We start from the raw sequence: 144,179 nt of genomic DNA, 5'->3' as shown, positions 1-144,179 counted from the left end.
ATAAGTACTCTGAAATCTAATCTATTAATTTAGAGTCTTATTTTTTTATCTACTGATAAAAAGTTGTCCCTTAAATTTTAAATGGTCCTACTAAAATTTACATATCATACATGATTAACCAACCCTAATACAAAATACTAGGTGGTAATCTGCGCCTTTCGTAGTGTGAATAGACTAAAGAAAATTAAAAAATTTAATTTCTGCCACAATAATTGAGTCAATCATAATATATTACTTCGCGAGATTAGTGGCATGGATTATTCGCGAGATTTGCCCGGGCAACAAAATTAATTTTAGTTGCCAATTTTAAAAGTGTGGAAAGTACTATAATTAAGAAATCATTATATATGAAACAATATTAACTTTGAAAATTAAGCTGATCGAAAATAACCACATTGACGTTTCTGACGTGTTGATTCCTTAATTTTAGAGTCTTGGTACTTAAGTTAGAGGATTAAATGGTATTTTAAGTTTGTATTGTCCAATCAGTCAAAAGATAAGATTCAATCGGCGTCATAATCCATGATCAATGCTTCTATCAAATCAATTAGGGGTTATATGATTAATATTTATATACAAATGGGATTATATAAATATGAACCATAGATGTAACATACCAAAACAATTGTGAGGAACACGAAGACTTCTTTAAACATATATATATAACAAAACTAATTCCAAGTAAATGGTCATAAAATTTAATATCTTTGAACGCTTGTAACACACAAAAAACAATATAAAAGAACATTATGTAACATATCAAAACAATAAATTAGTGATTGCTCTCCAGAACTTTTTTAGTGGTTGCTTTGCATGATCGAGTCAACAATATGTATATATATTGGTACGATCAAAAATAAATTTAGTGCTAAATATGAAACAAATTGAGATTCTAGTCAACAAAATTAAATTCAAAATCAATCAGTGATGATCAAAAATATTAATATATGTTTTGGTTTCAATTGTGAATTTTCATTACCAAATTCGGCCAATATTAATGAGTACATATATAACCGTAATTAGTGTCATATTTAGCTTCAAATTTCCTAATTTGAAATATTCATATGGCAATCATACATTGTCATGAATGAATTAAAGAAATTATTACTTTTAATCTATATATATTAGAAATTCAAAAGTCACAAATATCAGATATAATGTACTATGTAACAAAAATTTGCATGTTTTTATAATGTAAGCTTATTTGTTATTTTTTTTTTAAGTTTGTGTAGTTGGTAGGTGCAATTAAGTATATCTTATGAAAAATCAAATTTATAAGAGTGAGCCAAGACTAATATAAATTTATTATGAATTTAAGAAAAAAAATGAGAAACATGAGTTTACTGTTACCAGCTTTGCAAGCAAATCGCCATAATGATATCAAAATCTCACTATTTATTTTTATGTAACTTGCGCTCCACTACAATTCTAAACTTGTCGTAATTGTAATATTCACTGATAAATCAACGCAATAAAAAAATATTACATTAATGATTGCCATATGTAATTCCATGGTAGTATTCTAAATTTATTTGTGTTTCCAAATTTAAGGAAATAATAGTTAAAATCATCATATTAAAGGATTTGACGTGATCAATGATTTATTAGAAGAGGGGAATAATGAGACTGTTGGTGATAACATGGTGTTAGATGAGAATCTGAGTAATGTTTTAGGAACTGTTGAGGCTAGTGATGACGGGTTTCTGAATCTATCTGATGGTGAGGTGGAGGTGAGTAATGAACAGGTTCAGGAAGAGCTCCCTGAGGTTAAAGAGGATGAAGAAATCAATGAGGAAACAGAGGGAAAGGAGCAACCCCCGGGTGAAGTGGAAAAGAAGAAGGTGGTGCGTAAAGGATTGTTTAAGCAAACGGCGGTGGCAGGGGCTTCCTCTAAGGCGCGCAACATCCAAGCTATCATATCTACTCGTAAGCGCGCAACCAATAACACCAAGCCTGCAACTCGTCAAGGTGAAGGAGCAAAGCATCATGAGGAGAAGGGTCCTTCATACCCTACGGCCACCTCATCCAAATCCTAGTTTTGATGATGATGATACAAGTATCAGAAGGGGGAAGCGAGCATGGAATGTTTTCTGGTTTTCTTTTTGTTGTTTTTGTGTTTTTTCTTGGTTTTGTTCAAGTAAGCTCTATGAGCATAGTTATCATTTCTGTGTTGGGTTTTGATGTGAGTTTGGTCTTTTTGGAGTCTTTGGTCAGATCACACTATAAGATCTTGATATGGAATAATAAATTTGTTTTGGTTTACTGGTTTTGTTATGGATCTGCGGTCTTCGTGTCTGGCCAGGGGTTGATACGCTGCCGGTTTCGTAGTGATGGCATGAGATGTCTTGTTATGTATCCTATGTGTTTGACCTCTTTAAGTCAAACACAGATACCATTGCAGTTTGTTGAGACAAAGTTTATGGGTGTGGAGTATGGGTGCACATTTTCTCAGATGGGGTTAATATGGCACGTTCTGGAGGTTTTTATTGAGTGGGTTTTGTTTGGTATGGAGTGGTCTCAATGGTTAATGCAACTATGGAGTGGTTATTTCGATTACGGCAACTGTATGGTTTTTCCTAAGATATGGTTGTTGTGGAACTTTAGATTGAGACAAAGGATATATTTTAAGTGCTTATGGGTTGTCCCGGTATGTTTTGGTTATGAGCTTTGGTTCGATGGGCTTATTACATCTCTGTGTCCAAACTTATGCTCTCTTATTATTTATTTATTCTATTGGATATCATGGCTTTATGAATGTTTGAATGGGTATCAAGTTACGGGCTTTAGGCGGTCTAATTATAAGTATGCCGTTTGGATAGAAGTAATATTAAGGAGACGGATGTTTTCACGAGTTACGTTGGTATCTTCATATCGGTTTATGGACAGATAGGGCCTCTTCACTCCCGTTTGACTAGCTCTGTAGAGCTTATTTTTTTATGAAAGTATTGAGTTGGAATTGTAGAGGTGCGGGAAGTAATTGGACAATTAGCTATCTAAGGGAAATTTGGCATAAACATAAACCGGATTTTCTGTTTTTGTTGGAAACAAAACAAGATTTAAATTTCATTCAAGGTTATCAGGCTCATTTCGGTTATGACAATTTAGTTACGGTGGACCCAATTGGTACAAGAGGAGGACTTGCTTTATTTTATAATAATGAATTCCAAGTTAATATTTTATATACTAGTAATAGGATGATTGATGTGGAAGCGATGGCTCTAGGGAAACAAGTTTTTATGACTTTTGTATATGGAGAGCCGGTACAACAGTTGAGGGATCATGTATGGGAAAGGTTAACCAGGTATGGTCTTGCAAGATCAGAACCGTGGTTTATAATAGGAGATTTGAATGAGATTACTTGTAATCATGAAAAAGAAGGTGGGACGCTAAGGCACCCATCATCTTTCTTATCCTTTAATAACATGATAAGGGATACAGGATTACTGGAATTCCCAGCCAGAGGAAATAAAATGTCCTGGCAAGGGAGAAGAAACAAAGGTTTGATTAAGTGTCGGTTGGACTGTGCGCTGGCTAATGAAGATTGGCACGCACTTTTTCCATGTTCTTATACAGAATATTTAGGAATGGTGAGTTCTGATCATAGACCAGTGGTGGCTTATTTGGATAATAAGATACAGAAGCGACGAGGACAATTCCGGTTTGATAAAAGGTGGATCGGACAGGATGGTTTGCTGGATTCGATTGAGAGGGGTTGGGGGACACCGGCAACAGAGAATACGTGGGTTTTCGTTTCAAAAATTATTAATTGCCGACACGAGATTTCCACTTGGCGTAAAAATAATCCACCATATGGGAAGGAAAAAATTAGTGAGCTGCAACAGGCGCTGGAAGAAGTTCAAAATGATAATAGTAGAACTCAAGAGGATATTTTGGATGTCTCGAGGAAATTGCAGGAAGCGTATAAAGACGAGGAAGAATATTGGCAACAGAAAAGCCATAATATGTGGCATACATCAGGAGATTTAAATACAAAGTTTTATCATGCATTGACAATTCAACGTCGGGCTCGTAATAGGATCGTTGGCCTATATGATACGAATGGTGAATGGGTTGTTGAGGAACAAGGTGTAGAGAAGGTAGCAGTAGATTATTTTGACGATTTATTTCAGACTACCTCTCCTACAGAGTTTGAAGGTTTTTTGGAAGAGATTATACCTACGATTACTCCTCAGATGAATCAGAGGTTGATTCGACTAGCAACTGAAGAGGAAGTACGTCAAGCTTTGTTCATGATGCATCCGGAAAAAGCTCCAGGACCGGATGGGATGACGGCTCTTTTCTTCCAGCACTCTTGGAATATTATAAAGAAGGATTTACTGGAAATGGTTAATGATTTTATGTCATCAGGGATTCTGGATGCAAGGTTAAATATGACGAATATTTGCTTAATTCCTAAAACGGAAAGGCCTACGCGAATGACTGAACTCAGACCGATCAGTTTATGTAATGTAGGATATAAGATTATATCGAAGGTCTTATGTCAGAGATTGAAGGTGTGCCTTCCTTCTCTGATCTCGGAAACACAGCCGGCCTTTGTACCGGGAAGGCTGATCTCGGATAACATACTTATAGCTCAGGAGATGTTTCATGGATTGCGGACTAATAAGGCGTGTAAGGATAAATTTATGGCCATAAAAACGGATATGAGTAAAGCTTATGATAGAGTTGAATGGATTTTTATTCAACAACTTCTCTCTAAAATGGGTTTTGATCAACATTGGATACGCCTGATGATGGAATGTATTTCCTCAGTACAATATAGAGTATTATTAAACGGACAACTGAAAGGAAATATAATCCCACAGCGGGGACTTCGGCAAGGGGATCCTCTTTCTCCTTATCTATTTATTATGTGTACGGAAGCGTTGGTAGCGAATATTAAAAAGGCGGAGAGGGAGAAATTTTTGGCGGGTATAAAAGTCGCTAGGGCATGCCCTTCGATATCCCATTTACTCTTTGCAGATGATAGTCTTTTCTTCTGTAAAGCAAAAAGGGAAGAATGCCAGACTATTCTCCGGATCCTTAAGGAATATGAAGTGGTATCAGGTCAGCAGATAAACTTTGAAAAATCTTCGATTCAGTTTGGGCATAAGATTGAGGAAGATTTAAGGCAGGATTTACGGGACATCTTGGGAATACAAAATCTAGGTGGAATGGGATCATACCTGGGAATACCTGAGAGTTTGGAAGGCTCAAAGGTACAAGTTTTTGGTTTTGTTCAAGAGAGATTAATTAATAGGGTTAATGGATGGACTTTCAAGTTTTTCACTAAAGGGGGTAAAGAGGTGATTATAAAATCCGTGGTAACAGCTCTACCAAATCATGTAATGGGATGTTATCGTATTCCGAAAACAGTGATGAAAAAACTGACCAGTGCAGTGGCACGGTTTTGGTGGAGTCCAGGAGGTAATACTAGAGGGATGCATTGGAAATCTTGGGATAAAGTCTGTGTGCCTAAGGCTGATGGAGGTTTGGGTTTTAAAGATCTCACAGATTTTAATACGGCCATGCTCGGGAAACAATTTTGGAGGTTAATTGAGAAACCAAACACTTTATTTGCAAGAGTGTTCAAAGGAAGGTATTTCAGGAATGCTTCACCCCTGGAACCAATTAGATCTTACTCGTCATCTTATGGCTGGCGTAGTATTGTCTCAGCTAGATCTCTGGTTAGCAAAGGACTAATCAAAAGGGTGGGATCAGGATCATCTATTTCAGTATGGAATGATCCTTGGCTCCCATCCACCCGCCCGAGACCAGCAAACAAAAATCAACACAACCTTTTCCCGGATCTCACGGTGGATTCTCTTATTGATGAAACATCAAGAACATGGAATTCACAGGTTATTAGGACTTTAGTGGACCCGATTGATGCGCAGATAATTGAGAGTATACCGTTAAGCCGGTTTCGGACAGCGGATCGGGATGGCTGGCATTTTACAATGAATGGGAGATATACAGTTAAATCAGGATATGAGGTGGAACGAGTGTATCCAGACAAAGTTAGGCCACGACCAGAGTATGGCCCATCAGTTTCTTTATTGAAAGCACAATGTTGGAAAGTGCGCTGTCCACCAAAGTTAAAACATTTTCTTTGGCAATTGGTTACCGGTTGCATAGCGGTAAAGAAAAATCTAAGGTCTCGAGGTATTCAAGGGGATACGATCTGTGCACGATGTGGAGCACCTGAGGAGTCCATCAATCATGTATTTTTTGAATGCCCTCCGGCAATCCAGGTTTGGGCATTGTCACGGATTCCGTCAAACCCAGATTTTTTTCCCCTGCAATCACTATTTGCAAATATGGATCATTTATTTTGGAGGGTGTCTCCACCAATGGAAGATAATCATTTTGTATGGATTCTATGGTATATATGGAAAGGAAGAAACAATAAGGTCTTTAGCAATTTGGATATTGATCCACGCGATACCGTCAAGTTGGCGGAAACAGAATCGGCCCTTCTGGGCTGAGGCGCAGATTAAAAATGAACAGGGATCTGATCAGACCCTATTGGTAGTGGATGCGACATTGCCCACTATCTCCGGTAGATGGTGTTTCACGGATGGTTCATGGAAGGAAAATGATCGGTTTTCGGGACAAGGATGGTGTAGTACTCTAGAAGGTTTTGACAGTTTGATGGGATCAAGGAATACTAGAGCGGGTCAATCCCCACTGCACTCGGAGATAGAGGCGCTCATATGGGCAATGGAATGTATGAGGAACTTAAGACAATATAATGTTACTTTTGCGACGGATTGTTCTCAGTTGGTGAAGATGGTTTCTGAACCCGAAGAATGGCCCGCATTTGCAAGTTATTTGGAAGATATCAAGATCCTGCAAAGAAGTTTCCACAGCTCAGAGCTCATCCATATACGAAGGAAGCTAAACACAAGGGCGGATAGTCTAGCACGCAGTGCAAGAAAGCAACCCTCGTTTGTAGTCCACATGGATGCGGAGCTACCAGTTTGGTTCACAGAGTCTATATGAGTCTGTTTGTTTGCTGACAAAAAAAAAAAAGGATTTGACTTGTTCAAAATGTATATTAAAATTTAAAATTACATAATTTAGGAAAAAATAATTGAATTCATAACAATTTTACACCTACCAAAAATACAAATGTTTTCTCACCAAAGGAATTTGATAGAATCCCATAATATTTATACATTCACGAATACAATTCAATTTGGTTTGATAGACACAAAACCGGTTTATTAAACCGAGCTGGGTGTTTGTTAAAAATCTATTTTATAATTTCAATAGATTTCAATTGATATACAATAAAATATTTAATATATTTATTCTATTGATATATGATAAAATATATTAACAAAATAATGGTTAACTATATGGTTGACTTAATAATTCATCCCGAAGCCACTAAAATAATTTAGAGTAATGTTTGTATCATTATACTCAACATAGCTCCATGACTTCTTATATATTTTATTGGGAATATGAAAAACAGATGATAATTATATATTGCCATTTTAATTTTAGTGGTTTGTATACATGATGCAAATGACCAATATATCATGCTGTCTCGATTTTATGTAAAATAATAATCATAGAGTATAAAGGTGTTGGAGAGTTCCTCATCGTACATGGTATATGGTAAATCAAAAATTTTTTGGGCATAGGACAAATCAATTTCGTGAACATTCACTATAGAACCGGTTTCTAGATCTAATAATGAGGATGCATATAATATATCATAGTAATTAAAATCTAATGTTCAATGGCAAGATATGTAATTAATCTAGTAAAAAGGGGGTCTTTAAAGATATGGTGTGAGAGTGATTGTGGTGTTACCACATAGGAAATAGCATTTTTGATAATAACACATGAGCTAAAAGTTATTTAATAATAACTACTAGACCTTGACCCACCCGACTGGGCGGCTATTTTTTTTATGTTTTTAGTTTTTTTTATTTATATTAAATGATGTATTTTAGCATTTAAACATAAATTTATATTGAAAATTAATATTTTCAGTTATAATAAAAAATAACATTAAAAGTTTAATAAAATATTCTGATATAAATTTTAAATTTCCTAATTAAAATAATATAGAGGTGGGTCATAATTTTTTTCTAATTTCAAAATCTTAGCATCCCTTAAAAAATAAAATAAATTTGTTAAAAATAATAATATTGCGCTATAGTTGTTTATTTCTAGATCTTGATCTGTGACCGTATAAATATTTGCTTTCACTTTAATTTTTTTCTTTGTACTAATGGGATAATATATATATATATATATATTTTTTTTTAAATTAAAATGCATTACATAATTGATAATATAACATTTTAAAACATAATGATTTTATTTATTACTTTGAATAATTATATTTTGTGATTTTAATTGTCTACTAGATTTTGATCCGCGCTTTGAAAGCGCGGAATATAATTTCAGTTAAATTGTTAATTTAATATATTTTACTTCGATTCAATGAGAGACAAAACATTTAGATTTCAATGTGTGATCTATGGTGAGCATTCGTGTACCCATTTGGATTTATTTCGGGTCTACTTAGGTTTCGGGTTTTCGAGATTACAAATTTTAGCTCGATTCAGATATTTATAAATTTTGGTTCAGATTCGCCTCAGATCCTTACAGGTTAAGTTTGTGTTCCGATAACCCGTTTATTTTTTATTTTTTTTTAAATAAATTTAAATATCTTTAAATTTCTCAAAAACTAAACATAAAAACAATATATTACATATAAATTTGAAATTGTTTTGCTAAAATACTTAGATTTAACATATAAACTAGATTTTGACCCGCGCTTGAAAAGCGCGTGGTTATTGGATTATAGTATAATATATAGTTTTATTATAACGAAAAACATAACTTTTAACAGCTATATAATCTACAAATTATTTTATTTGAGATTTTATATGTACACTTTTACGTAAGTTTCTTTTCGACATGAGAATTATATACGGATCAAAAAAACAAACCGAACCGACCCAAAATTATAGGTTTAGTTCAGGTCTAGAGAAGATAACGTATTGGGTTTTTTTTTACCTGCAGGTCTTTGTTTGAGTCCGGGTCCTATCCTAGATCCGATCATAAATATGTGTTTATTAGGTATATTTGGATATTCCGAATATGTTTCCGGTATTATGGATATTGTTTTTAAGTTTTTGGTTAACGATTAGAGTTTTGATTTCAGGTAAATTTTTCAAATTAAAAAAAAATTGGGTATTTGGATAAAATTTTGGGTATTTTTCAGTTTATCTTGTCAGATTTTGAATACGATTTTAAATTTTTATGTATTTGAATTTTTTTAATATTTGTTTGGAGTTTCAAATACTTTTCGTGTTTCGGATATTTTTCATATTTTTCATATATTTCAAATTCTTTTAGGATCTTAAATACTCGAACAGATGTGGATCCATTACGTTCATATCAGGTCCAACAACTTTTTGATATAGATTTTTAACGTTATTGTACAAAAACATGGTTGATGAAATATTTTTCTGAGTAAATGTATCATAAGAAATAATATTAAGATCTCTTAAAAATATTTAAAATATTGTATGTTTAGAATGATTAATGTATTTTTCTGATATCGTGAAGTCAGGTTAGCTTTAATAGAACCAATGAATTTCTTCATTTTTGTGAAGGTAACATCAATATTCAGAAAAATCATTTTAAAAGATGAAAATATTATCAAACTATAGACGGTTGAAAGTTTAGTATATGATATGAGATTTTAGTGGAAAAGTTTATATATGATATGATTAGTTTATTATAAATGAAAGAGGAAGTTAGAATGTACACATATATATCTTGTAATTTATCTTGCTTTAAATCATATATTATATGATAAAAGTTATAATATAAAACATTAGTTTCAATACTTTTACGATTTAAAATCAAAATGATAAATATAGTAACAGTAATGATTAGGATTTAGGAGTAAGATTTAAATAAATAAAAGAATTGACTAAATTATTGTTAGAGAAATATATGGTAACATATTGTTATCAATACTATTAAAACAGAAGCAATTTTTATCTACTTACAAATAGTCTAGGTTGGACCATTATATTTAATTATATTTCCTATTAGTTCTACTCATATCTAATTTAATTGTTAAATATAGATCATACCTAAAATTAAGGAACTAACTAACTAATCTATTATTTTTTAAACTAATGAATTTAATTTATATTAATTCAAAATTCAAATAACTAATCAATTATATTTTAGTTATTAATGTAATAAATAATTATATACAACTATATATTAATCCAAATGCAAAAAAAAACAAATTGTTCAAAACCCTCACCAAATACATAAAAATATAATTCTTATAGGTAGATTATTAAAATATATATAAATATATATTATAAAATAAATATTAACAGTAATTATATGATGAAACATGTTACTATTGATAGTTTAATGAATATATTTTTTATGGGTTACTCAAACAGACATGTAATATATATATATCAAATATAAACCAATTGAACAAATATATTAACACAAATATATCATAAAACATTACATTAACATAAATCGAAGCCAGAGAGTAAGAGTCAATATTTAATTGTTTAAATATAAAATTATATATATAAATTATAAAAATTAAGAACTAAATATATTAAAAATATATATCAAAATTAAAATAACAAATATTTACATTTCTAATGCGAATAATGAAATTAAATTATAAATTTAAAATAAGCCATAGACAAAACATCAAAAAGTATCTAATAATATGTGAATAACAAAAGTAAACTAACTAAATAAACAATTATATTTTTTTTGCAAACGTAAATCATTAATTTGTAATAGACATATACACATTATTGATGCTCAAATCTATTTTATTTTTAGTATGCATCCACTCAAATATTAATCCATTAACAAGATGAAGTTTTAGTTGGACTAAAATTGTATTAAAATTGAAATATCAATTTCATAATATATTCACTATTTCATATGAACGTTCATGAATATATATTACAATAAAAATATAATAATAAATCAAACCGGATTACATATTGGGTCATCTATCCGTTCAACCGATAACCAGATCTCGGGTTTTAGCGGTTGTTACGGGTTTTATAGAATTTTTAAATAACAGTTTTTTTTTTTGAAAACTAAAATGGATTACATATGAACCACCGAATTTGGCAATTTAACTGCGGGTCGGGTCGGGTTTCAAAACATTGAATATAATGTTTCATTTGTAATATCTAAGTGTAGATACAATTAAAATATAAATTTATATCAAATAAATTTGGAATGTTTAGAAAATAATCCCGCGCTTTGAAAGCGCGGGTCAAAATCTAGTTATAAATTTAAGGCAAGACCAAAAAATAATGAATTAAATGAAAGGGTCCAAACAACTTTTATAGGTAGATTTTTTTAGACTCCTTCCCTTTTAATAGTATTGATTGATTTGTATTGAATATTTGGATAGAGAATAAATAAATATTTTAAATATTTTTAGTGTTTTGAAAATTGTTTAGCTATTTTAGACATTTACTTTTAACTATTTTAAATATTTTCAAATATTTTGGATAACTTCAAAATATCTTATAAGCCGTTATAAAAAAAATCTTATACATTTTAGATATTTAAGATATTAAATCTAAAATAATTAATATATTTAAGTATATAAATATATTTCGGATAAATTTACATACCCAAAATACTTAGGTTTGAGTCGGATTTGGTTTCAGTTATCTAAATACTTAAATTTTGGATCCATTTGAATATTTAACCAATTTTGGTTTTGATTCAATATTATATTTCGGATCAGATTCAATTGATTCTTTGAATTCAGATTTCTTACCCAGTCATAGTTTGATCTTTTACGTCTATGTTAATCCAAATATATATATTTATATGGTGTGATAATTATGTTCTATATTTATGAAATAATTTATTTAAACATTTTCATTGTAAATATTAGTTTCATCGTAAATATAAATATAATTTCACTTCTTAGTAATTTATCACCTCTTTTATCACACATACACAGGTCTTCTATCAATCTATCTTATTTAAAAAGAATAAATTTAACAACAATATCAATACAATTTAAAATGTAATTACATACAAAATTGTTAAGAAAAAATAATCTAAATAAGAAGCCATTATATAGCTACATGTATTTATATGTCGGAAACAACAATATTAATACAATTTAAAACACATGATTTCAATGATGCAGTTTACAAATTATATAAATACAGTGACCATTCTAAATAAAAATAAATAAATACTCATTTTTGACAAAAGAAACAATTACCCAGATTTTTTTTTACACAACAAAGCTAACACAATTATTAGACAATACATGTTTAATTTTGGAAAACAAAGCGTCTTTTTGACTCTTTCCAAAATAATCTGGACCTAGAAAACACCAATGATGTACCACAAATTCAACCAATATCATAAACCATCCTTCATCGGACTGAATCTTAGCCCCTCCATCACTCTTCTCCAAATCACCAGCAACTTCGATTGACCAAGTTGTGTCAGTTGGCATAAAACTCCTGCATATAAAACCCAAACATGAATAGTTACTGTCTCAGGAAACCAAACTTCAATGAGGATTTCTTTATTCTTTCTCCCCACCTTAACCCCACGTAAATCAGAAACATAAACTCTACTAGATTTTGACCCGTGCAACCGCACGGGTATTTGTTTTCATTTTTCTATACATAAATTATTGTTTTAGAACATAAGTGGTATATATTTTTAATGTTAATCATATACTTAAATATTTATATCACTATTTCAAATACAATAATTTTATAATTTACACGTTATAATTAATTAATTGTTTAAACCGTATGTATTTACCACTTATTATTTTATATTTATCTTATTGTATTTGCATTTAGTTATTAAGCAAATTAATATATCAATGAGAAAATATATTTAAAAATTATTTTGTATTTAATTTATGCTAAATTCTGACCTGTTTTTCAAAACTTGATTTCTTTTTACCAATATTTTTATGCTTATTCATTTTAGATAATTTATTATTGTGTATAAAAAAGTCTAAGATATGTTAATTTGTAGACATGTATTATATAGTTTGTTAATTTTAAGCTGTTCTATCATCATATTATATTTTAAATAAATAGTTTATATTTATGAAAATAAAATTTATAAATTTATCAATTGAATATAATTTTATCATATTTATTTTAGTATAATAATTATATTTTAACATGATCATGAATATAAAATAGATAAAATATGACATAATTTATTTATTTTCATTTTTAAACGATAACTTAAAATACATTAAGTTATTGTTTAAATATTTTTACACTGATTTATTAGAATTTCTAAAACATAATATATAAATATATATTATATTTAAAATGAAAATATATTATGATTAAAGTAGTTACAAAGATTTTATGTTATTAACTTTAAAGAAATACATGTTAATTTTTATACATGTATTATATAGTTTGATAATGTTAACCCATCTTACCAACATATTAGATTTTATTTTTGAACATAAATATTTTATAATTACGAAAATAAAATAAATAAATATATAAATTTAATAAAATTTTATTATATTTAGCTCAATATAATAATTTTATTTTAATATGATTGATTTTAATATGATTGATTATTTTAATTTATAAATTTATCAATTGAATATAATTTTATCATATTTATTTTAGTATAATAATTATATTTTAACATGATCATGAATATAAAGTAGATAAAATATGACATAATTTATTTATTTTCATTTTTAAACGATAACTTAAAATACATTAAGTTATTGTTTAAATATTTTTACACAGATTTATTAGAATTTTTAAAACATAATATATAAATATATATTATATTTAAAATGAAAATATATTTTGATTAAAGTAGTTACAAAGATTTTATGTTATTAACTTTAAAGAAATACATGTTAATTTTTATACATGTATTATATCGTTTTATAATGTTAACCCATCTTACCAACATATTAGATTTTATTTTTGAACATAAATATTTTATAATTACGAAAATAAAATAAATAAATATATAAATATAATAAAATTTTATTATATTTAGCTCAATATAATAATTTTATTTTAATATGATTGATTATGATTATATAATAAATAAAATATTATAGATTTTTTTATTTTTAATTTTATATAACTGAATATATTAATGTATAATAATATTTTAAACTAATTTCGAAATTAGCAAAAATATTTAAATATAATTTTGAAAATGAAGATCTTGTAAAAATCTTTTTAAACAGATTCGTTAGAATTTTAAAATAAATATATTTATATTTAAAATGAAAAGATATCAAAAGATATTATGATCAAAATATTTTAAAAATTCTATTTATTATTAGTGTGAACTAAAATTTTTTTTTTTTTTTTTTTTTTGTCGACGCCCATCTTCTAAGATCAAGTGGTAGTCGGGTTTGAGTCGTTCCGAAGAGACGCTCTGTCCGACTGAGTCTGATCAATATGGGAAAAGAGAACACCGCTACATCTTGCTTCCTTGGCGAGAGAATCTGCACGAGAATTTCTTGTCCTCGGTATGCGGCTGATACTGAACTCCAAGAAACCGGCTCGTAAAAGTCGAAAGGAAACTAACTCGGAGGCAAAAGCCGGCCAGTCAGTAGGGTTCGAAATCATGTCCACCAGGTCCAAACAGTCAGTCTCGATATGAATTACGGTGTACTGTAACTCTCGTAAGCAGGACATCGACCATATGAGTCCTTCCATCTCTGCATGGAGAGCTGATAGGCTTTTCCTGCATCCTTGTAGGCCAAATCTTTCGACTCCCATTTGATCCTTGTAGAACCACCCTAAGCCACTAACCATGCTATTCTCGATCCATGATGCATCGATTTGGCAGGTCGGGCGTTGGGGGTCCACAGAAGAAGTCGAAACCAGTGACGGAGTAGGATGTTGCTCCTCTTCTTCTCCCTCCTCCAGTAAATTTGCTTTCCTCCAACAGTCAGCTTCGAGGGAAGCTAGCTGGAGGGTATCCAATGGGGAGATATCCTTACCATTGAAAAATTTATCATTGCGAGCCTTCCAAATGTACCATAAGATCCATGGAAAAGTCTCAATAAGTGGTTCCCTAGGGGCCACGTTTCTCTTCTTCCAAAAAGGAAGTTCATGTTTTGATAAACAGAGGTACTCGGGAAGTAACCCGGAAGGGACGGATAGTCCGATAAAGCCCACACCTGGAGAGCCGGGGGGCATTCAAAGAGGAGGTGATTAATGGTTTCCTCAGGGTCACCGCATCTAGGACAGCTCCTATCGGTTCCCAAGTGTCTATATGCAAGTCTTTCGGCTGTAGCAATACATCCTGTCAAAGCTTGCCACATAAAGTGTTTCATCTTCCCGGGAGCGGGGATACTCCACACATGGCTCTGTAAACCAGTGATACTTGGTTGTACAATCTGAGCTTCGTCATCACATGGTTTAGTCTTCTGTAAACGTTGATATCCTGATTTTACTGAGTAAACGCCCGACTTTGTAAAGTTCCACGCATACCCATCCATAGACCACGTATTACTTGGTCGTAGTTTGAGTATTAACGGGATATCCTCAGGATGAAAGTATTCTAGTAACAGGTTAGTATCCCAATCCCTTGTATCACGCCTAATGAAGGAGTGGACAAGGAGTTTTGGGTGTCTATGAGTGATTTGATTGGATGGTCTCGGCGGGCGAGCCTCAATGTCCGGAATCCAAGGCTCAGACCAAACACATGTGTTTTGTCCTGCTCCAATAGTCTTTCGTAGGCCCGATTTGAGGAGTGGTTTTGCTGCCATAATGCTACGCCAGCCATATGAGGGTGAGTAGACCTTCCGATCTTCCAAGGGGCTTGATCGATTATAGTACCGTCCTCTCAAGACTCGAGCAAGCAGAGAGTTTGGAAACTGGATCAATCTCCAAAGTTGTTTTGCTAATAGGGCGATATTAAAGTCGTGTAGGTCCAAAAAACCAAGTCCACCTTGATCATGTGGAACACATATCTTGTCCCATGCAATCCAGTGTAATCCTCGGTTGTTTTGGCTCGAGCTCCACCAAAAGTTTGAGATAGCACTCTTTAGTTTCTCCACAATGCCTTGTGGAAGCAAGTAGCACGACATATTGTATGTCGGCACAGCTTGCGCCACAGATTTTATTTGAACCTCTTTACCCCCTTTCGAGAGTAATCTAGCGGACCACGAGGTAACACATCCATTAAGACGGTCTTGTACGTAAGAGAAAACTTTCATCTTAGAGCCACAAATTTGCTCTGGGAGTCCTAGGTATTTGCCCATCCCACCTTCAGTAGTAATCCCAAGAACAGCCTTTATATTCTGCTTTATGTTTTGATCGACCTTATTTCCAAAAATGATGGAAGATTTAGTCGCATTTAGTTGCTGTCCCGAAGCTTTTCCATATGAGTCCAAGATGTCTAAAATTTTCTTGCACTGTCTCACTTCTGCTTTGCAGAAAAAAAGGCTATCGTCCGCAAAGAGAAGATGAGATATCCGGGGGCTGGCCCGAGCCACACGTAGTCCTAAGATGCGCTTCTCATCCTCCGCTCCTTTAAGAAGGGAGATCAGAGCTTCAGTGCACAAGATGAAAAGGAACGGGGATAATGGGTCTCCCTGCCTCAAACCTCTCGTGGGTATAATTTTACCCCTGGGTTCTCCATTAATGATACTTGATAGGAGATCGATGTAACACAAAACATTATAAGATCAACCAACTTTTCTGCAAACCCCAAACGCAGCATCAAGGTCCGGATAAAACTCCATTCCACCCTGTAATTCTATGAATAGGTCCATTAGGTCCATTTTTAAAAAAATTACACATAAATTAAGGTTGTGACTTATGTTTTAATATATAAGATATCTCTGTCTGTTCAGATCATGACAGTCCCAAAGAACATAACGTGCAAAAACCAAAAGACAACCACAATACATTAACAGACCAAACATATGCTATTACCATTCTGCACTGTAACAATAAAGAGAGCACCTATACATTCCAAAAAACCATACACTGTGTAGCCAGGGTCGAGCCTAGTATACCTTAATTTGAAGGTAACTCCTCTTCCTCATATTTCCTTTGATTTTGTTTTTCTTGTTCTGCATCAGAAAGAAACAGATTAGAGAAACCTTTGTTTTGATGTGATCCCGGAACCCATTACTTCTAATAGATTTTCTTCCCCCTTTAGAGATTCTTTCCCCACTTCAATCATGAGAGTGAATAACCAGAGCAATTGGAAAAGATCAATTGAATCTGTACACTCCCTTTTTTAACCGGATTGCAAATCCCTTGAGAATATTAAGTTTCAAAAAATTACCCAGAAAAAACACTTCCTTTACAATACTCCATCTCTTTAACATCGGAGATTTCATGAATCTTGACAAAAGCTGCAGTAGTGATACCACAATCCATATCAATCCCACGTCCGAACCTCCTTTGTTTATATATACTGGAGCTCGAAATCTCGAGTCACAACCATTTGAAAACCACAAAAAGTGAAGCCCCTTTTTCCATGCCATCTGAATCGCACCCAATCCATGAAGATCTCAATGAAAAACGAATATGGTTAATTAAAAGTAAAATTGGAAATGAAGAATTAAATAAAAACCATAGATTTTAAATATTCCAGTGGCATAAATTTGTAAATATTGTTGAAACAAAAGGACACCTAAAAAATCCAATATTTATAACTAATTGGACTTATATTATGAAAGCATTATACTAATAATATATGAATAACTATTTATATTTTATTTATATGTTATATAAATTGATTACGATGTGTGATTTTTTATTTTATTATTTATTACTAATAAATATTTGAAAATATTTAATATGTTAATAAGAAATATATTAGGAAATCTATTTTGATTAAGATTTGATTAAGGAAATCTATCATTTAAATTAGAAAAAAACATTAAATGATTAAATCTATTATTTAAATTAGGAAAAGACAAGCATACTTAAATATATGTTTAATAAAAAATTTAATGGCATTCTAATGTAAGTAAATGGTAAAATCAAGGAATATTTCTATTTTGGTACTTCTCTTTTAATAATATAGATGCTCTTCAAATAATTAAAAAAAGGATATTATAACAATTGTATACATTTCAGTATAACTCCTACGTATGATTCTATGACTAATTTTTCTGATTCAGTCTAAGATGAAACCCTAATAACATTAAAGGGAGAGGCTAACACGTAGTTACAGCCCTTTGTTAATTCTGTACGATTCGGTTCATATCCGTGCTTGGGAAGATTTCAAGCATTCTAAGAAGAAAGTTTCACTTTTGTCCACTTTTGTCCTCACCTTTCATCTCTTTGTCTCTAGGTTTAGTTATATCTGGTTTTCTAACTTTCTATGTGATTGGTTTCCGTTTAGATTGAATGATTTGGATACTTTCTGATTTAACGTCTTTGCGATGGATTTGGCTCAGCTCCTTCTGAGTTGAATTAAGAGTTTTTCGATTTGGTCTGTAAGTATGTGCTTCATCAAAGGGTCATCATTACATAAAGCAATTAATTTCGATTACATGAATCATCGTTACTCATCCTCTGATTTCGCTGAATTCAGGTGAAGTACCACTGTGACAAATAAGTTTTTTTTTTCTCCAGGGTATAAAACTCTGAAGTAATGAACCTAATATCAATTTTGGTGAATAATGTAAATCTTTTTTACCTGCAGCTGTACAATCCTCACAAAGAAGCTGCATGAAAATGTAGCGATGAGGTTGATCCACTGGCAAAGGTCTGGTTTTACTAATAACCACCAAATGATTCTGATTCTAAGCCTCATATCACTGTTAGATGGAATAAATCGTCATCATATTTCACTCTGAATGCTTGGTTTATTATCTTTTACCGTCTATAGGAGTTGTGAACAATATATTAAGGAGATAAAGGACGTGAACTTACTGGGTTACAAGACGGATTGCATTTGATTTTATTTCGGCATTGAGGACCGCCTACAAAGTAAGTTATGTGTTCATAGTGTTAAACTGATTTTGCTCCTCATGGATAAATATTGGTTTTATTATATATATCTTTTTTCTTTTGTTAAGCGTCAGTTGATCCAATCAATGACATTCTTCCTCTTCTTCACGACTAACCACATGTGAAACGTGGGTAACTATTGGTGCTGGGTAAGCAGGAAATATAGGCACTTGCTCATGGTGCAAAAGAGAAGGGGCCAAAGTTGTAGTTGCTAATCGAACTTACGGTAAATACATATAATTTTTTCCCTTATGAATTTTTCCTTTATAAACACGTTTAGATATTCTATTACTGGTCAAACTCAGCCTTAACACTACTTTTCATCATAAACAAATACATATGAATATATGATGTTGTGTGTTTTGAAGAGTGAGCACTAGAACTCGCAGAAGCAATTCGAGGCAGAGCGTTATCTCACACGGATTTAGATAACTTCCACCCATAAGATGGCATTGTATTGTCCAACACCATGCACGTTTATGGGTATGCAACCAAATGTTGATGAGACTCCCATTTACAAGGTTAGCTCTTCGTGTAACGACTACCTTTTCCTTTTGTTTTCTATTAATAACAAAGGTGTGTTTATTTTTTTTCTTATAATGTAACAACAACGTTCTTATCATCTGCAAATCTCTTGGAAAGTCTTTAATTTATAACTTCGGTTTGTTTCCCCAACAGGTGGAAATCCCTGTGAGTTAGATGAGACCAAGATTTTTTCATCTTTGTTCGTCTAATCTATCTTATATATTAAAATATAAGTCATGACTTCTTTCATGTGTGATTTTTTTTTTTTAATTTGGACCATCACTTAGAAATTTTATTAAATATATTTTATTAAGACTAATAATACATAGAATCATTAAAATACTTTAATCATAATATCTTTTGATATCTTTTCATTTTAAATATAAATATATTTATTTTAAAATTCTAACAAATCTGTTTTAAAATATTTTTACAAGATCTTCATTTTCGAAATTATATTTAAATATTTTCACTAATTTTGAAATTAGTTTTAAATATTATTATACATTAATAAATTCAGTAATCGTTTATAAAATGAAAAATAAAAAATTATGTAATATTCTATATATTATATAATCATAATCAAATATATTAAAAGAAAATTATTATATTGAGCTAAATATAATAAAATTGTATTAAATTTATATATTTATATATTTTATTTTCGTAAGTATAAAATATTGATGTTCAAAAATGAAATCTAATACGTTGGTAAGATGGGTTAACATTAGCAAACTATATAATAAATGTATAAAAATTAACATGTATTTCTTTAAAGTTAATAACATAAAATCTTTGTAACTACTTTAATCATAATATATTTTAATTTTAAATATAATATATATTTATATATTATGTTTTAAAATTTTTAATAAATCTGTGTAAAAATATTTAAACAATAACTTAATGTATTTTAAGTTATCGTTTAAAAATGAAAATAAATAAATTATATCATATTTTATATACTTTATATTCATGATCATGTTAAAATATAATTATTATACTAAAATAAATATGATAAAATTATATTCAATTGATAAATTTATAAATTTTATTTTCATAAATATAAACTATTTATTTAAAATATAATATGATGATAGAACAGCTTAAAATTAACAAACTATATAATACATGTCTAAAAATTAACATATCTTAGACTTTTTTATATACAATAATAAATTATCTAAAATGAATAAGCATAAAAATATTGGTAAAAAGAAATCAAGTTTTGAAAAACGGGTCAGAATTTAGCATAAATTAAATACAAAATAATTTTTAAATATATTTTCTCATTAATATATTAATTTGCTTAATAACTAAATGCAAATACAATAAGATAAATATATAATAAGAAGTGAAAATACATGCGGTTTTAAAAAAATTGATTAATTATAACGTGTAAATTATAAATTATTGTATTTGAAATAGTTATATAAACATTTAAGTATATGATTAACGTTAAAAATATATACCACTAATGTTTAAAAACAATAATTTATGTATAGAAAAGTGAAAACAAACACTTGCGCGGTTGCGCAGGTCAAAATCTAGTTAATAATTTATATTTCTAATTTTTTATCTACTGATAAGAGGTTATCATTTAAGTTTTGAACTCATACACTTATTCATTAATAATATATTAGTTAGATATTATATTTTGAACAAATTATTTATATTAGATATTAAATATATAACTCTGGAAATTCTGTTACATTAATCATAACCAAAATTTACCAAATGATATTCAATTTTGACATATAAAAATATCTCTCTAAATAGAACATACATAATACAATATAGTATAGCAGAAATCATTTTATCTTGTGTTACGTCTCTTTACATTTCCAACTAACTCATTATCTACCATGTCGGTATAAACAATAGTATAACTAGAGTTTATCCCGCACATCGTGCGGGTATATTTTCATTTTATAAATATTTAATTTTGATATTATTATATAAATTTAAATATACAATTTATATCTTAGTGTTATGTATTTTATAACTCTTTAATTTTATTGTTTAGGTTTCTTATTACTTTATTAATATAGGGGTTTGTTTTATACATATTACCTTTTTTTATTACGTTTTCGAGTTTTCATAATTTGAAATAATCAAATTAAAAATATTCTTCAACATATGATTTTTGAAAATATATAGCTGCAGAAATAAATTTTTAACATATGTTAATAACTTTATTTGTATAAAAAAATCTGACATGGTTAACAAATTTGAACCCGTTTTAGTGATAGATGATAATTTATTTAAATGAAAGCATTATATTACTTAATTACGAAATTAATTAATGCAATATTTAATTAAAATTATTTAAAAATTTAGTAGGATTTTGTTAGATTTTTCTCAACAGATTTTGTTATAACTGGAAATAAAATTCAAATCTATAGTTAAAATTAATTTATTATTAATATTCCTATTAATTATTATATCATTTTATGTTATTAATGAAATGGTCCTAGTAGACTTCTAAATAGTAGATAAAAATGGTACTTCTCTTTTAATAGAGAAGATACTGCTAGGTCAGACTAATCCGGATTATTTTATTTATCAAAAATTTAATATAGATGATGTAATTAATAACCAGTACTAAGCCATTGTCCATTTTTTTTGGTAAAGATAAATTGTCAAATAATTAGAACAACTAAACTAAATCGGTTTATTATGAATTTTCTATATTGCAGTGAATAATAATATAGGCTATTATATATTTAACTAATAGATTTCCATCATAAGTTATTTATAACCCAATTGAATCAATATATTGTTACTAAAAATAATAATTGCAGCGAAATATGGTCAATATTTATATTGTGTGGTTCTCATTGTTCTTTCTTTCTCTATTAATGACTAATAAAAAAATAAAACTAATCAAATAGAAATCATAACAAATCAATCTATTGGTATCATATAAAGTTAGAAACCGTTTCAATTTCAAGATTTTAAATAATGATTTTGACACAGATTTACTAGAACAACTTCATCCTACTATTTATATAAAAAACAAATAACATTTACTAACAAAAAAAAAATAAGTAACCGAACTACAAGCCACACATTTAAGGGCCTGACTGCTCCAAACGCAGCGGTTGCGGTTGTGGTTGCGGGAGTTTGTGGATGAGGGCGGTTGCGGTTTCTAGCGGTTTTAAGAGATTTGTACTACTGGTACTGCGGTTAAAAATTGGTGCGTTTGCGGGTGACTTATGACTGGTTAAATACCTAATGCGGTAACAGTCAAATAATAAATTAACAATATTTACATTTAATATAATTATAAAAATATCAAAAATCATAAAATTATAATAAATATAAAATTTATATTTAGAAAGTTATAATTTTAATTTTTGAAAATTTATTGAAATTGTTTTTATTATAAATTTTTTATAATATTAATTAAATTTTAAGTAATTATATTAAAATTACGACACTGTAGACTTCAAACGAAGTCTACTAAAATTAAAATTTTGGAGTAGATTTTACTATAACATAGTAGACCTTTTTGGAAGTCTACTATAATAATTTCATTATTGTTGTTTATTCTTTATTATTTTAATAATTTTAATAAATTATTTTTTATTTTTTAATAGTTATAGTATATGATTTCACTTTTTTATTCTTAAGGAACTTAACTTAGTTTAAATATAATGATTTTTTGTAAAAGAATTGAAAAATATAGACTGAAAAAGACATCTTCAGATAAATAGACTTTATTGTAGGTCTACGAAACCCAAACCACAAATCTTAAACCCTAAATGTTTTGCTTGATAATCAAAAAGTCTCAATTATACAAAATATAAACTACTAAACATTAATATGCAGATTTAAGTTAATAAAAAAAAAACAAAATCTAAAATCTAAACCTATGAAATCAATCACTAAAAAACATAACATGTTAGAACTTTTTGTCTAACACATGATAACCAAATTAGTGTATATTCTTCAAAATTGTTCGATTATATGAAATTTTAATTTATTTACTTCATATTATCCATTATATTGATGATTAGTTAAAAAATATCACAATAATTATTTTTATACATTTTAAAATTAAATTATTAGATCAAGTTAGAGTGTAGACTACAAAACAAGTCTATAAGGTAGACTTCGTATGAAGTCTATATAAATGTAGACTTCTTTTATTACGTGTAGACTTCTAAAAGATAAAAACGTAAAATACATTTTTGTTTTTTGTATAGTCATAAGGGTTAAATAGTACTTTCACTGCCCATTTAGATTGGTTTTGCATTTGACTGAAAGTGGAGTACACTTTTAGGTTTGAATTGAATATTTGGATTGGTTTTAGCAAATGTCCCTTAATTTATTATCGTCGCTTAGTTATCGAATCAAGCGACGTGATCTATCGTCACACCATCTCTCCTCTTCCTGGTGCCGTCGCGTAATGTCTTCGTCATGGGCAACCAGTTTACTTCTTCTCCACTGGTTCGTTGGGCAGTTAGGAAGTTTGGATCAGAGCTTTGACGAGTCCTTTTTCTCCCTAATAGGTGAGTCTATTGTCTCCATTATTGTTGAGTGCAATCTCCCAACAATCAAACCATAGTGGTTTTGTATTGTCGGTGTATTTCCATGGTTTGTTAGACATGGTTGTTTGTTCCATCCAGAAAATTCTTTGGAAGGATTACTAGGTCTATGGAACAAAAAAAAAGGAATCTTAAACCACCATGGCCATGGAGAAGATTGTGTACGTCATGTTATTTTGACATTCTAACATGGACGATGGTGTCTCCATTAATTCAAAGAGATGTGTTTCATCTCTATTTGACAACAAGAGGAAATACGGCATGTTTATATGACATGGAGTGGGAGACGATGGAGTTAAGTGCTTATTATTGTCGGTTTGAGGGATTATTTATGATATGGATAGAGACGACACAAATCTTGTTATCTCCTGGAGCGGGAGTGTATGGAATGGACAGCGATGTAACAGATGGATCGCACCCACTGATCTGTTAAGTGATAAAAGGCGTTTGGATCACAATAAACGACAGCCGTACACAAGATCATATAAGACCGAGAACAAAAATAGATAAAGTTAGCGAATCAGTCTATCCTGCAAAAGAGTTAGGAAGCATCGTGTTATTACTTTTCTATTATCATGTTTTACTTAAAAATGTATTTGCTGTATGTTTGGATTCATGTACTCTCTTAATCCCCTTTTCATAATAATAAAGATAAGACGTTATAAAAAAAATGGAAAAGCTAAATTAAACATTTATCTAAAAAATGTATACTGAGTTGGAAAATGCATGGTTAAATAAATAATAAGCACATATACAATATAAGAAATATAAATATTACATTAAACATCTATAGTAATATTACCATTTGATATAAAAGAAAGAAAATTAGAATAAATAAATATACAATATGGAGAAATTTCCTAGGATGGCCATTTTCAAGCTTTTGTCACAAAAATAACACTCAATGAGAAATATAACCAAAAGAAATTTTATTAAAGAGTAAAAATACATTTATACCCTAGGATTAACTAATCTAGACTTAGGGTTTAGATTTAAGGGGTGAGGTTTTGAGAATAGGGTTTCAAACAATATAAGAAAAATAATAATAAGTAAATATGTAATATAAAAATATAAAACTATATCAAACATCTATCTAAAAAATGTAGAGTTTTCTTGTTTTTCTAAAGAAATATGTATTCACACAAACATAGAATTCATAATTTTTTTGTTGTTCAGAATATAATGCCCAAAAGAATATGGGAAATTGCCACAAATAGCACATTCATAGTACCACTTTTCATGTTTACACTAACCACTTTTACCTTTACTTTTAATGAAGGGTAAAAGACAATTATACCCTTAGTTTTAGCTAATCTAGACTTAGGGTTTAGAGTTGAGGGGTGGAGTAGGGTTCTTAGAATTTGAAATTTAGGATTCTAATAAATATATAAATAAATACTTAAAAAAATATAAAATTTTTTAAAAATTAGTTTCAAACATAATTTTCGTTTTTTAAAAAGAAATTAAAAAAAAATAAAAAACATTCGAAAAAAAAATAATAAAAAAATAGTAAAAAAGTTCGAAATTGAAAAAGTAAAATTCAAAAACATAAAAAAAAATTTTACTTTTTTTTTTTATTTTTTTATTTTTATTTTTTTAATTTCTTTTTATTTTTTTAATTTAAATAATGATTTATTTTATATATAATAATAAGGGCATAAGAGTCTTTTGCCACTTATTGAAGAATGTATTTTCGAAAATGTCTCTTTAGTGGTGGTAAAAATGAAAAGTGATACCATGAAAGTGGTAAACATGTGATTTCCACAAAGAATAGCTATATAGTTAACATTTGAAAATCAAAATATCCTCTCGCGTAGCACGGATTAACTCCTAGTTTATATACTAACTAGTGTGTCTTCCCGTGCTATGCACGGAGCAAATCTCTTACGTTCTTAATTATTTTATTTAAAGGTATTAAAGAGAGGATTCAAATTAATAAACTGAAGTTCCATTAGATATTAACACAAGATCATTTTACCTTCTCAGCATCCTTACGTTTTGACTTTGTCCTTTCAGACCCTGTATCATACAAACATAAAAGCCAGTAGAACCAATGACGTTCCTTGTGAAATGCTAAGATAAGAAGAAAAGAATTATTCTAAAAATATTGATAGAAAGCATAAACCTTTGCAGAGTGTTTTGGCTACGATGGTAAAAAAAAGAGAGAGATGAAACGATGATGAGAAGAAAAAAAACGGTGGTGATAAAGAGAAAGGGAAAGATGAAAACTATCATGTGATGATGGTGTTCAGTTGAGAATAATTAGGAAAATAGTTTGTGGGATATATAATCGTGGGTAGTTATTCTATTTTTATCTCTTTTCATTGTTAAATTAATTTTATGGAGTTTGCATTTTATCTATCCTTTATTATATTAATAATACAATCACAAAAACACATAGAAAATCTTGTATTTGATCGCTAGATTTTTTCATATCATAGAAATAGACACATGTAGACAATCATCCATATCACCAGGTTGATATAGTAATATAGTAGAAAAAGACACATGTATCATTCACCACCAGCTGGATGAATCCTTCGTATACATTAGATATGTACTAAACATTTGTAGATCACACTATTTGAGAAAGCTCGCTTTTGAATAAGAGTAGTTGTCGACGAAAAAAAAATGAGTATAAGAGTTTTGAAAAGTTAAAGTATCATCTGGTTTTAGGATAATTTATATAAGAGATGAAGAAAAGACAGCAAATTTATAAGCTAACGTAAAAGATAGCAAAATTAGGAAGTTGGTTGTTGAATATTATAACTGCCGAAAAAAGGGAGATGAAAAGAATTATTTTTTTTTTAATTTTTTTTGCCACATGTCTAGTTTTTATTCGCCAAGCGACTTGCGCTTTAGTATATAAAGGATAAAATAGACATTTTGAAGCTCCATAGAGCGTCACTTCTTCCGAAAGAATCCATGTGGCATTGTTACTAAAAAATAAATATATACTAATAAAATAGACATTTTGAAGCTCCATAGAGCGTCCACGTCAGCAAAAAATACTTCTTCCGAAAGAATTCATGTGGCATTGTTACTAAAAAATAAATCATTAGTAAATATATAATATAAGGAAAAATAAATAATAAGTAAATATAAAATATAAGAAATAGAAATCTTACATAATCGATAATAAGTAAATATACTTATATAAGGAAAAATAAATAATAAGCAAATATATAATATAATAAATAGAATTATTAAATTAAACATCTATCATAATATTATCATTTGATATAAAAGAAAGAAAATTGGGGAAAGAATAAGTAAATATACAATAAGTAAATATAGAATTAAAAAATGAAAAAATTAAATTAAACACCTATCTGAAAATGTATAATAAAATAAATAATAAGTAAATACACAATATAAGAAGTAGAAAAATTGTATTGAACATTTATCGTAATTTTAGAATAAGTAAATATAAAAATAAATAATAAGTAAATATAGTACAAAAGAAAAAAATACATTAAATATATATCGTAATATAATCATTGATATAAATGCAAAAAAATTAAGAATAAGTAAATATACAAAATATGAAAAAATAAATTGATGCGGCCATCAAATCAGTAGCTGAACTAGAGGCCAACCAGTTGCACCAATCGGCTAACCGAAAGACCAACCAGGATATGTGTTGAGTCAAAACAAAGTATCTCACCAACCATGAGGAATATTTCCATGAAACCAATTTTCATACATTCTACACTCAACAAGGAGTCAAGCCCATTTGGAATCATCTTTAAAGATACTCAGAGAAGGAAGATATGAATTTTACAAACTAGAGGTTCTCCAGCCCATCCATCTGCGAGTATCTCGAGTTTAGAAGTTGTTTCAAGCCCAACGAAGAAGCGTTCTGACCCAAACCAACTCATGGAATTAAAGATGGAGCTCTTAGATTTCCAACAAGCCAAGAATGAGGAGAAAAGTCCACGGAATTATGGTCCATTTCCCTAAACCGGTCAAACCAGTTCTGCAATTGCCTAATTTGGAGTCTCACCGGTTCAATCTTAGCCAAACCAAAAAAAGGCGATCAGAAGAGATTTATAATCATATGGGAAGTATATCCAACGATCCAGGAGGACTAGAAGAGTTCTTACCATGCAGCAGAGCCCACATGATCAGGAGGATCTTATTGTGTGGGAACTTGCCAAAACTGGATACATTCCCACTTTGGAGAACAAGTCACCACTCACCAACGACCAAGCCATCAAAGCTGCAGCGTTTTGGAAGCATTCCTTACTTAAACATCTACTTGGAAAATGTATAGTTAAATGGAAAATGTATAGTTAAATAAATAATAAGCAAATATAAAATATAAGAAATAGAAATATTACATTAAACATCTATCGTAATATTACTATTTGATATAAAAGCAAGAAAATTAGAATAAATAAATATACAATATAAATAAATTCCCTAGGATAGTCATATTTTAAGTTTTGTCAAAAAATAGTCCTCAATGAAAAAATGACCAAAAGAAGTTTTATTAAAAAGTAAAAATACATTTATACCCTAGGGTTAACTAATCTATAATTAGGGTTTAGAGTTAAGGGGTGGGGTTTTGAGGATATGGTTTCAAATTTAAAAAAAATAAAAAATAAAAAAAAATTTCAAAATAAAAAGGGGCTATTTTGGTCATTTTCTTTATTGAGGACTATGTTTGTGACAAAAACATAAAAATGACTATTTGAGAGAATTGATGTACAATATAAAAAAACTAAATAATAAGTAATTATACAATATAAGAAATGAAAATTTTTATCAAACATCTATCTGAAAAAATGTATAATTTTCTGATTTTTTCTAAGGAAATATGTATTCACACAAACATACAATTCAAAATTTTGTTGTTGTTCAGAACAGAACATCCAAAACAATAGCTACATAGTAAACATTTGAAAACCAAAATAGCTTTGAGCGTAGCGTGGATTAACTCCTAGTAAATAAAAAGGTAATGGCATTCCTATGTAATTATCTCCAAAAATCATGGACAGAATATCATGAGGAATTCTGCGTTAATAGTATAGATCTCTTCTTGAGGTTCCGATCCCACGGGTGGAGGATGCGAAGCACTCGTGATCGCACGCTCCAGGCTATTGTCTCACAAGTTTGGAGGTTTCCGGTCACTATAATACCGGATGAAGAAGACGAAGTAATGTGGAAGCTTGGGCAGGACGATTTTAGGGATAGTTTCTCATCAAACAAAACCTGGAGTCTGATCCGTGATCCTAGAGAAAATGTTGCTTGGTATTGTGTGAACTGGTTCCCACAGGGAGTACCCCGGTTCGCAATCTTCGCTTGGCTAGCAATAAAAGACAGGCTTTCTACAGGGGCTCGTATACGCAATTGGGGGCTGACGCAGCCTTGTTTGTTCTGTGGTGAACCTGTGGAGACTCGAGATCATCTCTATTTTGCATGCCCTTACACATATACAGTTTGGATAGAAGTCGTTGGCAACCTGTTTGGAGATGCTCCTGACCCTGACTGGGAAACTACTTTGGAAAGAATCACAGCTCGAGAAACTGGTCGTCTATCAGCCATTCTCTTGCGGCTGGCCTTCCAAGTAGCTATCTATTACATCTGGATAAAGAGGAACAATAGAAGGCATAACCACATATCGAAACCTGCAAGCCAACTTTGCATAGAGATTGATAAAACAAAACGTAACAGGATCCTTTCTACCAAGTATTATGAGTCTCCGAAGCTGTACGGTCTTATGCAATGTTGGTTCTCCACCCGGGGTGCGATCATCGTTTGATTCTTTTCGGTTATATTGCTATTAGACAAAAGAAAACAAAAACTAGCCTTTATATACATATTCTTTTTTTACTGATTTATGAATTTAACATTTCATCCAAAAAATAGATCTCTTCTTGAGCATTTATATATCTTCTTATTGAACACTAAATAAGCTTATATTACTTTGTATTGTACTCACACTAGTTTTGTTTCATATTTAGATGATTAAATCATGTATCTTTGTTATTACCATATTTATTTTCTCAGCTTCAAGTTAGAGTATGAGTTCTAAAATTAAACTTCTCGGCCTTAATCTGGACCTTGTCCACATCCAAATTTATATTTAGTTTCACATCTACGACCACTCATGTAGCAATTTTCATGTCTATGTTGATGGTGTTGTTTTTTATGTCACCTTCACTTCAAGGAATGAAATATAACCAAGAAGAAATAATTTATGGTTTTTTCATAACTCATTACCTTTATCAGTCTTAATTAGACATGATACAACTTCAAATACTTTGTATATATCTTTCTATGTTAATGTGTCTATAGAACAACATTACTTCTATTCATAAAAAAGAACAACATTACTTATAACGTAATTGTATATTTAAAATACTTCTCAACATAACATGACTTAAGATAATGTAATCTTCAAATGCAAAGGTTTCATAATGAGCTTTAGATAATTATCACATTCTTGTGATGATAAATTTCTTAGATCATTCTAAAGAGTTGATGGATCTTCTAGGGTCAAGTGGTTGGACTTATAACCCTCATAAAATTATGGTAATTGAAACATAAAATGCATGAATATCTAACTTTATTTTATAAACTAAAGAATCATTATCAGTACTTTATTATGTCGAAAATAAATAATACTAATCATCATATTTAGGTTTCAACTATCATACTGTTCGGCAAGGTTCTTGGCTAATCAAACAATTTAGTGAACAAATTAATGTTAGATATACTAACTTTTATGCAAGTTATTTTATCTAATCAAACTTTAATAAATCTTTCATATAAAACTTGATAAAGAAAATATTATGAGACTACACGGTCGGACCATGACTCACTCTTCTAACCAGTTATGGTTGTGCCAGAAACCAGCTTTGAGTTAAACCGGCAAATCCCAATAAAAAACGGTCAAATTCGCCAAACCCGGTGACCTGGTTTGATATTAAAATCCGATTTTCTCACAATCAAGGTAAAAAATAGAAAATTGCAAATTTTGAAATTAAAAAATTCATATTGTTTTTCAATAATTATCTAAATAAATGCATCATATATTTATGTTATTTAGCGTATATCTATCTAACTAAATTCATCATATATCACTCTTCTAACCGGTTATGGGTTGTGCCAGAAACCGGATTTGAGGTAAACCGGCAAACCCAATCAAAAACTGATCAAATTCACTAAAACCGGTGACCTGGTTTGATATTAAAATTCGATTTTCTCACATTCAAGGTAAAAAATAGAAAATTGTAAATTTTGAAATAAAAAATTCATATTGTTTTTCAATATGTATCAAAATAAATTCATCAAATATTTATGTGATTTAGCGAATATATATCTAAATAAATTCATCATATATCACTCTTTCAACCGGTTACAGGTTGTGCCAAAAACCGTATTTGACTTAAACCGGTAAACCCAGTCAAAAACCGGTAAAATTTGCTAAAACCCACCTGGTTTGATATTAAAACCTGATTTTCTCACATTCAAGGTAAAAAATAGAAAATTGCAAATTTTTAAATAAAAAGTTCATCTTGTTTTCGAAAATCTATCTAAATAAATTCATCTTATATTTATATTATTTTGTATTTTTCATTTTTTTAGATTCTAAGAATGATATAAAGTTGTATCAAAATAATTTTACTGTCGTACTTATATATATAGTTACTTAATTTAAAATTAAATAAAAAATTAAAATCCGGTGGGACCGGTCCAAACATTGACCCAGCTATAATGACGAATCAATATCCGGTCCGATTTCTTAAGAGATTGTATAAATATGAAATCATAATTGACATGTATTTTGATATGGCGTTAAAAAAATAGCTGACATGTTTTCATATAGTAGTAACATATAATTATAAATATCAAAATTGTAGCGATGAAAACTAAATAGAACTTATCTGGATTAGTATGGATGGGGAAAACAAAGGAATCAAAAAGTTAAGACGTGGAAATTATTAGTCATGTTTTTGTGTTTTTGAGCAGTGGTTCATTTTTGTGGTAATAATATGTTGAAATAAAAAGTGAAGATAATAAATTGGTGTGTCTTATTCAGTGAATAATGGATCATCTGAATACTTAGTATAGAAGATTGAGACAAATTTGAAGAATAAGAAAAATACAGAGAATAAATTTATATATCTAATCAACACAATAACATAAGGACATCTCCAGGAGATGACACATCAGCAATTTTGAATTATGTGGTGATGACAAGTCGTTAAATGAAAAAACAACAACCAGTAAAACATTTTTGCTTCTCCACATGATAATACACAAGTCTTTTTCTTTGAATGAGTATTTTGTCAATATATTCTTCTCCCTTACCAAATAGATAATCCTATCAAAAAAGATGTCAACTGAAATATTCTTCTCCCTCACCAAATCGATGATTCTGCACAGATTCAACTGAGGCACCATCGTTTTTTGTAGGTTTTGAACTTGAAACTGCACTTGATCCTTTTTCAGATTTAATGGAGAAATACGAGCAAAGCAAACGATGACTAGGGTTTAATCTGAAAAACGGAAAATATATAATTGAAAACACAAAGAAAAGTTGCGTAGTTTTAATTAACAAGTGTATTTGGCGACAAATATCTCTCCTTATAAAAGTAAAAACTCATCTCCAGATTATTCTATTGGTATGTTTTTGACACAAGTTTCACTACTTCCTTATATTTCATGACTTTCTCGGCAAAAGCTCATTGAAATCAGAATCTGAATGCTGAGAACTGCTATGTTATCTTTTCAAGATCAAGATTTGGTTTAGTGGAGAGGAGAAGATCGATATCAGTTTGGAATTTTCCTGAGAAATCCACCCGTTGGTCAGTTTGAAATCTCATTTCACTTCAGCTTGGGTTAAATCTGCCAGTAACATTACCAAGAATGTATGTTCTTCTGAGATTTCTTCAATATCAAAGGAAGAAGACGACTCTGCTTTCATAAAGGTACATAGCATTAGAGGTCTTCCTTTGATTCTTCCCACTATCTTGATCATGTATTACTATTTTCATATAACAGTGTAAAATTCAGAATTTCAAGATTTATTAGATTTCAAGGAGGTTCGGGATGATGATGTTGACACTCTATGGAAGATTTCAGAAAACTCACTAAAAATATTTCTTTTTTCTTAAAATTGTTTTCTTGGGGACATGGTAAGATTTAGCAAATAACAAATATTATCAAAAAGTTTAAGGTTTATGTTAGACTGTTCCAACAAGTGGTTGGAACCCATGTCCATGAGAAAGAAACTTTGTTTTTCTAGAATATGCTGAGAAACAAATACAGTGACACATGTAGTTTAGATTCAAGGAGGATTAAGATGATGATGATGACGATATCAAGAGTTCTCTTTCTGTATAGTGTAATTACATTTTGAGCTATGCCTTCTTTTTACTGTCTTATATGTTAAATGAATTTTGAAAAAAAAAGACGTTTGGTCTCTGAGTAAAGTTATTATATATTTCAGTATTTTGGTTTATGTTCAGATTTTTTTGGGTGAAACTTTAGTGGTTGGTCATATATACACTGGTATTGATAGACTAGAAAAATGAATTTCAAGATGATGCAAATATGCAAAAAATTATGTCTTTTTATTCTAAGATATCAGAAATCAGGTTGATGCTTAGTCTAGGAATGGATTTGTGGGATGAATATGTATGCTTGATGGTATAAGATGTTATATGGTAGTGATGTATGAATCTGATGAAAGATGAACAAGTCCATTAATGTTCATAAAATATATTTTCTATATTCATAAAAATATGTTAATGTGTTTATATATTCATAAAATATGTTAACGTTTTTATATATTTAGAATTGTTAAATTCATATATCATTTAGTGAAAGGAGAAACAATAATAGTCCAACGTAAACACTTCAAGGGTAGGAAGACAGGAGAGAAGTGCATGTAATTCTTCTGCCGAGTGCGTTTCAAACCCTGATGTTAGGAGTTTTTTGAAGATGTAGTTTATATACCAAATTATGTTAAGGCCAATTAGATGAAAGGAACAAAACTGGATTTGTATTATGATTGGAAAGAAGTTTAGTTAAGATAGAAGAAGACTTGTGATTGCTTAAGAAGTTGGACACAAGCCATCTGCTTTGAAGACTGATGATTCTAACAGTGTTATTTCCATTTCAAAATTCAAAAAGATTGATAATTCTGTTTGAGGTTAGCTCTATTTTAAGCATGAAATAGCAGGACTATATATAAAACCAATTCATGTTATAGTTTTCCGCGGCATAGCGCGGATTTTTAACTAGGATTTTTAGTAAAAGATACCGCCACAATATTTGTAACAATTTTAAAGTGTTGTGGACCTAAACTTTTCATTTTTTTGTCTTGATGGCCTAAACAGTTTTTTTTAGAGCCTGGATTTGTAGCCAATGATATGAGTAATTAAATATGAACATATATTAATCATATTCCGTTTTTCCAGATCTAGATGTAAGGAAAAATGATTTTCTAATTATTTAGCGTGGATTATGAACTGTATAATCCGTTCTTGTATAATTGCTATCTTTTAACTAGCTCATATTTTACAATACCAATAATATCTCATATTTTATAATTGTGCACAACATGCGAGATTAAAATATGTAGCGGTATCAACTTCAGTCGGGTCTTTGCGGGTCAGACCCGCGCGGGACGCGGGTTCTAGGTGTGCTGACCAATCCCGACCCGCCTATTTCATAGGTTTTAGCGGGTCGGCCCGCGGGACGTTCCATCTTCTAAACCTGCACACGCCAAAAGAAAGTATTAGTCATGAGACAAGTTTGTTACAACTTACATACAATGTTACAACTTAGAAGGGAGAAGTCTACACTTCTACTTGTAAATTTAAGACCACATGAGCAAGTACGTTCTACACTTCTACTTGGAATTTTCACTTGGTATTATTATGTTTTTAAGTGTTAAACGGACGACAGCTTACAAGATAAATGTCACTTTAAGTGCACAACCATAGATGACGAATAAAAATATTCTTGGAAATAGTATCCAGAAAATACACTTTAAAGGTTATTGCTAAATTTTCAAATACTAATCAAAATTTGATAAGGAATTTTTTTTGGTAACTTGCGATCATTTTTGTTTTAGTGGAAGATACAATAATGAAAACCTCATAAGAGATCATCTTAAGTGTGATTATCAAACTTTAATGATTCAGTAATCGAATGATTAGAGTACAACAGAGTTTGAAAACTTACAGCAAATCAACAAAGAGGATCAATGTATATACCTTTGCGAAGATGAACACTCGTTGATCGAAACTCAAAAACAAGAAGAAGCTGTGCAGTGGTCAATGATCGAAGAAAAAGAGAAAAAATGAAGAAGTTTCGGTGAATATAAGAGGTGAGATGAGTGCAAAGCTTGAAGAGAAGAGTTCTGGTCACTGATCGGAGCAGACGAGAATCATAGATAAGAAATCGTCATTCCAGTTTGCAAAGAACCTCTTTGTGTGTCACGAAGAGATGAAAGAGCGGGCCACCCAATTGTCCCGTGTCCCGCTTCAGCCCAACCCGCTTCGGCCCAATACCGTCGCGGTTATACCCGTAAGGCCCGCTAACAAACGGGCCATAAAATCGGTGCCCAATCCCGCCCCGCAATGTGTCTTTATGGGCCAGGCCCGCGGGCAAGCCTCTATTTTGCCATCTCTAGTGATCCACCAATTTAGCAAAATATTTTAATCCATTGACCATAAAATAGTGCAGAAACCCTCTAAATGTGTGGGTTGATTACGGGTACATTAATACTTATATAAAAGAAAGTTTGAGTTTTGAGTTCCAAAAAAAAACGATATGCAGATTTATGGAGAAAATGATTACAAAGATTTTCAGTGTGGTGTAAATAGTACCGTCAAATGTGATTTTCATAGGATTCAGGGTTGCGTCAGACGTAATCATCATAAGACAAGTATAACTACCAGTTGTAGAATTTTCTTTTATATTTTTATAATTTATGATAACATAATTATCCAGCGTTAAAACATATATAAATAGTAGGTAAAAGAAACATGATATGATACTGTTAAAGCGCAATATTAATTTTTGTTGATTAAATAATATATTTCATTTATCTTTGTGATTTAAACTGTTCTATATTTTTAGAGAATAATTAAGTTTATATTTTAAATTAATTTATATTTTTGTATTATATAATGAAATCAAAACTTATAAAAATGCAATTATATAAAAATAAAATAAGTTTGTTTTTATTTAACCCATATTGCAATTTTCTTCATTTATTTTATGATAATAAACTTAATGAGGTAACATGGATATCATTATCTGGTCTAAAAACCATTTTCTTGTTACTATAATTTCTGTAGGTATACCTTGACTGATTGTATGAATGTCCTCCCATTATGACATTAATTATGCTACGACCAGGGGTTCTTTGTTGGTTATATACCTTGGTTTTTACCAGTTTTAACCATAGCATAATTTCATTACTAAATCTTATATATATATATACTAGGGTCGGTCCACCCTACGGGCGGGATGTATTTTAAATATTAATAGAACCAGTATAGTATATATGTAATATATATTTGTATTATATAAAACTATTCATATTAGATTTATTTTTAATAATAATTGAAGTATTATAAATAATAATAAACATTTGATTTTTTTTTCTGTTGTTTTGTGTGTTCTTTTCGTGCATATATTGCTTAGACTTTAGTAAAATTGTAAAGGTAGGACTATTAAAAACCAATAATTGTATTTAAAGAGTAAAAATGGTATTGTGTGAGTATGCATTAATAGTCTTTAATACATATAAAAATTGCCTCAGATCGTTTATTCTTAAATGGCAACCTGTTTAAGACCATATAAACTCATAAGTTTCGTGCTAATAGAAAGTGACAAAAGAAAAAGTTTCGCTCTAATAGAATTAAGGACAAAACCATCGCACTTGCATGTGAAAATCTGATGCTTATTTGAATTGAAACCCAAGTCACATGCTTTTGTTGTTTTCTCTTATTTTTAGGGTTTTAATGCTTTACTTAAAGTTAACAGACCACAACAAAATTAAGTTTTTATTTTTGTCATGAAGATTTTCTAAACATTTACAGAGAGTATTAGTGTATAGACTATATGAAAACATATTAATTAATTTGTTTTCCATAATTAATACAGAACTTAAAAGGAATAATGATTAGTAATAAAAGAAAGCAAGCTATAAAACTTTCCGGCTTTGTATTTATCGCCATAACTTGAAGAATTAGTATTTTTTGATAATATAACTGTAATTAAGATTTATTACTCAAAGTAATCTGGAACGGTTATTTTTGGTTTTTAGTATTTCTTTGAATCAGGTTTTGATTTAAACGTTAGTATTAAATAACTATATTCAATAAAGTTAACTAAAATATATGATCGAACTTGTAAAGCTATTTACTCTTTTTCTTTCTATATATATATATTTTTTTATTATTAAACCAAAACAGTACATACAAAAGCTCATATAGGACAAAATCTAAAAGTTACAAAGTATCCCATAGAGGCCCAAACAAAAGAAACTCCAAAAGAAGATAATGATCAATCTCGAGAGCTGTCCCACGTATAAGTCGTGTAACGAAGAAGAGATACGCGCCGAGTCGCGACATCACCACCATCACCGGAGAAAGCTCAACGAAGAGCAACCGTGATGAAAAAAGACCAAATTCGGCGTAAGAACAGACCGACGCTTTGATAAAGAAAGGATCGATAGTCTCAATCGACATTTTTAAGATCATAAGCGCAAAGATGCAACTGCCTAACTGAGGAGAGAACAATCTAATTCACAGACCCAGAGTCAGTCTAATCAGAGAAAGCACAGAGAAGCGGATGTCAAACAGCCGTGGAACCAAGAACTTTCAATAATCTTCAATTGCTAACAACCGGAAAAAAATAGAAATCTCAAGAATGATTTAGAAGAAAAAAAAGTGATGAACTTCAGAGAATTGAAATCATTTATTTATAGCAGGAGAGACGTATGGAATGAGATATCGTAAGAAGAATGAATTGGTTATATTAATGATACTATCAATTGTATTAAGTGAATCTCAACAAAACCATAACGCGAGTTTCTTCAAGCGTGGAAGATGAAGAAGCGTGTTGCAACATAAGTCATACAACTTTCCGTACAGCCCAACTATAAATAAAAGCCCATCATATTACAGGTTAATGAAACGCTGCGGTTTTTGCTTATGTACACGTGTCACAATGCTAGACTTTGACTTATTTAGCTGGAATCCTAGGTGGCTCTCTAAGGAGAGAGCAAACTCTATTTTATATATAAAGATATGTTTGGAGTCGTTTTAGGGGTTTTTAGGTTTATGTACGTTTGGAAAATTTTAGAGATTTTTGAGCTATTTGAGATGTAGAACTATGCAGTCGTGTCAGAATTTAGCAACCGATGGAGGTCTTCCAAGGATATTTTGAATCTCACTTTTTAACAAAAGATAGAGAATTGAGTTAGCTTTTCAATGTCACCAGCTTGAGGTCAATCAGACGGTTGGATCGAAAGTTATGATTGTTTTACTGAATAGTGGTCCATCTGACGCACAAGAGAAAGCTGTCGAGTTTATAGAAGAGTTCGACCGACACCACATGGGTATCGACAGACACTCCTCCTGATATGATCCCCACGAGTTTTTATCAGTTTCTAAGAATTTCAGATTGGCCCAGAAGTTTCTTTTATTTACAAAAGAGCCTAGAAAGTATATAACCTATATTTATTTATTTATTTTCTAACAACTATTTAGGCTAAGCTTTGTTTTTAGGTTTGGAGAAAAGATTATAACTCCTTCAGTCATCTATTTGGAACTCCTGTTTAGATTTATCTAAGATATTTATTCAAACTATGATTTGTATTATTGCTTTCATGTCTGAATAATCACCCTATTAGATTTAGAGATTTTCTAAGTTTATGATCAAATTGTGATTTATACAACTGCTAGAGTAATCTAATTATATCCTTCACAAGTTTTGATCTTTATGCTTCTTTCTAGAGTAATTAACTAGAAACATGATCCTAGGATAGTTATGAGACACGAGAGTGTAATCAACACCGAAATCGATACATGTTGAGCTAAGTTGTTAGTAGCAACGAGTGTTGGTCTAGGACTTAGTGAATAAATCGAATTGGAACTTATTGATTGTCTAGAGTATTTGGATCTGTAACGAGATTTGGCTTTTGAGAATTTAGACATCTGATGGTACTCGCAGCGAGAGTTGGATGCGTTACTTATGAATTCGAGTTCTAGGATTGTACTTAATAGAACCCTTAACATCTATTTATTTAAGTTCTAGTTACATGTTTGAATATCCCTAAGTCTTAACATTTTGCCATTGGTTTACAAACTCTCTTTTATTTACAACTTTGTTTTCTGCTTTCAATTGTTTTTCTAGCTTAATCTAAAACTCAAGACCATTGTCTGAAACATTGAGTTCATGTGGATTCGATCCGGAAGTACTACACTGATCTCTTATTTGAGAGAGTTGCTCTTGGGGTAATTTGATCATATCAAATTTGGCTCCATTGTCAGGACTTTGTTCACCATTAGGCTAGGCGTAGGATTTAGACTAGGTTTTTCTTTTTAGTATACTTATTTTTCCCTGTGGCTTTCAGGTACATGCAATTGAGTACTAGAAGCAATAAGGATTATCGGCTTTTGGATAGCCCAAATCAGAAGCTGCTCGAATTGGAACGAACAAACATTAAGCTCGTATGACACTCTCAGAGTGACGATCAACAGCTCTAAAAACATAGTGTCGACCTATACCTCTAAAGTGTCGATCAACACCGCTTATGGAAAGACAGAGATGGTCAAACTGCTCGTACTTATGGCTGGTGAGAATGGAAAGACATCTTTAAAGCCGAACTTGTTACTCGATGTACTTTGGACGAGATGTCTTGTATCAAGTTCTGGAGGAAATCAATTTCCTAATTTGTTGATTGATACCCTCAATTAGGCCTGGGCATTTTACCTAAACCCGAAAACACAAACCGGAACCGACAAGAAAATTACCCAACTCGGAACCGAACCGAATAGAAGCAACCTGAAAGAACCGACCCGAATAGACCCTACCTGATAAGAACCGATTCATACCGACATAAAAACATGAATATCCAAAAATATGTTTTTTGTGTTCTATTATCTATATTTTATTTTATGATTTAATTGAAATATATTTTTGTTAACAATCTTTCTTATTATTTTTTAGCATTTTCTAGTAATTTGAAGATTTAAACGTAAAATTAGAGTTTTACTGTATTAATTTAATTATTAATTGTTTATTTTAAGTTATTTTGTTAAATTTTAGATATATATATATATATATATATGACATATTTTGACTAATTTGATGGGGAGTTATTCGCATTCTTTTGAGATCCTAAATATTCGGACCCGATACAGACCCAAAAATTATAGGTATTTTAGAGACCCATACCTTAAAACTTACAAGTACCTATTGGAAATGTTTAAGACCCGAATGATCCGTACCCGAAAAGAACCGGCCTGAAACCAACCTGAAGACCCGAACGCCCAGGCCTACCCTCGATCTATTGCAGCTCTATGATACACCGGGTTAAAGTTGTTCAAAACAAATCTCTTCTTGCGGTTTCAAAATTTGGAAAAATACTCTGCAATGAGATTTTATTATGCAAAATGCATTTTCTTTTATTTCTTTTGAAAAGTACACTTTTTCTTAAGTTAAATGACTAAATTATCCTAACTAAAATATATAGTTACATTAAAATTTTAAACTTAATATTCTAAATATTTTAATTAAACGACAAATAATAATAGGAAAAAGATGAAAAACAATCATAGTTGATGAAACAATCTTTTGTATAAACAAATTTCACTTTTTTTATGATTCAGTGTCCTTGGGCTTTATAAGTTTTACATACAAACTTTCCCTCAATTGAATTTTTTTTCTAAATGTTTCCAAAATTTCAAATCAAAGTACAAAAACTGACAATGAAGCTGCAAATTTACAGCATAGAACTCATATCTTATCGATCTGCTTCATCAAAAACAAAATAAGAAACCTAGGCAAAATAAGTAACCAGATAGAGACGTAAGTATCAGTTTATGGTAAGTTCTTTTTCTCTCGTAACACAGAATCCAATTTAACCCAGAGATTCTCCTTGATTACGACCAGTGATGCTGAGGGTCGGGAGACAGAGTTGTGGAGACAGGAATTTCTTTCCTTCCAAATTGCATAGACAGTAGGCCTGGGCATTCGGGATCCCAATCGGGTTTCGGTTTTATCCATTCGGGTTTCGGTTTTTCGGGTTTATCAAAATCAGCCCCATTCGGATTATATGAAAGTTCGGTTCGGGACCGGTTCGGGTTCTATCGGGTTCGGGTCGGGGTTAGTAAATCTTCAAAGAACCGGCACAACCCAATATACTTTCGGGTTCGGGTCCCAATCGGTTTTTCGGTTTAAAAGTACCTGATTTTTACCTATTTTAGAACTAAAACATGAGTAAAATCGGTTCTTCAATTTTAAAATATCTGATTTGTACCTATTTTGTAACCAAAAGTTAAGTAAAATCGATTCAAAAATAAGGAACATCAACCTTGATTATTCAAAATCAAACGAAAAGTAAACATATTTACTGATAAAAAGAAAACCAAATAAATAAAAGCATAAAACGAAAACCAAGTTCTCATGAAATGAGAAACATTGTTTAACGAAAACAAAATCTAAATCTAAATACTTAAAGATTCAACGGCCAACTTCAACCATCAACCTTCATGCAATAGAACCACCAACATTCATGTAATAGAACCACCAACCTTCATGTAATAGATAAGTATTTTAGATGTTCAATATTTCTTAGTGTATTTTGGATACATATTAGGAATTGAGATCATGTTTGGTATAAGATCTTTTCGAGGTTTTAAATGTTTCGGGTTCTATCGGATATCCATTTAGATTCGGGTTCGGTTCGGATAATACCCATAACCCAAAATACCACAAAACAAGATCCATTCGGTATTTACATCGGGTTCGGATCGGTTCGGATTCATTTTTATCGGATCGGATTCGGTTCGGGTTATCGGATTCGGTTTATTTGCCCAGGCCTAATAGACAGAGTTGTTACGAATTTCAGAATCAAGTCAACATTTTTGTCCCTTAGTTGAAATTTATTATATACAAATGACCAATTCACCAATTTATGAACACATGAGTTCTCTATCACTTGTTAATGTTTTGTTACTAGTTTTATGATCATTTAGTGGAGAGAAAAGTTTTTCATATATGCAAATTTGGTGAGATGATAAATTTTAACATATAAAATCTTATATTATGTATAAGGAAAGTGATAACTTAGTTACGTAAATTTTTCTGTTTATATAAGATTTATAGATTTTAAAAAAGATAAACATTGACATATTTTTAAAAGATTTATCCAATTATATATTTTTTATTAGATCATTAATATATTATCTAATAATTTCGAAATTTATTTTTAGTCAATAAAGGATAATATTTAACTTTATCATGGTCAAAATGTCTTTTTACATAAATGATAAGTGTAATTTTCAAAAACAAATAACATCAATGCATTTTTCAAATTTGAAAACATAAATAGAGTATTTTCCCAATTATCCCCTAATACTATACTAAAGAATAAACAAAATGAAGACTTGAAATCATGTTAATGGATGTCAAACATAGAACCATTAACCAAAAGACCTAGAGTAACTCATTGTTTTATACTTACAAATCTAGTTTTTAAAATTTAACATGTGTCATGTGACACCCCTACCTTACAAGTAGGTCCGCCTCTGGTTGTGCATATGTTGCAGCTAAGGCATACTAGTTGCTTTATTTGTTGCATCTTATTACACAAAGCACTCCATTAGGTTTTGCATCATATTCATCATGGCGACTAGATCTCCAACTGGTGGACCTGTCTGGTCCACCGGTTTGAGTGTCATTTTTTCCGGTTATCTCAATTTTTCTTGGAGTTGATTTCTAATTTCTCACAGGCGCCGCTATTTGTTGAATCTGAATTATCTGAAATACATTTGTTTAGAAATCAAAGGCATAGAGCGATGAAATCGTTTAAGAGAAATGAATTTGGCAAGATTAAGCTAAATCTATGAAATCCTAATTGTTATGCCGACTTCTGTGTGTTTTGTGTTTTTTTTCTCTTTTTGAGAGTCATCCTGTTTTTATAGTCGAACTCGGTAGCTTTTTTTTTCTTAAGTTCACTTGGATTTCCTCGACTTTCTCTCTTCTTATCTGAGACGAGTACAGTTATCTTGAAACATGTTGAAGATAGCAGTCCATCACCAACGAATATGATTCATTATGAACACATAATAATCATGTTTCCTTTTCCAGATCTGGGTGGACGGAAAATGATTTTTTTTTTTTGACATCGAACGGCCATTCTATTACTCAAGCTTGATGTGGTTTGGGTAACCAGACCAGAATAGAACAACCAATAAAAAATAACTTCTTATAAAAGGTCCTAGCAGTTTTAGATAAAAAAAATTAGAAAACTGGCTGTGCACTCGTGGCACATGGGTTCCACGTGATTATGATTTTCTATTTAAAACTATGAACTGTATATTCGTCAGTCATAACTCATAAGGTTGGTATCTTTTAATTAGCTTATATTTTATGATTTGTGCGCATAACGTGGGAGATTAAAATATGTAGCGATATTTCACTTTTAAATTTGAACGTGCTCCACTAAAATTTAGAAAAATACTATAATCCGATAGACTATAAAATAGTAAGCAAAGGGAACATAACATGTTATACAACTTTGTTTCTCAAAATACAAAAAAAAAAAAAAGCTTTTCCTTGTAGAAGGTCAACGGGCTGATCCATGGCGATGTCTAAAATCCAACCTGTGCTTCTTCTATTCGTATCACTTTTCTTTTTACCTGCTTTATGTTCCATCGATTATGAATACTGTGACAGTAAGTTTCCATTTGCGAGCTTTGATTTCCATTTTGTAAGTTTTTGTGAATTTCAATTAATTTAGACCACTTATTCTTATTAGTTGATAAAGCAGCCTATAACACAAATAGAGTTATAATTTGAGATTCTAAATTTTATCCGGAATATATTTTGAATTGATTTGATCTTAAATTTTAAATATATAGAGTATCCAAGTTTAGGTCACGCATTAATATTGGATCGGGTAAAATCTGAATAATAAGATGTTTTAGCTACATATATATATCCGACTGAGTTATGGTTTTAAAAGAAGACTAGGTGGATCCCCGCAATTTTGCGGGTTTTAATGTTTTGTAACAATATATTTATTATAGTTTGTCTAATTAAGATATATTTTTCATCATCAAAATTGTATATGTGTTTACTGTTAAATATTTTTAAAGAATAATTATTTTTGAAAAAGATGATTATGACTATTTTAAATATCTGTTGATATTTTGTATTGAATTTTTTTACTAAAATTAGTTATATATAATATCCATAATTCATTTTTAATAAAAATGAATTTTGAAGGTATGTTTTTTTGAAACATTTGATTTTTAAATAATTTATAGCTAAAGTCCTTTATTAAGATTAAAAGATAAAAAAATATGATTGTTACACATTCTATATATATTCATATTCAAATACATAGGAATATAAAACTAATATATCAATTATATAAATTACTTTTGAAATCTATTATATAGTTTATAAATGCTTGAGTAATAAAATGATTTTATGAGCATTACATATATTTTATATAAAATCACATATTTAATTACCATAAATTATATTATGAAATATATTTATATCGTTTGGATACTGATAAAAATTGGTTCTAGAAGTGATATTTTTACTCATAAAATAAATAAAATAGAAAATCTATTAACGAATCAAATTATAATAGTTTTTCTAAAACTCAAAGACGCATAAGAAAAAAATAATTAAGTGAGTTCTCATTTAATATATAATTAATTTTCAAAATACATTTTATAAATTAATATATAAGCTTCTATAAATAACTTAGAATCTCTTATAATAATTTAAAATATCTGATAAGCCAATCTAAATAATTTTATAAATTTATTTATAATTTAATAAATGATTTATAAAGCATGCATGAAATTTATTAGATATTAATAGTTATTATGATACTTTATATACAAATATAAGGCTTTCTATACGAATATAAAATCATTATATCAATTAAAATAAACATTTTTGTTTCTTATTTGATGTAATTTATAAATATATAAAAAATTTGATCACATTATTACTCTTTCATAGTTTCAACAATTAGTTACCATAAATAATTATTTCAAAATTATGTAGATTATTAGGAAAGTGGTAATTAATTATCCTTTCCTTTTAGATATAATTAGAATAAATAAAATTAAAAATCATCGGCCAATCAAATTATAACAATTTGAAGAGTTCATTTATGATCGACACGTAATAAAAAATCACTTATATGACTTTTCAATCATTATATAGTAGGTTTATATTTTTAAAAATAATTTATAACATTTTATAAATTATTTTAAATTTCTGATAAATTTATTCTTTAAATAACGATAAATAATTTAAAAATAATATTAATAAACATGTTTGAATTTTGTAATATTTAAAATAGTTATTATATAATTATATTCGAATACAATTCATCAAGTAGAGTATAAAACTATTATAATTATCTTATATAAAATTTCGTTCATTATATTTTATAGTTTATAAATATTAAAGGTAATAGATAAAACATTATTAATTTTTCTATAATTTCGAGAATTAGTTTCCATAAATTGTTATTTGTAATATTCTTTAGATTATATGGCAAGTGATGTTAAATGATTTCAGACTTACTTTAAATTTTTAGATCTAAATTAAATAAATAAAAATTTAGAACAATTGACCAATCAAATTATAACAATTTTTTTGAAACTTCACCTATGTGCGACACATCAGCAAAAATCACTAAAGTGACTTCTCATTTAATATATAGGGGGATTACAATAATATAAATATGGATCTATATCTAAGTTCTTAGCATTCGAAGCTTAGGTTCCACAAATCCAGATAATAAATGTTCAATTTGTTTTTTTTTAACTGAAAGAAAAAAAAAACAAATCGAGCACTTACATTTATGTTATCTGGATATGGGTTTGTAGAACCTAAGTTTCAGTTTTTTTTTTTGGTAGATCTAAGTTTCGATTTGGTTAGAGTCAGCATTATATGTTTATCTTAGTTAGTTCTAATACTATGGCTGACAACTAATTCAATAACATTTTTTGGGTTTATTATGCTAAAGATGTACAGATCCAAGATTTTGAATTTTCATGGTTCATAATTTCCACAATTTATCTCTGCTACTATTGCAGAAAGTGGATACGATTTCGGTAATGTCAGTTATGTTGATATCACGCCCAACCCCGTTGGGAAAGAGGACAAGGCAACCCTTATGATATTCGGTTTTGCAAGTAAGTTACACTATTCTAATGATCTTAGAAAATTTCAGAACTCTCCTTTATTTTTTAGTTTCTAATATTTTCTAAATAACATATTTCTGTGTATGCAGAAAATAGCATCCATGGAGGATATGTAGGGGTGTCTGTTAAAGCAGGAGAAACTACTTACAATGTCGCTCGGTACCCTCTCTGTGTGCTGGTTCCTGGATGCTATATTAAAGCCGAAAGCAAATTTTTTTTACCTCTTAAAAACCTACCTCATCATTTTATTGAGGTAACCATTCTTACATTCTTTGCATATATATATCCGTATAAAAACAAAACAGCCTGTGGTAATATAGATTGTTACTTAGAATGCAAAACTGAAAATTATCTTTAAATGCTAAGTTGATGAATTTAGACACCAAATGACCTATTTGGCCTCTAAATGAATTCAAAAGACACATCAAATGTTTGTAAACAAGTAAAATTATGAGCGTGTCAGATATTTATTTAGGTAAATACCTTTTTAAAGAAAATATTTTAATAGGGGTTCAATGTTGTGAGTATTGTAGCACAAAATTTGCTGAAGTTTTCTACATGTGTTACAAAATTGTATGAGTATAAATGTCCAATCCCCTATATATTAACAAATAAACATTTAAAAAGTTATAACGTGTAGTTTGTATTAATTTAAAAATACAATGTTGAGTTGTCACGTAATTGAAATGCTAATTTTGCTTACGTGATGGTTTGAGAATCAATTGAGAATTTTGTTAGTCCAATTAAATTGCTAGGGAATGTTATATTATATAGTATGTCCATTATGGACCATTTATTTATCAAATTAAAATTATTATATATTCTTTCCTTAAATGAAACCAACATAATTACCTAATGTGATTAAGATATATATGGCAATTAATGATTATAAATAATAAACAATAAATATTTGCTAACAATCTTTATACTTTCTATCATGTTTTTTAATTATTTATTAGTAAAATAAATTACACAATTACATTAATCATATAATAATTTAGATTTTGTTTTTGTAAATATTGTATTTTGAATTTTTTAAAACGAGTATAAATTACTAAAACTGTTAAAAATCTCACATAAAATTTTGTGATCAAAGTTTAAATTTTTCTCTATAATAAGATACAATGATTATAAAATCATATGAATAAATAATTTTATTTTAATAGGTGTTTATGTTATTTATATATATATATATATATCGTTTAAATTAAACTATACATCATATGAAAAATACATACTTATAAATTATTGAAACCACTAAATATTCCACATTAAAAAAAAAATCGTTGGTGTGAAATTTTATTACACAAATATGCAAAAATCATAAAATCATATGAGTAGAAACCTCATTTAGTAAATATCTATATTAAAAGTATACTATATATCTATGTTAATATCATTTAAATTTAATTATATATCATATCCGATAGATAAAATGGATTGCTTTGATTTATTTACCCTACAATGATTGTGAATAAACAAGAGCAGTCGTTTGATTTATATGCGCACACCAAAATAGTTACTGATTTCTCAGTTATTTAATATATAATTATTATTTTATAATATGCAGAAAAAAACATAAAAACATAATAAATATAAAATATTTATTTTGAAAAAAGCGCAGATCTTAACCTAAGTATGTATCTCTTTAATAATTTTAAATCTTAAAAATTTTCTAAATCTCAGGCCAAAACAAAATAACGAAATGAGAATAAACTTAAAAATCAATATTTAAATCGAAAAATAACCAAAATGAAAAAGCGACAAAAAAACGAAAAAAAATATTGATGATAGATAGAATTGGCATGTGAACGTAAACTTCTCATAACCATAATTAATTTTGAAATTGCTAAATCATGATGTAAAACCGAGCTGGCATAGTTTCATTGTAACCAAGTAGTAGGCCTGAAATTCTTCGGCCTAAACGTTAGGTTCTTATGTGATAAGTTATTTTTTGACCTAAAATATTTTTAAAAATGAGATCAGCTCATCAGTAAACAAATTATGTAATTAACAAAAAAAAATTGTTTAAGGGCGAAAAATATTAATTTGATCAAGAATATAAATTTTATTTTTCCATACGATATTTCTTAAATAAGTTTCATATAAATTCACCATGCGCAAGGTGCAGATCTTATCCTAGTTTAAAAATTGTTTATGCAAAAGTTACCAAAATGACTGTTTTGGTGTCTCTGCTGAAAATGGCTACGAATATTGATTTGTTAGCTTACTTTATTTTGCTAAGAGAATCTGTTAGCTTACTTTTCTTCCTTTTTAGCTACTTATCTACACCTCTAATATTTGTGATGTCTTACATAATTTCTTGAAATCAGAAGTATCTTTGTGTTAGCTACAAGTATCATATAACGGAGCACAAAAATTTTCACGATTTAGGCCGTTAATATAAAATAGGTCTTATATACAATTAGCAAAGATGATTATAAAAGCACTACAAGAACACTGGAATTGTTTTGTTTCATTAATTCTAACACTGAAAAGAAAAATCATAATCCTTGTATTTTTATTCCTTAACTTGGGTTGCCTTTCTAACAGCCCACTAAAAAACTGTGCAGGATGAGTCCAAAAATGTGTATTCCATTAAACTGGTTGATACAGATGTCGGATTAATTGAAGCGCCAATAGTAAGAATGTGTGTCGAATTCGAGTTACCTACTTCAGCTCCCACATTGATATCTGCTTAGTCAAGTTAGTGGGTGGATACTCGTGTCCTTTCAAATCCTTCTATGATTATGTACTTGTATCTTTTCCATTTCTATGCACTGTGTAACAAATAAAGAAAATCCTGCACCAAAAATAATATCTTTGTTTTAGTTTTGGATTTTTTTTTTGGGAAAATTGTATTTTTAGAACACAAAAATAATAACTATGTCCCTTTAGACTAATCCCATATACTTTATGTCTCATTAGGCTAATTATTTTCAAAATGACAATAATGTCCTTCAAATTGTAATTTTTAAATATAATAAATAATGAGTTCGATCAAGCGGGATCGATCGATCCGAAATTACAAGGTCGAACGGATCGATCCTGATCATTATGCAGAACAAAAAAAACTGCGGAGCATATACTGATCGACCTTGTCCATTTCACTCTATCGGCAAATGTCGATTTCATACAGATAGACCGATCTCGAATTATAGACCGATCGATCTGTGGAAGCATAGATATGAATCATGGTAGAAGTAATGTGAAATTTTTGTGAACATTTTGTGAACAATCAATGAAATATAGAAGATGGCGTGAGAAGAAGGTTACCACTTTTTTTGTTTTTTTTTTAAATTGATTTTTATCAAAATATGAAAGTGAATATTCCCAAATATTCTGTTTCCATATTTTAAGGAACAGATTTCTTATCCGTAGAATACAGCTAATATGTAAAAATCAATTTCTACAGGTTTTTAGAATTATAGTAATGTGTAGATTTTGATTTCTACATGTTTTAGATTTACAGTATATCTGTAGAAGTCAGTTTTACGTGTTTTAGATTTATATTAATGTGTAGATTTTGATTTCTAAAGATTTTAGATTAGTAGGTTAAGCACGGAATGTGTATTCTAAATATTTTTAGAATACTCTTATTTACGTAGATCATATATTCTAAACAATGTAGATTCAATAAAAAAAAAACTGGATTTCGTGTTCTACTTCGTAGAATGCCATTTCTACTTTATTTAGAACAGAATCTGAAAATTATGATTTAAACATTTTTAGAACTGAAAAAATACCACAAAGTTCATATAGGTATTTTATCAATAGTTACTATTTTTCAAATTTTTTTGGTTTGTAAAACTATTTAGGGAAAACTGTTTTTTTAGAGCAAAAAAATGGTAACTATGTCCCTTTAGACTAATCTATATTTTGTGTCATATTTTTCTATAACACCCTTTAATATTTTTGAAAATAAATTTAATAAATAGTTTTACAAACAAATTTTTTTTGGAAAATAGTAACTTTTGATAAAATACCTATATGAACTTTGTGATATTTTTTCCAGTTATAAAAAAGTTAAAATTATAAATTTCATATTATGTTCTAAATAAAGTAGAAATGACATTCTACGAAGTAGAAAATGAAATTCACTTTTTTCATTGAATCTACAATGTTTAGAATACGTGATCTACGTAAATAGGAGTATTCTAAAAATATTTAGAATACACATTCCGCGCTTAACCTATCGTTCTAAAATCTTTAGAAATCAAAATCTACACATTAATATAAATCTAAAACACGTAGAAACCGACTTCTACAGATTTATTATAAATGTAAAACATGTAGAAATCAAAATCTAAACATTACTAAAATTCTAAAAAACTGTAGAAACAGATTTCTACATATTAGTTGTATTCTACGGATAAGAAATCAGTTCCTAAAAATATGGAAACAAAATATTTGAGAATATTCACTTTTATATTTTGAAAAAAAAAAATCGATTTTTTTTTAAAAAAAATAAAAAAACGAAAAAGGAACAAAGAAACAAAAAAACGAAAAAGGAATAAAAAATTACAATTTTAAGGGCATTACTGCCATTTTGAAAAAAATTAGTCTAATAGGACATAAAGTAGTTTAGATTAGTATAAAGGGACATAGTTACCATTTTTTTGCTCTAAAAAAACAATTTTCCCAACTATTTATTAAAATTATTTTCAAAAATAGTAAAGGGTATTATAGACAAAAATAACACAAAATAGATATTAGTCTAAAAGGACATAGTTATCATTTTTTTGCTCTAAAAAAACATTTTTCCCTTTTTTGCATTTAATTATTAAACTCAAAGCCGATTGATTATGGTATATATTTTTATTGATAGATATAGGGTTCCTCCCATCCAAGCTGTACCCAGGTTTAAATTTTAAATTAATTTTAAGCTCTATTTTCTGCTAATCAAATATATACTGATAGCATGAGGAATAGCAGATGCAAGAATTGATTGTTTAGTCGAAGAATACACGGCCGGTTCAAGCCGTCTGGATAACTTTGAGATCACAAAGTGATATGCCGTGAACAAAGAAGACGAATTTTAAAGTTTTTATTATAATACAATCCAACTATGTCTCTTAAAAACCAAGAGATCCATATACATAAAGATGCAATTTCAATAATCTTGTGTATCAGTTTGCGATGTGGTACATGAGATCGTACAAGCGTGTGTCATGAAGCTGGAGCTATGTTAGAATTCGTGTTTGGACTATTTAAACATAGAAAAAGATAGAAAATATTTGTTTCAAGAGAAATAGATGTTTTCCATTAAGCAAAAGAGACTTTGTTTAATAACAAGTTTGAAATTAAAAAGGATGTTTTCTTTTAGGAAAATAAATATTTAGGAATTTTTATTTCTTTGGAAATTGGCTAGGGTAAGCCACGAAATCTACCTAGTATAACTAGGTTGGAGGAGTGTTATACTGAATCAACACAAAGAAAAGTATTTATAGCAGAAGGGGTTTCATAACTTGTACTGTGAGCGAAACATAAACTGTTATAGAATAGAGAGTTTCTTGGATCATGTGTTAGATCACAGAAACGTGTGAGGAATAGTATTTTATGGTTAAGTAAATCATGTAAGTTTACTTGGAAAATATCAAGTAAAAACATATTTCTTTGTTGAATTTTTTTTGTGTTCATCTCTCGTAGTACTTCTTAATATAGTACTCGTACTACACTATAGCATACCCATCTTGCGCATTCAATTGGTATCAGAGCGGTTCACCAAAGTCACTGGTTAGATCCTGGAGGAAAGAGGAATGATAGAGTACAACATGAAGCATGGTGGTTGAGTTAAAGCAGTGTGTGTGCGTTGTATTCTAAAACTAAATCATTAAAGGGGAGATCGTTAGTGCAGTGAAGACTGAATTTTAGAAGCCGAAGAAAAACAACTCCTCCAGGTGTCCATGTACCACTCGTGAATTGTTACATGAAATAGTACAAGAAGTGCTTCGTGAAGTAAAGGCGAGTAGCTGTATTGAAGACTAGAACTGGAGCTCATGTAGTACTGAAATAAAAGTTAATAAGAGGCTAAGCAAGCTACGATTTACCTTGGAGAATGGTAATTATCAACAGAGGATTTCTAAAAGGCTTTGAACAAGAATTGAAAATATTCCATAAAGAAGATTTGAGAATATCTCTTCTTTGGTAAGTTGTCTAAGGCTAGCCACGAAATCTACAAGTAGAGAAAGACATGATTTGGGTTAGGTACCATCTAAAAAGAAAGACCATAAGCACAACGGGTTTAGTGTATGTGATCACAAAACATAAGGGCAAGGCGGTTATGAAGGGTTCTAGGGTTAGTTTGATCCTTGATTAGGCTATTGTTTTTGTTTGAGTGTGATATGTAGCTCAACTCGTTCTCTTGGTTCTCTTCATCTCAGTGCAGGTTCACAGAAAACTGAATCAAGTTAAGTTGGGTGGAATCTTAGGTGGTCGCTAGTCCCAATATGTGTATCCTAACGAAATCGGCAGATGAGCTAGATTTATCGTAGTCTGATTCCGCAACAACAACCTCTTTACCTTAGTTGAGCATTTACGGACCGAAGACATCTTCTCAGGTAAGAAGTGTAGAACATGGAATCGATCATAAAAATTGCAGATAATACCGTGGCTAATAAAAATATAAATGAGAGAGAGAGAAGAGAGAGAGAGAGAGAGAGAGAGAGAGAGAGAGAGAGAAGAGAGAGAGAAGAGAGAGAGAGAGAGAGAGAGAGAGAGAGAGAGAGAGAGAGGAGAGAGAGGAGAGAAGAGAGAGAGAGAGACCTACATAGACATCATCATTAGGTCTAGTAGACATAGGAGTGGAGCAGACATTCCATACTTCATGGAGACAACGATTCCCATTATTGAAACACTTGATAAGCTGTCTAACATCAAACCAGACTATAAAAATTAGTTAAACCATGATGACATTTTCAGCCAAACCGAGATCAAATTTTGATCCAACTAGATTTGAAGCTGCATAGTTTCGGATTTATTTACTCTATGAACTCATTCTTTGTAACTCATTGAGAACGAATTTTTCTCTCAATGAATGAATTGGGGGAATGGAATTATTGTTGGAGATAGAATTTGTCCCTCAGCGCAAGAACTAGGGATTATATAATCACCGCTTTTACACTTGTTCATGACGAGTTCACCGTCGAGAGAGAAGGAGATGTTGTGTGTGTTTGGCGACATGGAGGAGAGAGAGAGAGTGTGCCTGGCAACATGGTGGAGAGAGAGAAGGCTGTTGGGCGACACTGAGTTCATGAGGGGTGGTGATGCCTTTCTTATGTTATCATTCGCTCCGTCAATCGCTTCATAAACTTTCAGAACTATTTCGTTTGTTTTAGGTGAGTTTTTCCGTAAATATTTCTCTAAAGTGTTTTTTTCGTGGAAACTATTAAGTATCATAATTTTCGTGCCGCTTCTCGTTGAAAAACAAACGGTATTTTATTTTTGTGCTTTTATTTTAATGGAAATCATAGATAATCGACATGAATATTTAAGTTAGGACAAGATTATTGAAACATGGAGACAACGATTCCCATTATTGAAATACTTGATAAGCTGTCTAACATCAAACCAGACTATAAAAATTAGTTAAACCAAGATGACATTTTCAGCCAAACCGAGATCAAATTTTGATCCAATTAGATTTGAAGCTGCATAGTTTCGGGTTTATTTACTCTATGAACTCATTCTTTGTAACTCATTGAGAACAAATTTTTCTCTCAATGAATGAATTGGGGGGATGGAATTATTGTTGGAGATAGAATTTGTCCCTCGACAAGGCCCATGATGTAAATGAACTTGGACAATAGCAAGAAGCGAGGCGGTTGAAGAAAACTATGTCAGCAAAGAAAAAAAAGACCTAGCTAACTTCCACAATAAATAGATAGAAAGTTGTAAGTCAGCGCAAGAACTAGGGATTATAGAATCACCGCTTTACACTTGTTCATGACGAGTTCACCGTCGAGAGAGAGGGAGATGTTGTGTGTTTAGCGACATGAAGGAGAGAGAGAGTGTGTTTGGCAACATGGTGGAGAGAGAGAAGGCTGTTGGGCGACACTGAGTTCATGAGGGGTGGTGATGCCTTTCTTACGTTATCATTCGCTCCGTCGATCGCTTCATAAACTTTCAGAACTATTTCGTTTGTTTTAGGTGAGTGTTTCTGTAAAGATTTCTCTAAAGTGTTTTTTCTGTGGCAACTATTGAGTATCATAATTTATATTATAAGAACTTTGACATTTATTTAATCTCGTCCTAACTTAAATACTCATGTCGATTATCTATGATTTCCATTAAAAAAAAAAAATACTGTTTGTTTTTCAACTTATTGGCACTGAAATTGTTAGTTAACTTACCTTTTAGGATTTTTTGTCTTTTTCCTCTTTAATTAATATATTTCCAAAATCAAATTCTAACTAAAAAATTATAGCAACAATAATTAATAAACCTAGCTTTTAGTATTCTTTGTCTTTTCCTATTTTTTTTTTTTACAGCAAACATTTATAGACTAATGTTGACTCTGTAAATCAAGGTGGCAACTCTGCATCCATGTGTACGAAGAAAGACAGTTGTGTCCGAGCACGGCGTGCCAAGCGATCCACCTTTATGTTTTCCGTCCTGGGAACATTAACGATATCTGAGTTGATGAAGCTTCTTCTCAAGAGCTTAATATCTTTCAGGTAACTTTTAAATGCGGGTCATTCTTCTGGTTCCGAAACTATCTTCACCAATTGAGAACAATCCGTAGCAAATGTAACCCTAAACTGTCTTAGATTTCTCATGCTTTCCATGGCCCAAATGAGTGCCTCCATCTCCACATGAAGAGATGAGAGGCATACCCTTACATTCCTGGCCCCTAACATACCCTCAAACCCCGGTAGCGTGCTGAACCAGCCTTGTCCTGAAAATAAATCTTTATCCTTCCAAGAACCGTCTATGTAACACCATCTTCCTGTAGTCCTTAAATTCGGTATGTTCTATATAATCTTTTCCTATTTTATTATATAATGTTTGTTTGGAAATAATTAATTCCATATATACATTTCGAAATACATACATTATATGGTAATTATTTTACTAATTTCACATATACATAACAGTTAATTCCATATTAATTAACCTACATTTTAGGATTTTTTCTTATTAATTCTCTACTTAGCTTTAAATAGTTAATGGAAAATATTGTTTTAAAAGCTATATGATTTTATTTTCATTATTTATAAGTAATAACTAAAATAAAAGTCACATAAAAGAATCATTTATATAATATATAGATTATTATATAAATATATTATGTTACATATATTTTCAAATAAATAATAGTCCAATGCAAATTCAGTATGATAAATGTTGAAAAGTAGAAAACATATAGCACCATATATTTTAAAAAGTATATAAAATAATTTTACTATACATTATCATAAAATTTTGATCCATAAGAAAATAAAAATACATTTGTGCGGATATATGAGTCATATTCTAAAATATGGATAATACAATTGATGGTTTAAAAACAGGTAAATTTAAAAATATAAACTAAAGTTTTTATGTTTATAAATGTCATATTAAATAATTATTTAAACAGGTAAATTTAAAATTATATATTATCACTTATACAAATAAATATTTATTTATAAAAAATATAAACAAACATCCGCAGATCAAGCTCTAGTAGTTTTCTTAAGCTTAGAGTACACAATCATACTTAATCAAAAAAAGTAATTGACGGAAAAGACAAGTTAATCAAAATGAATATTCTGCCAAAAAAAAACACAAGTTTCATGTAATTAGAAAATGATAAATTGCATTGTATAACCTTCAACCAAATTATAATTCATTGGATGACAAAAAAACTCTAAGTTGCAAATATGTATTGTGTCTTTTATATAATAATATTGTTATACTCTTATGTATCACCGGTAAAACCTTCACAAACAAAATACATTTTAATTAATAACTAGATTTTAACTTGCACATCCATGCAGATACTTTTTTATTTCATAAATGTATTTGATATTATTACAAATGTTTTAACTATATAATTTTAATTATAGTATTATATATTACATAACCCTATATTATTATTATTTATATTTCTTACTCGGCATTATTAATATATAGTGATTTGTTTAATACATTTTACTTTCTTATTAATTTATATTACTTATTAATATATTTTTGAGTTAGATACAATAAAATAACAATATGAAATAATCAAATAGATAACTTCCTTCAAAATATGTTTTTTCTTTAATTTATTCATTTTGCGATAAGAAATTTTTAAAATTTATTTATTTACATTATATAAAAGAAATATGCTTAAGATAATTTATATTTGCATGTTGTGTTTTTTAAAAAAAAAAAACTTCAACATATATTGTTTTAGTATTTTACGGGATTTATAAGTAAAAATATTATTTTGCTTTATATAATATAGCCCTATTATTTTAGTAAATTTTATACCATCTATCATATAATTTTAGTAAATTTTATGGATACATGTAGGGGTGTCAAAATGGGTCAAATGGGTCAACCCAACCCATAATCCAAATAGGTTTATTGTTAATGGGTCATGGGTCAACCCAACCCATTTAAATGGGTTGGGTTGACCCATGACCCATTAAATTAAATAGGTTAGATGGATTAATGGTTGACCCATCGACCCAACATCTTAAATATGTTAGATGGATTAATTGCGTTTTTGCGGCTTTTGCGGTTTTGGCGGGAAATGTGTTTTTTGCGGTTTTGGCGGGGAAAACGTGTTTTTATGGTTTTGGTGGGAAAACTGATTTTTACAGTTTTGACAAAAAATTGCGTTTTTGCGGTTTTGGCGGAAAAATGTGTTTTGCGGTTTTGGCGGGAAACGCGGTTTTGCGGCTTTGGCGGGAAAACGCGTTTATGCTGGTTTGGCGATAAAAATTATTTTTGCGGTTTTAGCGGAAAATGCATTTTACCACCGAATAAATGATTGAACTTTTGAGAAATTCATGATTTTCTAATTCTATCAAACCTTAGAATTGAGTGGTTTACTCATGGTTTTCTTAATTGAAAACAAAATAGGTCAGAGTTGACTTAACCCAATAAACCCATTAACTTGCTAACCCATTAACTTGTTAACCCATTAAACTATTAACCCATTAACCTGTTAACCCATTAACCCATTGGATCAAAAAATAAACAGTTCATTTGGGTTAATGGGTCAACTTGGATTGGGTCAACCCATGGGTCATGACCCATTTTGACACCTCTAGATACATGATATGTAAGTTTTCTTTTTATTTTTGATTAAGATTTCAAAATATTTGATAGCTTTAGTTTTTACAACAAATATAGTTTATTTTTTCTTGGTGCATTTTAAAAGTTTATTCTTTATTATTTATGATTTTATCTTTTGTAAAATTTCAAATATTATCATTTGAAGTTTGAATATTTATTTTCAAAATTTTATATTTTCTCAAGAAAATTTTGAGAAATTACACTACTATTTTTGAGTTTGGAAGACTACATGAATTTTAAATTTGTTTTTGTTACTACATTAATACATTATTTTATAAAAAATATTTGAATATTTGGTAATATTTTCTAAATTTTTTTTTAACAGATTTTGCTATAATTAAAAAATATTATAATGAAAATTTGATTTGTCATTAATATTTTAAATGAATTACCAAATTTTCATAGTTTTCAAATAACATATTTTTAAAAATAGTATATGGACTAAAGGTTTTTATATAGTACTATATTTTTTTGTATATAAACATGGGGGAAATTCACTTATACTACTTTGGTGATACCATTATTCAAATTTACTAGTTGTTGGGAATATGAATCATTATCTGCGGGCCCCGCCCTGTTTGACCCGCTCTGAGTGATTTGAAAATTTTGGTTCGTGAGTGCGGATGCGGATTGAGTGATTTTTATACGAGACGGGTGCGGGTCAGCTAAAATTAACATGCGGATACCCGTCAACCCGTTAAAATAAAAAAGATTTTTGTTTAAAATATTATTTTTAAACAGATTTTTTTAAAAATTATTTAATTTTAATAATAAATAGATAAGTATTATTATTTGTAATAAAAAGTATTTAAAATATTAAATTTTATTATTTTTTAATAAAATATTTAAAATACAGAAATTTTATTATTATTTTTAATAAAAATATTTAAATTAATATTTTTTTATTATTAATATTATCTGCGGGTCTAGCAGATTACCTGTGGGTTTAAGCGGGGCGGGTGCAGGTTTCATATTTTCTTCTTACGGGTCAAATTTTTTGAATCGAAAAAATCAGTCAACCCACGGGTTAGCGGGTCAAGTGGGGAGGGTTTGACATCCGCAACCTAGCTCTAAAGTTTACCACCAATAAAGAAACATTTTCAAAAATACATTTTTCATTAGATAGTAAAAGATCCTTATACCCTTCTTCTTTATATATATAATAAATAAATATTTAAATAAATTAAAAAATTTTAAAATAAAAATAAATTTTTTAATTTTTTTCAAATTAAACTATTTCGAAATTTGAACACTAAACCTAAAACTCAACTCTAAATCCTAAACCATCAATCCTAAACCCTATATTATTTTTGAAATACGAATCCTAAACCCTAAAACCTCAGCTCTAAACACTAAACCCTAACAATTAAACTCTAAACCCTAAAACATCTACTCTAAACCCTAAACCTTAAACTTCAACTCTAAACCCTAAACTATCAACATTAAACCTTAAACCCTAAATCCTAAAAAATTAATCCTAAACCCTAAAACATCAACCCTAAACCCTAAACCTGCAACTCTAAACCCTAAAACCTAAAAGCCTATAGTTGATGTTTTATGGTTTAGATTTGATATTTAGGGTTTTGGGTTTTAGGGTTTACGTTAGGGTTTAGAGTTGATGTTTTAAGGTTTAGATTTGAAGGTTTATGGTTTAGGGTTTTAGGGTTTAGGGTTCGAATTTCGGAAAAAAATATAGGGTGTAGGGTTTAGAGTTGATGTTTTAGGGTTTAGATTTGAAGGTTTAAGGTTTAGGGTTTAGAATTGATGTTTCGGGGTTTAGAGTTTAAAATTGATGTTTCAAGGTTTTTGGTTTAGAGTTGATGATTTAGGGTCTAGAGTTGATGTTTTAGGGTTTAGATTTGAAGATAAGGTTTAGAGGTTATGTTTCGGGGTTTAGGGTTTAGAGTTGATGTTTCAAGGTGTAGGGTTTAGAGTCGATGATTTAGGATTTAGAGTTGAGGTTTTAAGTTTAGATTATTTAACAATATATTATTTTTGTCAAAGTTAATCAAAGGGTTATAAATGTCTTTTACTCTTTATTAAAAATGAGAGTAAAAGTGGTTAGTGTAAACATGAAAAGTAGTAATTTGAAAATGATATTTTTTGCAATTTCCCTATAAACATTTTGAACAATATATTACTAGATGATAACCCGCGCGCATGCGCGGAGTAAGTTTTTATAATAATGTTTGTTTATTAAATGATTTTAACATTTTGCAACACTACAATTTTTATCGATTATAAAATGACGAATACAAATGTTCGTCTCTTAAATATAATATCGTTTAATTATTTTAAGATTTTGTATGCACAAAAAGAAATTAAGTTTTGCGGCTGACACAAATCACCTAAATCAAATTTGCAGCATCGATTGTAAAATGACAAAAGGGAATTAGTTTTCTGCTCTCGATTTGTTTACTATTGACTCTCTATAAGTGATTTTATTTTCTACCTCTATAAAATTGTGTTTTAGTTCTCGTCTTTGTTTCATTAATATGTGTTAAGTTTTTTTTTTAACTTCTTATATGAATTCGGTGAATTACAAAAGTGTCAAAATTTTTTTAAAAAATGGACATCTGTAAAAATTAGTTTCACTCCATATACATATCTAAGAATCAAAATTTTGAAACAAAATCACCGGCAAACTATATTAACAAGTTAGTATTCAAATCACCTGTTATAGAATATAAGTGCAGACTCGAAATATAAATGTCTGTCTAGTATATATTTACCAGCTCTCTCTAAAAATCATCTAATTCTAGAACAACAAAACAAATTACTTATTTTACCAGTTTGGATAATATTTGAATCCGAAGGGGTAATATCCAAACTCAAATAGATATCCGAAGATAACCAAACTTAAGTATACTTAACCCCTATATTTCTAGTTTACTTCTTTTATTTTATTCAAAATATTTATATTAATGATGCTTATTGCTCAAAATTAGATAACATACATATAATTATGAGTGTTTCAAAAAAAAAAATACATATAATTATGAACAAAATCATTTGCTACTCACTTAAAATACATATCAAGCTCGTGTTTCTTGCATTAACAAAAATTGCATCTAAAATTTCAAAACAATATTATATTACTAATTTTTTTTTTGACAGCAAACATTTACAGACTCATATTGACCCTGTAAACCAAATTGGTAACTCTGCATCCATGTGAACGACGAAAAACGGTTGTTTCCTAGCATTCCGTGCTAAGCTATTCGCCCATAGGTTCTCCGTCCGTGGTACATGATCAATGTCTGAGTTGAAAAAACTTCTTCTCAAAAGCTTTATGTCCTCTAGGTAACTTCCAAATGCTGGCCATTCTTCTGGCTCCAAAACCATCTTCACGAATTGAGAACAATCCGTTGCAAACGTAACCTGAAACTGTCTTAAATTCTTCATACATTCCATTGCCCAAATTAATGCATCCACCTCCGAATGGAGAGGTGAAAGACATGCCCTTACATACCTGGCCCCTAGTAAACCATCAAATCCTGGTAAAGTGCTATACCAGCCTTGTCCTGAAAATAATTCCTTATCCTTCCATGAACCATCTGTGAAGCATCATCGTCCTGAGTTCGGTTCTGTGGATCTGTTCTGGACCTGATGTTCCCTTATTTGATTCTTGGCTACCTGTGCCTCAGCCCACAGTGTTGATTCACATTCTGCTATTTTCAATTTATCCATTGGATCAATATCCAGATTGCTAAACACTTTGTTGTTCCGACTTTTCCATATATACGATAATATCCATGCAAACTGGTGGTCATCCATCTTTGGATTGATTTTCCAGAATAGATAATCCATATTGGCGAAAAAAGAACTAATAGGAAAAATATTAGGATTCGATGGTATCTTAGATAAAGCCCAGACTTGACGTGCTGGAGGACATTCAAAAAACACATGGTTGATTGATTCCTCCGGGTCTCTACAGCGAGCACAACATATATCTCCTTGTATTCCCCTAGTTTGTAGATTTTTCATCACCGCTATACATCCTGAAAGGATTTGCAATAAGAAATGTTGGATCTTCGGGGAACACCTCACTTTCCAGCAGAAAGCTTTTAATATATCCTCCGTAGGCCCAATCAAATCTGGTGGTTTTTCCCTGTTAGGATAGACCCGTTCCACTTGATAGCCCGATTGAACCGAATATTTCTCATTTTTTGTGAAATGCCATTCATTCCTATCTTCCATTGTAATTCTACTTAAAGTATACTTTCTATAAAGTATACTTTCTATGAGTTTTACATCATTAGGATCCACCAAAGCCATGATTGCCTGTAAATTCCATGTTCGGGATTCCGATATAATATTATATTACTAATTACGAAATTAATGAATATATTACTAAAAAAAATATTTAAAATTTTAAGTAAGATTTTGTTAGATTCTTTCTCAACAGATTTTGTTATAATTAAAAAAAAATTCAAATTTATAGTTGGTTTATTATTAGTATAAATAATCAAATATTTCATATTAAATAATTCTTTAAGTGGTCCTACTAGGACTTGTTAATTGTAAACCCTGTTCGGGAACGCGCTAGGCGCTAGTCGGGCAGTCGGGTTGGGCCTAGCGCCTAAAGAGAAAATCGGGGATTATCGGAAATTATGTGGGGCGGAATTTTTAGATTGTTTCCTATGTTATAAAACATGTTAATCTTTAATTGTGTATAACATTAATACATTTTCATGTTTAAGACTGTATAAACACGCAAATATAATATATACACTTAATATAGTGTATTTTTCATCAAAATTATGAATATAAATGATATTTATAAAATTTTAGATCAAATAAATAAATAAAAATATTATTAAAAAAAAATTAAAAAAAAATAGATTAGGCGTCCGCTTAGGCGGAGAAAATTGGATATCCGATTTTGTAAACCGATTTGGCATATAACAGGGCGGAAGAGTGACGCGTAGCGCCCAGACGGCCTCCTAGGCGGCTAGGCGGCCTAATTTTAGAACAGAGATTGTAGATAAAAAATATGACTCTAAATTAATAGATTAGATTTGTAACTGCAAAAGGTACAACATGGTCTTTCATTAATCACACATCTTCTAGAATTGCTTTCTTCCCACGAGAAAGACAACCAATTGTGGTAAGAAAAACATAAAGGCATACACGGTGAGCAGTCATAACAACATTTTCATTTCTTTTCCTCTTTCTCTTAAATCAGTGATTCTCAAAATCATGTGTTTGGTCACTGTTTTACAGATCCAACGGAAGAATGACGACGGCGGATCGGAAAAGTAACTCCGTGTCGGAAAAGAGAGATCAGATGAAGACGACCTCTATATGGTGGTGAAGAACAATGACGGTGAGCCAAGTGAATGTGTATCAGCATGTCTAAAAAATTAGAAAAATTGAAGAAGATGAAGTCGGCATCTATACTATATTCGGTGAAACGAATAGTATAGTATATATTTTTTAGTGTAGCTATTTTTTTTTTTACGAAGTGTAGCTATTTATGTAAAGGTATCACACTATTTAAGACATATTTCTATATTATTCCTTAAAAATGTAATAATTTGTCATTTCTTCGAATTTGATAGTTCTCTTCTCTGACATTTTGTGTCATTGATTGTAATATGAAATTCATACTATATTTGTTTATGTGTAGAGGTCAAAACCAAATTTGGTTAGATAGCAAATAAACTCTTATATTAGTATACTATACTATATTTCTATACAATATTGGTTTATGTATAATGATCAAAACTAAGCATTTACAAAGTCAATTTTATCATTTCGTCAACCAAATCCACACTGATATAAATTCACACAAGTTTCTCTTATATGCTATTTTCAGATGATTATATAGTATATTCCAATATCACAAAATAGTATACAATTTTCAGATTTTTATTTTATTTTAAAAATTATAAATATATAATATAGTTTACATTTGAGTTTGGGTTTGGGTTTAGTGATAATTGTTTAAGGTTTGGTATTTTAAAATTTGGTTTGGGTTTAGTATTTAAGAGTTGTGTGTTGGGTTAATATGAAATGCATTCTTTATTGAAAAGTCTTTTATTTTATCTATTCATTTTACTGTCATTCAATCACATGATTATAGTTTATATTTGAGTTTAGGGTTCAGGAATTATGATTTAGTATTTAGCAGTTGGAGTAGTGTTTAAGGATTATGGATGTGGTTTTAGTGTCTCTATACTAACTAGAGATTTTTCCAGGCTACGCCCGGGTTTATTCAAATAAAGTTGTATTTAATATCTATGTTATAAAAATCTAAATAAAACTTAAATTAGAAATGAGTAAAACTTACAATTTATTTTCTTAATATCTAAAATATATATGGGATGGTGAACAAATGCGAAATAAATAAAGAATTTGTTAAATCTTAGTTATATCCAAAATATATTTTCTTACATATTTAGGTTATTAAGAAAATATATTATTAATCTCCACATCACATATTTCTTTGTTATGTACATTATTTATATCATATATATGTTTTTATATGTTATTTAATATTTTATAATATATTTTCTTATGATTATAATTTATTTTTTACAATTGTACTAAGTAAAGCTAATTTAAATACTCATTGCTTTAAATTAAAAAAAAAACTTTAAATTTTTTTGTATGTGTTAAATACACTGAAAAATCTATGAAAATATTATTATTAATATATATTTTTTGCCAGCAATTATTATTACTATATTGTTTGTTTAGTTATAAGAAAAAAATATCTTACAATCTAGCTATAGTTAAAATATTAATCTGGATTAAAACTAAATCTAAAATGATAATCAACATATTCTCAAGAGATTCACAATTTATTTAAATTTTATTTTTATATATTAGTTGGTTTTAAAATTACTATTTTTTAAAATACAATCATGTTATTACGCTGTTATTAAAAATGATTTTTTAGATACTAATTAGGGGAGTTTTGGATATATTTTTAGTCCAAAACTATGATCCAAAAACATTATAATATATTTTTAGTCCAAAACTATGATCCACAAACATTATTTTCTTATTATTATTTTGTCCAGTAAAAACATTCTACAATCTTGTACTAATATCACAAATTGAAAATATAAATGATTTCTAATTTGATATAGCCTTATTATTTTAATTTCCATTATAAATGGTCATTTAGTTTTCTTCTTACTTCGTGTCTTTAATATTTGTTTTGTTAAACTTCATACACTATTTTTTAAAATCTTTCTTTACTTTTTGTGAACAGAAATTTTAAAATGTTTGTTGGCCATTATCGTTTAATGTGGTACGGTTAATCTTGTAGGTGTCTTTAGAGAGGAGGCAAAAACTCATGAACTGATTTTTTTTTATCTTGTGTGGTTCAGTGGTTCTTTCATTCTAGTTCTCTTTGTTAGATTCTAAGTCTTTCTTTCGTTAGTTTTTTGCGATTGTTTAAATACCAAAAGTAAAGATTACACATTAAGATCAAAGATGTAATTCCAGTAAAATACCATGTAATGGAAAGAGTACAAAGAACTCTGCAATAAACTAACATGGTGGAATTGAGACAAAACAGAAGTACATAATTTCTCATGATAATGATACGATCATGTTCTGCATATTACAATTCCAAACTGTATCACAAGTAATTTGTCAACATGATTCACTCACTGAGCTAGTTTGTGTCTCTTTATCCTCTCTAGCGCACCCAAAGCCTCTTTACCGTCTTGCTCTCACTTTCTGGCAGGTCCTCCAAACACAGCATCTCATAAGCGAACTCTACTTTGTCTTCTCCAACAGATTCATCATCACTCTTCAGGAAGCTCAGTACCTTGCACATTCCCTGTCACCAGCTCACAAACCCCAGTTTTCTTGCACCATCTTTTGATGTAACTGTGGTAGACATTGGGGACATGAACTGCCTCTTCAACGCTGCCAATTCATCTTCTGGCTAACCTGCTTTATTCAGATAGTGTTTTGCCTCCTCCACATCTACCAGCTCGTCTTTTTTGCGTCGTGTTCGGTAGCAGAATGAAATGAGCCTGAGACAAAAATATCAAATGCGGTCATGTCAGTCAGCTTCCAACTGTCAAAAGTACAACAAATGGATACTCAGAATTGACCAGAAAACAGTTGCTTGTGAGCTGAACCTGATTGTAAGAGATTAGAGAGCAAACCTGACTGTAACCTACGGAGACGCTTCTCTTGATCCTAAGCATTTCTCTGTGTCTTCTTTCCCACGTTGCACCTAAGACTCATGTTACTTGGTGTAACAGAAACTTCCATACCAGCTTCTTCCTCTTACATATTAATCAACACCAAACTTATATAATTAATCACACTGATATATATATATATATATATATATATATATATATATATATATATATCCCATTGTATACACTGAAAAACTAAGCTGGATTCATTAGATTCTCTGACTCCAAGTGACAACAACGAAGGGAAGACAGAAGATAGATAGTCATATATTATAGATTATAGTAAAATTTGTATACGTACCTTTGTTTGTTTTTCTTGTTGGTTCGCAGCTGCACCAACTTTTAATCTGGCCTCCTCTTCCACACATGCGTGATTCCAAATACTTTATATATGCAATGAGTAGTGCCACAACCATTCTATCACAATACATAACGGAAAATTCATATGGAACCAAATAAATCCATACAAACCAGCTATAGAATAAGAGAAAATTGAGACAAAAAGTAAAAAAAAAAAAGAGTAACACAAACAATGTATAGTTTCAAGACTTTTGTCTACTAAAAGCTGATTAAAAATGCAACGTTACCTTTTACTAGAGAGACCTTAGACCTCTCCTTTCTTTTTTTGTTTCATAGCTAATTTGTTAATGCATCTCAATTCGACTATGGGATCATCAAAACAGATGGAAACTTTGTTAAAGAATAACTTCTCTACAATGAACCAGTAGAAATGCAGTACAGAAAATGGATCATACCTCATAGCCGTCTCTGAAGATGCAACACTTGGCCTAAATAATTGCAACTTGTGAAATGCCTAGAAGCTCAAATATCAAAATATGTCAGAGATCTTTAAGCTGGGATTGAAGAATATTACACTTCATGAGATATTTGGGGTTTCTGAATTTGCTTTGTCTGCGTCCATTATCGTTGTGAGAAGAGAAATAACAGATATGCGAATCAGTTTCTTGTAGCTCCTCGAAAACAGGAACATAAGAAGCATTAAACCATTTTAAATCCTCAAATATCTGAATCTCAGTAGTGACTCCTGACGTAGTCTAGCAAACCATGACTTCATTGCCACATTAGTTGATCTCGTTAGTGAGAAGATGAAAGATGACTCTCCTGGGGGCCTTGGAGTTGAGAGCAGTGGAAATGACCATTACTGAAGTAGCAACAAAGTTATTAGCGAAGAGACAAAGATTGTTATATGTGAGTTTGGAAACCACATCATAGCTTCTTTCCATGAGCTTTGAATGTAGGTGGTGAGAGGAACACCAAGGCAGTAGAGACTGTTTGGCCCTTTCTTGGCAGCAATCTGGGCATACTTGGAGCTCTATGCGGTAACATAACACATCTGTCCTTCGAGCGACTAAATAGTGGCCTTGAGACTCATGATCATGGTGGCACTGTCACACTTCATAACATCCTATATTATAGTGCCAAACTTCAGATTCATAGCTGTCCTGTGTGATGCCTCTCTTACTGATATCTTGATAACCTTCAGTGAATGTGACAGTGTCTGGTTGGTCCTCAAAACCAAGGTCAATGCATCCAATTTTCATTCCAACCTCATGCTCAAGGATAAAATTCCCATTATCCTATACACCAACTGAAAACAATGACAAAAACAAAAATTAATCAAATAAGCATGAAATCATCAAAACCCTGATGAGAAAGATGTTATAAGTCAAACTATTGACCAATCAGATTGTACGTAGTGAAAATGCTGTAGTTATTGAATTCTAGAGAGGACGGGTAAAGAGCTTCTGGTTGTTTCACAATCATTAGACAGAGGCTAAGAAACAAAATTGGAACTTTTTGATAGTTTTAGTTTTAAGGAATCAGACATGCAATACAGATCCAAGCTTTGAGTTAGGCAGGTAGGCCAGAGATCCGAGAAAGCTACCCAAAAAAATTTCCTTAAGAGTAAGACCTTGCGCTAATCTGAAAATAAAAATTGCGGGGACAAATCATTCAACGTAATAAGACTCTGAGAATGATCTTTCGTAAAAAAAAGAGTTATATCCAAAGATTTTTCTGAAACTTACTCACGAAAAACATTTTCATTCTTGGGGTGCTCCTTCAAAGTAAACTCACAAAGGTAAAGAGCTAACAATCGCCATAGCTTGAGATTCTTGAAAGCAGGTTTATGAATGTGGTTCGAAGTAAATTTCTACGAAGAGACGGGAGCATTTTATATATGAGGAGAAAGAGAGGAAGGTAGAACGAAACAATAAAGATGAGATTTAATAGCGTCATTGATTGATGAAGACGAGGAAGCAGTCACGGAGTTACTATCGCAACTGGTGAAGACGAAGCTTAAGAGTCGAGATAGGGAAGATGAGCTCCACGCTCACACGAAATTCTAGGCGAAGCATTAACAGGCTTGAACTGGCCATTTCTGTAGTTTATCTTTGGACAGCCTAAATGAAGACTCAGTTTCTCTCTTCTTTCGACAGAAACAGTTATGACGTGGCAAAACAAAATTTCACTATTGGTTGATTTTTTATAGTGACGTGGATAACTTTAGAGTGGAGGATATTCTCCTTTTAGTATTGTTAGATTCCGTAATTCGTGTGATATGGAGTAAAACATTCAGTGCATATATATGTAGTCAATCAATGTGTAATTTGGATGTCTATTTTTCCCCTGCTCTTGGCCTATATTATTTGCTATATTTCTAAGTCACCAGGAACTTGTACAGACCAAGGATAAAACCGGTATAGTTAAAGCACAATTGCTAGATAATTAATTATGTCAAAATCAATGTTTTGAACTTAATTTTTTTTTCCAAACTTAGTCATTTCGCAAAATCTAAACTAAGAATAGAAGAAAAGAAAAGAACCTTTTCTGTAGAAGATGTGTTTCTTCAACTCCTAAGTCAAAAGAAAAGCTATCGCTCTCAATAAGATTCAAATGTGTACAAAAAATAATAAAAGATTAAACCTTTTAAGGAGCCATCAGTCCATCGACCGTGTAAGAAAGTGATTTCATCCAATCCGTTTTCAGCAGCATTTTCTGTAACGTCCTCATTATATCATATCCTGGATCCAGTTTCCGTTGCCAACCCTTAAAACATAGCTCAAAAACCTCGGTATTATGTGTACGAAACCTCTGTAAAGCATTGCTTTAATCACAAAGATGAATGCTTTGTTCCAAAGAAAAATAAGATATTTAAAACTCACCTCGAGAACTAATGTTGTAAACAACACGGTGGAGACATTGCCGTCGATATTAACTCTATGATTTCTCATTTTCTCGAACAACTCGTGCATACCTTGGTTCGAAAAAGCGTGTGGCGACATGAAGCGATGAGGTTGGAGATTAGCGCCTAGCGCCATGGCGCTTTAAAGCGAGCGCTTTGTCCACCTGCAACAAAAAAAGGTAACTACAAAACCATACATATATCTTCCCTTAACATAAGAAAGCTAAGACATGTAGAAAACCAAAAACACCAAAATATAGAAAACACCAACTGAAAATACCAAATTAAAATACCAAATTCAGATAAGAGTAGAAAAGCTAATGAGTTTAACTTAAAGGTTTGTAAGGTTATTATATAGGGGATGAAATAGGCTTAGTGGGATTGTGTGCTAAGTTAGTGGGATTGTGGATACCCTCCTCTACACGCCTAATACATGATAAGAGTATATTTAGATCCACTAGATATACATGATAAGTGTACAATTTTGAATCAATTTTTTTTTTAATATAGGTACAACAAATCGCCGCTTTTAGTGCTTTAAGGAAATAAAAAAAGCGAGGAAAAGCAGGGATCTATGTACCTCGCCTGGCAATGGGGTTCCGAAGCGTTGAGGTCGTCGCCATGAGGCGCTTAGCGCCATGGCGCCAGAAACGCTCGCTTTTTCGAACCAAGGTGCTATACAGTCTGCTGGGTGAACTGATTCTCCTTCTGCTGTTCCCCAGAATCTAAACACTTCTTCTACTTCCTGTCACAATATGTGTTATATATAAATACAAACACCACAGAGATGAAGAAACTTTTGCATGATGCCAAGAACGAAGATATCACCTCCACAAAGGTCTGTGGGTTAGGACAATTCTGTTGTTTAGATAACTTAAGTGTTCTTTCTGCAGCAGTCCGACCATCTCTACGTGCAACCGCCTTGAAAAAACCAAGTAGGTTGTCTCTGTCGGTTTTCGAGAGTTCTGCAGTCATGCCAACGTCAAGGAAAATAATGTGCACCGTTGTTCCTGACAAGAATGTTCCCAGGATGCATATCAGCATGAACAAAGTTGTCCACCTGAAAGAAAAACAAGAATGAGATGAGAGATTCTTTAAAGTTATATAAGTAACTGAAACGAAAGGATTCAAGAGGCAGAACCAGAAGCATCTTCAAGAGAGCATTAGTTCCGATATGAGCTACTTTGGACTTAAGCCATTCATGTCCTTCAAAGCCATCAACATAACGAGCCACACTCTCTCCGTGCTCGAAAGACTCAACCAAAACAGAGGGATGCACAAGCGGAAAGACAGGCTTAGGGAAAGATGCATCTTTCCACCCACGAAAGTTGTATATAAACCGACTCAAATGAGAAGCTTCCCTTGAGAGATCAACTTGAGACAACATGTAGAGGCTAAACTGTTGCACACACTCGTCCAACCTAAACCAGTTCAAACCCGGGACAAAAGTAGTTAACTTTGCCGCCATTTTAATTATCACAAAGTCTCTCCTCATTATTTCCTCAACGCAAGGATGCCTAACTTTAACAGCAACTTCAGAGGACTTAACCTTATGTCCTGGATACTGAAACTTCAGAGTGCCTCTATGGACTTGAGCTATGCTCCCAGAGGCTACTGGCGCCTCGTCAAACTCCTCGAATATGTCAGAGAGCTTACGACCATATTATGCTTATCCTAGGTAAGTTCCATTGGTGGGTAGAGTATCTACGAAGAAGCCATTTCAAAGAGAGTTGCTTAACTACATAGCTTCGGGTGAGGAGACGGTGACCTAAAGATCTTCCTTTAGCGTAAGGGAGAAGAGCCAATGAATGATTCTGACGATACCCATTACTCAAATTTCTAAACTGAGGCAAAACTAGAGAAACCTTGAGACATGTTCCATGTTTCTGGTTAGAGTAGAGAGATTGTGTGTATCTGGTTACCACTTTAGTGAGCAAGAATCTGCAGAAAACAAAAAGGGTAAAAAGGTTGAAACTTTGTAACTTTTGATTTCTCAAGGTTCATCGGATTCTGAAACAGAGACGAACCTAGAGAAGAGGGTCATGGCGAGAGAGAAGAAAGGTTTTCAGACAGGGGAGCATTGTGTCATCGATTTTGAGTCAGTGTTATGGTACAACAGTAAGTCGCCGTTTCGTGGGGGAGGTTCTGGGTTTTGGAGGCAGGAGAGGAGACGATAAGGAGTTCGGTGATTGGTGCGAGGAAGGAGAGAAGGGATCCAAAAAACGCCACCTCGTGGGCTTCACGCTATAGATTTGTCGTCGGTCTAAACAATCACGGCGACTAAATATCTTCTGTCATTTACATATTTAGTAATAAAATATAGGAGAATTTGCCAAAACTAATCCACAACTTGACTTTAACTCCAAACCTATACCCAAACTTGAATCAAATGCAAAACTAACATAAAAACCTTGTAAAATTATAGTCCAGTCCCTTGTGACCAAACAAAAAAACAGAAGCTATTTTTACGAATATAGCCTTAGTAAGTAGTCTGAATTGTCTGAGATGTTGGAAATCGTCTGGACAACTTCAAAGTAAGTCTTTTGGTGTAGCTGACCTTAAAAATAATTTATAAATTTTTTAAAAAATATTTTGATAAGCGAAAAATTAAAATCATGTAATTATAAACAGTTTTAAGTGATATAAATTAAAGTATAACAAAATTGAATTGTTTTCAACATAGATGAATGTAGGTAGTGAATCATGGTATTTTTTGGTCTAGGGTTTGGCAACATATGTTGTAGTATTGTATGTATTCTTAGGGTTAGATTTTGGAAAGCTTGAATGTTTTTTTGAAAAATTATTTTTTTACCTATACGTGTTTATTTTTGTGTATAGTAAACACTTTTGAAGTTTAATTTGATTTTATGAAGTATTTAGTTAGTTAATTAAGTTTAAGGGTTATGTTTAGGGTCTAGACGACTTACATTTCAGTCGTCTGGTGAAAAAATTAAACCCTTTGTAGAAGTGTTCTAAGTCTAAAATAGAGAAGAGACTATCATTTCTACTAAGGAAGTAGCTCCTTATTTATTGAAGAAAAATGTCTAGGATTTCATAATGAGGTGGGTCTAATTCAATGTGTAATGGGCCTTGAAGGGATGTAAATCCACCTCCAACAAGTGACGTGATATCTTGATGATGCAGGGATATTTTCTTAACCAAGAATGGTTTCCAGTGTAAAGTAATCTAAGAATCCATAAACCCTTTGTAAGAAGTAGAGCCGGCCTTGAGTAGAAACAGGCCAAGCCCATGCTTCCGGCCGCCAAATAATAAGAAGAAAATCGGCCGCATTTTTACAAAAGTTTCTTTAGTTTATTTGGTTAATGCATAGCATTATACTATTAAAGGTGAACGGTTCGATACCTTTCCTCTACTACTTTCTTTATTCCATTTTTATTTGTAATTAATAGGCCAAATTTTGTTGTTTTTGCTTCTAGCCCACCCTTTCTTAGGACCGGCTCTGGTAAGAAGTGTTCTAAGTCTAAAATAGAGAAGAGAAGATATTTTCTACTAAGGAAGTAGTTCCTTATTTATAGAAGAAATATGTTTAAGGTTTCATAATGAAGTGAGCCTAATTCAATGTCTAATGGGCCTTGAGGGATGTAAATCCACCTTCAACAAGTGACGTGATATCTTGATGATGCAGGGATATTTTCTTAACCAACCACAAACATTGCAAGTTAAGGAAGTTTGTTTGTATGGGGAAATTGTAAGTGAATAGGCATGCCTTTTTGGGACAAAAAGAAGGCCATTTAAGCATGTTTGATAGTATTTCTCTCATCTAATACTAGATTTGTCAGCCCTCACTCATCCCTAGCCCAACCTGATCCTAGGAAAGCTAATATTTACGTATAAAGACATAAAATCAACCCTTTTTTTGATAAATAATAAACCATCATATTATTTGAAGCAATTTATAAGAAACATAATGAGATCAGAGGCTCATATACTTATAAAATCCATTTTACATTATGTGAAAATCAAGATACTTTAGGTTTGATCAATCCTTTTGACTCGAAGTACTCCGTCATCTCATCATACATCTCACTGATCCCATATTCAAATCGAAAGCCTTCCTTGATGAGTTTTTCCGAGGATAGCGTCAGTTTCGCACTTGATAAGCACTCTTCAAATCTGCACCAAATTTCACAACCCAAAAAAAAAATCAGAAAGTGTTCAATTAAAATTTTGCAATTTCTGTGGGGAGATAGATATGCTTACTCTGACAAAACATTGTACTTAGTATATCTTCGCCTGAGAAAATCCGCAATCTCTGGAACATTTGTGTTGTAATAACAGCAAATGTAGCGACCAGAAGCTGTTTCTTTCTCCGCAAGAAACATATGTGCACGAGCTAGGTCGTCCACGTGGATGAACGAGATGGATCCAGATAGCTTCTGCATTTCCTTGAGACCGCTCAGATGCATTTCTTTCCCTAACAACAAAAACCAATCATCTTGATTGTGAAACTTTAACAGAAGTGGTCAAATAGTATTATGATTCATGTTTACCAGTGATTAAAGACATCGAGAGAGATAAACTGCTCGGAGGATCAGAGAGGAGAGAGTTTCCGGCTATGAGTGCTGGAACCACAGTAACGAGATCAATCTTATTCTCTTCCGCATATTTATAAGCTTCCTTTTCTGCTAAGGTCTTTGAGACTGGGTAACCCTAGAAAATAAAAACAGAGAGAGGTAACTGAACTTAGTCGGGGAAAAAAGAACCTATCTTGTGCAGCAAGAAATTGTTATTACCCAGTTAAACGGCTTCTCCTTTGTGAGAAAATCAACGTCAGACCAGTTTTCTTCGGTCATCACAAGTCCAGGTTCCGAAAGGTTGTTGATAGAAACCGCAGCAGCTGAAGAAGTGTAGATCACGCGCTTGATTGAGTTCGATTTTAAGCAAGATTTCAACACGTTGATCACTCCTCGTACCGCTGGTTTGATCATGTCTTTCTGTACATTTAAAGACAAACAAGATAATTCAAAATGTTTACATAAAAAGCATGCACATATATGTTTAGGAACTTAACCTCGGGATCTTGAGATGTAAAGCTGATTGGTGTTGCGACATGGAACACATATTCACAGCCCGAGATTGGTGAAGTGAAACTCCCTTCATCCGTTAAATCCGCCTTGAAGATCTTGAGATCCCCGAGCTCTTGAAGTACCTTAAGGTGAGCCATTTTCTTCTCATTCTCTGCAATTTCAGAATAGAGTCAGTAAACATACAAAATGACTTGAGACAAGAAAGAAAGAAGAAACAAAGAACCTGGATCTCTAACTGTGGTGTTAACTTTGTAGCCGCTTTGAAGCAAATGCTTGATCAGAATAGAGGCTAAGTTTCCTGTGCCACCGATGACACAAGCCTTCTTAGTTCCGGTGGTTACAGCGGTCTGATCAACGGTTGCCATCTGATTAAATTCTTAAGACACAGAAATTTTATATTTTGTTTGTTAAGAGGTTAACGTCTTCAGCCTTTTATATAGGAAGTAAAAGAAAAAGTTGCAAAGCTTATAGACTCTCTGCTCATTTGGTACAACCGTTGATCAAAAGGCTTTTTAGAGGGTAAGCACGTGTGACCGTTGACACAACTAACTTGTTTACCTTCTTTCTCACCTAAGAATCAGAAGAAGCCTCGGAACTTTTTATTGACTTGCAGATGTGTTATCATTTACTAAGTTATCACAAGATTTTTGTAACAAAAGAGTTCTTCATTAACCAGTTTTGATCTTTTGACTTCAAATTTTGCAGAAAAAACCCATTTGATTAAACATAATACCGAACAGTTCTTTACGTTAGAAATATCCCAAAAACTGAAACTCTATGGCTAAGATCTATTCATATTTCACCTAATTGCCTTAGGCTTGACAGTAAATTTTTTTTTTTTTTTAATGGTGTTTGTATATGTAAGCAACAAATCCAATAAAGAGGGTTTAATATGAGAGAAAGCGATCAAAATAAACCAGAAAATTACAAAGTAAGTAGATCATAAAGAAGAGAAAGTAAATGCTAAGTTGAAATAACAGCATAGACATTGGCACTGAAACCCAATCGAATCTATCACTCGAATGGCTTGTTCTTGGATGCTTCAGCGATCATAGAGGTAACTTCATGCAAAATCTTAGCCTTCTGCAACAGAAACTCAATTTCCTTAGCCCGCAGCATCTTAACCTTCTCTTCAACTCTCTTCTTGGTCTCAACGGGGACCAAGCTCCATCTCTGTTTGACATAATGCTCATCAACACCAAAAGCGGCAATCCCTCTAACAAGAAACGAGTTCCCAAACCAATCAGATTTCTCGTCGGCACGAACCAACACTCTCTTACCATCATCATCGGCAAGCTTCTTGGTCTTCTTTTTGGACACACCGTTGGACTTAACAGCAGTGTCAAGACCCATCCCATCAGGTCCCCAGATGTAATTGCACAATCTATAAGACTTGTGATCATGAGGTTTGGTAAAAGAAGGCTTCTCTTTACCCATATACTTCTTCTTTAAGCTCCTAAGCTTATCCATGAACTGGTTCTTACTAACCTCAAAGCTAATAGAATTCTTGATGTAATCGTAGTAAGCATTGGTGTCGTCGTAAGGAGAGTTCCCTGTATCGTTCTTGAAATCGATCATACCTTGCAAGACAGCGATCTCGTCTTCTTCAGTCCATAGTCTCTGGAAAGCAGGCTTCTTTGAATCTTCTCCTATCTTCTTCGCCCGTTTCGAGTTCGTGTCCCTTGAAGTCCCTTCGCTCGGACGCTTCGTTCCTGACTTGTCCTTCTTGGAGGCTACGATAGCCTTTCCAGATCGCTGATTCGGAGGTTGTTCGGTGTCGGAATCGGTCTCGGTTTCAGATCCAGAATCTATATCGGAGGCTTGTTGTGCGGCGGAGGAGGAAGGAGCTTTGACGGGGAGTTCTTCTTCTTCCGACGAAGAAGCATCATCGCTTGAAGATGCAGCAGGTGGATTTTCTAAAGGGTCGCGTTTCTTCGTCATAGGAGGTCGAGTTTGCAGCCAAAGGAATACTATAAAGGATTGTTTTAAGTGTTCGATGTCCCTTCTTCCAAGAATGTTACGCTGTTAGCTATTTAACGGTTTGCTTTCTAGGTCTATGCAATTGGGATTTTACATAAGGTTAATTATATATATGTTTGGTTATCTTCGAATATCCATTCGGGTTCGGGTATTATCCGTTCGGGTTCGGGTATCAAATATCTCCTTATTCAATACCCGTTCGGGTATTTTGCTACTTCGGTTCGGATTTCAGTTTGGGTTTTTCGGATCGGGTTCGGGTACCACTTCGGATATCGGGTAAAGTGCCCACCCCTACTAATTAGGTTGTTTGTTTTTAATAACTTACCTTTCTAATATGGATTACTTGCGCAAGTTGAAATCATTAAATATGCAAATAACTTATTGACAAAATTTGGTTTTAATAACTTACCTTTCTAATATAGATTACTTGCGCAAGTTGAAATCATTAAATATGCAAATCACTTATTCACAATATGGATTACTTGCGCAAGTTGAAATCATTAAATTTTATCGATTTAGTTTACCCTTGGGCAAGATTTAGAATTAAGACAAATATTAAAAACTTTCCTTATTATTCAAACGGTAAACTTGCGCATGTTGATATCATATTTATTATATTGCTTACAAAATATTTTAATGTTTCTAATTAGGTTGTTTGTTTTTAATAACTTAGCTTTCTAATATGGATTACTTGCGCAAGTTAAAATCATATCATATGCAAATCATTTTTTGACAATACACATTTAATATCTTTCTTTAAACGATTTTATTATTTATTGTGCAAAATATTAAAATCGTTAATATGAGAATAAATCGACTGTATTCTCATATTAACACTCTCTTTTCATTCTTTAAAGTATTATTCACAAATCTCTCATCTCATACTATTAAGGTATTACGACAATGCTGCTTGTGTGCTAAGAAAAATGTGTTTAGACACAAAGGCTCCTCATTTTTAGAACCCTGAACTCAACTCTTTGTGCCTTGTCTCCAAAAAGCATGTATGGTCTATCTTTTCCATGTGTTAAATACTGGTAACGACAATATGGTCTTCCTTTTTTTATATGTAGACCAGGTCGTGAGAGTGATAGTGATCCAGAAAACCTTGATTGAACATGCTGAGAAGCTTCGCCAAGTTAAAGCAATTCTTGAAGAGGTTCTTTAGTATTTTCTCTCTCTTTGTTGAATATTGTCCGGGAAAGTATTACATAGTATCATTTAGTAATACTATCTTATATCTTTTTTTTTTGTTGAATATACTATCTTATAAGTAAGCTAGCATTATGCATTTTTTATTTAATTCATAAGGTCATTTTCTCACAGTAGAAAACCTTTTGGAATGGCGCAGGGAGGAAATTTCTCAGGGATATACAGGAAGGTTCAACTGAAGCCGCTGAAGTGGGATGGTGAAGGCGAAGAATAAAGACCTGTAGAGGCCCTTATGATTCTTAAATACGGCGGTGTTCTAACTCACGCTGGTAGAAAACAGGTGTTTACATACTCTACCATTTAATTTGTCTTTGTTATATATATATATATATATGTTTTCCAAATATGGAAGAATTGTTTAACTTATTGACGTTTAACATCACTTGCCATATAATCTAACGAATATTACAAATAATAATTTATGGAAACTATTCTCGAAATTATTGAAAGACTAATAAAGTTTTATTTACTACTTTTAATATTTATAACCTATAAAATAAATTGAACGAAATTTTATATAAGATAATTATAATAGTTTTATCCTCTACTTGATGAACTGTGTTCGAATATAATTATATAATAACTATTTTAAATATTACAAAATCCAAAAATGTTTATTAATATTATTTTTAAATTATTTATCGTTGTTTAAAGAATAAATTTATCATAATTTTAAAATAATTTATAAAATGCTTACAAAATGCAAGGCAAAGTTGCACTTTCAAGAGTTAAGTCGAGATATGGATTAAAAATCCTAATAACTGGTAAAGAAGGGAAGCCGAAGACAAAAACATTGAATATTGTCTACAAACAAATTTTTCAGAATATTCCGTAGTCACGGTACGTAATTTTAATCTACTTTTTTCAAATACAAATTTTAAAATATATAAACTGTTACAATTATTTATTTTTTTGAATTTTATTTTTCATTTATTTTAATCAATCGCTTATGTAGACAAGCCCAAAACTATTGTCGATTTCATTAAGTCCATATATAGCTAGGAGATAATAATTATCGATTTAGTTTAGCATTAGGCAAGATTTAGAACTAAGACAAATATTAAAAACTTTCTTTATTATTCAAACAGTAAACTTGCGCATGTTTATATCATATTAATTACATTTGCTTAGAAAATATTATAATGTTTCTAATTAGTAGGGGTGGGCGTTTGGATATCCGTTCGGGTTCGGGTCGGGTATTTTGGATTTTCGAGTATTTCGGTATAGAGGTGTAGAACCCGTTCGGGTATTTTTGTACTTCGGGTCGGGTACGGATATTTTTAGTTCGGATTTGGTTATTTCAGATCGGGTTCGGATATTTAGATTTTGAAAAAAAAAATTAAAATTTTCATTTCTCAAGTTTCTTATATTTAAAAATATAACTTTCAGTTAACTAATTTTTTATTTTTAATAGATTGAATGGTTAATAGATTTAGACATAAAAAATATAAAACTAAAAAGGCATTAATTTAGTTCTTTTTTTAAAAAAAATTGGATGTAATTTTTTGTTATTTTTTTAAATAAAAAACTTGACATGCATTTTCGGATCGGGTTCGGGTGCCAATATCGGGTAAAGTGCCCACCCCTACTAATTAGGTTGTTTGTTTTTAATAACTTACCTTTCTAATATGGATTACTTGCGCAAGTTGAAATCATTAAATATGCAAATAACTTATTGACAAAATTTGTTTTTAATAACTTACCTTTCTAATATGGATTACTTGCGCAAGTTGAAATCATTAAATATGCAAATCACTTATTCACAATATGGACTACTTGCGCAAGTTAAAATCATTAAGTATTATCGATTTAGTTTACCCTTGGGCAAGATTTAGAATTAAGACAAATATTAAAAACTTTCCTTATTATTCAAACGGTAAACTTGCGCATGTTGATATCATATTTATTACATTGCTTAAAAAATATTTTAATGTTTCTAATTAGGTTGTTTGTTTTTAATAACTTACTTTCTAATATAGATTATTTGCGCAAGTTAAAATCATATCATATGCAAATCATTTTTTGACAATACACATTTAATATCTTTTTTTAAACGATTTCATTTTTTATTGTGTAAAATACTGTGCGTCATTAATATGAGAAATAAATCGACTGTATATATATATGAGACACCCAAGGTCTTAAAATACAAACATTCTCTTTTCATTCTTTAAAGTATTATTCACAAATCTCTCCTCTCATACTATTAAGGTATTACGATGATGCTGCTTGTGTGCTAAGAAAAATGTGATTAGACGCAAAGGCTCCTCATCTTTCATCGACTCTGTCACCCACTTTGCCTTGGAAGTATTATATGCTACTTGATGAATCGACTCTGCCACCCACTTTCATCGACTCTGCCATCCACTTTACCTTGGAAGTATTATAGAAAGATTAATAATGTTTTATTTATTACTTTTAATATTTATAAATTATAAAATACAGTGAACGAAATTTTATATAAGATAATTATAATAGTTTTATACTCTACTTGATGAATTATGTTCGAATATAATTCTATAATAATTATTTTAAATATTACAAAATCCAAAAATATTTATTAATATTATTTTTATATTATTTATCGTTGTTTAAAGAATAAATTTAAATGATTTATCGTTGTAGAAAGAACTTGAATTATACGACCTTAAAAAATAATCTTTGAAAGATAAATTTGATGCAGAATTAATGATATCAAAATTATGTTCCCGGGAACTCTAGCTATTCGGTTGAATTAAAACAAATTCAATTTTATAAGATATATTAAAAGGACTAGATATGTTTTAGCTTGAAGTGTCATACTAAAAGTGTTATCTGAGTAAGTTACTAATATTTTTGTGAATGAAAAATATGCCCATCATATGACAAGAAAAATAATAATAGGTAACTTTAATTATAAGAGCATAAATAACTCATATGCACAAGAAGAATTTGTAAACGTTTGTATGTAAAGAGATTTGGATTGAAATCTAGATAGACCAAGAATTCATATCTATGTCAAAATAGGATTTTGGATTTGAAGTTTAAAGACCCTATATATTATAACAGAAATAAAAAAGTTTATTATGTTGTACTCAATCTTCTAAAGAGATTTATTTGATCGGAATGCTTTCTTAAAGATATTATTTCCAAGAGACGATATTAAACTAAAGCCGGCGGATATATAATTGTCTAGAAGTCAAAAAAAAAAATTAGCCGCAGTTGTAGAGTTTTAAACTCTGGTTTACATATACATTAATAATAGAGTTACCAATATAGTTACTTGATATTTTGGTTATAATTAGCCCCATAAAACATATATATTCATTAGTCCTGAAGTACTCTTTTTCCTTATCAAGGTTTTTATCATATCGGATTTCCATGACAAAGTTTTAACGAGCCAACAAAATAATACAAAATTGATAAATATCTAAAAGGAATGTTAATAATTTTAAAGAAATAAATTTATCACCGTTCTAAAGATTTTAAGATAAAAAATCCAAAAAAAATGATCAAAGCATAACAAAACCCATACAATGGAGAAGAAATGATGGTGTTTGTGTCCTACATATTATAGCTAAAGTGACAATTTGGTTGATTTATTTAACAAAGGGTTGTTCATTGCTACTTCCAAAAATATATTTATCTTATCGGACTACATTGTCACAAAGATCTTTGATGTATGTAAGTTATTGTTTGATGCACTTTTTGTTTACCTTAACCATTATTTTTCGTATTGAATTTTCTTGGTAACTTTTGTAAGGAGTCAGCATTATACAATGATCATCAAAAAAATGCTATGATTATTGTACTAAATACACTTATTCTCCAAGTTACATTTTTTGTCTAAACTATTGTATTTCTGTATTAAAATTTTTTAATCATTACTCATCTTAATACAATTTTTTAATTACTTTATTTGGGTATATAGGCTCTGGTCAAGGCATTTCCGAACCTAAATAAATCAGTCTTTTCCTCTCTATCTCTCTCTCGAGTCTCCAAACTCAAATTTGGAAGAGAAAAAAAAAATCAGGTTTGTTTCTTTCTTCTTTTCTCTCTCTCTAGAATCTAGAATGTGAGTTTGTTTTTGTCGGAAGATGTACTGATGAATTTATGATTTCCTGGTTCAGGGCTTCTCTGCATGTGAGGATTGCGACCATGATGAATCTTGATTTCCCCGACGGCACCTCACCGCCTTCACATATTCCCCGCAGTAGAAAATCCCCACGGAAAAATGCTTCAAAGCCTTCTCCTCCTCCTCCTCCTCCTCCAGAACCAGCAACAGAACACGTGACAAATAAGAAGAAGAAGAAGAAGAAGGCATTGGCGAGCAGCAGCAGAATCTGGAACGAGGAGGATGAGCTTACTGTGTTAAAAGGGTTAGTGGAATATCAAGCTCAGAAAGGAAACGAACCCAAGAGTAACTGGGGTGACTTTTATCGTTTCGTGGGAGGCTCCATCACGGGGAAATTCTCAAAGGAACAGGTTTTGACTAAGATCCGCAAGCTGAAAGCCAAGTTCATTGCTAACATGCAGAAAGCAAACACTAGCAAATCTGAAGCCTTTCTACTTTCCAAAAGTATATGGGGCCCCCAAAGTGAATCTGATCAGTCTGCTGATCACACCAAGAGTGGTGTAAGTGATATATATTTTATCATCAATTAATGTCTATATTTGACTAATCTCTGTTTTGCCAACATGCAAAAGGAGGAAATGGCTAATCATGAACCTTCGAATAATGAGGTAACAAAAGCTGACTTTGAAGGCAACGAGGAGTCATGGGTTGTGCGAGATGCGTTCGAGACCATGGTGTCCAAAGGCTTAAGTGATTATCAAAAGAAGTTGCAGCTTGAGAAGCTGATGAACCTTGGATCTGGTAAAAGAAGAGAGTTGAGCGATGAGTGGAAAGAGTTATGTGCTGAGGAAGTTAAACTCAATATCAAGAAGTTTAAGTTTTCTGCTATGCTTGCAGAGGCTGCTAAATGGTAAACTTGTCCTCCTCGTCTTATTACTAGTTTGTGAAAAAATCTGCTTGTCTAGTAGAAGCAGTATGTTTTCTGTGATGTCTAAAAGTGTCAAGTCTCTCGGTTTTATGTAATCTTAATGTAATAAAATATCGGTTTCTACAAACTTATACTCTTCCAAGAAAAAGAAACAGTATTCTTGATCACAAGAAAATATAATCACAAGGGTCATGTCCTACAAACATATCTGATAACATGAATCACTATTAACTAATCTTCATCGAGGATGTTGAAGAGACAACCTCTGTCTTGAAGATATTGACAGTTTTGAGACATGGAGCTTATCTTAGGAAGATTCTAACAGTCATTGTTGAAGAGAGTAGAGAGTCAAAACTACTTCTTTTGAGAGACCTCAATTATCAGATTATACAAATAGACGAGGAGTCCTTTTTTCACAAGCCGTAGCTTCTCGTGACTTGCGTGTTTCTAAGACTCTTCGAGTTCCACTCCTCCTATATTCAAACCAAAATAATTCTTATGAGAAAGAACTCTTCAGATTGTCAACAATCATTTGGGCTAAAAATGAAACAGAAGATGCTTCTAGTGAGAATAGGCAGGACCAAGCTAAGGTAAATACTGATCTGTTGCTCCTATTATGTTTATTTTAGAGAATGCGAGCTGCTTTACTGATTTTGATCTTAGGTTCTTGTTTTGAACAAGGATGTCCCTTTGGTGGAGCAAAAGCGAGTGAATGACACAAGAATTGATAAAGATAAGAGCGAGGAGTTAGGTGGTATGGATGAATTTGATGCTCTTCAGGGCACACATGAGGCATCGACATCTTTTGAGAGTGTAGGGAAAACTCAACAGAAGATGCTGTTTCAGAATTGAAAACTTTTGGAGCTCAGCGAAGGAAGGAGCTAGCTGGTGATTGGAAGGCATTGCTTAATGAGGAGATGGAATTGCATATGCAGAAACTGACTTTCTTGCAAAGCTTCCTTGTGCATGAGTTTCTGGTTCAAGAATTAAAAAATATATATATTATCTTTGATTCCTATTGATGTTTTTTTTTTTGTTTCGTGGGTTTTCAAGCCATCTTTTGAACGGTTATAGTTAAGGTATGTTAAAAGATTTGTGGTCTTAGGGTGTGATTTATTCCGCGAAAATCAGCCTTCTACTACTATTCAAGTATTCATCGAGTCTTTTTTGATCTCTATTTTATGTTTTAACTAATGCGTAGCTTTTTGTGTAACTAATTTTAACAGTAAAGCACTCAGGTGAGAAACCCATCACAACTGGTAGGTTTGCTGCGAAGTTCCATTTGGTTTGATGGTTGGTTAATATTTTTTGTGTTTTTACTATTTTCACGGTTTAGCATATATAATCAAAATATTAAAGTTCTACAAACTAATTGCCTAATAAGAATGTTGTTCATCTTTATTCTTCATTTTCGATGAAGCTATGTTCTTGAATAGAACCTTATTGGCTTCGAGACGCCTTATGTAACTTGTTTTCTTCTTCTTCGTGTGGTTTTCAATGTCGATGATCCTTCACAAGGGCTTTCATTTATAGTATTCGACATCTCATAGGAGGGATTTAATACTTTGTATTTCTTCATGTATCTTGTGTTGTAATGGATCAAGTACCTAATCAATTATTCTTCTTGAACTCAGATATTTACTCTTATTAGTCTCGGTTGTTTTATGCAACATATGAATCCTCAATCATCATATATTTTAATGAATTCACTTGCTAGCCATGGATTTAATTAATCGATTATAATATGATAAACTTAGGAGTGTACGAAATATATATATATATACTAGGTGATAACCCGCGCCCTGCGCGGAGCGAGAAATTTTTTAAAGTATTATAACTTTTAATATGTAGACATAATAAAAGTTAAAGTCATAGTAAGAAAAATATATGTAAGAAAGTACGGATTATAGCTAAGAATTTTAGTATGTCAATATAAATTTATATGCGATGGACTTTAAAATTAAATTGTATATTTGTTTGCATGCGGGTAAATTGTAAATTATAAATATAATATTAAATGAAACATAAACAATAGTCTAATAAAATATAAAAGGAACAATGTATAAGAAAACAAAAGAAAATGAAAAATAGAGACAAAATAACTGTTGTCAATAATGCCTTCAGAAGTCTTCGTTTGCAATCCTATTATGAGCATTAGCAAAGAGATCATCTTGAGAAATTAAAAACATTATTTAACAAAATATGTGAATGCATGTATTACCTCAATCGTAAAACATCAATTTCTAGAACATCAGTGGGGTCGAAGACAATTTTGGAAAACCCATCAATGTTAGTAACCTTCTTAAATCGGCCTTATTATGAAATATGAAAAATATTAGCAAAATATACATATAATATCAGCATTTCATAATCTATTGTATATACAATAAATACAATAGATTACTTTGTCTCCAATTAATTTGCCAACACTGTAAAACACATAATACTATGTCTGTAATTTCTCACCACGAGTCTATTTTTGAAACCGATATTAATGATGGGAAATTAATACCATATATACCACTTGCCTGTTTTATAAATTGCGTGATGCCTGGACGTGAAATAGGTAAGAAAAATCACTCTTGGTCACGCAAAATATATTTCAGAAATATTCCCGATCGTTTAAGGTAAGTATTTCAATTTTTTGAATTTTGTTTCCTTGAATACATTAACAATTCAATTGTGTTTCCTTAACATTTTGAAGCATTAAGTGCTTATCATAATTGGTTATTTTCGATGAACTGAATTAAAAATATCATAAAACGATTTGATATGAACATTCGTACAGGTTATGATATAAACATTATGATAAACAATTTGATATTAGTATTATGATAAACATGGTTTATTTGTTGCAAGATTAGATATGAACATTCGTACATGTTATGATATGAACTTTCATGCATGTTAAAATAATCAATTCAAACCGTAAAGAACTTAGTTGTAGCACGTTTAAAGAATCAAATATTGTACTCAAGCGTAAATGACTTACCACATGATCATCGCCTCACAATCAAACCGTATTTTGTTGCCTTATTTAAATGAAACACTTCTAAATTTTCGAACATACCATAAAGTCTCTCTTAGGAAGGAGTTAATATGCTGCCTTAGTTAAATCTCCGTTTTTTTTTGGAATCTGAATTTAATCAAGCATTAATGACTTACCACAAACATAATCCGAAAGTTATTTTTGAAATCCGAAAACCATATAGTATAATGTAATGACCAGTGGTATTTGTTTGTAACTATTCTAGTTGAGAAAGGGTTTTTAAAAAAGTTGGTGAGAGTGCATGTGGTGATGACACCTAGGAAATGACACTCATGTAATAAACACATGAGGCCAAGGTTTATTTTTATCATTGCTCCTCCTTTAATAAGAAAGGGATATATATATATATATATCTAGTTTTTCTTGAGAACAGAAATAATCAAACATTTTAAAATAAGGAAGAACAAAATATATTCTATTTTGGCACAACAAAATATATTGTCGATAGATATAAACACACCAAGACACAAGCATTAAATGCTATTATAAATTCAATCCTCAGACCAGAGATTATTAGAACATGATTATTAGTGAGTTTTTAGGGTGGGATTTTTAGCGTCTCTTAACTTTTAACTAAAAAAATTAAGAACCGGTCTTTAAATATCTTATTTAAAAACCGGTTCTTAGTTTTTTTAGTTAAAAGTTAAGAGACGGATTGTTATATGTTTCATGTTGATCTTTGTTTGAACCGAGACTGTCGATAAACTAGTAAAAAGAAAGGACGAGTTCTCGTCGGTGGATCAAAACAAAGACGTGTTTTATTAGATCAATGAGTCGAAATAGTGTTACAAAAGGGGAAGAAAGCAGAGGAAATAGTCCGGCGAAGGCTAGTTCGTCGGACCGTACAAGTCGGTGAAATGTAAGATATAAAACCATAAGTCTAGCCGAAAGTAAGTGTAGTGATTTGCGGATCCCCTTCCTTGTTGCCTTTCCTCCTTCTTTTATAGACAAATGCTTGTTGACCTAATATGCTCTGTTTCGATGGGCCTCCTCGAGTAGTTGGGCCGAGGTGTCGGGCCGCTGAGTCAAGTCGTCGAGCCGATGACATTCAGTCAGTCGTCTCAGCGACCAAAAGTAGTCTAAAGCCGAGCCGATCGCCGGCTCGCAAGTCGACGAGCCGACTCTCTTTGTTGTAATCATGTGCCTGGATAATTGTCTTGTGGGCCTTTTGAGAGGGCTAGGCCCATACCCAACAATCTTTTAAAATCTTCTTCACACACATTAATATATAAATATGTCTCTAAACATTAGTCATATTAAACCGCATTTACGAGTAAAACTGGTATTCCTTTGCTTGAATAACGATCGTCCTTAGCTCTCCAATAGGCGACAAGACCATTAAGAAAATACCAATAGCGATACATACCTGAAATAAACAACACACCACATTTAATTATTTTGTTCTTTCAGAAAATGGTTTCACAAAATGCAACCATTAATTGCAAACGCCACAAAAAAACTGATGACAACGTTACTTACCCAGTTGGCCCACCAAGACAAGCCGTACTTCTTAGGTTTGTAGATGGCTAGCCAAATTATGCAAGGTAGCTGAAAACAATAGTGGTATTTAAATTAGAGTAAGTTTCTATTATTAGTAACTAATTCAAAATGGAGAAAAAGTTTAGAGATCACAATCTTACGAAGTATGTCGTAGGAGCAAACGCGAATCCACCAAAGAACGCCAAAAGGCCACCAAAGATTGGGAACGTCATACCAAGAAACATGGTTGCAGCTACATAAATAGGTTTACGGATCAAGGTAACACCATTATGTATAGTCTTAATAAAAACCAATATATACCTACAAGTTACAACTATGTATATAATAAAAAGTAAATTTCAGTTGATTTTCTTACCAACATAGAAACTACGAACACAGAACCGGAGAATCGTGGTTGGTCTAAAATTAAGCTTTTTAACCAATAAAGTTTCCATCATTTCGAAAACCGGCATTGCATATATCTGCAACAAAACAAAATTGGTTTACATTACGTCAAATTTGTTTATTCAACCAAAAGAAGAGATATGAGAAGAAATCCGGTTTATATTATACGACCTGGTAACTACCGATAACATGGATCACGACAAAGATGTTAGCGGTCGCGATTAACCAAGCTGGCTTTTTAAGTGATATATGAGAATATTATCTTCAACACTGTTCCCAAAATTGTAGTATCCGACGAGAGCCACCGGAAAATAACAAAGTGCAACAATGATGTAAGCAACGATGACTCCTTTCCACATTGGGCCTTTTGATGGTTTCTAAGGAGTCGAAGGGATCGTTGCTTGGATCTCAAGGACCACATTTTGGCCTGCGTAAGCGAATGCCACATCACCTAAACCGCTGAAGAAGTTGAAAACCATACCGGCTGTTGATTTTGCTTTGTAACCATATTCAACATCTTCGCGAACGCCTTTACTCATCGAAGCTGCCCATGCGATTGTTGAGTAGCTATAAATCAAAGGAATAATGTTTAGAACCGGTTAGTAATACTACATCCGGTTTTAAAGAAAATGTACAAACCAAATTTCCAGTGTTCAATCCTAGATGAGACTACATCAAACCAGAACAAACCGAAATATATTTCAGTTTGAATATGTACGCCCAAATTAACCCCAAATCCATTGTCTAAACCACAATAATTGCAATCAGATTATGGTAAATATAAGAGAAATTCTCTAGGATAGTCATTTTTAAGTTTTTGTCACAAAAATAACATTCAATAGAGAAAATAACCAAAATAAGTTTAATTAAATGGTAAAAATGTATTTTTACCCTAGAGTTAACTAATCTAAGATTTAGAGTTAAGGAGTGGGGTTTTGGGGATATGGTTTCGAAATTAAAAAAATAAAAAATAAATATTAATTTTTTAAAAATAAAAAGGGACTATTTTGGTCAATTTTTTGTTGCTATTTTTGTGACAGAAACTTAAAAAAAAAACTATCCGAGAGAATTGTCCTAAGTCGACGGAGATTTAATTTTCAAAAATCGAAAACTAAATTAACTCGTTTGCATTAACTATAACCTTGAATCTTGTTGTTTCAGGATGCAACTGGATCTCGCAATGAAGAATGCTTGGAATCTGAATCTTCGAAGAACACCTTCTGTATCTTCAACAGTCGAGAGAGATTTCACCGGAGAAGACGATCTTTTCTACTCTGCTTCAACTTCTACAGAACAACTCTCACAGAGCTGAATGAGCTGATGATATATCTCGTAACTGACAGAACGACACCGTCTCCATTTAGACTTAGTCCAGATGGGCTTAGCTCAAATCATCGGCCCAATAGTCTTGGATCGGTTTGTACATTAAGGCCCACAAATCTCCACCTTGTATAAACCGACACAACTCTCTTTCAGACAGCTGCTTGAAACTCTAGCGAAGCTCTGTCGAAATGTCTTCACCTCTCTATTCTCCAGAAGCTCTGTCTTCTCTCTAACACTTCGATTAGCTCAACCTCGGAACCCAAAACCTCGAGATCAGTCCACCCTGAAAGTAACTTTATCCTCTTTCAATTTCAACCTTAGTTTTTGAAATTGCTGAGTCAACTAACCCGTCGTTCTCGACTCAAAACTATCACCGCTTCTGCTTCTGACCTTTCCAGATGCCGAAGACTTCAATCCTCATAGTTAAGGTAAAATAATCCCTCTTTCTTTTCCTGATTCAATTTTTCCGTAGATTAATCCAAACCTCCTTGATTAATCCATGTTTCCTGGTCTTCGCTGTTAGATAACGAATCAACAACTCCTCAGCGACGATCACAAAGACGTTAGCTTCACCTACGGACCTTGACCGACACCAGAGCCTTCTCTAATGTCTTCCCAGGTACGCTCTTTGTTAGGATATCGGCTAGATTTAGGCTAGTGTGTACTTTCACCACTGAAACACTTCCATCTCCAATAACATCCCTGATGAAATTAAATTTCTTGTGGATGTGTTTTGTTCTTTCATAATATCCGCCGTTCTTAGCTAGGAATATAGCCGATTGTGAGTCGCAATTTGTCTTTACTGCTCCTTGATCGTAGCTTAGATCTTCACACACTCCCTTAAGCAACAACGCTTCTCTAGCTCCTTCTATCAACGACATGTATTCTGATTCAGTAGTTGATAAGGCCACAATAGGTTGGAGACCAAATCTTCAACTGATAGTGTTGCCGCCTACTTCAAACAGATACCCTGTAACTGACCTGCTTCTATCTCGATCAGATGCAAAATCTGCATCGCAGTAACCCTCCACCTTGAACTCTGTGTTCTTAGTATACCACAGCCTGTAGTCAGTAGTTCCTCTTACATACCTCAAAATCCATTTCACAGCTTCCAGTGCTCCCTTCCTGGATTTCCCATGAATCTACTAACAACTCCAACAGCATGAGCGATATCAGGACGTGTTCCTACCATAGCGTACACCAGACTGCCAACAGCGCTTACGTAAGGAATATCGATCATGAACTTTGCCTCTGTCTTTGTTTCCTCTTCATCTAAACTCTTCAATCTGAACTGAGAACCCATAGGAGTTGTTACAGCTTTGCAATCTGTCATGTTAAAGGTTGAGAGTACCTGTTCAAGGTATTTTCCCTGAGACAACTTCAGAGAACCAGTTCTTCTGTCTCTGACTATATCCATTCCTAAAATTCTCGTAGCAGCTCCAAGATCCTTCATCTCAAACTCACTACTCAATCTCGCTTTCAATTCCTTGATCACTCCCATATCTTTAGAAACCACCAGCATATCGTCAACATATAACAGTAGATAGACTCTCGAAGACATTTCTACTCCACTGATGTAAACAGATTGATCATAAGGACTCCTTCTGAATCCCTGTTCCTTCATGAACCCATCAAATCTTTTATTCCACTGTCTTGGTGATTGCTTAATCCCGTACAAAGACTTTTTTAACAGACAAACCAAGTCTTCCTTTCCTTTAGTAACATATCCTTCAGGTTGATCCATATAGATCTCCTCATCTAGAGTCCCATTCAAGAAGGCTGTTTTAACATCTAATTGCTCTAGATGGAACTCTTCATTAACCACCAGCGATAGGATGAGCCTGATAGAAACATGCTTTACAACTGGAGCAAACACCTCGTTATAATCGATTCCTTCCACTTGTGAGTAACCTTTAGCAACCAATCTGCCTTTGTAACAAGGATCTTCAACTCCTGGAATTCCCGGTTTCTTCTTTAAGACCCACTTACAACCTATAACCCTCTTCTTAATAGGTATTTCAACCAATGTCCAAGTCTTGTTTCTGTCAAGAGAATCCATTTCCTCGTCACTAGCTGCTGTCCATAGCTTCCTCTCTTTAGACCTCATAGCTTCCTGATAGGACTTAGGTTCATTTATATCAATATCATTAGCCGCAGATAAGGCATAAGCTACTACATCAAAGTCATCATATTTGGATGGTAGCTTCGTCTCTCTGCGAACCCTGTCCCTCGCTAATATGTAGTGATCCAGATCCTGCTCAGTTTCAGCTCCCTGACCAGATGACTCCACCTCTGAATCAGACTCTGCTCCACCTGAAACTGAACTCTCTGTCTGTGTTGAATTTCCTCTCGAGGTAGAAGCTTCTGAGTCATGTAAACCTTTACATGGTCCTTTAATCAGGTATGGACTAAACGTGACATGCTTCTTCCTCTCTACTTCAACAGTTTTCCCTTTATCTATCTTAGCTAGACAATCCTGCTCCTTTTGAGAGTCATTTCTCTCCTGAGAATCTTTGTAGACTTCTTCCTCATGAAAAATAACATTTCTGCTAATCGTACATTTCTCTTCTTCGAGTAGCCAAACCCTGAAACCCTTTGTTCTTTGGGGATACCCAACAAAGAAACCCTTAGTTGCTCTAGAACTGGTCTTTGCCCCAAATTTGTGAACATAAGCCGCTGAACCAAACCTTCTTAGATGCTTAAACCCTGGCTTAGTCCCAGACCACAATTCCTCTGGCAGTTTGTAATCAATGGCCGAACTAGGTGATCTGTTGATTAAGTAAACCGCAGTGGAAGCTGCTTCTGCCCATAATCTTTCTTCCATACCGCTCTCGGCCAACATACACCTAACCCTTTCCATGATAGTACGATTCATTCTCTCTGAAACCCCGTTCTGTTGTAGAATGTAAGCACACGTCCGATGCCTCTTGACCCCTGTAGCCTTACAGAGCTCATCAAACTTACGATTACAGTATTCCAAACCATTGTCTGTTCTCAAATACTTCAACTTCTTCCCAGTCTCAGTCTCGACTTCTACTTTCCACTCCTTGAATTTATCAAAGGCCTCATCTTTAGTCTATAGAAAGTAGATCCAAAAATTCCTTGAATAGTCGTCAATAAAGGTAATGAAGTATTGTTTCTCTGCCAAGCTTGGAACCACCGTAGGAGCTCCCCAGAGATCCGAGTGTACGTAATCCAGAGTTCCCTTTGACGTGTGTTTACCTTTCTTAAAACTCTGTTTGTGAGCCTTTTCCAATACACAATCTTCGCAAAACCCTAACGTGTTAACGTCCTTAGCTTCTAGATATCCTTCCTTAACAAGTAAGTCAAGCCCTTTCTGACTTAAATGTCCCAACCTGGAGTGCCACTTTCTGGTCACATTGACTGTTGAGGCTGCTGAGTGAATCTCTCCCTTTAGTACTGTTCCTTCGAAGTAATACAAACCATCTGCATACTTTCCAGTTAGAACTTCATTTCCATTTTTGAAGAACTTCACTCTGTATCCTTCTCCCTCATAAGTACAACCAGCTTTCTCCAAACAACCAAATGATATTAAGTTTCTGCCAATTGTAGGCATAAACTTAACATCAGTGAGAATCACAATCGAGCCATCTCTCGCTTTTATACGAACCTTCCCAACTCCTTCTATTTCACTGAACGTGTTATTCCCCATCAGCACCTTTCCTCCACTTGCTTCCTTAAGATCAAACAAAACCTCCTTGTTTGGGGTGATATGAAAGCTTGCCCCAGAGTCCAAAACCCATTCGTCTCTGGTATCCTGAACACTCGCAGTGAGTATTAGAGGTTCCCTTTTTAAAACTTTTGCTGACGCAACGTTCACTGAGTTCGAGTTTGAACCTTTTCTATTTCCCTTATCTGGACACTCTCTTTTCCAATGGCCTTCTTTGCCACAACTGAAACAGCCTTTATTACCCTTGCTGGTCTTGGACTTTGCGTAGTCTTTACCTTTAGACTTCGACCTTCCTCGTGAAAAGTTACTTCTCCTATCCGATTTTCCCCGATCTCCTACATACAGACCTTCTGCATCAGATTTGGATTTTCCTAAGACACCTTTCTCCCTTAGCTCAGTTTCCTTCGAGTATGCTGCAGAGACAACATCACTGACCGCGAGAGTGTCCTTACCACTCCCATACTTCAAGGTGTGCACCAGTTGTTCATACTTAGGAGGTAAACCAGTAAGAATCTGAATAACCTGGTCTTCATCAGAAATCTTTATTTCTAAACTCTCTAGGTCATTTACCAGCTTCAAGAACCCGTCCAGATTCTGCTCAATGGACTTTTGCTCATCCATCCTGTAGCTTGCGAATCTCTGTTTTAGGTAGATCCTATTTGGAAGAGATTTAGTTTGATAATCTCTTTCCAACGCCTTCCATATCCCAAGAGCTGAGGTCTCTTTCATAACTTTCCTTATGATCTGATCACTTAGACTCATTTGAATCAAGCTTCGAACCCTCTTGTCCTTCATAGCTCTCTTAGGATCAACCTTAGCCTCAGTGCTTGGTTCAATCTTCTCTCCATCGCCTTCTGTTACTGTTACTTCCTCTAGTACACAATCTAGATCCAGAATCTCAAGAGCACACAACATTTTGTGCTTCCATATACCAAAGTCACCAGATCCATCAAACTTCTCAACTTCGAACCGGCCTTTTGTTGGTTCCATACTCATGTTGCGGATTGATCAGATCCGGAACAAACACATATACCAACAACCACTTCAAGAGTCAAGCTACAACTTCTACACTTCAAAGAGTCAGATAAGTTTCGAACCTTATGCTGATCTTCCTTCCTCGTAGATCCGGAGTCTTGACTTGTTGAGAGAAAACTTGAATCTTGATAAGTATCACGGGTAATAGCTTTAACCTTGTGCTTTGATACCACTTGTTACAGATTGAACTCGTCTTCTTATCAACTTGATTACGGCTTAGTTATCGATCGTTTGACTTTGCGATGAAAATAGATTGCACAGAGAAGTTTGTTTGCCCAGTTCGCTTGCGCTACATCTGGGGGGAGGCTCTTGCTCCCTAATCCACTAAGCTTGAGATCACCGAACTTATCTTCTGTTCGATGATCAAGTAAGAGTTACAAGCTTATACAAGATTCTATCAACTATAACCTTGAATCTTGTTGTTTCAGGATGCAACTGGATCTCGCAATGAAAAATGCTTGGAATCTGAATCTTCGAAGAACACCTTCTGTATCTTCAACAGTCGAGAGAGATTTCACCAGAGAAGACGATCTTTTCTACTCTGCTTCAACTTCTACAGAACAACTCTCACAGAGCTGAATGAGCTGAAGATATATCTCGTAACTGACAGAACGACATCGTCTCCATTTAGACTTAGTCCAGATGGGCTTAGCTCAAATCATCGGCCCAATAGTCTTGGATCGGTTTGTACATTAAAGCCCACAAAGTAAGTAAGCTTGATGGGTTTGCAATCCTCACAAACAAGCTCATGAAACTTCTTTAGAGATTTGCCTCCAGTGACCATATAAACGATACAAACGCCTATTTCCACGATCAGCTGTTGCGGTAGACTATGTAAAGACCAAGCTTTTCTCCAAACGCGTGTTGTCCGAGTTCATGGTAACGATCAAAACGCTTTCCCGGAACCATTCGTGCATTTCAACAAGTTGCCATAACGTGTATAGTGTTATTATCCACGAGAGAACCAATACTGCAACTCCCGGTCCCTTGGAAAACCCAATTAAAACCGGTTTAATTTTTTGATGGATCCGGTTTAGATTAGTAGCCAGTATGATTGAAATTTTTACCAGCCGAGCTGAGACATGGCGTAAGGGAGGCCGAGAACTCCTGCACCGACCATGGCGGTGACATTGTGAAAAGCAGAGTACCACCACTTAGCATTTCTTGATGAAGTAATTGGTAACCAATCTTCGATTTCCTTTTGTCTTGCCAATTTCTCATCATCCTGTTTTGGTTCAAAAATATAGAAACGGGAGATAATTTGAAGGTATAAGGGGTGGATTTTTGGAAGATCTGTTTGTCCTTTTAGACGGCGGTTTAGTTTGGTACGAGTTCCCTAGACCTTGGAAAAAGCCAGAAACTGAGCCTACGTGATCACTAAGTACATATTCAATTTTTTTTTGGACCCACAAATTTTCTTTGAGTCAATATCCTAACCGAGACCTGACCTAATACCCAAGTACCTGATTTTTTGTGTGTATATTAGGTATATTCGAGTATTTTAGATATGTTTTTGGTATTGCGAATACTTTTTAAGTTTTGCGTTCAGGTTTTCGATTTTAGTTTCGGGTTTTGAGTAAAATTGTACCAAAAAATATATATATAGGGTATTTGGAATTTTTTTTGGGTATTTTTTGGTTCCTCAGATCAGATTTCAGATAAAATTTTGGATCTTTTCGGTATTTCAAAATTTTGGGTACTTGTTTGGGTTTTTGGGTATGTGTTTCAGTATTTTTTTTTTTGGGTTTTCGGGTACTTCGAGTATTTTTTTGGTTCCTCAATACCCAAATTAATTCGGACATGTTATGTACCTAAAAAATACATGTATTTTACAGGTATTTGAATTATAGATTCGAACCGATGAGGACCTGAAAAGAACCAATCCAAACGTAAACCAAAAAATTAAATACCTAGTTATGTCCAAATATTTAGGACCCAAAATGAACCCGACCTGCTGTCTGAGATCAGACTTACACTCTCTGATTGTATTTTTTTTTTGACCTCACACTCTGATTGTATTTTGTATGCATTTTATAAGAGTTGCATTTTTTGAGTTGATTATCTTTAAGATGTATTTGAAATATTTTTGGCTAATTTAATAGTATAAATTTGTAAGGTTTTAATAGTTTTAAAACTTATTTTAAATAACAAATTTTAGGATAAATACTTTGTATAAAAAATAATTTAAAATAAAATATATAATTTTTAACAGATGGTTTACTTTATTAAATTTGATTTTGTATATTTGGAAATATATAATGTATGATGACATGGTATAGTATGATGTATGATATATGTTAATTTTTAAATGAGTTATGAAATCTGTTAAAGTTGATAAAGATATATAATGTAACCGTATATTATTTTTTGTTTAAAATATTTTGTAAAAATGTTACTATATCTTGGTTTTTAAAATAGGATAAAAGTATAAGAATATTTAATTTTTGAGTTGTTTCAAATTTAGATACTTTTCGAAATAAGATATATTCTTAGCAAATATATGAATTAGCTTTCTTCATAATTTAAAACAGAAGTATAGAAATGATGGCGTGTGTTGTTACATAGTTGGTGGATCAAACGATTTATATAATTTATTTATATTGGGTGAAATGAATCATTTATTAATTATGAGACTAATGAGACATGTTTAGAGAATAATATAATAAAGTATATGTGGTACATTATTTTTGTGTAGCAAAGTATGGTCATCTAATAAAGGAAAGCATATATGTCGTATAACTTTGTTCTTGTACAAAATAATTTGGTCTAATGTATTATTAAATGTTTGTTAGAGAAATTTTTGGTTACTTATTGTTAATTAAATATTATGGTAAGACCAAAAATATTGTTAGTTAAGGAAAAGGTCCAAACAACTTTTTAAATTAGATTTATTAAAACTCTTTCCCTTTTAATAGTATTGATTATACAGAAGGAAAAAGAAATAACATTTCTCAAAGAAGAAAGAAAAAGAAATAACATGGTATATATAAACCTTGGAAATTATGGGACGAAAAAATATCGAAGCTTTTAAATTGTCAGAAGTCCATAAGCCTACATCAATATCTTGACTTTAAATCTAGTTTTTAATTTCCTCTACATCCATCTATAAGCACCACAAGTAATTTATTTTTTCGATATTTTCTTAAGAGAAGAAAAAATCTAAAAAAACTGTTTAAAAATTAAAAGACAAACGAAGGAAAATCTTTGAGAAAAAACGACAAAAATCTCGGAAAGAAAAGAAAATATTATTAAAAAAAGATCATCGAGCGAGGCTAAAAACAACAAAATGATAATTGTTTATCATTTTTGTAAGGGTTTGTTGTTTATCCTTCTCTATAAAGGGTTTGTTGTTTGTCGTTTGAATAAGTAGACTTCATTTCATCTTTAGTGTATTTCCTGAGAATATATAATTGAAAAGTCCAGTTTGGTTAAACTAAAATTCAACAAACTCAAAATTCAACATCCTTAGCAAAAAAAGCTCCTTATGAACATATTATGCTAAATATATAAAGCTCCTTATGAACAATATATACACTGATACATGTATTATATGCACTTAATAAGTTTGAATATTATGAGAGAGTAAAAAAGTTGAAGTTTTTGTTTGACTTCGCAAACTACCTGTGGAGATGGGCACAAGATTTGTGAGCTGGAATCTGGTCCTATATAAACCAGCTAAAAATATAATCTTAAAAATCAGTACTAAGTTTGAGAAAGTAGCAGAGCTTTGTAACGTGTGTTGGTTCGAGATTCGCGGCAAGATTAGTGTTAAAATGCTGTCTAAGGGGACGCATTACTCTGTCTACTTAGTGTTCAAGAGAGCAAGTAGTAGATCATACGGTTTCGACCACACGCCGATTGAAACTGAAGTTGGGTTTACGGGGAAGGAGGTTAGGAAGACGTTTGTGTTTCTCGAACCGAGCGATACGGATCCGCGCAGCGGTTATGGTTACTCTGGGTTTCGTTAGCAGCTGTGTCTAGAGCGTTCAGGACGAGGCGTCCGTGGATGAGGTTTCCGAGGGAAGAAGTTGAAGGAGAGAGAGAGAGTGGTGGGAACGTGGAGGAGCCCAAGGAGAGAAGTGATAAGTGGAGTGAAGTGAAGCTTGGGAGTTTTTACATTGACGATGGAGGTTGTGATGATGGCGATGAGGTTGAGGTAGCTATTATGGAGACTCGGATGGGACAGTGGAAGAGTGGTCTGGTTTTCCAGGGGATTGAGATAAGGCCTGTGAAAGAAGAAGAAGTAACTAAATGATCAAATTCAGATAATTTCGAGCATGATTAACCCTATTACCTCATTTGGGTTTCTTAATGATTTTTTAATAATAAATGTTAGTTAAGAATTTTATTTAAGAAACACCTAGTTTCTATGCTCCAATGGTAGTTTCTTAAACAAAGGTTCTTAAAAAAAAATTAAACATCTATACTATTAAAAGGGAATCACTCCTAAAAAAGTCTACTTAAACAAGGTTGTTGGACTATTTCATTAGACTTAACTATTTATTTGGTCTTAATTTATATTTCTCTAACTATATAAATACTTTACATAATTTAAATGAATTCATTTATTATTTTCTTATAATCTATTATATAATTGCTCTAACAATAAATCTATATGAATATATGATAGATTATTCAAATGTGATCATTACCACATATAATTCTATTAATAATATAAACTTTTAATGGTTTAGTTCCGTTTAATAGGTATATAATTTGTATTTTAAAATTTTAAGTACTCATTTGGTCCTTACTTTGGTTTCTATTTTTTATATGCTCGATTATTTATGAAATTTAGCTTAATTTTGAGTTTTTTTTCTCAGTTTGGTACGATTCAATGCACTCGAATAAATGTACTCAAACCTATACATTATCTCTTATATAAGAAGAATTTATTTAATTTCAAAAATAAACCCGCGCTTTCTAAGCGCGGGTCAAAATCTAGTTGTTTTGTTAAAATACACACACTTTTTCACACACACACACATTTTACAAATTGAAAATACAGACACGTTTGATCCAATTTTGAGCACCACTATTTTTGTCAATGTTGAAATGTTTTCATTTTTTGTTACCTGGAGGATAAGCCTGCTTGTGTGCTTGGTAACCAAGAGAAGTATACACATGTACTGATGTTGTCTTGCCAGCGATAGAATCACACTCATCACATTTGGTTCCATTACTATTGTGACGGGTAGAAGCGCAATGACGGCTATAGGGAACATGTACAACATTAAGCTCATCGAATTCAACTTTTCTCTGCAAGAGACATGTTAAAAACTCCAAAACTCATTAGTCTGCTGTGTTCTGTATCATTGAGTAATGATCTTCTTACCCCTCGGAAGAAAGTAAAATGCCTTGAAGAACATATTTAAAAGCTCTTGCTGCAGTTGCACTAATGCACATAATGAATCCAAACCAGTGGAAACCTGGCTCACCCTGTTACACAGATCATTAAATCATTCACATGAAAATGTTGATTGTAAAAAGGGTGATAGTTACAAGAAGAAAGTCTGAAACTTTAGATAAGACAAGACTCGAATAACGCAGCCAAGTAAAAAAAGGATGAAGCTTTATATAACACATGACTCGTAATTGTGTTTCCAGTGTAACTCGACTTGTATACTAAACATAACCACATTCGTCCAAAAGACAATGAACAAAGAAATAAGCTTTTTAGGCTTCAGACACACAAACATTCATCTCAAATATTAAAACCAAACAATGGATGGATCAGACATGTAATCAATCTACAGAGACAGAACAAATATCATCAACTGTGAGCTCAAAAGACATTTAAGAGTGTCAATCCCTTCATCAACAGAAACGGAATCATAGTTTTTGATGGGTTCCAATTAAAGTAGGAATCGTTACCATCTTGAAACAGAGAGAATCACACAGAAACACACAAACAAGAAACTAGATCTCGATCAAACAAGAAAGAGCATTGGTCAAGGATCCTGAGGAAAGGGAGTGAAGAAGAAGATACCTGGTTTCTGGGGCTTTCCCCGCCGCTCTCCAGAACAGAACCGCCGCAGCCATCTCCGATTTTGATCGATCGAAATGACGAGATTCCGAAGAAGAAGAAGATTGAAAGTTGACAGGTGGAACAAAAACCCTATTAGTAATCGATCCCCAAAGTCCCAAATTAAGGATCGGTAACTTTCCTTTTAATTAGTTTTGATTTAATTAAATCAGTTTTTTTGATTAAAAACCCATTAAGGATCAGCGATAATCATGGTCTAACTGTGTTCTTTAAAATATGAACAGAGTTTAAAGCTTGTGTACTACTACTACAGCTTCATGACTAGAGTTTATTTAACAAGGTTGAGTTTTTTGATATGAAAAGCAAAGAAGTTATGATGAAAAAAAAAAAAAATCAGTACCAATTAAATATTTCTCATCAGTCATTCATCTACTAAACTGAAATATTTTTTTATGCATTTTGTTTCACATCGGATTCCTAGTTTCGTTTACTTAAATAGGGCTGGCTCAAAAGAAAAGGGAGTTGTGTAGAAATTAGCTGTTATACTTTAATCAGTGAAGTTCTATAATAGGTATATATCTAGTAGAGTTTTAGTATATATGTCAAATATTATATTATAAGCTACTTATGTTTTTCCTTTATAAGTTATCTTTTATTGACTGAGAATAAAGTGGGTGAAGAATGTCGTTCACTTTGTTCACACCTCGATTAAGGCGTCTTAATTATTGTCCTTGATAAAAAAAAATCATTGTGTATATAATATCTAGGGCGGACAAATTATCTGTTAAATTTGAACCGATTCGTTATTCATTTCAATTTGATCCAAAAAATCCGGATAACCGTAATGCTTCGAATCAAAGCCAATATAAAAGATGATATCCGTAAAAATGAAGCAAATCACAAATATCATTTTCTTGGAAAGCCGGATACCAGATCCAATCCTATCCATATATTTAAAAATATGTAATGTAATTGTATATACAAACTACTATATCTATACATATTTTATGATATAATTTGGTTTTTTTTTATTTTAAGTTATTTTTTCAAATTTTTATTTAGGGTTATTGCATATCCAATTTAATTTTTATGTTGAATCAAATATTAACATATGGATTTTTATTAAGCTTGTTAATATTAAGCTTTGTTTTAAAATTTCGGTTAAAAAAGTTAGTTTGTTAGTATGATATTATTATTTTCAGTTTAAATCTACGTTACAAGGAAACATAAGCGGATACGCAGAAGCATAATCGTATGGATGCGTGGAAGTGAGCTTTTTAAAAAAATTAGGAAGCGATTCGTGTTGGAAGCGTATATAAATAAATAAATAAATAAATATATATATATATATATATATATTTATTTATTTATTTATTCTAAACGCACATAAAATAAAATTCTGCTTCTTCCTTCGCTCTAATATAAACTCTGCACAAGGAAACACAAAAAGTTCTCTGCACTAGCTTATTTAATAACATAAGAATTTGACTTAGTTTCACAATCCAAATTCAGTTTTGCTTCAGTCACTACCTCTGTTCGAAAACGCGGGCGCTTAGCCGATTAGTCGGCCGACTAGACGCTCGGCGGAACCAAACCGCCATGATTTTACCCAATTTGATTCAACTAATCGTTAAACAGATTAATCAGTAAAATAACCGATTAATTGCTTAAAAATCAGATTTTAACCGATTTAAAACCGCATAATAATTGGACTTTGTTGACGAATTTTAGGCCTTATAATGTAAGCCCATATGTCTGAGCATCGACTAGAATATGTCCCTGTATTTATTAGGGATTTCAACACCTCTCTTCCTTATTGTTAACCAATGTGGGAAAAGTTTAAGTGTTTCTTAAGTTTTTTTTTTTCAAAATCGCAGATGTAAATAAAAGGATGGTAAAGAGACACTGCTAGAGCATCAAACACTCTACCTCCTAGGGTTACATAATCGTCACAAGCCGCTGGACTACGATGCTTCTACACCCACCTATCACATATATTTGTATATAAGCATGTATTAAAACTATTATTATCATGTCTATTCCATAAATATATTATAAATATATCAAATCGTATTAAAATCTAGGCCCCGATTAATCCCCGCTTAATCCCTGATTTTTTGGTAACTCGCTAGGTCCGGTGTTGCCGCCTGACTAGCGCCTAGCGTAGTTTCGAACATGGGTCACTACCAACCATCGAATCATCAAACCATGCATAAATAGCTACAAAGTCTTGTGTTTCTGTAAAAGAGAAAAATAATATAACAATTAACAAATAAATAAAAATCTAAAGATAATTACCTTGATCGATGTTTAGTCTTAGTACAGAGAAGAAGAAAGATAGCAGATATGAAGTATAGAAGAAATGAGAACGACGACGATAGTCTTTTCAGTTTCCACTTTTTTAATTAGGGTTTTCAGTTAAGGAAGTAAAACATTAAACATTCAATTTTTCCTTTTTATTATTATTTACGATTCTAATTAGCAGATTTAACGCTTCCAAACAGGAATCAATGGTTCCATCACGCTTCCAAAATCTGGTTTTCTGGAACCGCGATTCCAGCGCGCTTCCAACCGGTTCCGCATGCTTCCGACTCCGTTTCCGCTTCAGAACCAGGAACCAGAGCCTATGACACGCTTCCATGCAACGTAGAGTTAAATTGGTATTAAAGTTTTTTTTAATTAAATTTTAATTTTAATATTATATATTATTTTTTATTTTCATATAATTGGCGGATCAAATTCAATAATCCACGAATATTTTTAAAAAAATCTGGATATTAGAACTTTCGGGTATCCAGAATTTCGAGATCGAAACGAATTATAAATACAGATATTCTTCTCAAGCGAAACGGATCATGGATATTGTAATTTTTTTGGATATCCACTTCGTGCCAAGGCCCAAGGCCTAATATCCATGAAAGAAAAATATATATCAAAATATGTGTTATACGTATGAAGAATATTTGCTATATAAACCTATTGGTTGTTACTTGTTACTACTCCTAGAATATATAGGGACAGAAACGCGAGAAAGTGCGTGTAGTAATGTTTTTTTATCGTTGACCGCCACCAACATGTTACCAAACAGCCCGTTACTGGTATTATGCGGGATTTTAATACGTTACGTAAACCCTCCAATTCTGTCATACTTGAAAATTTTATAGTATTTCTGTACAGACCAAACTAATTTTTTTTTTTTTTTTGTAACCGGAAACTATTTATTTATTGCTTATGGGAAAACATGAGTGTTTTATTTGATTGTGATTTTGAGAGAGACACAAGAGAGTATATCAGGGTAAGTTTTTGAGTTTTAATTTCATTCTAGGTACATTTTAGCTACTGAGGTAGTTTTAAGATTGTAAAAACTAATATGATCCTAACTAAATTCAGCTTTTACCAACTAAACCATTTCTTCTTTTTGTCAAGTGTCTTTTGAACGAAGATTTAAATTTCTACTAGATCTTGACCCGCATAACCGCGCGGATGTTCTTTTTCGGTTTTATAAACATATATACTTGATTTTGACCCGCGCTTGAAAGCGCGGGTTTGGTTTTGTTTTGCTTTACATAATTATGAAATTTAGTGTTTGAATCATATAATCTTGAAGATTATTTCACTACCATATTCAATCATTTGCATAAGCACAATTAATTTGTATGAAATTTGATCATGTGTTTCCGTTTTTGAAGTTTATTCGAAATGTTTTTTAAGATTCATTTATGTGTAAAAATAATATAGCAAATTGAAACTGGAATAAATATAATGTTTTTAGTAACGATTTATGTAACATTTAATCGTATGTATATTAACCGGTTTATGTAACATTTATTCGAAATGTTTTTAAAGATCTAATATTTTTCTATTAAATTTATGCATAATAAAAGTTAGATTTTAAAAAGAATGTTTTAGTCACATATATTTATGTAAGTTATGTTCTTAAGTATTTGGGCTTTTTCGTATTTTAAATTTAATGTGGGTGTCAATTTAATTCAGTTTAAATATTTGGTCTTATTAATTTTGGGGTTTATCTAGTTAACAAACAGGCCCAAGCCTTTTTAGCATATACTAATTCTCCTTTCTCTCTGCCGACAAAGAAACCTGTCTTGTTAAGATCGAAAGAAAAAAAAATTATGTATGATGGCGATCAATTGAAGATTAAAGCAAAGAGTTCGACGCCGTCTCTAACCGCTCAGATATATGAAGGTTAATCTTCTCTCCTTTACTTCATATTCTTCCCCTGCGAAACTTTAACGTTTTGTTTTTTTATTTTATTTTATAAATAGCGAGATCTAACTTTCTAAAAATCATCAGCTTTCTTTCCGATAACTTCTAAGAACTCATCGGACAGATTGTAATGGCTATCGATGTGTTCGAAAATTTATAAAACGAATTCGGACAAAACATGTAAGCGTTCGTATTAGATAAAATAATTTTTTTTCTAAATAGTTTGTTTGTTTCTTAACATGCATCGACGCTTATTACATGATTTTATCTTTATGGCTATAAATCTAAAGATTCTGGTTATATTATTTAAGTAATTACCATTATTTTCCTAATCTCTAATTCATATTTTCAGTGATAAGATATCTTTGTAGAAGAAGAATGATTCGCCACAACATTAAACTAAGAATCAGATAAATCGATTGTTGTATTGAATTAAAAATTATATTCGTCTTCTGTTGGTCCTTATTTTGTTGTTCTGAAAAATAATTGTCGATACTAAAGATTTGATTCTGTTTGATATTGTTTGTCTTTCTGAAAAAGGTGAAAACAACTGGGTGACTAAAGATGAAATCTTATATGCAGGTGAAACTCAGAATTTGTCTAGGAACATTTTCAGAAGTAAAGTTCAGAAGGTAAACATGTTTTTCTGTTTGTTGCTCTAAGTTGCTCTAAGCGCTGCTCTAAGTTTAGTAACTTGTTAAACTAATTTAATTTTGTTTTATTTGAATTGGTCAGTAGTATCGTTATAAGGAGAGTCAAAACAGCAGGATGGAAATGGGAAGAAAATAAACAGATAAGTACCAACCTTTTTGATATTAAGTTATTTTTCATTGGGAAAAAAACTTCTACAATATCACATTGTTTTCTTATATCTGAAAGTCGTTCAATAAAGAGATAATTTCAAAATTTATAAATACATGAAACATTGTTTATGTTCTTCTGGTAATGGTCATATGTTTTGTGCTTTAGGATTTTACAAAGTAGAAGCAAATCATCAGGAGATAAATGAAAGCATAGAAAAGGAATGGAACGTGTTGCATCCGCCGCGCAATCAGTAAGTCCGAGCTTTATAGAATATGAATTGAACGTTATTGATTACAGTTATTGAATAGGAATGGTTGTATTATCGGTAGTTAGTTATTAAACCGGAGTTTGATTGTTGCAGTTGAGTAATGCACCGGAGCTTGCTTGTTGTGATTGAAAATAATAAAACTTATCATTGATTATTGAAAACGAATGTAGAAATCAAACATTGTGTGCAACCAACATAGATAGATCTTTCTAAACAAAACAACATAATAAAAATAAAATCAGAGATTCTGGAAAATCTGTTTAAAAACAACATTCATTGTCTGTCTTTGAGGCTTGCCTTGGTCGTCCACAATTAAAATCTTCAACCCTTTTCTAGATGTAACTCTTGAGATAGCCACATATAGTTGGCCATGAGAGAAGACAGGCCTTGGTAGGAAAATACCAACTTCGGAGAGTGATTGGCCTTGACTCTAATTAATTGTAATGGCAAAGGCCACAGCAATAGGAAGTTGCCTCCTCCTCATTTTGAAAGGTAGCTTATTGTCAGAAGGGGTAATAGCAAGTCTAGGAATAAGAACAATTCGCCCAACCTTATCTCCTGTTATCACTTTGGCCTTTATAATTTTGTCATACATCTCTGTAATCTGAAGCCGAGTCCCATTCATTAGTCCCCCAATAGGATCTATGTTTCATAGCAGCATCACAGGACAACCAATTTTCAAACGAAAACTATGATTTGGTAAACCTGAAACTTTGATGGTGTTCAAGAAATCTGGAGTGAGAGCTTTGTCATTATAACCAAACCTATCCGAAGCATCTATCGTATCTGAGCTTAAGTAGATCTGTTCCTCACCTGTAATGAATTCAAAATTAAATCATTTTCACAGATAGATATAAAAAATAAAAGATCAAAAGATTTTAAGTTCCCGAATCAGTAACTAACCATCAAACTTATCCAACATGTGCTGATTAATCTTGTCCACATCCTCATTAGTAGGACAGAGTATTGCTCTTTCTTGAAAAAACTTAGGCTCTTTATTCTGCTGCAAAGAAATGGTGTCGACATACACAGCTTTGCCTATAGACTCAATCGGATCATCTACATCAAGAATAAGATACTCTTCTGGAATATCGATTAGAGCCTCCCCATCATTTCCTTCTCCAATGTTTCCATTTCCAACATCTAATATCCACTGGGAAAACTCCTGTAAATCCTTCACTTCTTCAGGAGACAAATCAGTCAACATTAGCCTCATGTTCTTTGTTAGTGTCAACACTTTTACATGTTTCCAAAGATAAGAGGAATTTAAAGATGCCAAAACGATTTCAGCTCTTCCTGCTCCATGAATGACAGGTAAAACTTGTCTAAAATCTCCACCTAGGACAACAACTTTCCCAGCGAAAGGCAAATAGTCCTTGTTCCCAACAATGTCAGTCATACTTCTATCCAAAGATTCAAAGCAAAGCTTGCTCATCATTGGCGCTTCGTCCCAGATGATCAAAGAAGCTGCTTTAATTAAATTTGCTTGATCAGATCCTGGAATTAGTGTGCAAGTTGAAAAATCATCAGGATTGATTGGAATTCCAAATCTAGAATGTGCTGTCCTTCCCCCTGGTAGAAGCAACGAAGCTATCCCACTTGATGCAGTACACAAACAGATTTCTCCTCTGTATCTAATAGCAGCAGACAGCAATCTCCACAAAAAGGTTTTACCAGTCCCACCAAAACCATACACAAAAAAACGCCTCCTTTCTTCGTCACTGACCTTGTTTAGCTCAAACCAGCCCAGGAACATAGTATTCTCAATAAGAACACGACTGGTTACTTCGTCATATGTGTCATCATCTTTGAAAACAATTATTTGCTTTCCTGGTAAATGAAACTGTATTCTCTCAACTGGTATGGACCGATAGTGTATAGCGAACTTAAACGTTCTCCATCCACCTTCAGACGCAGATACATATCTGTAGGGGTTAACAAAATGGTATGTTTAGTTACATATAACGTATTAGATACATCATAATGTTTAAAGCGCGGGTTAAAAACACACACCTGCAGTTGAAGAAGTCTTTAATTTCATTTTTCATCTCTTCAGTTGAAGCTTCAGTAGAGCCAGTCTTATTAGATACTCCTGGCTGTTTAGCATTTGCTGGATTTTCAACAGCTACAGTACACCGATCTTGTCCCTTATTAATATACTTGAATAAGTACTTAATAGAACCAGTCTGATTACACCATTCCACATTAATGTGAGCTAGATAACGAAGTGACAGATCCCTGTTATAAGGAATGACATATCTGTTGTCACATTTGAAGCCATGTTTCTCAATGAAGCGATCAGGCTGTTCTCTTCTTCTGTAAATAGGAAATCCTTCTTTGTTCACAGTAGTTTTCTCAACATGATTTTTAGGATAAAGCTTAGAACATCTTCCATTCTCCATGCAAGGTGAATTCATGTTAACAGCTCCACAAGGACCATGAATCATCATATCTTTCACAACTTCAAAAAGCTCTGGCTCTTTATCTTTATCCGGAATTTCAGCTGAAATGATATTGTCAATGTCTTTGGTGGTAGGAAACTTAGAACCGGGAGCCATAAATAGCAATATGTGAGCATGAGGGAGACCACGTTTTTGGAATTCGATAGTATACATAGCTGCATATGATGAGATAACAAAAAGAATCAGCAACCATACAATCAATTTAAAATCGTAGATAAGAAAAAAGAGAAAAACATACATGCCACAGTCTTTCCCAAGAGTTGTTTATCTGTTAAATCCATCATAAGGGAATCCAGTTTGCATTTGAACAGTCTGCAAATAATTTCCGGTCTGTCATCTGCAGTGAGTTTGCGAGGCTCTAAATACCTTGTTATCTCAGGCCATTTTGGATTGCAAGTAAAGGTTATAAACAAATCAGGAAACCCAAAATGTTTGCAAATCGTCATGGCATCCAAATACATATTTTTCATGTATCTTGGTCCTCCAGTAAATGAGGCTGGCAGTATAAAACGACTTCCCTGGTCATGCATATCGATTTTCCCATCATTCTCAGCTTGCTTTGTAGAGTCATAAGTATCTGATCTTAGACACTTCTGCTTCAGTCGCAGATAACGTAGCCTGTTAGACTCTATAGTAGTATAGGAATCAACCAAAAATTGCTGAAACAACCGCTTTGAATGTAGAAGCGTATGCGACTCATTCTCTCTTTCCTGAAGCCGAAAAGCATACCATTGTCTCATACTGATTGTTTGCCTCTTATGCTTGGCTGTCGCCTCAGTTGTTCTTTTTTGAATACCAAGTCTGAATCCATCTTCACCATATGTAAATATGAGAGGGTATTGAAGTGCGAGATATGATGGATGGATTTCATCAATCCTTTTAAGTAATCCTGATTTCTTTTCTTCTAACACAATATCTCTTCTATCCATGTCCAAATTGAAATCTCCGGGAATCAGTGCAGCAACCTCAGATGCAGTAGGAGTATCATATGTCCTTCCGTCCTTTTCTCGACTACTAACAATTCTCATATGCAGTGTTTCCTCTGGATAGGTATTAAACCTTTCCCTGGCTGATCTAAACTGATGAACATATGGATTCACTTCATCTAGCATCTTGACTAACCTCTCAATAACTTGCTCACTCAATCTTTCCTTTTTAGCCTTCTCACGCTTTGTTTTATATTTCCTGTAACAATAAGCAAACTTTCCATTTTAGCCTTAGTACGGTTCATACTTAGTTAAAAAAAACTGTACCCGATAATAGATGCCCTGTTGTGTATTTCGTTCTCAGTGTCCACAATATAGAGCTGGCCAAACTTAGGATCTCCTCCTGGTGGTGGTTTTAAACTACCCATTAAGTGATAATTCTCTCCTTGAAGAACGACCATCTTTGGTCCATGTCCTTGTGGAGCTGATCGATCAATTTTACCACCAAGAGAAGTAAAAGAGAAAACCATATTAATTTGCCTGATGTTTTCCCGGTAGTATCTGCTGATCTCATCGTCATCATTTAGCAACTTCCTTAGAATCACGGGTGATTGCTTCAGTAATGGCAACTGAACTTGACCTTGTCCACAACACAAAGCGAATTTAGGTGATTTGTTCTTCTTTTTTTTCTCAATGCGTTCTCCGTACCACATTATTGCGCCACAGTGTTCACACTTAAAGGTTGGATCACCCTCATCAATGTATTCTGCAATAAAAATCATTTGCAAGTGACCATTAGACATTAATATTATTGTGTACTTTTTTAGCCACAATATGGTTAAAAAATGACTAAACCTGATTTATTCGCAGATAATTCGGCTTTAACTCTTGCCTTTCTCACTAACAAAATATAGCAAAACAACTTCAATAAAATACACTATAAAAGAAAGCTATGACCATGCAAGAACACAATTCTTCTTGAAAGCTTTACCAGGGCGTTTGGATTTGGTCCATCCCTTCTTCAATGGTTTATCTTCAAATATATTTTGAAATATAGTTGCCATTTTTAGCACCTGAGCACTATGATCATCTTGAACTGTTTGGACACTTATTTCTTCCTGGGGCAAAGTTGTTGTCTCAGAATCAGAATGATCTTCATAATTTGTGTCTTCCTCTTCAGAACTGATATCATAAATCTGGAAGCCTTGATCTACACCAATTAAATTAGTAGTAAATAACTTAGAATATAACTCATAATCATAGTAATAGACAATAATACCTTCGAATGGACAAAGATTTTCTGAATCATCTTCTATGTTGGTTTCATCTAAAAACCCTTGCTGTCCTCTTGGGGAAGATGTAGTTGCAGTATGTTTCTCAGTACTTTCTGCTATTGAGAATGCTTTGAATAGATTTGTTGGGCGAATATCTGCACACCTTCTTTTGTTTGAAGTGATTGAGTCATTTCTAGAACTATGACCTTCATAGGATAGTGAAGTTAAACCTAGGATAAGAGGTTTTAGTTAGATGACATGACCATTCAAAATCTGTTCTTATAAAATGGATTATGAAGTTCTTACCAGAATTATTTAAGTTCGGTTGATTTTTCTTGTTTGATAACCTTGAACTATTCCTCAGATTAACTGTAAAATCAAACCAAAACACTGTTATAGCCATTATATAATCTGCAAGCGCAATAAAAACATCATTAATGAGTAAAAACGTCTGCGATTGCAGACCTCTTGATGATTCTGTTTGTCTTTGAACAGATTCAATGTGGTTTAAAACGCCAGATTGCAGTTCAGTTGGTGTTGAGCGAACTTTATTTGTAACATCACCCAACACAGTACTGAAAACTCTTTTCAAAGGCAAAAGTCCAGATCTTTTCTCATTCGTTTGCGGAGTATTAGTATTTTCTCCACTTTGCCTCAGATTAGAACTCTTATTTGATCGTGTTGAAGAATCATTAGAACTCCGCATCCTTTTTTGTGATGAACAATCTCTAGGATTTCTCCCACTCATATTATTGGTGTCGCCAGCCATCGGATGCAAATGTTTGGTTTGTGATTTAATTAAGTGACCAATATTAGGTTTGGTAAAGTGATTTTGAAATGTGCCGACTTGTCGTATATTAACACAAAATACTCAACTTTATTAAACACATATAATTCATTGGGATGTTCCATGATTTGCAATGAAATATATTAGGAATGAAATTAATTGTTATCTTTTTCAATTATATTTCGTGAATATTTGTAATCTAGAGTGTTATATGTGTAAACTTCGATAATATATTGACAATGATAAATTGTTTGCAGATTCAAACATAGGATTTAGTTAAAAAGCAACTTATGACCATCAAGAAGTGGAAGGGATGTCCAAATTCGAAAATGATCAGAAGGAATCTTTAAGGTAACACATATTCCTAAAATAGAAATGGGTTAGGAAATTTCTTTTTTAATTTGATGATCATTTCTACTTTCATAGTTAAGCGTGGGTGCAAAATATTTAAATAAACGAAAAAAATTACTTATTAATTTAAATCCAACTTAAAACAAAATTATTAAAACAAAAGGAAAAAAAAACACTTGATGAAATTTAAAAAATAAACAGAAACTTTAAAAAACACAGCCATTGCCGAACTTCTTGGTCACTTCCTCTCCTTCTTAACCACTTTAGAGCACTACTTTTTTGAAGTCGATGTAATATCAGGCACTTCTATGTTTTCTTCACTCTTGCGTTTTGAAGAAGGAGTAGATGCAGACTCATTACATTCACTGTCGTGTAGCAAAAGTGGTGCCTAAATGAAAAGAGGGTTAAAGGATGATTTAAGTAAATGAGAAGTTTCAGACAATATAGAATAAGAACATGATTTTCAAAACCGGTCTGACCTCAGAACCAGAACTGTTGATAGTTCCTTGGGTATGAGCAGAAATGGATTCTTCACGGGTCAAAACCTTTAGCATGCTTAGATCTTTCCAAACCTTGCCAACTTTGTAACAAACACCTCCACCAGTAGCATTGTCTTTTTCAATGTAAACTCCAAACATAAATGTTTGCCTGATCAAAGATGTTATTGCGTCGGGAAATTCTGCATTTTCTTCAGGCTGTATCACAAAACAAAGAAATTAGTCATCCTATAATATTTTCGGAAACTGAAACACAAATTAGAAAATTTCCTACTTCATCTAATGAACCGTCCAGTAGGTATTCCGCATATTGAGGAACAATCCCCGTAGCAATTGAATCCAACAACATAAAAGATGATTCACCAGTATCATCTTTAACCAGCAAATGAATTTTAAATCTGCATAATTGCAAAATAAGTTCAAAATAATCCAAAATGCGGGTCAAATGGATATGTCAATAAAATTAAATCACAGAGAAACTTACTTTGGTGACACAGAATACACTAATTGGTTGCATTTTTCACACCACCAAGAATAAGTGAGAACATCTTTTCCATTCACTCTCCTAACAGTTTTTGACTCTGGAAAAACTTTCTTGTTGCAATCTTGGCAACCAAAATAATACCAACCCCAATCGGTATCAATATCACATATAGTTGCCACAACTCTGCATGGTTCAATCTAAAAAATACAAAAAACTTTGTCAGTCATCCTCGCAATATATAAATACTAATACCAAAAATATAAAAGGTAATATTTTATATAAATATTACCTCAGTAGATTCAAACAACTCTCCAAGATTCTTCTGTTCGTATTGCAGCCACTTATGACTGACAAACTTTTTATCAAGCTTGTTATGTCCCGTCTCGGAGAGGGTTATGGCTTGACTTTCACCAGATTCGTTGAACAAAATATAATTTAGAAACATGATCATGTTAACACGTTATTTTCTAAGATTATTTTATATATATATATGAAGAAAAGAAAAGCACATTTGTCTAAACGCTTCTGCTTCCTCAATGTCAGGATTGATGAAGATTTGACTTGAATCATAAGCATTGGAGATTTGGACTTCCCCTATTTTTCAAAAAGAATAGGTTACATGATTAGCTTGCCAAATATTATATTTTAAATAAAACCAATTTTTTCAATATTATATAGTTTTTATAGTATAGATACCTCTAAAATGACCAATCTTTGCGTATCTTAGAAGGCATACAAGTAAACCATCTTCAGATTTTTGGCAAGCTGTGTGGACATTCTCAGCATATGTTCCCCAAAGGCAGCAAGGCAAACTTAGGCCACTTTATAAACACAATACAAATACAACAAATTAGTCTCTAGATGGGTAAGAAAACATGGTAAATGTAATTAAAAAATCTTCTAAATAAAGCTCATACTTAATGTCTCTGAGTGTGAACTCCAACTTTTTCCGTTGTTTTCCTCCAGCACAATTTACTGTGTCAAGATCACCCAAGTCTAAAACCTCTCCAATTACATCTGAAACAAAAACCACAAGTATATTGCTTCAAAATCAATACAATCTCTTGTAAATAATTTAATAACTGAAGATATATGAACCAACTCTTACCAATAAGGATGTTCTCATCAGGTTTGCCACTAAGTATGGTTTCGAAATCAACCAAATCAAGAAAATTATTCTCAATCCGTAGAGTTGACTCGGAGATGTCTGTCTTGTGAATAAAATTCATTTTCAAAGGATTGTTTGTTGTGCGATAGGTACGTCCAACACCAGTCAAACTGAAGTTGTCAATGTTGATCCACTCTCCAACAGGAACCTTGCTAGCCAATTCATCCATGTAAGCCTTTTTACACGATGCTTGTATTTTAGTACCCTAAAATAATATAACCAAGTCAAAATTTAATATACTTTAAACAATGGAATAAAAAAATTAAACATGACCACAAATATATAAACAACACTACAATTACATGTGCATCCGAAAGAATTAATTCCAATGAATCACCATCAATTTTATTCCATTGTCTCCATGAGTGGAGAACCTTGACTTGTACACGCCAAGCAGTCTTTTTCGGTTTGACATCTTTCAAGAAGGTGATTTGCATATTGTTAACCATTATTTTAGGAATCGTTAAGCTGTTTGTTTTTGTGGTGAGTTTAAATTCGATAGAGTATGGCGAAAGGGTTGAGAGGATGTCTGTATAAATAACATTTGGCTAGGAATGACGATGTAGGTTAAGATCAAATTTTGTAAGTATGCAAGTTACCGAAAATCTTGGATGAATATTTATTTTCCAATCGCTTAGTTATTTTAGGTGAGAGATTTAAGGTAAATTCACGCCTATGACCGTATCTAATAGACTTGTAGAGGAAGTCATTTAGATTTTTTTCTGTTAGATAATAGTATATTCTCAATAATTATTTATTCTTTTTGTTAGATCGACTTAGGATATTCTAAGAGTATCGAATATTTATTTTAGTTGAGAGATCTTAGGTAAAGTGTTAAATTGGCTGTAGTAAGATTTAAGACGGTGTACAATTTAACACGGTTAATTATGAAATAAAAAACAAAAGATTTTACTCAGAATCAAATAAGGTAGAACCTCCCCCACTTTAATAATATTCCACGATTACGTAGAAATGTATCTATGCACGCATCTATACTATTAAAATGCACAAGACAAACACAGGCTTCGAATCAATCAATACTATTAAGAGCATCCAAATTTGACACTTTCTGATTGACTTTCTGATTAAGATTTTCTAAAAGATATATTACTGCTAACATCAATATATAAATCAACCTTCATACTCGTTTAGTAGCTTTAAAACATATCATTTCGACACATGCAAGAATCAAAATATTCAAATGAATAAGACAAACAATAACTAATTTTGCACATATCAAGAAGCATGCAAAAAAAGCAAAGAATAACTTCTGTTTTGAAATGACAACACCTTTCAACCACAGCCTTTTTTTGCTTTGCATGTGACCTCAATAATCGATTACTATCAGACCATTTTCCAAGTTCTCGCTATATAAATCCCATCCTCAAAACTTCCAACATTACCTTCATAGCTGAGTTAGCATAGATTGAGAGTAAAAACCAGATAATAAAAAAAACAGAGCATCCAACTTTGACACTCTCGTGAAGATGGGCTCAGAAAATTCTGTCAACAATTACATTTCAATTAGTGATTCCTCTGACACCGACGTCGTACACAAAGAAAAACACAAAGGACTCTTTCATCTACGCCAATCAGCCACTCTAAACAATACAAATGGTATGTATCTTTACGATTTGTTAATGCTTGCCTTAGGTCACTATCCAAAAGGTAAAAAAGTATTTGGATAAACTCCAATGGAAAGAAAATCTATCAACATCCGATCATTGCTGGGAAAGAGTCAAGATCTCACTAAGTTCAATTCCGGATATAATTTTCCAGGACCAGTACTATGTAAATATGGTCAACCTTAAGCCAGGGAGAAAGTGCGATCCCAATAACATGGCTAAAGTATGCAAGCATTGTTACTACTCCAAAAGGCTTAAACAGTTTGTTGAGTTTGCTCTGTTTAATAACTAAAAAAAAGGCGTGTCTGTGCATGCATGTAAAAATAAACATGATTTTTCATGTTTATTTATCCTTACGTCCTAAATTTTAATTTGCTACTTTGCATGTCATGCAATCTTTTTCTTGGTTATTTGTGCAATGTTAAGTGTTTTTTTGTAAGTATAAGTGTTGATTTCTCGGAAAACACATCTCGTGCTCTTAGTTTAAGTTATAAACTCGGTTCCTAATAATATTGTGTTTGCTAACACATTTGCTCTATAAATGTGTTCATAATTAAATAGGATAAAAGAAACTTACACGATTTTAAAATAGATACTTTGCAATATTCTCAATGTAGTTGGCAATATAATTAGTTATCACGTTTTAAGGAGACTTAGATGCAATATAATATAATTAACAGACACGTAAAAATAAAGTACTTTTCGAGATTAAGCTTGCAATTATTAAACCAATCCAAATATGAAATGTGTGTTTCAAAACAAAAAAAAAGTGTTTCAAAAAAAAAAAATATGAAGTGCAGTATATTCAAAAGATTATAAGAAACAAAAAAAGCTGAAAATAGATAATATTATTCAAATCTCAGTGTTTGGTTCCCAAGCAAGAGATATTGAATTCCAAACAAAATCACTTTTGGCACAGCAATCTGGACTCCCAATATCTTCTACTTCTTTTACAACGAAATTATTTTCCATCCAAATGATAAACTTGGATTTATCTTGATCATCAGGGAGTTTAAAAACCTTGTCTTCGGTTGTTGAACAGTTTTTGTTTATTGTGGATCCCTGAAACATAGACAAAACATAAGATTTTGCATATATAATCAAAATAAACAATCCTTCAAATTTGTAAATGTTCTTCAAAACCGTTCACTTGAAATCACCATAGTCAAAACATATTAAATTTTGATACCTTTTCAAGAACTGGCCATATGCATTGCAGTAACTTCATAAAACATGATAGCAAACACTTTCGCATTTTTTAATTTCTTGTCTCTGTGAGTAGTCTTTTTCGAAGTCAAGTTTGGTGAAATATGATGGTCGTATATAAGGTGTTTAGGGTTGGTTGAATTTAAAAACTTGTAGAGAAAGCAATATAGATTTTTTTTATAGAGTTTTGGTAAGATAATAGTCATTGGCATATTCTTCATATATTCTTTTGCCGATTTGGGTTAGATTTTTTAAAATTTTGTTTTACTTTCGTATCAATAATATTATGAATGAAGATTTGAGTAAGATTTAAAAATATTCTTGTTACAGAAGTAATACAATGGCTGCCCAAGCTGGGTTACTTGCGGAAAGCAATGGTTTTGTTAATCTATATAACAGTAACCAAAGGCAGAAAGTACATAAAACTTCATTACATTGCATCAGTGAAAGCTATAAAAAAAGTTCATATGTTAAACTGTCCATTACATGCAACCATTAAAATGGACTTTGAATAAATGTAGGAACTTGTAAATAGTAACCGACATAGACAGAAGTAATACAATGGCAGGTTTAGAAGATCTATAACAATGGCAGGTTATGGTTTCAAGTAATGAGGGTTGAATTGAGTTCAACGTAAGAGTTATTTATGGTTGTGATTTGGTTTTTGTTCATGTAATGTAGTTTGTTTGTATAGGATGGTTTAGCAATCGAGGGTTAGAATACAAATCGAGGGTATTTCTTTGGATTGAGTGGTTAAGTATAAATACTAATGTATACAATTTGAATAACTCTTACGGTGAACATGATTTTTCAAAAGGTTAGAATACAAATCGAGGGTCTATATATAGGGTAAAAGATCTTGTCAATTATTGTTATAATATATAGGGTAAGTTCAAAAAAATTTAAAAATAATAAGTCCAAACAACTTTCATATGTAGATTTTTTCAAAATCCTTCCCTTTTAATAGTATTGATATTTATTTTAGTTCATTACTGGTATACAATTTTAACATTAACCATTTATTTAAATATTTATATACATATTTAAAATATAATAATTTTATAGTTTACATGGTGTAACAATCAATAGTTTAAAACCATTACATGTATTTGTCACTTCTTATTATATATTTATGTTACTGTATTTGGATTTTGTTATTAAATAAATTAATATATGCATGAAACAACATATTTGAAAATTATTTTGTATCAAATTTATATTCAATTCTGACCTGCCAACCATCAAAAGTCGTCTTTCCTTATAGCAATATTTTTTTACATTTATTCATTTTAAAAATATATTCTTTGTATATACAAAATCTAAGATATGTCAATTTTTATACATGTATCATATAGTTTTTGAATGTTAAGTGTTATGTCATCGTATTATATTCTTAACATAAATATTTTATATTTATGAAAATAAAATTATAAATTTATCAATTTAGTATAATTTATCATATTTAATTCAACATAATATTTTTTACTTTAACATGAATTATTATTATTATTATAAAATAGATAAAAATAAGATATAATTTTTGTGTTTCATTTTATAAATGATAGCTGAATACATATTAATGCATTATAATCATTGCTAATTACAAAATTAGTTAAAATATTTACATAAACTTCCTGAAAATTAAGATATTGTTAAAATATTTTTCAACAGATTTGTTAGAATTATATATATTATATTCTGAACATAAATACTTCTGAAAATAAAATATATAAATCTAATAATTTAATATAGCTTATCATGTTTAGTTCAATATAATAATATTCTCTTAATATGATTGATTATGATTATATAATAGGTAGAAGAAGATAAAACTCTAATTCTTCATTTTATAAAATATATTAATGTATAATAATATTTTAAAACTAATTACGAATTATAAAAAATATTTACATAGAATTTTTGAAAATTAAGATCTTGTTAAAACCTTTTAAACAGATTTGTTAGATTTTTTAAAAAAATATTTATATTTAAAATTAAAAGATAACAAAAGATATCATGACTAAAGTAGTTCAAAGATTATATATATTATTAATTTTCATAAAATATATTTAATATTTTTTTAAAAATGGTTCAAATTAAAAAATCACACATGAAAGAAACCATTATTTATATTTTAAGCCAGATCATTGTTGGTCGCCTGATCCATGTTTCTGACTCGAAAAACATCAAGCAACAAGGTGAATTCATGGGAATCACTCTACTCCTCCAAATCAAGCCTCCATGTCCCATGACTGATATCACGGCAGGTATATTCATATTCTATTGTATCTCTCTATCTGGAACGATGTTTTATTCCTTTGTTTCCATATTGATTTATTGTATCTTTCTCTCTGGAATGCTTTCATGATGAGTTTTACTCTCTGACATTTTTGGTTAACGTTAGGGATTTGTTTTCTTTATTAGTTTGACTAAGATAATTCATCCTAATGGATATTACCCTCAGGATTGTCTCTGCATATTTACTTTGAATGTTATTTCACTTCTGAAAGTTTTCTTAGGGGTTTGTGCTTTTGCTGATTTGATGGTCTTTGGTTTGAGGATTGTCTCTGCATTGTCATTCTCTCTGTTTGCGCTGATTTTGTGCGTTTGTGCAGAAAAAGGTGCAAAATTTGGCTGGACAACACTCGGATGTCCGTGAGAGCTCGAGTCTCACTGTCAGGAAACATGTATAGGTTCTAAATAGAGATTCATGTGAGTGAATCTTCGTAAATGAGAATGAGATCTGGGATTTATAATCTTGGTTTGAATGTTGGTTATGATTGCATGCTCCCAAATATAATATGATTTTTTTTTTTCATTTTTACATGGCAGAACCAACATGATGAAATGGAAGCAAAGTTCTTGAGGAGAAGGCAGCTCTCTAGAAGCTAAGTATCAAAAGTTATAGCAGTTTTTCTATACCAAGGTATATAAAGGATCTTTGATTCTGTGGTCACATCATACATAAACTTATAAAAGTTATATCTGTTGCTACTTACTTAGATCAATAGTGTTGTGTGTTTTCACTTCATTTTGTATCGTCCATGATTATAACTGATACTGATAACACTTAAGAATAGTTTAATTAGACCTCTCTCTATTCTATGATTGTAACTGATATTGATGGTTTCTACTTTTCTAATGTGGTCATAAACAGCGATATGAGATTGTGACCGGTGTGGTTGGAGTTGAAGATTAACCTAAAGAAGTAAAAAGAGCCGGGAGAAGATAAAGTGGTAAGTACCTTAAATCTTTTTTTTTTAAGGCCGAAGCTCTAAATCTGCAACATTAAACACAGAATTCAGTACGAGACAGTTCCATCTTCTATGTTTCACGATTTGGTTTATTGGAGGTTTTATTTGACTTCACCTAATTTTGAACTGATACAGATACTGGTTCCAGACAGAAGGTTGGACAATGGATGGGCATTACAGGTCACTGATATACATGAGGCCTCTCGCAATACGGGGAATGCAGTGGGCATTGTCGCTGCAAAAGGAAATCCTTGATACTCCTAAGATCAACATGATGGCCAGAGTTCACATGTCCCCTATGAGCCGCATATTCTCTCACAACTCCAAAGTTGTAACACACAAAGTATTTTATCTCCTTCCTTATGCTTAATGGAGTTCCTGTGAGGCCAGAACTCACTCCCTATGAGTCCCATTGGTATATAGGCGGCATAAGCTAAATAAGGACTTGATATGGAATCTCTTTCCAGAGTAGAGAGTGAAGTTAGGGAGAAATTAGCACAAACACCCTGACAACGAGGTTAATATTTTTCCGCCCACTATCTTAGCTCCGACTTCCTGTTTTCTTTTCTATTAAACTTTCTTAAACATTAATACGCCCAATACAAGCTCTTTTGTTTTCTTTCCTTTGTTTTTCTCATAAACAGAGCTCTGAGTTCTTTTTCTCACTTCATGGCAATGAGGCTTTGGTATGTCCGCTTTTGCTTCATTCACTGTGAATGTTTATTTATTGCTCTAAAAGAACTTACATATTTAGGTTTCTTTCTTTCATGTTTAGCGTTTCAAAATTTTCTGCAAGTTGCAATGAAGCCTGAGCTGGAAGCAGTGTTATTTTGATTTCATTAAAGAAGAATCTGGGCGGCTATTTAGACCATTGCAAACAATCCTATGGTACTACTACCTCGAGGACCATAGCTACACTTTGTACAACGCAGAAATCTAGAATTACACATTTTTTTGGTAAACTTATTTATATACATTTGTTTGAGTTTAACTCAACATAAGTAATTTACATAGATATATAAATATTATTATTGCATCGTTTTAAACAATTTAAAATTCTAATAGTTGTAGGCATTTTAATAATACTATCTCTAAAATAGATCTCCTGAGCTATATAAGCAACTTTGCTTAAAAAAAAAACTGTATTAGCAACTATTAAAACTTTAATATTATCCGCACAAGTTTAACAACAACATTACTACAAAGGTTTACTCCATCGTAGATTTAACAGCTACATGCACAAATGTTTAATTGCCTTTCTTATTTCTTATTCGAAAAATAAAAATGCAGACTGATAGTCAACATTCTTTTTTAACTATTCAATTGTAAAGTGCTTATAAATATCATCAACTCATCCATGATTTCCAAAATTATAATGGTATATGCATGACTTACAAGATAAGTTGAACAAACATGCAAGCAATGAATGCATGATTTACGAGATAAGTTGAACAAACATGTGCAAACAATGAATGAGCTTGCCATAGAGTGATTGATAACCATATCAGTTTACCGAGGAACCCGATATCATCTTTATTTGTAGTATTGGGTGGTCGTAGAAATCCAATTCAAAGAAGGGTTGAAGACACAATATAACAAAAGTACGAAACAAAATTGTTACTCAAGAAAAAAAACAAAGATGTTGCAAACTATTGATTACAGCTTGAAGAGACAACTAACAAAGTAACTAATTCTCACCAATACAGCTGAACCCGAACTTAGTTTATCAACCAAAATAACCCAATCAACAAATGCATATGATAAAAATTAGAAAATCTTTTTCTAGCTACACAAAAGACGGCAATATCACCATCAACCGTTCAATTACGTTCTCTTTCAATTGGGCTTATCCCCAACGAAGATCCAAACCGTACAATTTTGTTTTTCTAGAAAAATATACAACACCAACTGCAAAAAAACATGTATCAGAGTTCATCACTACACCTCAACCCTATTATAATACACAAAATTCACAAACAAAGCATCACATATGAACATATTAAGATAGAGTAACACCAACGTCAACTACCCCACGCTTGCGTGGGGCTCTGCCTCTAGTAAACTAAATGACGGAGTTAAGAGACTCCGATAATGATGGTCTGAGAGATTACTTCTATCCCCCTATATATTAAAGCAAAAACATGATCATTTAATGTGTTCACATTATGTTTACCACGTAGTAGTCTCTCAGCGATTTGAAAACTAATACGCTGATGTGTCACGTGAAAAGAGATTCTCAGCCAAACTCTACATAAATATGTTCACACTATATACTATTTTATGTGTTTTTCAATATAAAACTCACATGCACAGTTCTACGCATTATACAAAAATTCTACATAAAAAGACAATTTACTTGTTGTAAAAAAAAGACAATTTACAAAAAATTCACTATTTTCTAGGCTAATTTTATTTTTACTTAATTTATTTTAATAGAATATTATATTTCATGTGTTACTTTGAACAAAAATGCCTTATAATGTTGATTACGGTATCTTTATATATTTATCAACCACATGTATATATATTTTTACATACACATATATGTAAGAGAGTGGGCACGGATTGGATATCCGAGATTTTGGAGGTATTCGTGATCCAATATGTTTCGTCAGAATAATCAATTATTCGAATCGATTTGATCCGTAGCCATCAGATATACGGTGTTCCGGAAAATTAGATTTTAACCGGTTTTGATCCGTAAAAATAAATAAAAAATCTAAAATGATTCGATTTGATCCGTAGCCATCGGATATACGGTGTCCCGGAAAAATTAGATTTTAACCGGTTTTGATCCGTAAAAATAAATAAAAAATCTAAAATAATAATTTTTTTTTACAAAAATACAAACTTATTTACTTTATTGAATACTAATACCTAATTTAATAAATTTAGTAAAAAAAATATTCTAAAACTTATATATAATATATTATTTATATAACTTATATATACATAATTCTAAACAATATATGCATATAAGCATATAACGGATCTGATAAAATATCCATTTTAAAAAATATTAGTATTTGTGATTTGCTTCGTTTTTTACGGATATTGCGTATTAGTATTTGCCTTTTTTCGTAGAGTTACAGATATCCAGATTTTTTGTTTGAATCGAAAATGATAACGAATCAAATAAAAATTTAAAGATATTTTGCCCAGCCCTATATACATGTGCACATTGACGTGAACATCTATATAACTAAATATTCACTACAAGTGAGGATTCTAATTCTCTTGGAAGCTGAAATATTCTTTTTATAATTTGTAATGAAATGATTTGTTTTAATAATTTTTTTCTTCTTTTTTCAATTATTATCTAGATTTGATTTTTCATGCATTTAGAAATTATAATATGAAATCATTGGTTTGACATCATGACTGTCCAATGATGAATCTAGCTTGGTAAGCATGTGGGCACGTGCACCTCTAAAATTAGGATATTTAATATTTTCTAGCAAAGTTATAACCATAACATGACTAAAAATTCATTGTGCACCCATGAAAAAAATCCTCTAGATTTGCCCCTGGGAATGTCTAAAATTCATATAACATGAAACCAAACAAATAATAATAGTTTTTGGTTATCATTGAAAATCTAAAAATCTCAAGTATTTTAACCGAATAAACAGAATAACTATTGAATTAGAATGCAGTTATATTTTAATACATTAAAAACCAAAAAATCTAACCTAAGACCTAATATCTTTTTATCTTAAGAAATAAAAAAAATTAATAATATCATTTCGTGTAAGGCGCGGATTATTACCTAATGATGAAGCAAATGACAAACAGCTTAAAAAAGTCATATGACAGACTACGAACTAGAAGGCTTAAACACCTATTTTATGTATGATAACCCACAAGGCTTAAAAGTAGACAAAGACTATATATGTTGGATGTATAGTCTGAAGCGAAAAGAACCATAGCTTTAGAAAGTCCAGCTTAGAAATGTCCCAAAACTCAAAGATAATATGCTAGTTCAAAATCAAGCAACGGCTTCCAGATCTATTAAAGAATTTGGGGGTTGTTGGATGAAAAAACTTTCGATGGCTTAAAAGAATTTTTTTTTTTTGAATTATATATGGGTATCCCGGCCCCATAGAAGTGGTCCAGACTAGTCACGTGTTCCCATGTGTCGGTTCCTTGTCCCTAGCGATGCCGAAATGTTAATTTCCCAGTGGTCGGGACTTGAAGCCTCGTGGCTTCACCGTATTGGGCCTTTTTCCCTCAAGTTAATCACCACCAGGCCACAAGTTCTGGTTAGCTTAAAGAATTTTTACAAAGGTCTCTAAAAAAAGATACATTTTCCCTTTCTTAGACATGCCGGATAGAAAAACTGACCAGCGGCTCAGAACAAAGTAACGAATGGCTGAAAGAAGTATTAAGACAAAGACTATGAACCACAAGGCGTAAAAACTATTTCTGTTCCATAACCACAATGACCACAAGGCTTAAAAGTATAAAAAGACTATGAGTTGGATGGATACAACAACCAACTCTAAAGAGAAAGATTATGCAAGACTGACCAATTATCTGAAATCAATCTTGACATAGAGACTGAATCGAAAAATGCTCTGTTTTAGAAAAAGTCTCTAGACAAAGATTATGGGTTTGTTTTCGATTTGCTGGATTTCGACTAGTGGCTTAAGAAAACGTCTGAAAAATCTCTAATGTAATTTCATTTAACCAATTTGGTGGATGGAAAGAATGATCAATTGTCTAAAACAATCTTAAATTAGAGAAACTACCAATGGCTTGAAGAATCATAACACAAAGATTCTTAACAAGGATTATGAATTAAAAATGGTCTTATTTATAATGGCTTAAATAAGACTTGTCGGATGGGAAAAATGACCAACATCTTAAAGAAATTTTTTTTTTGGTAAAATGTTAAATATTATACCATTTTGAAATTTTTACAGAAGTTACACAGATCACTGGTAGCAGACATTTGAAAACATGCTAAACAACAACGAAAACAACCGGACAAAACCAGCTAAACAACAACGACAGGCGAAAAAATGGCGATTTTGGGGACGATCTCTTTCATCATGGATTCGGCGGCAACGCCGGGATCAGTAAGGGGTTTGACGGAGACAAAAGGCAAAGGATATTGGCAAAGGGTGGTTGGCAACCCAATGTTTGTTTCGACCAAATATTCCTTGTCTGAAGGTACACATGTCGATCGATGTGGCTGGTTGTTGGTCCTTCTTGCGAATGGTGTCCAGATCTTGCTGTAGTAGCTCGATTTTAGTGCTTAGCCAGTCCACGTTGTTGTTGAGAGGGCAGTAAATGTCGTTTATCCTTGTGTCGATGTATGAGACTTCCCATTCATCCCTGTGTTGTGTTGAACATTGCGGTTCTGCAGGGATCTGAGCTGTAGGAAGACTGACGTCGATCGATGTGGCACGTGGTGCATCGATCGATGCTGAGGTCGTCGCTTCCTTCTCAAGTTGCTGACGTAAACTCTCAATTTCTGTCCTCATTTCTGCCATACATCTGAAAAGCTCATTGTAGCCTCTATCCAAAGGCTGATGTGTATCATCTACCAATGTTTTGAGCTCCTCTCCCAGTTTCTCCTGAGCTCCACAAATACCAAACACCATCTCATCGATTTCTTCTTTGGTGTAGAGTTCTGGTGCCAGTCTTGTGGGTGTGAAGGAAGTGGCATGTTCTGGAAGACAGATGTGGCTCTCCTCAAAAAGAGATGCTCTTTCCAGTATTTTCCTGATGTTGTCTTTTGTGACAGGTATCATCTCACCAGCTACGCCTCGTGCGTGTCCACGCTCATCTCTGTAGACTCCATACTCGTCCCTTTGTTCCCAAGTGAACTTTTTGGCTCAGCACATGTCGAAAGAGCGGTTCCCACATTCATACCGTCTGTCGATCGACGTCGGTTCATCCCTATCGATCGACGTTGGTGTTACCCTGTCGATCGATGTCTCTGTTGTACCGTCGATCGATGCTTGCCCTTTTGGTTGGCGTGATAGATCTGGGTTGATCTTTGTTGTGGTGACTCCTGCGTGGTTGTTAGGATATGTTTGAATGACGTCTGGAGTGCCACGTTGCTGTGAGAATAGGTTGTCAGGTCCATTGGCTACTTGAAGGATGTCTGCTATGTCCTCTCTGGACACTTGTAAAATCCTTCCATCCATTGCACGTGCGTTGCCATATGTGTCCCTGAAAATACCAAATTCATCAGGTGTTAGAAAACCGTAATCAATGTTTGCATAATCATTCAATTTAGAAATATAAAGATTAGGTTTTAGAGTAGTATCGATCGATGTAGATACAGTCACATCGATCGATGGCAGTGTAATTTCTGCAGAACTTTTGTTCTTGAGATGATTGCTCTTCATGGATTTTTCTGTTGATGTAGAAGGAAGAGTGTTCATCTTTTTTGCTTGTGTGTTTGCTCTGATGTGTGTAGGTGGTTTTGGAGGTGCAAAACGATTTATATAGGTATCTATAAACCTAGTTGGGGAGGGAATATTCTCCTGCTCCTGGATTTTCGCTGCGGCGCGAATATCGATCGATGTTCCTTTCGGGGTGTCGATCGATGTGAGCGGTTGTTTTGCTGGACGAGGGTGGATATCGACCGATGTGGAGTGCACAGCGTCGAACGATGTTGGAAACATATTGGTGAACTTATGTGTTTCAAGTCTTTCATCCTGCAAAGACATTTCTATTGCACGTTCTTTCCAGTAATCCTCATCGTATTCCTCGGTATGTTCCTCATTAGGTGAAGTAATTACAGTGTCAACTGCAAAACTCTCATGGAAACCACTGTCTGCCCAACTGCCTATGGAATAATCATCATGTCCTCTCTTACTTGGAGGTTGGAAGGCAAAATGTTGGTAACAATGATTTGGTGAAGCGAAATGGTCAAGTGGGTGCATTACGTCGGGTGACGTGTTGTTGTGGTCATCGGTCACTATTGACACATTGGAATCGATCGATGGAAATGTTGGGGTGTCGATCGATTCCGAGTACTCTGTTTCGTACTCCGATTCATACTCTGCTCCACAATGGCATGCGCCAATGAAGCCGAGTTCTTTCCCATAATCCACAGAATTAATGACCTTTCTCTTAGGTCGGATGGAGTCGTAGTGGATGTTTGGGTCTATGAGCGTTAGACACAATTTGTTCTTGTTCATGTCACATACGGCTCCTACTGTAGCTAGGAAAGATCTTCCAAGCAGAAGTGAAGAGTTCCAGTTAAGCTCGATGTCTAGGACATGAAAGTCTACAGGGACAAGGGCATTACCAATCTTCACCTCCAGATCTCTTATGATACCTCCTGATCGTTTCTCTGAAAGATCCACGAAGGTGAAGGATTCCGTTGAGGGTTCGATGGTCAAACCAAGCTGGTCTGCCATGATCCTAGGGAGGATACTAACTGATGCTCCTGTGTCACACATTGAATGGGGAAATTCAACACCCTTGACTACGCATGGTATTGCAAACTTCCCAGGATCACTCTTCTTCGTCAATGTGATCATGCGTTTCATCTTCTCTCTGGCTTGATGAAACATTCTCCTAATGTCCTCCTCGGTTACCTTTGTTTCTCTGAAGAGCATCCACAACCGGTGTGTGAAGTAAGCTTCATCAAAAGGTTTTTCGATTGAGATTCTGAGGACTCGTTTAGTGAAACCATCCATCTCCTTATCGTTAGCTTCCCTCTTACGGTTTTTAGGAATCTTCTCCTTTCTCTTCCTTAACCTTCTCCCTTCAGATTCTTGTTCTTCTTGAACAGATTCTGGTGAATTATTTAAAGGGTTGGGTTTTGGTTCGGGTAGGTTTGCTAATGGTTTAGGTGGTGGTTTGAGTGCGTTGATGGTAACCGCACTCGGTATGTCAGACGTGCCTGTCGATCGATGAGAGGTGTGTTGTGACGATCGACGTCGGATTCACTCTGTCGATCGATGGTTGGCTCAACCGATCGATCGATTTTATCATAGAAAGGGGAGGGTGGGTGAGGATGCTTAGCTGCAAATTCTTCATGAGTTAGAATTCGAACCGCATTGCATTCAGTCGATTTGGCAGACGACGTCGATCAATGACTGGAGTAATCCATCCATCGATCCTCATCATGGTCTGTCGATCGATGCGACATCAGTCGACACCATTGGGATCCGCCGAAACTCATGGAGCTTTCGATTTCGAAATCTCCTTCCTCAAGCTTTTCATTTCTCACCACTTGCCAGAAATCATCATCTATGATGGCATTTACGTGGTGTTTTCCTTTGTCGGCTCCTGCCTCTCTAGCGAAAGTTTCTTGCCTCTTTATAGTCTCGCCCGTCTGAATTACTTGGGTTTTAAGTTTTCTCACCTGAGTCCTTAAGGTCTCGATTTTGGTGTTCAGATTGTTGTAGGCAGAGTCTATCTTACCGTTGAAATCCACAGTGATTTGTTGTTGTCCCAACAGTACTCGATCAAGCATCTCTTCGATCTTGCTTTCCTGAGTCTGGGGTGGTGGATTTTGGTAGTAAGAGTTCGAGTAGCTCTTGCTGTTGTTGAAGGGTTTTTGAAATTGTGAATTTTGGTTACTTCTTTGGCCATTTCCAAAGAAGTTTATGTTTCCGCCTTGGTTTCCAAATTCCTAGAATCCGCTACCTTCGATGTAATTCACATTTCTTCTCCTTCCGTATCTGCTACTTCTCCTTCAGCTGAACAGACTTGCTTCCTAAGAAGTTCGTGCACCACATCTAACTTAGCTCTTACTTCGTCCATCTGTTCCTTCCCGATAGAGGCTACAGACTTCTTCCGTTTAGAGTCAGTGTTCTTGGTGCTGCTGCTGTTAGAAAGGTTTTCGATAAGTCTCACAGCTTCCAACGGATTCCGAGTAGTGAAGTTTCCTTCACTCGCCGTATCAAGGGCCATTTGATACTGTAAGGCGAGACCTCGGAAGAAAGTGCTTAGCAGCTGCACTTCGTTAAATCTGTGGTGTGGACAGTCTCGCTGGAAAAACCTAAATCTAATCCACGCATCTTTGAAGGACTCTCCAGCCTTCTGCGAGAATGTGGAAATTTTGTTCCGAAGTTCTTCAGCGCGCGCCGCATCGAAGAAGTTTCGAAAGAAAGCATTCTTGATGTCGCTCCAGGATGTTAAAGATCATGTGGGTTGCTGCCTAAGCCAGTGCATCGCTTCTCCATTCAGCGTGTATCTGAAGAGTTTGCACAGTAGGTAATCTTCGGGGACTCCTTCCATCCGAATAGCAGCGATTAGATCCTCGAACCGTTCCAAATGCACAGTAGGGTATCTGCGACACGAGAGTGTAGTATTGACGCTTCAGCTCGAAATTCTGCTTTTGGATCTCCGGAAGTCGAATAGCTGATATGTTGGAATAGTACTTATCTGGGCGATTGTAGTCGGCCAGTGGTTTCGATCGAGCGTCCTCATTTACACATTGAGCAGCACCTGTAGCATCAGCATCAGGGATTACAGTTCTCTGAGCATCTATTTTCTGACATGTTGCATTACGCAGATGACCGGCCTGGTCATACAGGTTTCCGTTCTCATCCTGAGTTAGAATAATAATGTTTACCATTTTTGACGACACAGTATCGATCGACGTACGTGGTGTAGTATTGATCGTTGTCGAACGATTGGGATCGATCAACGATGATGGTCTGGTGTCGGTCGACGGTTGGTTGTGCGTATCGATCGACGACGAAGTGGTTGCATCGAGCGATGTGGAACGTTGACCTCTACGGATGGTGCGTTCCAAATGAGCAGGATCGTCTGAGAACAGCAAGTCTTTCTCCTTGTTGCTTCTGGTACCGCTGGGCATGCACTTGAAAAGACAAGAAAAAAGATTATTAGAAAGGGGTAAAGAAAAGGAAAAGAATTAATAAAACTAAATCTAATGGCGATCAAAGCTCCCCGGAAACGGCGCCAAATTTGATACCACTCAAATTACCCTAAGGAGTGTTACTCTCATCAAAAGAGGTTCAGATGTAGTACTTAGGGATCGAATCTACAAGGAGCTAGGGAACAATAAATCTAGTGTTTATTAATTTTAAGGGTTGTAAATGTTTAAATGAAATAGCAATAGTAACAAGCGAGTAAATAATAAATGTAACTTTGGTTGGAAATGATATTAGATGCAGGGCCACTATTCAGATGTTGGAGATTATAATACCTATAGATGCCTAACTGTTGCATGCATGATATATTAGAGCTCATTTGCTTAACTCAGTGATCAGCTGTCGCATGTACCACTGGTTAACAGACTAGATCTTGTGTCTCACCGGTTAGATGCAGACACAAGAGAGTGTCGAACGATAGTCTATTAAGACGTCGACCGATACACCTTTGCCAACATCGATCGTTTGTCAGTTGAGGACATCGATCGACGGGTTCTAGCCAGGCCTATGCGCGAGTATGAAGATGCTCTACTAAGATTCTAAATTGGCGGTTAGCCCTCTCTAGCAATCCTAATATGATAGATAGATGTCAGGATGGGATAATAAGGGTGCTTGAATATGCAATCCTATGATCAAGTTCTAGTTAGCTAGGCTAAAACAAGCAATGAATACAAATCTATCATGAATATCACAACAAGGCAGATCTATAGTTTGGGGCTAATCCCACAAACCTATCTGAACCCTGGATCTAACAGTTGAACTACTCAGACATAGCAAAGCAATTCATATCAATAGATAAATAGAAACTCATAGAATAGATGAAAAGAAATAGAAACAAGAAGTTCCAATCACAAGTGATCTTCTCTCCCAAATGAAACTTGTAACAAAACTAGGTCTAGAAAAAGCTCTGTTCGTTCTGCCGTCAAAAACACTAGGCAGTATATATTCTACTAGGTTAAAAACTCGTCAGGGCATTTTGGTAATTTGGTTTGGCCTTGGTTTTTAATTCTGCTGAATCCAAAATGTCGCATCTGGTGTCTCGACATCGATCGATGGTACTTGTGTACATCGATCGATATTAATCTTCATCTGTCGAGGCATTTCCTGATATCGATCGTCAGCACTGATGCACATCGATCGATTGTTCTTCCTCTCGTCGACCTCTAAGTGGTCAGCTCGGGTGAAATGTCCTTTAAGCTCCAAAATGCTCCAAAGTCATAGCTTTACTCCGAAATGCACATGAACCTGAAAACATACCTAGAAGAGTAGAAAACATAGATATATATATATATATAGTAAAACACTTATATACCATGGATAAAAATGGGTCAAATCCAAGGTATATCAGAGGTCGACCGGTGGTGATGGTGAGGAGGTGAAACCGGTGAGGAGGTGAATGCATGAGTCGATTGTTACAGAGAAAGAGATAGAATGAAAGAAGACAAATCAGACGAAGGAGAGCGGAAAAGAGAAAAAAAGAAGAAGAAAGCAACACAAAAGTATTTTAATCTGGACCCTTCATAATTTTAATCTAATGTTTAAAATTATCAATCCACGCAACTCCTTCTTATTGGTTGAGAAAAGAGAGGTAAGGAGAAAAGAAAAAATAAAGAAATAAAAAAATCTGTGTGTTTTATTTATGTTGTCCATTTTTATTGTTGTTTAGTTTTTATTATACGTATAATTTAAAAAAAAAGTTTATACTTTTAAAAACAGTGTATAATTCTTCATATACTTTGATAATTTATTTTATAAAAAAATGGTTAGCGTTTAATGTTTAGAAAATGTATAGGGAATGATGGTTAAATATAAGATATATTGTTTAATGGTTTAATTTGATATAGAATTTGTAGTTTGAGAAATAGGATTTGAGTTTAAATGTCAAAGCTTAAATTTAAATGTTAAGGTTAAATGTAAGAGTTTATGGTTGTATGTAAGGTTTAAGTTTGAGATTTAGGGTTTGAAGTATGATATATGATTTGAGTTTACATGATATATGGTTTGACAAAAAGTTTTGAAAAGTTAAGTTTATAGTTTTATATTTAAGATTTAGAGTTTAAGTTTAAAATGTTATAATTGGAATTTGTTTTTAAAACATAGGATTAAAGAATGTATAGTTTAATGCTAAGATTAGCTAGGATTTTAAAGGGAGCTTAAAGATTTGAGATAAAAAATGCTTAAAGATTTGATATAAAAAAAATCAAATGATTAAAACTTGAGGCTGAATTTAATATTGAAGTTTTATTATGAAAATATTAGAGTCTTAATGTTTATGTTTAGGATTTAAAATTTAAAAATATGTTTAGGGACTAGGGTTTCAAATAGCCACGAAAAGTTCATGGCAACATTGTGGCTATTTTATAAAAGCCACGTTGAAACAGTGGTTATACTGTGGCTCGGTACATAGACACGGAAATATCAGTGGCAATACCGTGGTTTCTTAACTAGCCACGAAAATCTTAGTGGCTGTTGCCGTGGCTACTTGGTTTTACCGTGGCTAATTTAAAATCGTGGCTAGTCCGTAGCGAAAACATGATTTTTTTTATATAGCCACGGTTTTGCAGTGGTAATACAGTGGCTATGCGATAGATTTTTACTAGTGGAATGACAATGCGGAGACAATCCTCAAACCAAAGACCATCGAATCAGCAAAAGCACAAACCCCTAAGAAAACTTTCAGAAGTGAAATAACATTCAAAGTAAATATGCAGAGACAATCCTGAGGGTAATATCCATTAGGATGAATTATCTTAGTCAAACTAATAAAGAAAACAAATCCCTAACATTAACCAAAAATCTCAGAGAGTAAAACTCATCATGAAAGCATTCCAGAGAGAAAGATACAATAAATCAATATGTAAACAAAGGAATCAAGCATCGTTCCAGAGAGAGAGAAATACAATAGAATATGAATATACCTGCCATGATATCAGTCATGGACATGGAGGCTTGATTTGGAGGAGTAGTGTGATTCCCATGAATTCACCTTGTTGCTTGATGTTTTTCGAGTCAGAAATATGGATCAGGCGACCAACAATGATCTGGCTTAAAATAGAAATAATGGTTTCTTTCATGTGTGATTTTTTAATTTGAACCATTTTAAAAAAAAATATTAAATATATTTTATGAAGATTAATAATATATATAATATTTGAACTACTTTAGTCATAATATCTTTTGATATCTTTTATTTTTAAATATAAATATTTTTTTCTTAAAAATCTAACAAATCTGTTTAAAAGGTTTTAACAAGATCTTAATTTTCAAAAATTCTATGTAAATATTTTTTATAATTCGTAATTATTTTTAATATATTATTATACATTAATATATTTTATAAAATGAAGAATAAGAGTTTTATCTTCTTCTACCTATTATATAATCATAATCAATCATATTAAGAGAAAATTATTATATTGAACTAAACATGATAAACTATATTAAATTATTAGATTTATATATATTTTATTTTCAGAAGTATTTATGTTCAGAATATAATATATATAATTCTAACAAATCTGTTGAAAAATATTTTAACAATATCTTAATTTTCAGGAAGTTTATGTAAATATTTTAACTAATTTTGTAATTAGCAATGAACTATTATTATGCATTAATATGTATTCAATTATCATTTATAAAATGAAACACAAAAATTATATCTTATTTTTATCTATTTTATAATAATAATAATAATTCATGTTAAAGTAAAAATATTATGTTGAATTAAATATGATAAATTATATTAAATTGATGAATTTATAACTTTATTTTCATAAATATAAAATATTTATGTTAAAAATATAATACGATGACATAACACTTAACATTCGAAAACTATATGATACATTTATAAAAATTGACATATCTTTGATTTTGTATATACAAAGAATATATTTTTAAAATGAGTAAACGTAAAAAAATATTGCTATAAGGAAAGACGACTTTTGAAGGTTGGCAGGTCAGAATTGAATATAAATTTGATACAAAATAATTTGCAAATATGTTGTTTCATGCATATATTAAATTCTTTAATAACAAAATCCAAATACAGTAACATAAATATATAATAAGAGGTGACAAATACATGTAATGGTTTTAAACTATTGATTATTACACCATGTAAACTATAAAATTATTATATTTGAAATATGTATATAAATATTTAAATATATTGTTAATGTTAAAATTATATACCAGTAATGAACTAAAATAAATATGTATATGTTTATAAAACCGAAAAAGAACACCCGCGCGGTTGCGCGGATTAAGATTAAGTAGAAATTTAAATTATCGTTCAAAAGACACGTGACAAAAAGAAGAAATGGATTAGTTTGTAAAAGCTGAATTTAGTTCGGATCATATTAGTTTTTACAATCTTAAAACTACCTCAGTAGCTAAAATGTACCTAGAATGAAATTAAAATTCAAAAACTGACCCTGATATACTCTCTTGTGTCTCTCTCAAAATCACAATCAAATAAAACACTCGTGTACAGAAATACTATAAAATTTCCAAGTATGACAGAATTGGAGGGTTTACGTAACGTATTAAAATCCCGCATAATACCAGTAACGGGCTGTTTGGTAACATGTTGGTGGCGGTCAACGATAAAAAAAAATTACGAAACGCACTTTCTCGTGTTTCTGTCCTATATATTCTAGGAGTAGTAACAAGTAACAACCAATAGGTTTATATAGCAAATATTCTTCACATATATAACACATATTTTGATATATATTTTCCTTTCATGGATATTAGGCCTTGGGCCTTGGCATCAAGCGGATATCCAAAAAAATTACAATATCCATGATCCGTTTCGCTCGAAAAGAATATCTATATTTATAATTCGTTTCGATCTCGAAATTCTGGATACCCGAAAGTTCTAATATCCAGACATTGTGAAAAATATTCGTGGATTATTTGATTTGATCCGCCAATTATATGAAAAATAAAAAATAATATATAATATTAAAATTAAAATTTAGTTAAAAAAAACTTTAATACCAATTTAAACTCTACGTTGCATGGAAGCGTGTCATAGGCTCTGGTTCCTGGTTCTGAAGCGGAAACGGAGTCGGAAGCATGAGGAACCAGTTGGAAGCACGCTGGAATCGCGGTTCCGGAAAACCAGATTCTGGAAGCATGATGGAACCATTGATTCCTGTTTGGAAGCGTTAAATCTGCTAATTAGAATAGTAAATAATAATAAAAAGGAAAAATTGAATGTTTTATGTTTTACTTCCTTAACTGAAAACCCTAATTAAATAAGTGGAAACTGAAAAGACTATCGTCGTTGTTCTCATTTCTTCTATACTTCATATATGCTATCTTTATATTTTTATTTATTTGTTAATTGTTATATTATTCTTCTCTTTTACAGAAACACGAGACTTTGTAGCTTTTTATGCATGGTTTGATGATTCAATGGTTGGTAGTGACCCATGTTCGAAACTAAGCTAGGCGCTAGTCGGGCGGCAACACCGGGCCTAGCGAGTTACCAAAAAACTGGGGATTAAGCGGGGATTAATCGGGGCCTAGATTTTAATACAATTTAATATATTTATAATATGTTTATGGAATAGACATGATAATAATAGTTTTAATACATGCTTATATACAAATATATGTGACAGGTGGGTGTAGAAGCATCGTAGTCCAGCGGTTTGTGACGTTTATGTAACCCTAGGAGGTAGAGTGTTCGATGCTCTAGCAGTGTCTCATAACCATCCTTTTTATTTACATCTGCGATTTTGAAAAACAAAACTTAAAAACACACACTTGTCCCACATTGGTTAACAATAAGGAAGAGAGGTGTTGAAATCCCTTATAAATACAGGGACAAATTCTAGTCGATGCTTAGACATATGGGCTTACATTATAAGGCCCAAAATTCGTCAACAAAGTCCAATTATTATGCGGGTTTAAATCGGTTAAAAACTGATTTTAAGCGATTAATCGGTTATTTTACTGATTAATCGGTTTAACGATTAGTTGAACCGAGTTGCGTAAAATCGTGGCGGTTTGGTTCCGCCGAGCGTCTAGTCGGCCGACTAATCGGCCAAGCGCCCGCGTTTTCGAACAGAGGTAGTGACTGAAGCAAAACTGAATTTGGATTGTGAAACTAAGTCAAAGTCTTATGTTATTAAATAAGCTAGTGCAGAGAATTTTTTGTGTTTCCTTGTGCAGAGACTTATATTAGAGCGAAGGAAGAAGCAGAATTTTATGTTATGTGCATTTACAATTAATAAATAAATAAATATATATATTTATTTATATACGGTTCCAACACGAATCGCTTCCTAATTTTTTTTAAAAGCTCGCTTCTACGCTTCCATACGATTCCGCTTTCGCGTATCCGCTTCCGTTTCCATGTAGCAAAGATTTAAACTGAAAATAATAATATCATACTAACAAACTAACTTTTTTAACCGAAATTTTAAAACAAAACTTAATATTAACAAGCTTAATAAAAATCCATATGTTAATATTTGATTCAACATAAAAATTAAATTGGATATGCAATAACCCTAAATAAAAATTTGAAAAAATAACTTAAAAAAAAAAAAATTATATCATAAAATATGTATAGATATAATAGTTTGTATATACAATTACATTACATATTTTTAAATATATGGATAGGGTTGGATCTGGTATCCGGCTTTCCAAGAAAATGATATTTGTGATTTGCTTCATTTTTACGGATATCATCTTTTATATTGGCTTTGATTCGAAGCATTGCGGTTATCCGGATTTTTTGGATCAAATTGAAATAAATAACGAATCGGTTCAAATTTAACAGATAATTTGTCCGCCTTAGATATATATACACAATGATTTTTTTTTATCAAAGACAATACTTAAGACGCCTTAATCGAGGTGTGAACAAAGTGAACGGCATTCTTCACCCACTTTATTCTCAGTCAATAAAAGATCCTACAATACTAAAAGGGGAATATCCTCCACTCTCAACCCCTCCACGTAGGCAGATTAATTCATGCCAATAGGGAAGAGCCACCTCATCAAGATCATTTCTTTCTTCCTAAAACGTAATTAAACAAAGAGCTTTGTTTTTCATAGCCCATTTAAAATTCTATAATATGTGTTTTACGGAACCCAAATATAGGCCTAAAAATTTTAAACCCAAGTCTCATCTCCACATAATTTTTACCACCAAAAGACCCTTCAGCTCTTTCACCATAGCCAAGCAAACATAAAATCTCCGTTACAATTTTTATTACTCACCATCTCTCACCACTTACTACATCAGTTATTCATCTCTTCAACATTGTAACAAACGAACAAAAACAGACTCCTCAAATTTCCCCCACTCATTATATATATATATATATTCCATTTCCCATCTTACAGTGTCGGTCTATTCTACAATCCAGCCCAACAAATGGAACGACGGTTCCAGGATGGATCTGACAACGAAGGTGAGGTTCAAGATTTTTCTGGAAAACGATTTGGTATGGAGTCGGGGTGGGTGCTCATATTGAAGTCAACGGAGAAGAGCTACAGCTCAATAAAAAGAGATTAACATGAAGATATATTTCTACAAGATTAAGAGGTTATATTCAGATTTGTGGTGTGGTGAATTTGCTCATATTCTTTGCGATTATTTCTAATGCTTATGTGTTTTAATTGCTTTTTCCCGATTTTGCTCAATCATATTTTAGTAAATGAAGCCATGTGGTACTGTATATGTGGCACTTTCATTATCTACGTTTTTTTCTTTTCATGTGATGTAGATAATTTAGAAGATCTTTCAAATTTCAGGAAGGAGGAGGATCGTATGTGTGATTGGCGGAACTACGGATCAGTTGGTGCAACATTGCTTAAGATACATCGATAACCTCAACTCAGTAACCTTTGTGATTCATGCATCTACTGAGTAAGTTTATTTCAAATATCTTTTGCTGTCTTTTTACCTGTCTTTGGTAAACGATTATGCAGAGTCTTCTGTCCATAGCTCAAAACAAGCAAAGTATTTGCTTTGGCCATAATGGAGATGAAAATCCATTTGATTTACTTAATCTGCTTTGTTTTCTGTAACAACTTCAATGATTTGAATTTACGCCTTATAGTTACTTTCTGAATTGTAACCTCGGGTGAATAGGTTTGTCTTAATCTTTTTTTTGATGATACACAGACTTGAGAAGAAGATCACATTTTGGTTTGCCATCTTTCTTTGGTGATACACAGAGACTTGATAAGAGATTTTGGGCAAAATTGCTATTAAAAAATCCTTTTAAATATTTTAAAGTAAGCCCACAATCAAGAAGTTTTAGTTTTTTTTTTTGTTAAATGAGACTAGCATTTTAGTTTTTTTTTTGTGAACCCATACATACAAACACTTCTTCTGAGTTTTAAAAGTTTACACTTGATTATAATATTTTTTCCTTAAATTTACACTTCTTTGACGTCTTAATCAACTAAGTTTGTTTTTTTTTGTTAAATGATCAAGTCATATTGATTATGAACAATACAAGCATTCTTCTCTTATCAAGTAGAAATCACATACGTATTGAATTAGCAAAGAATATATGTGTTTTCAGCGTAGCGGAAAATTGCAGGGATTTATTCGGCGTTTCTACTTATATTTTCTTTCTTTTTGAAACTAATTCTACTTGATATTCCGTCCGGGAGTGTCATATGTTAGGGGCGGAGCATCGTTTGGCTCTGTTTTTGATGTGCAACTCTAGCGGTTATAGAAACAATATCGAGTTAATGATAGCTGCTAGATTTATGTTGGGGGAGTTATGAAAGACTTTACTTTCGGTTAGAGTGATGGGAGAAAGCAAGGAAAACTCAAAGTTGTTTTTTTTTTTTTGAAAAGAACTCAAAATTGTTTTTCCACAAGAAAGAAATCTGATTCATTCAGTTCTCTGCTTCTTTCTCATATAAAGGAAACGACAAGCCCAAAGAATTAAAAAAAAAAGGCTTAGGAATCTCAAAATGATCAAATTTCCAATATCTTCAGGAGTCTCTTCTGAAGGGATGCCAAAGGAGGTGAGAGGTAAAGCTTTTGATGTCTTTTCTATTCATAACCCGTCCCAGAAAATGCAATCATCAGAAAACAAAGATGAAGAACGATGAGATAAAGAACGATGAGAGAACACATAGTCCTAGAGAAAAAGGAGAATAAGGTTGGTGAGGGAAGAAAGAAAGATAAAATTAGAAGATGAAATTGTTTTGGAGATCCTTCAGTGACAAGTTTAGAAGCAGTCTTCAAAAGTTCTTAACGGAAGAAAAATGTCTCCTGCCAATCGTTAATCTTGGCGTTGCTTCATTATAGCCAACTCCGATTTATAGTATTATGTTTTTCAATCAAAAATTTCCTTTTCCCAATTCTTTTTTAAACTACCGTTAGAAGTTCAGATGATCGAAAGGGTTGGATTATGTTTATTTTGTGGGACATTAATTTCCATAACAATTAAGATTAGCGATAACTTTGGTGACATGTATCTGCAAAACTTTTAACATATAGTAAACTTAGCAAACTAATTAGTATCAGTGTACTAAAGAACCAATTGAAATTTTCACAGACCCCAAAATACTCACTTTTTATATAAAAATAAATATTTAACAAAATAATAAAGTATACATATAAAATTAATAAACGGGTTGCAAAGTGTCAGTAACACATGATTCAGAGAACTCCTTCATTTGATTGTTTGTAGAAAATAGATATTCGCTGATTTAAAAATTAAAAATAAATTTTCATAATTTGTAAATTAAAAAAAATTCATAAAAACCAAACAAACAGCATAAATGAATCAAGGGTCATAAAATTTATATATACATATATATATATATATATTATTACAAGGGTCATAAAATTTAATTTCATGTCCACTGCTAAGTAAAACAATACAAAAGAAGATAAGTTCAAATTTTTCTAATAGTTTTATATCTATAATCAATCTAAATATATTTAATATGTATTTAATCTAATATAAATGATAGAATGATAGAATTATATTTATATATAGAAAAAGCCAGGGCATAGCCCGGGATAGCCTCTAGTAACTTATAAAGGAAAAACATAAGTAGCTTATAATATAATATTTGACATATATACTAAAACTCCACTAGATATATACCTATTATAGAACTTCACTGATTAAAGTATGAGAGCTAATTTCTACACAACTGATTTATTCAAATTAACCAAAAATTACAACTTATAGAAAAAAGCAAACTCCCTTCTCTTTTGAGCCGGCCCTATTTAAGTAAACGAAACTAGGAATCCGATGTGAAACTACATGCATAAAAAAATATTTCAGTTTAGTAGATGAATGACTCATGAGAAATATTTAAGGGCTTTTTGCAAAATTGACCTACAACTTAAAGTCAAACACAAAACTAACCTCTTTTTTTTTGAAAATTGGTTTTGCCCTTTTCACCCCACAAGTTCATATAGTTCACGAAAATGCCATCAATTTTTTTTTCTTTCCGAAAATGACATTTTTACTCTCTCACCCTCATCATCTTCAAGTAATTACAAGATTGTCATTGTCATCAATAACCTAACCACCATGAACAACCAATTTGAAGCTCTTAATGCTCCCAAAATCGAGTTACCCTTCTTCTTTTTTCAATCTTATGAACTAAACACAACATATCTCTCACTTTCTCTCCACATTGAGCTAAAAAAACCCAAGATTTTGATTTTACATTTTTATGGTTCATAAAGTCATAGAAGCTAACGATTATGGGTGGGTCACTTTCGTTTGAGATTATGTGTGCTTGGAGAAGCCTTATGTGTGCTAAGGAAGTTATCTCACCAATTTAAGGTATGAAATCGAATTTTTTTCCAGATCTGTTCGTCAGACGACTTACATGGGAAGTCGTCTGGCAGTAGAAGACTTACCTGGAAGTCGTCTGGTCAACGCAAAGGTTATTTTTGCAATTGACTTTGAAATCTGTTTTCTGAGACGACTGAAAGTTAAGTCGTCTGATTTTGTTTGGTTACAAAAAAATCTCCAAAGAACCTAGACGACTTACATTTCAGTGGTCATAGGTTAGTTTTGCATTTGACTGGATTATTTCGGAAGTTTAACTTTCCCGGACGACTTACATTTCAGTCGTCTGGTGAAAATTGAAATATCAATATTTTATTAACACTATACGACTTACAATTAAGTCGTTATAGGTTAGTTTTGCAATTGAAAAAAACTTCAATATTTAATTATCTTCTTCCGAAATATATTTCAGTTTGAATACGTACGCCCAAATTAACCCCAAATCCATTGTCTAAACCACAATAATTGCAATCAGATTATGGTAAATATAAGAGAAATTCTCTAGGATAGTCATTTTTAAGTTTTTGTCACAAAAATAGCATTCAATAGAGAAAATAACCAAAATAAGTTTAATTAAATGGTAAAAATGTATTTTTACCCTAGAGTTAACTAATCTAAGATTTAGAGTCAAGGAGTGGGGTTTTGGGGATATGGTTTCAAAATTTAAAAAAATAAAAAAAAAATATTAATTTTTTAAAAATAAAAAGGGACTATTTTCGAAAAACTTCATCTGAATGGAAAAAGATATAGCAGCGATCCTCAAGAAACTGAACACGGCAGCCAAACCGGCAACTGCTCCAAAAGTTCCCAAGGCACGCCAAGAACCTCGACAGCACGCCTCAGGCAACAAATCTAACCAGCCGAAGAGCTTCGTCTATGTGGTCGAAGACAAAAACCCGTCCCCGGGGTCGACTATTGTCGTGCGCGAGGAAGGTTGGAACGTCTGGGAGAACGACGAGAAGCCGCAAACCTCTTCGACGCCTTCAACTTCGAGTCCTGGTTCGGCTGAGCCAAACCTATGGTGCAGCTACCATAAGTCCAAGGCGCATGATACGAGGAATTGCAGGCATTTGGTCGATGCCCTTTTCTCATCTTACGAAAACGAAACAGCTAACGTCGAGCTTCCCAAGCCACGACCAAACACCACCAAGAGCTGGAGCAAAAGACAAGAAAAGAAAGCTCACAAGAATAAGGATAAGTCTGAAACTCGGCCAAAGCGTACGGAAGATGACAAGCCAGAAGAGCGAGACGAAGATGAGGGCAAAGCACAAGTCGAAGAAGAGCAACCTCGTAATCGTCGACGTGTCCAAGTCATCCTCGCATGACCAAGCCCCTCCTCAGATGAAGAAGAGGACAAACAGGTCCACGACTCGCACGAGCACTCCAACAAGCGACCAAATGAGAACGTTGGACCAGAAGGGTCAAACGACTTGAGAAACAAGCTCTGGAGAAAGTCACAGACAACTGATCGCACACACGACTCCAACGACGATCTCCGCTCAATCATCGAAAAGTCCAAGGCTAGAAAGATGGAGGACTCCAATGCTCGATCCCACCTCAGACCACGAGTCATCGATATTTGAGATCAGCTCAATTCGAAATCAGAAGACCTCAGGATCAAGCTCAATCGACCAAAACGTTCAGACTTACGACGAAAACTAGAGGAGGCAAAATCCAAAAACGATGACAAACACAAATCTGTTGTCAAGGACTTGCCCGTTGTCGAGGACTCACCTACCGACCTGAGGACTCAACTAAGAAACAAACGAGTCATCGAGCCGAATTTCCTGAACGTAATTATGGGTGGATCACCCCCCTGTGGCGACTCGGTCCGGTCAGTAAAGGATCATCGACGACATGCAATAACCTCGAAGAAGTGGCCATCAAAACCTGAGAACAATTCTTCGATCACTTTCTCACCCGACGATGCAATCGGCGTCCACCTACCTCACAACGACTCGTCGAAGTAGGAATTGCAAAGTGTGACGCCGCCAAAGTTCTGATCGACACTGGTAGTTCGGTCGACCTGATTTTTCGAGATACCCTCGATAAGATGGGAGTCGACTTGCGAGACATGAAGCCATCATCTCTCTCTCTCACGGGATTCAACGGAGCTTCTGAGACGATGATCAGGACAATCAAACTCCCAGTCTATGCATGCGGAGTGACACTTACAGTCAAGTTCTCCGTTATCCGAACGAAGGCTCTTTACAACGCGATCCTCGGAACCCCCTGGTTACATTCTGTCAAGGCAGGATCCTCGACGTATCATCAGTGCGTGAAATTTCCAAGAGCAAACGGTCAGGTGCAGACGCTTCGCGGAGACCAGCAGGCCGCTCGCGATCTACTCATCGCAACGGTGAGGATGCAACAATCGACTCCCCGCATCAATGCGGTAGCAAAGCAAATCCAACCTCAAAAAGACGAGATCCTAGAAGTCACGATTGACGACTCTGACAAAAGCAAAGTAGTTCGAGTCGGAGCCTTCCTCTCCGAAGAGATGCAACGTGCAATCGTCGACTTCCTGAAGAAGAACGCATCAACATTTGCTTGGACGACATCGGATATGAAAAGAATAAACCCCGCCATCACATCCCACAAGTTGAATGTCGATCCAACCATTAATCCCATTCGCCAGAAGAGACGCAAGATCGGCCACGATCGAAGCAAAGCCGTCAACGAAGAAGTTGAGCGACTCCTCGCAGCCGGCTCAACCACCGAGGTGCGATACCCCGAGTGGTTAGCAAACCCGGTCGTCGTCAAGAAGAAGAACGAAAAGTGGCGCATCTGCGTCGACTTTACCGACCTAAACAAGGCTTGCCCCAAAGACAGTTACCCGCTTCCACATATCGATAGATCAGTCGAGTCGACTGCTGGAAACGAGCTCCTGACTTTCATGGATGCGTTCTCGGGCTACAATCAGATAATGATGCATCAGGATGATCGAGAGAAGACAGCGTTCATCACTGATAGAGGAACATACTGCTACAAAGTGATGCCTGTTCGGTCTTAAGAACGCCGGTGCGACTTACCAAAGACTCGTCAATCGAATGTTCGCCGAAAAACTAGAGAACACGATGGAGTTCTACATCCACGACATGCTGGTAAAGTCACTCCGCGCGACGGACCATCTAAATCATCTAAAAGAATGCTTCAAAACACTGAATGAGTACGGCATGAAACTTAATCCGGCCAAATGCATCTTCGGCGTCACCTCAGGAGAGTTCTTGGGATACATCATCACCCAGCGAGGAATTGAGGCAAATCCTAAACAGATCACCGCCATACTCGACCTCCCTAGTCCAAAGATCAGCAGAGAAGTCCAGCGACTCACGGGGAGAATCGTGGCCCTGAATCGCTTCATTTCCAGATCAACGGATAAATGCCTTCCCTTCTACGAGCTATTGTGCGGAAACAAATGTTTTGTCTGGGACGAAAAGTGCGAGGAGGCGTTCAAATAACTCAAGGAGTATCTTACGACTCCTCCCGTATTATCCAAACCAGAAACCGGTGATACGCTCTCTCTCTATATCGCCGTATCCGCGACTGCGGTCAGCAGCATCCTTATCCGAGAGGATCGAGGAGAGCAGAAGCCTATCTTCTACACGAGCAAGCGCTTGAATGATCCGGAAACTCGATACCCCACCATCGAGAATATGGCCCTCGCCGTTGTCACGTTGGCAAGAAAGCTACGCCCTTACTTCCAGTCTCACACAATTGAAGTACTGACGAATCAACCGCTCCAAACGGTGATGCAAAATACAAATCAATCTGGACGGCTATCATAGTGGGCTATCGAGCTCAGCGAGCACGACATTGTTTCCAAGAATCGAACAGCTGTGAAGTCTCAAGTCCTCGCCGACTTCCTGATCGAGCTCGCGCCAGAACTCGAACAAGACCTAATCCTTCCAAGTCAAAATTGGATACTCCACGTTGACGGATCGTCGACAAACAAAGGATCAGGAGCGGGAGTTCAACTGCAATCACCAACAGGGGAGTTAATCAGACAGTCGTTTAGCTTTTGCTTCGCCGCTTCAAACAACGAAGTGGAGTACGAGTCATTGATCGCAGGACTACGACGAGCTAAGGCAGTCAAGGCAAAACGCCTCAGCGCATACCAGTCAGTTTAGTGGTGACTACGACGCCCGCAACGAACGAATGGATGCATACCTTAAGATCGTTCAAGCACTCGCCAAAGACTTCGAATTCTTCAAACTCACCAAAGTCCCCAGAGGAGAGAACGTGTGTGCTGATGCCCTCGCTGCCCTAGGTAGCAGACTGCGCGATCAGGTGAAACAGACCATTCCTATCCACAAGATCGACAAACCAAGCATCGATCTTCCCCCTAGTGAGATGACCGTTGTAGCACCAATAACCGAAGCCATTCCTATGGATCAACTCCCCGGAGCGGAATCAGCTGACGCCGCCGACTGTAGGACAGAATTTATTGACTACTTAGTCAATGGGAAGCTACCTCCCGAGAAATGGATTGCAAGACGACTCAAGACACGGAGTGCCCACTACGTCGTCCTGGATGGCGAGCTCCATCGATGGACCGCAACCATGGTGCTTCTGAAGTGCATCAACGGCGAGGAGACGCAACTAGTCATGGCCGAAACGCACGAAGACGCCGCAGGAAATCACTCCGGAGGTCGAGCACTCGCTTTAAAAGTAAAAAGCCTCGGCTTTTACTGGGCAACAATGAATGCAGACTGCGAAGCTTACGCCCAGCGATGCGACCAATGCCAGCGACACGCCTCGACGATCCACTCCCCGACGCA

At 32.7% G+C, this 144,179-nt stretch overlaps 6 protein-coding genes, 2 long non-coding RNA genes, 1 other non-coding gene and 3 pseudogenes across 11 annotated transcripts; 6 read left to right on the top strand and 6 right to left on the bottom strand.

Annotated features, from left to right (window-relative positions):
• Positions 1 to 11,495: 11,495 nt before the first annotated feature.
• Positions 11,496 to 17,136, bottom strand: LOC117132992. The gene is made up of 2 exons (XR_004456790.1): positions 17,069 to 17,136; positions 11,496 to 12,539 (listed from the first exon to the last, which is right to left on the bottom strand). It is a non-coding gene; the product is annotated as an uncharacterized LOC117132992 (long non-coding RNA).
• Positions 17,137 to 29,063: 11,927 nt separating this feature from the next.
• On the top strand, positions 29,064 to 29,867 carry LOC103840995. Its single transcript, XM_009117508.1, has one exon. It carries the CDS (start codon positions 29,064 to 29,066, stop codon positions 29,865 to 29,867), a length of 804 nt encoding a protein of 267 aa, XP_009115756.1.
• An 11,784-nt stretch (positions 29,868 to 41,651) lies between these two features.
• Positions 41,652 to 49,612, top strand: LOC103838532 (MD-2-related lipid-recognition protein 3-like). The gene is made up of 4 exons (XM_009114983.3): positions 41,652 to 44,040; positions 46,438 to 46,536; positions 46,635 to 46,798; positions 49,119 to 49,612. Exons 1-4 carry the CDS (start codon positions 43,947 to 43,949, stop codon positions 49,245 to 49,247), a joined length of 486 nt encoding a protein of 161 aa, XP_009113231.1. The 5' UTR covers positions 41,652 to 43,946; the 3' UTR covers positions 49,248 to 49,612.
• Positions 49,613 to 60,316: 10,704 nt separating this feature from the next.
• LOC117125764 lies at positions 60,317 to 71,239 on the bottom strand (annotated as a pseudogene).
• Positions 71,240 to 72,583: 1,344 nt separating this feature from the next.
• Positions 72,584 to 74,851, bottom strand: LOC103838541 (anthocyanidin reductase). Its single transcript, XM_009114990.3, has 6 exons — positions 74,467 to 74,851; positions 74,228 to 74,394; positions 73,950 to 74,150; positions 73,707 to 73,866; positions 73,417 to 73,630; positions 72,584 to 73,329 (listed from the first exon to the last, which is right to left on the bottom strand). The coding sequence occupies exons 1-6, from the start codon at positions 74,606 to 74,608 to the stop codon at positions 73,176 to 73,178; spliced, it is 1,038 nt and encodes a 345-aa protein (XP_009113238.1). The 5' UTR covers positions 74,609 to 74,851; the 3' UTR covers positions 72,584 to 73,175.
• Positions 74,852 to 75,088: 237 nt separating this feature from the next.
• On the bottom strand, positions 75,089 to 76,358 carry LOC103838549 (probable transcription factor At1g61730). The gene has a single exon (XM_009114997.3). The coding sequence runs from the start codon at positions 76,182 to 76,184 to the stop codon at positions 75,258 to 75,260; it is 927 nt and encodes a 308-aa protein (XP_009113245.1). The 5' UTR covers positions 76,185 to 76,358; the 3' UTR covers positions 75,089 to 75,257.
• Positions 76,359 to 79,492: 3,134 nt separating this feature from the next.
• Positions 79,493 to 85,770, top strand: LOC103838558 (GLABROUS1 enhancer-binding protein). Of its 2 annotated transcripts, XM_009115006.3 has the most exons (3): positions 79,493 to 81,444; positions 81,542 to 82,046; positions 82,119 to 85,770. In XM_009115006.3, the coding sequence occupies exons 2-3, from the start codon at positions 81,570 to 81,572 to the stop codon at positions 82,398 to 82,400; spliced, it is 759 nt and encodes a 252-aa protein (XP_009113254.1). In that variant the 5' UTR covers positions 79,493 to 81,444; positions 81,542 to 81,569; the 3' UTR covers positions 82,401 to 85,770. The 2 variants fall into 2 exon arrangements, with proteins under 2 accessions (XP_009113254.1, XP_033143097.1); XM_033287206.1 differs by having other exon boundaries at positions 79,493 to 82,046.
• Positions 85,771 to 96,981: 11,211 nt separating this feature from the next.
• On the top strand, positions 96,982 to 97,831 carry LOC103838567 (annotated as a pseudogene).
• Positions 97,832 to 104,449: 6,618 nt separating this feature from the next.
• On the bottom strand, positions 104,450 to 110,046 carry LOC108871375 (annotated as a pseudogene).
• A 499-nt stretch (positions 110,047 to 110,545) lies between these two features.
• Positions 110,546 to 112,709, bottom strand: LOC103838599 (replication protein A 70 kDa DNA-binding subunit C). 2 transcript variants are annotated; one of them, XM_009115050.2, is made up of 9 exons: positions 112,568 to 112,709; positions 112,377 to 112,476; positions 112,156 to 112,280; positions 111,969 to 112,053; positions 111,749 to 111,878; positions 111,460 to 111,656; positions 111,250 to 111,373; positions 110,958 to 111,173; positions 110,546 to 110,866 (listed from the first exon to the last, which is right to left on the bottom strand). In XM_009115050.2, the coding sequence occupies exons 1-9, from the start codon at positions 112,686 to 112,688 to the stop codon at positions 110,750 to 110,752; spliced, it is 1,215 nt and encodes a 404-aa protein (XP_009113298.1). In that variant the 5' UTR covers positions 112,689 to 112,709; the 3' UTR covers positions 110,546 to 110,749. The 2 variants fall into 2 exon arrangements, with proteins under 2 accessions (XP_009113298.1, XP_033143096.1); XM_033287205.1 differs by having other exon boundaries at positions 111,749 to 111,863.
• A 93-nt stretch (positions 112,710 to 112,802) lies between these two features.
• On the top strand, positions 112,803 to 114,981 carry LOC103838592. Its single transcript, XR_627168.3, has 2 exons — positions 112,803 to 114,244; positions 114,407 to 114,981. It is a non-coding gene; the product is annotated as an uncharacterized LOC103838592 (long non-coding RNA).
• A 12,672-nt stretch (positions 114,982 to 127,653) lies between these two features.
• LOC117133159 lies at positions 127,654 to 127,760 on the top strand. Its single transcript, XR_004457000.1, has one exon. It is a non-coding gene; the product is annotated as a small nucleolar RNA R71 (small nucleolar RNA).
• The last annotated feature ends 16,419 nt before the right edge of the window (positions 127,761 to 144,179 follow it).

The sequence above is a fragment of the Brassica rapa genome, chromosome A03, assembly GCF_000309985.2.
Source record: "Brassica rapa cultivar Chiifu-401-42 chromosome A03, CAAS_Brap_v3.01, whole genome shotgun sequence".
Lineage (NCBI taxonomy): Eukaryota > Viridiplantae > Streptophyta > Magnoliopsida > Brassicales > Brassicaceae > Brassica > Brassica rapa.
This window is presented reverse-complemented; position numbering and strand designations above follow the sequence as displayed.

Bases quoted from the DNA above. Each gene is read 5' to 3' on its own strand.
- LOC103840995 (XM_009117508.1), top strand. From the start codon at position 29,064: ATGGCATTCCTATGTAATTATCTCCAAAAATCATGGACAGAATATCAT.
- LOC103838549 (XM_009114997.3), bottom strand. From the start codon at position 76,184: ATGACGAAGAAACGCGACCCTTTAGAAAATCCACCTGCTGCATCTTCA.
- LOC103838532 (XM_009114983.3), top strand. From the start codon at position 43,947: ATGGCGATGTCTAAAATCCAACCTGTGCTTCTTCTATTCGTATCACTT. The intron at 44,041-46,437 runs GTAAGTTTCCAT...CTACTATTGCAG, and splicing joins CGATTATGAATACTGTGACA to AAAGTGGATACGATTTCGGT. The intron at 46,799-49,118 runs GTAACCATTCTT...AAAACTGTGCAG, and splicing joins TACCTCATCATTTTATTGAG to GATGAGTCCAAAAATGTGTA.
- LOC103838558 (XM_033287206.1), top strand. From the start codon at position 81,525: ATGATTTCCTGGTTCAGGGCTTCTCTGCATGTGAGGATTGCGACCATG. The intron at 82,047-82,118 runs GTAAGTGATATA...AACATGCAAAAG, and splicing joins CTGATCACACCAAGAGTGGT to GAGGAAATGGCTAATCATGA.
- LOC103838541 (XM_009114990.3), bottom strand. From the start codon at position 74,608: ATGGCAACCGTTGATCAGACCGCTGTAACCACCGGAACTAAGAAGGCT. The intron at 74,395-74,466 runs GTTCTTTGTTTC...CTGAAATTGCAG, and splicing joins CACCACAGTTAGAGATCCAG to AGAATGAGAAGAAAATGGCT. The intron at 73,631-73,706 runs GTAAACATGAAT...TTTTGTTGTTAG, and splicing joins CTCGATGTCTTTAATCACTG to GGAAAGAAATGCATCTGAGC.
- LOC103838599 (XM_009115050.2), bottom strand. From the start codon at position 112,688: ATGAATTTTATTCACAAGACAGACATCTCCGAGTCAACTCTACGGATT. The intron at 112,054-112,155 runs GTATCTATACTA...TTTGAAAAATAG, and splicing joins AAAGATTGGTCATTTTAGAG to GGGAAGTCCAAATCTCCAAT. The intron at 111,879-111,968 runs GTGCTTTTCTTT...TATTTTGTTCAA, and splicing joins GCAGAAGCGTTTAGACAAAT to CGAATCTGGTGAAAGTCAAG.